The following is a 138531-nucleotide window of genomic DNA, read 5'->3' as shown; positions in this document are numbered from 1 at the left end:
GGGGGGAATCCAGGAAGACATTTTGGACAAGATGGCATTTAGTTAAGCTCAATCTGGCCTGAGAGGTAACATTTGGGGGCGTGGAGATTTGTGGAGTGGGGACACCCTGCCTGGTGTAGGCAAAGACTGAGTCAGGAGAGGGATTGTCTCCAAACAGCTAAACAGAAACAGCGAGATAGATGAACCGTCATGGTGGGAGGGCCACGTACAGACTGCTCCCCACTCTCGTTGCTGTCTCCTACTCTTCGAGGGGAAAGAATTCAGGAGTTCTGAAAATCTGAAAGTTGAAGGGCACATTCAACCTTCCCCTCTGGGTGACTTGAATGGCCTCAGCAGGAGGGACTAAATGGTTGATAGCAGAGAGGGGCTGGGGGAAGAGCAGCCGCTGAGAGGGAGCCTGGAGGAGGAGGGGGCGGTGGGTGGCTGTATAAAGGTCAAACAAGGTCAAGACAATGGCACCAGCTTCTGTCTCCACAAACAAAAATTCAGGGCGGAGCTGATGAAAAGTTTAGGATTCTTGAGAAAGGTACTGAATTTTGTAACCTAGGCATTTAAATACCTAAAACACGTGTTTATATAGTTATAAAAATAAGAGTTATGTGATTTCTACTCTTGCATTTAAGTATTTTGATAAGAACATGATTTTTTTTTAAACAAGAAGTGGGAAACCCACAGATAAGAGAGAAGAGCTAAAGAAGAGAGAGAACCAGTATCTGGAACAGAAGGGGAAAAGCCCCCACACGCTGGGTCACATAGCTATGTAATTTATCTTTACCAGGTGTGGGAGTATCAGAATGTCAAAATGGGTGTTGTTGCCTTGTTTAAGAGTTAATGGAGGGGGAAAAAGGTTAATGGAGCAAGTTATGCAATGGCTCGAATCTCCTGATCCTCACCTGTGAAATGATGAGATGGTGACAAAAGTTATGGCGCCGACATGGGCAGCGTGAAGATTAGATGAGAAAATACCTGTAAAGCACTAATGTAGGACCCAGACTAAAGCAAATGCTTAAGAAATGTTATTGCCCTTCTTTTCTGGTCTGCCTCGATGCATGCGAACAGGAACACAGCTACCTTTGAGTTCTGACTCCCACTGGATTTTTTTCCTTTCATTGTCCCTCTTTCCTTCGGGCTTTCCCATCTGCTAAAACTGTTGTCAATCTATTCCAGCCCTTTCCCCCTTCCCTTCCTTCCTCCATTCTCTCCTTGTCCAGTTCCACCTTGAGACCCCTGAGTTTCTTACAGCTGCTCCCTAGCTCTCCCACTGAGGTGAACGTCCCAGATCATGGTGACCATCTATTACTAGATTCAACCATTACTAGAATCAACCATTCTCATTCTTTGAAACCTGGAAATCCCGGATTGTGACTCTTCTAGTTTTGGAAATGGCCAACCCTGAGTTTCCTGAGCATTTCGTCCTGGGCTGGAAAGGAGTGTTCAGAGGGCTTATAGAACTTGCCTGCAGGGACAAGGCCAGGCAGAGGCTGTTGGCTTTTGGGGCCTGAGCATTAGCTTCCCTGCTGTCCTTCCTCTCTCCACCTGCTTTTCTGACCTGCCATCCCCACCATCAACATGGGAGCCCCACAGATATCCTTTCTTTCCTGGTTAGAGCCTCATTAGCATTCAAGTAGACACATCGATATTCTTGCTCAATTTCATGCTTAGTGAGCTTGTTGAGGGCCCACTGGTTGCCTATTGTAAGGTGGATTGTGGATTTCTCAGTAATAGCCATTCAGTGCTGCCCCTCACCTTTAGGGATGAAGCCGCAGCAAAGGGGGAATTATTATTAACTACCGTTTCTGCCAAGTACTTTATGAAGGTTATTGAACATAATCCTTACAAATTTGCCATAACCCTATAAATTAGGTATCTTGTCCCCATTTTACATACAAGGAAATAGAAGCTCAGAGAAGTAAAAAAGCTAAAGAGGTGGCATGGCTAAGGTATTAAGTCTTTGTGTTCAGAGCTCATGCTTTTTCAAGTCCTACTACTTATTCTTCTGGTAGTATTGAGGGGCGGGCTGGCCCTGTTTGCGTATAATTCCACCGATGTCGAAGCATGCAGTTGGGAACACCACTTCTCCCTACACTGGCGTGTCTGGCCCTAGGCACAGCCAGTACCCTAGACAGTTTCAGAACCAATACTACCTGGCGAGATTGGAGGGGCACCCCAAGGTCTTGCCTGAGGTCAAATATAACTTCTATTGATTTATATATCCTATTGCTTTCCTCCTCCCCATTTTCCTCTCCCAACATGCAAAGCATTTTTGTATCTAAGATCTCACTGGATCCTCAAAATAACCCTGTAAGGTAGGCCGGACTGAGATTATTATTTTGAGTGTATGGATGAGGAATTTAAGGCTCAGTCGACCTAAATGAGCTGCCCCATTTTTCACAGCAGCCTTTTGGGGATAGTGCCTCTTTCTGGTTGTCAAGCCAAGTCATTCATTCTCCAAGGGGGCTGACTTGCTTGGGGCTTTCAGGTGGGGGCCAGATTTCTATAGGAAAGATTCTTTTGTAACTAATTGGCACAGCAGGTCTTGGGGTGGGGGCTCCTGAGGATTTAGGGGGACTTCTAGACCAGTGAACCCTTTGGCCTTCCCTCTCTTGGTCACTCCCTCTATAGATTTCTTTCTGTGTGTGTGTGGGGGGGGGGAGTTTGTGCATATGTGGTTTCATTCTGTCTTGTGCCTCTGAGTGATGGTCTTCTTCTCCATCGCCAGGGTAATGAATAGAGTTAATTCGTAAGAGGAAACTGTAGACAGGAGAACAGAGCAGGATCTCTTGTAGGAATACCAGTGTAAGAGAAGATCAATGTCCTGCCGGGGTTCATTGTGTAGCTCAGCTTGGGCCTGGAACAGAGGCTGCTGTGGGAGCAGATGGAATCATTGTTTTCTCTGTAGTTGGAGGTACAGCCGGGAGTGGCAGGTGGGGAGGTGGTTCTCAGGGACAGCTCCAGATTGGTCTGGTTGGAGGAACAGAGTGGATCTGCGAAAACAGACTTTCAGGAGTCTGCCGGGGAAGATGAGGGGAGGACGGACTTGGGTCCAAAATGGGCTGGACAGAGGCATTCAGAATGAAGATATCTAACACAAAACAAAGCATAGGGAAAGGCTGGGACGATGTTTTGGCATGTGGGAGTAACTCAAGAAAAACTAATTTCCGTTTTCCTTTTTGGTGGAGCAATACCATATAGCTAATTCAAAATCAACTGTGTACTTCTCATCCAGAATAGAGTTTGTGCCATCATTGCATCTTACATCCCAACTAAGGTAGACAGGACCAGACAAAGGCATCCGGTGTCTGAACTTGGAGTCAGACAAATTGGGGTTGGAGCCCTTTGTGAGGCCATGTGACACTGGCCAAAGTCATTTCACTTCTCTGAGCCTGCTTCTTCATTTGAAAAATGGGGGTCATACTTTTCTTGCTGCGTTAGAACTACATTAGCTGTGAAGAAGGTCCTAGATGCTCAGTAACGGAGTGATAAAGTAGTTAAGCTGCATTCAAATGAACTGGCCTAAGTTGCTGTTGAGACTGGAGGAAGACTGGTTTATGAGCAGCCACAACTCTGACCCCAGGGCCCGTGCTGAAGACTGCATCTCGGGCTGGATAGCTTGGGGTGGGACTCCCATGGGGTCCTCGTGTCAGGAATCCTTAGAATCAAGTCTAGCCTCTCATCGTAAGGGGATGACATCTGCCACGAGGAAGATTTCCGAGTCTGTAGTCCTGAATCCCTGGGGATATGATGACCCTCTAAGCTGGGAGGAGGCTGTTTGGACTCGGAGAGTTTTGGCTGCCAAGACATCAGCATCTCCCGCAGCAGCTACGTGGAGGACGCCTCCTCGACGTTACATGTGCGGGCTTCCAGGGCACCTGCCCCGTCAACCCGTAGTCCTTAGGCCCTGTTGCTATGCTCCCGGCTTCTCACACCCTTCCTCCTCCTCAGGACACTCCTTCACCCCAGTCCAGGTGCCTGAGGCCAGCCTGCTGGATTATGCTTCTTTAATCCCCTGTGATTGCGATTAGGGGATTCGAGAAACCGCGTTCTCCCGAGCAAGGCGATTGTGGTGGCCCTCAGGAAAACAGCTCTCCAGTTTGTACTTTTCTGAGACAAAGCAGCGAGGGGATGAGGATTCTGGACATTTGGGGGCTTTTTGATTTGTTTGGTGGTGGCTCTTCTGCTGGTCCTTTTTTCAGATTCTTTCCCAAATCTTTTCCTCCCCAGGAATGATGCAGGCATCCTCCCTGTAATGAGGCTCAGGGATCTCTGCTTGGGTCTTCCCCCTGCTGTCTCGTCTACCGGCAGAAATACCGCGATAGCTTCCTCAGTGGCCCTCCTTCCTCTAGTCCATCGGCAGCAATCCTTGCTCCATATGGCTGCTGGAATTTGTTTATTCTTGTCATCCAGTTATATCTGTCCTCAAATTACCATGGAGTGCACACTGAGTCTTCCAGCTCCGGTCTCCTGGAGCTTCCAGCCTAATTAACGACCCGCCCTCATTTCTGACTCTGCTTTTCTTCTTGCCCTCAAGCTAAATCTCCCCAACCTTTGCTCCTGTGGTCAGAAGCCTAGCGGGGTCCCTCAAGCCTCCAGGAGCAGGACTATAGCAGGAGAAAGCACTGCTCCGCCCGCTGCCACTTCAGAGCTGAGCCTCTCAGCACTTTCCGCCCCTTCTCCCCCCACATCTCATGCTCTTGGACTTGTCTTCATCTTTCCTGATCCCCCAGAACTTTGCCCCTGGGGCTCACTTCCTGGGACTGCCTGGGAATATATGACCCTCTCACCGCCTGTTCCCCCTTTTCCACTCTTTGCTCTTTGGCCCTTTTCTCTTGCATTTTAGAGCTGTTTCTCGAATGCCTTCCCCCCTACTTGCTCACCTTGAAAATGGCTGCCCCTCCTTCCAGGTCCAGCTCAAATGCTACGTCCTCTGGAAGCCTTCCTTGGCTGTCTCAGGCAGAGCTCCAAGCTCCTGCTCCCGGGCTGCCTGTGCGGTAGCTTCTGTTTACTCCCATCGCGGCCCATTGCCTGAGCTCTGGGCTTTCCGCGAGATTCTAAGCTCCCTGAGCACAGGAGCTGGGGCGATCCTTGTTTTCCTACGACTGAACTCAGGGCCTGGAAGCTGGGTATTACTACACCCTCAGAGAAGGAGTTCTTCCTCTCCTCCACCTGGGTCTGGGAAACCAGAGGGAGGGAGCAGGAGATGTGGGAGGTGGGGTTGGGGAGCAGAGCGTAAAATGAAAATAAATAGCTAATTCCTCCTAATAATGCCTGATTTCCTGATCTGATATTCTGCATTAATTATAATTACTTGCTAGGAGATAGGGTATTAATCACGGCGTGTGGTACTTCCCCAGAGTTGCGACACAGCGCCGGGCTGCCTGGCAGCTGGTGGGCTCAGGAAACCCCAGTGAAGGGGGAGCAAGGGTTGGTCAGAAGTCCTAGGCAGTGCCCTTATGCCTGTGCGAGGCTCCATGACAGGACCCGGACTGGGGAGCAACGAGAGCCTCCCTGGGGAGCTGACTTGCACGGATTCTGAATAAGGGCAAGCCTTGTTATAAAGCCTCTGACTGGGAATCCGGGGGACAAGGTCTTGCTCTGACTTCACTGCTAACTGGTGGTATGGCTTTAGCAAGCTTTTCTTTGGGCTTCGGGTTTCCTTTCTTATTAACTCAAGGACAGGGGGATCGAGCTAGACTCCAGAAACATGAAGGGGCAAGCCCTCTGCCTGAAAACTTTTCCTCCTCCCCAATCTGGGCCTGTCAAAATATGACCCATTCTTGAAGGTCAACCTGCGCCTGTCAAAATATTCCCTATTCTTGAAAGTCAATCTCAATGCCTTGGTCTCTGTGAAACTTTTGTTATTCTCTCCAATGGAGAGAGGTGCTCTTACTTCTGAACTCTTTCCATTGGTAGTTGGTGTCTGCTTCCCTTACCTGGACCTGGGACTGCCCCAGTGCCTTTGTACTCACTGCTGCCCCGATGGAATCCTTTTCTTCCAGATGATCACACAACTGGTGGCTTCACTTCTTCAGATAGATGCCTGTAAATGTCTCTGGAATGTGCCAGAGATGCTGAGATGCCTTCCTTGATGATTCTACGTAAAACGACTGTTCTCTCTCTCCATGCTGTGCTTTATTATTAGTATTTTTTTAATAGCACTTATCCCTGCTTGGGGTTTTGTATATTCACCTGTTCGTTGTCTCTCCTCTGCGGTTAGAAGGAGAGAAGCTACCTCTCTCATCGTTGCATGGCATGCTCCCTAGGGGGCGCTCAGGGAAGAGCGTTTGCATAAACGACTGAGTGAATGAACTGTCCTCATAACCCCCGTCAGGAAAATTTTGTTTGCATTCAAGGGAAACCAGACCCACTGCCAGAGAAGATCCAGTTTTTTTTATGCAATTTAAGGAGAACTAACTACTTCGTATTGGACACTTCACTTTCAGGCCAGAAAGTGTTTCAGGGGTTGACTTACATTTTCTCTCTTTTAGCTTTCACAAAACACTTGGAGGTGTCAGTCCGTCCCCTTTAGAGATGGCAAAACTGATGAGGCTCAGAAAATTGAGGTCCTTTGTCCAAGATCACACAGCTAGGAACCAATGGAATGGGGACGGGAGCCCAGGTCTGTCTGGATCTAAAGCTCTTTCTGTTTTCTGCGCTGCTGCCTCCCTGAGGGTCGGGGGAGGGGGAGCCACCCTTGGGAGCCCAGGCGTGGACATGGACATCAGATGTGACATTACAGATGGCAGCCTTGCTCTGAGAACCACCCGGCCCTATTTTCCATCTTGCTCGTCTTCCTTCTCTTCATCCTCCTCCTCCTAATTTGTACCTCGTCTCCAAGCCTGGAGGGACTTCAAACTCCCTCCTGTTTTTCTAGGATAGACATTTCAAATTCCAGGCGATCCCCTGGAGTTCTGTAGGCCTGTTCCTCTCAGTCATTAATCTTGAACTGCTGGGTTGCCAGTGAGGGATGGCAGGGCCTGGGTTTAACTCTAGTGACAGCCTGTCTCAGCAATGCCAGTAATGCCCCCCACCCTCCCGCAGCCACACACAGGCTGGAGAGCCCAGAGAACATGACCGTGTCTTCTTGTCAGGTTCACTGTGCCACTCGAACTAAGGTCCCTTCAGTGGCATTGCTCCTCTAGGGCTGACTGAGGATGAAGCAGGGGAAGGTCAGGAGGAGCTGGACGTCCTCATGGGGGTGGAGGGATAGAAGAAAGATGAGGAGACAGGAAGACGTTCTGAGCCCCTCTCCTCTCTAGGACATCTCTCCTTCCTTGCGAGCCCTCCTCCTATACGGGGATTCTAGGTGGTTTCTGAAGCCGGAAGATGTAAGGGGCAGGCGGCAGTACCCTTGCCTTAAAGTAGACGCAGTGGTACCATTTGTGATTGTTTTGAGCTTGAGGATTTGCTAAGACCCTCAAACATTCGTAGCGCAGCTGTCCTTTAGAGCCAGCCAAGAGAGTTTGCTTAGGGTGTGAGTCAAGCTTTCTTATACCTTTGGGAGGGGTGATGGGCTCCAAAGGCGAGTAATGGGAGAGAGGGTAAGAGCTTCAGGTTGGCCCTGGTGACTCAGGGACGGACACGTGTCCAGAGACGTGTCCAGACTCAAGCTGGCAACTTGAGTCTCGTCCTGGGCTCTAGGACATGTTTAGCCCCCTGTGGCAATCCTTATGACTTACCTGTGCAGAGTGGATGGTCCTGACTGCCCTCCAGTGCTCCCTGCACCTTAGATCTTGTGTGAAGAGAGCGGGTGGGATCCCGTGGGGGCAGGAGGAGGGCTGTGGTTGCTATCTCTACTCCAGGGTCTTGGGGGAACAGGACTGGGGCTGGGGGCAGGCAAAGGGGGCTGGCCTAGATATCTGCTGGGGTCTCTTCTGGTTGTCACATTTTCGGGGTTTCTAGAAAAAGGCTGGAGAGAAGGGCAAAGTCTACACCCTCTGTCTCTTCAGTTCCTCCTTTCCAAAGACAGGCACTGGATGGACACAGTGTGATAAGGAGTCAGGCCCTGGAGACTCTAGAAATTGAAAGGGGACATTGGTGGAGGCCAGCAACCAGGAATGGCCTGCTGGGAACTGGAAGGGGGGAGCTGGGCCCAGGGTAGGAAAAAACAAACAAACAAAAACCAGACCCAAGGACCTGAGGATGGAGATCGGCGGCGTGGAGGAAGAGAGAGGGAGAGCGGAGATTGGGAGCTGTCAGCAAGCTGCTTTTACTGCCCAGCCAATCTCCCCCCTTTTGCCGCCTGTGAGGGAGGACCGAGACATGAGATGGGCTGCAATACGGGCATGTGTGCATGTGTGTGCATGTGTGTGTGCATGTGCGTGTAGAAGAGCCAGGGCTTCTCCTTAGGGATGTGCTTTGCGTAGCTGGGCACTGGATCCTGGTGACGGGTGGCATTCTTGTCCTAGCGCGCGACAAGGAGGATGCTGGGACACAAAGGCAGTGGAAGTGGGGTCCAAATCTCCTCCTGTTGCCCTCTCCCTTCAGCTCCCCTCTAGACTTGGGAATAGGCCCCTGCTTCCATCTCTGGCCTCCACCTGTGATTCAGCATGGCCTTGTCCCTGGCTAGGTCGTCTAGTCCCCCCCCACACACACACAGTTGAGCGGAGCCAAGAAGACGTCCTGGTTCTTCCTCACTTTTGCTGGGCTTCTCGCTGCCCATTCTTCCCTTCTAACAATGACCCGCTCCTCCCGACTTGTCTCCTTTGCTCCCTTTTTATAGGATTCCTATGTTCTAAAAGGAATATATGCTCGCTATAGGAAACTTGGAAAAGCGTTCACAGAAAAGTGCGTAAGAGAATAAACTCCGAACCTCGCTGTGCAGAGATAACGCTTTGATCCGGCTTCTTTTTCCCGGTCCGGTGCTTCAAGCAGTTAAGCCTGTGTCTGCTGTCCATATGGCAGTCTGTCAAGCCTTTTCTCTTTATAGCGTATGTATTTCCCTATGCTGTTAAAGACTCTTCAAATAGATCATCAATAATAACTTATCATAAGGAGTTGCCCCTATGTATTTGGTCGTTCAACTTTTATCGGACGGTTATTACATTTTTTAGTTTTCTTATCATGGTAAATTACACTGCATGAGGCTCGTAGTACATAACTCTCTGTCTGTAGTTTGGATCATTACTTTCTCCCCTCCGTTTCAGCCTGGGAAGTGTTTCTACCGAACTAGGGTAAACTCCACTCCAGGCCCTACCTGCAAGGCTAGCTCTGGACAAAACTGCAAAAAATCTGCACACTCCCTTTTGTAGTCGGAGGTATCAATCCAGTGCTTTCCCGGGACCTGTCCTTCCTTTAGCAAGGAGACAAGGAGACCCGTTCGAAAAAGGTTTTTACAGCACCAACTATTGCTCCCCTCCCACCAAAAAAATTAAAAAACCCCACAAAAAGTCAGAAAAACAAACCCAACCCAATAAACCCAAGAGCTGTCTGACTTTTGGTTGAGGTAGCTTCTCTTGGCCTGGTTCTGTTCAGGGTGGGTGGGTTAATATTCTCTATTACCATCTCCCTCGGGCCCTGATCGGGCATGACGCTCTACTCTGTCTAGCTGGACAGATGGACCACAGAGAGGCAAGGGCCACATTCTTCACTCCCATCCCACGCCCCAGTGGGAGGGTCTTCCCCAGCCCTCCTGAGGAGCTGCTGCCGGAGGAACCCCACACTCGCCTCGAGCAGACCCCAGTTGCAGGTCAACAGGGAGGGGCTCACGGTCTCTTGGGGCAAGAGATAGGCGTTGTGAGCCAGAGGCTTGGGCCCCAGATCGAAAGGGCACAGCCCTGTCCCAGCGGCTGCGAAAGGGTCCAGGAGCCCTTGGTGCCGAGAAACGCCCGGGCCAGGTTCATCGGGGAAAGCAGGCTCTGCTGTTTGCTATTTCTGTGACGTTTGACTAGAGCACGTCGGTGTTCTTTCTCATTCATTCGTCAAACGTATACTGAGTGACTACTACATGCCCAGGCCCCAGGCTAGATGATGAGCAGGTTGAGGAAAAGAGTGTGACCTGGTTTCTCTTGAAGAAGCAGATAACGTGAGGGGGAAGCTTCAGACAGAAGATCCAGGAGGTAATCATGGGAGTGCATAGAAGCAGGTGTCTCTCCCAGCTTTGGGACGGAGCTTCCTCCCACGAGGAAGGATTCTGTTCTGGCCCCGAAGCAGGGGCAGGGGTTTGAGTTGAAGAGGTATGAGGCTAGGCACTCCGGGCGGGGGTCTGGGCCAAGGCGAGGAGGGAGTCGGGCGGGGCGCGGTGGCGGGGAGGGGCCCCCAGGGCTTCCTGGAGTTTGTGTCCTCAGGTGGTAGCTTCTCTGACGAAGCTCCTTCTCATAACACAGGAATCTGCTGGAGTGCTGGCGTCACGAGGGTGAGGGAGGAAGAGGACAGAAGGAAATGTGGGAAATGGATTTAAACCTTAGTGAGTAAATCCCCGGCAGCCGGCCTCACGGAGCACTTTCTCTGGCTACGCCCCCTTTGACGTCTGGCCCCAAGACCCACCTTGAGAAGAGGTTGTTTCATCCATAAATCCTGTGCCTACCCTGGTGCCAGGCTCCGCACCGGGAGCTTTCTGGGTGTCCCCTGGAGTCCTCCTGACAACCCACCCCAGCCCCACTTCACACAGGGGGAAGCCGGGGCTTGAGCGTCTGACATGGGCTCACAGGAGAACACAGGAGGCTTCTCAGGCTCGCACCCTGGTCATTTGGCCAGAGTGCCTCTTGATCCGGATGTGAAAAACCGATGCTCAGAGAAGCCGGGAGAATGAAGGTCACAGGAGGTGACTTTCGCCTCTGAATCCAGTGCTCTTCACACCCAGGGCAGGTGGGGGTGGGTGGGAGTGAGCAGGTGAGAGCAGGGTGCCAGGAAGGAAGGGGAAACGAGGCGAGGGGAGGACGCCAGAGAGCTTTTCCCAGACATGACTGTGTTGCCAAGGGCTAAGGCCCTACGGTATCCGTCCTTGAAATATGCGCCAATCAACATTCAGTCTCATCAAATGGAGGCCACTTGATTCTGGATCTCGAAGACTCAACAGGCTTGATATACCTTCCATGGAAGACGTATTGCTTGCCTCTAGTAGCCTGTGAGGAAGGCAGGGGGTGGGGGGTGGTGGCTGGCACTGTCTGGGGGGGTGTCTCCTCTGAGGTGACAGGGTTGAACAACGGTGCTTGAGGGCATGGGTTCATGCACTCGGCTTGGGTTCGAATCCTGGGTCTGCCAGCCACCAGCTCTGTGACTGTGGGCAAATTCTTTCACCTCCCTGCCCCTGTTTCCTCGTCTGTAAAATGGGGATAATAGTGCCTACCTATTGGATGGGTGGCCAGGATTAAATGAGTTAATGTGTGTAAAGTGCTCAGAACATTGCTGCCCTGCCCTGGAGAAAATGCTGTGTGAGTGTTTGCTATGATTTCTCCACTCTGGTTGAGTACTTGCTTCTCGTGGAAATAACATCAGGTTTTTCCAGCCCTCTGTGAAGCTGAGACCTGATAGCCACCATCAAAGTGACTCCTCTGGGCTTTGAGGAACCTGCCGTTGTGGCCGGAGCTCCTCTCACCCTGCAGCCCTCTGTCCTGAACTCATAGAGAGTGTGAAAGTCCTCTTAATCCTAGACTCTTCGATCCGAAGGGTTCCCTGAGATCACCTGTCCAGATCCTTTGTTCTTCAGAGACTGAGATGGGGAACATGACTTCTCCAGAGATGCCTAGTCAGCTGCTCTTTTGCTGCTCTAAGCCTTTGGGTTCTTCATCCTGTGATGGTGTCCCCACAACCACAGACACCCGGCGTAGGAGGTGCCGGGGGCCCTGTGGCTCGGAAGCCTCGGGATGGAGAGGAGGCCGCCTGGGTAAGCAGTAGAGGTTTAATTAGGTAAAGCTGCCACTGCAAACGCTCCTTCCGTTGGTTTTATCAAGCACATTAGCATGCTGGTGGGCAGGGCGAAGACAAGGAGGAGAGTCCCTTCTTTTCTTTGTCTGGGGGCAGAAGCTGTTGAAGTCCGTGGAAGAAGAGATACAGCACCTTGGGGAGGAAGGGAGAGCTGACTGAGGGCGAGAGCAACTTTCAGCCTCGCTGGGCTGGTGGGCAGGAGAAGGGGCAAAAAGGGGAGAAGTGCCAGGTGGAGGGGGCACCAGGACGGGACCGGGTCGAGGCTCCTCCGACATCGTGATGTGCTTACAGGAAGATGGAGTTGAGTGCTGGGGACTCGCAGGGAAGGAGAGCAGGTACCGTTCACAGTCTCCTCCCCCATCCCCCTCATCTCCACCGCAGGCTGCTTAGGGGAGCATCCGTATTCCTCTTGTTGCCAAAGAGCCCTGCTGCTCCACGCCCAGAACATGGGAGCCCCCTGGAATTAGAACTGCCCAGAGCTTTGAACCCGTAAGTCTGGGATGGAGTCTGGAAACCTGCATCTTTAACAAGCTTGCTGGGTATTTCTGCTGCCAGTGGTCCGTGGACCACATTTGAGAAGCCTGCTTCTGGAATCTAGTGTGGAACAGACTGTCTGGGGGAGGGCAGCAGGCAGCCGCTTGGAAGGAAGGACGGATGTTTATTCGACATCTCATTGACCATCTAACATTTGTTGACCCCGTGTTTCATGCTGTGTGCCAGGCCCTCTAGGAGCTGCGGAGGTGCTCTGCCCCCAAGGAGTTTGCAGATAAGCTAGGAGGACAGACCAGAACCAAATTACTCGAGTGTGACCCAGAATGGGTCAAGTGCTGTAAGAGACAGACTGACAACGCCCGGGCTCCGGGCTGAGTGTCAGGGAGGGCAGGCTGGAAAGTCTCGCGGCACTGGCTCGGGAAGGTCCGCGCTGCTGGGCTGAGGAGTTAAGGCTTTGTTCTGCAGGAGGCGCAGAGAGGTCAGACTAAGCCCCACGGAGGTCAAGTGACTTGCCCAAGGTCACACAGCTAGTTAGCAGCAGCAAGACCAGACTCCAAACCCACTCATGAGAAATCTCTCAAGGAATTTCAGTAGGGATGGAGATGATATGATTACAAGTGCTTTGGGGACCTCTGTCTTGCATGTAAGGTGGGCCAGGTGTGAGGGGTTTTATTTTTGGTTTTATAAAGGATGGTTGTCCTGGGAGTTGATGGCTACTTCAGGGATCAATTGTAAATGCCCGTGTTCTAGGGCCTTCTGCAGCAGCGGAGGGATTCCAGTGGTGTTAGACTTCTTTGAACCTCCCACAGCTCGTGGTATAGGACGAGTGCCACCAGGCCTTTGCCGGATGACTTTTTAGTGGAATCTGGAGAGAGATCTTGGTGTCCCTTGTTTATTGGTGGTGAAGAGAACAGGTGGCCTGGGACAGGTGAGGCCCTCGTGCCGCTTGTGCCTCTGACTCTGAGGTCAAAAGCAGCTTTGAGCTCTGTCTGGGACATCCACCCCTCCCCCACCCGCTCTCTCCCCAGTTCATCCTCCGTGGTTCACTAGGAACTCTAGAAAATTTATGCCTCACGGTTCACCCCTGGGAATCCACAGTCTGTGAGGGGAATATGCATGAGTCGGGGAGAGTGAGAGTGAGAGCCAGCGATGAAGAGCCGGGCTGCTGACTCCCTCCCTCCTCTCCATTGTCCAGGACAGCTCTGTGGGTGTATGTGGGGGAGGGTGGATGAAGTTTTCCTCTTGGCTGTCCGGAGCCTCTTGCTTACCTTCCAGGAGAGCCTTGGTCACTCAGTCAGTACCTTCCTGGGACAGCAAGGGAAGTAGCACACATCGGGCTCCTACCATCCCCAGAGGCAGGTGAACTTGTTAGGGACGGCTGGGCAAGGCAGCCAGGAGCCTGGGCATGGGGCAAATCCTACAGCACCAGAGAGATCAGCTCTTTCTCCAGCCCCGACTTGGGTTAGAGAAAGAGCCCTGAGAGATGATTTGGGTTTGCAGTCTGGTCGTGGCTGCTAACTAGCAGTATAACCTTGGGCAAGTCATTTGACCTCTATGGGGCTCCGCTTCTTCAACTGAAGTATTTGAACAAGACGTAGTAGTACGAAGTGTGGGCTCATTTTCTCCTTCCCGAAGAATGGGCCCCACACATAAGCTTGGAGATGTGCTTTGGGAGCTTGGTTGTGAGGGGCTCTGGCTATCGGCTTGGAGGGTTGGAAAGGTGAGATGGCTTCTCCCAGGAATCTCACCTCCTGATCGAGGACCTAAAGAGGAAAAAGAAAAGGGAAAAAAGAACTTGCAGAGTTTACAAACTCTGACAGGCCAGCCTGGAACTCGGGGCCGTGGGCCACACCCTCCCTGCCCCGGAGGTTTCTGGCTTGGAGCTCTGGTGGGGAGGCTCCCTGAGAAGATATGGGAAGGTGGAAGGTCAAGGTATGGAGTGGGGGTGGGGTCAGGAGTTGAGCGCCCGCAATACCCTCAAAAGCAGAGAAAATGCTTTTTTCTCACCCAGGACATGTGTTGGTGCAACACCTAGCCTCCCGGCTGCTTTCTGAATGTCCCCTTCCAATCCGTCCCGTGTGCCCCTTCCAGATCAATCTCCAACCGCTGCCTTTGTGATGAACCTCCCCCACTCCGCCACCCAAACCAAGACATTTTCAATTCCTTACAAAACCAAAACAAAAATAACCTGTTCTGGTTCATAGTACCTGACACTGAACTTCTAAAACCCTTACTGTCTGTCTCACTGGTTTGGCGCCTTTCCGCTCTGTAACCTATAATTGTCTCCTCAAGGTTTCCGAGGATGTTGGAAACCTATTGATTCATTTTCTTATTCATTGCCTTGACAGACGTACCAAGGCTTTATTGGGTGCCAGGCAGTGTGCTCTAAGAAAAATGCCTCCTTGTGCAGCAAGGGGGCGCCTTCTCTAGAAACAATGACAGACACACGGAATAACCAAGTAGCGTGATTACCAGACGCTCTATGGACCCTCTGCTAAGGGGGTGCACGGGATGGGAATGGACTCAGGGGCCGAGGTGTGTGGTGGTGCCGATGGAGGTATCACAGGGGAGGAGATGTTGGAGCAGGGCTCGCCTTGAAAAATGCATGGGGATTGACCAGGGGGGGCCACGTGGCAAGGCGGGGGTGGGGGTCTTGGTGACCCAATGGACTATTCAAAGGCATGGGGGAGGAGGGGCTGAGAGAAAGAGGGAGGGCATCAAAAGGGAACGGCAAATATCTGGAGCACGGCGTCTAAGTGAGCACAGCAAGCTATGACCCCGAGGTGAGGAGGGGCCGCATCCTTAAGGGTGTGTCTTCTTTCCCCAGAGCTCAGGCTCTGAAGGCAGTGGGAGCTCCTGAAAGGGCCTTCGGTTGGGAGCTGGGGCGGGGGTGGTGGAGGTTCATATGGTACAGGCTTCTTAGGGGACCACTTTCGCCATCTAAGCCAGACCTGATGAGCCTGTGGGCGGGGAGGAGCCGGGAAGGGGTCTGAATGGCAAGAGTCAAAATTGGCAGAAAGGATCTCCAGTGGCTCTTCCTCTCTTGAGCCTCTCATCCCGCCTCTTAATCCAAGTCGTAGTATCATAGAGGCAGAAGAGAACCTGGAGGATCAACTCCTCACGCAATTGGGAAAAATGGAGGCTCAGTCAAAGGACATGCTTTGGCCAAGGTTAAGAAGAGAAATGGAAGCTGGAAATGCATGGGGCCCATGGTGATGCGGTGGTTGGATCTGGAATTTGAATCTCCCTACTGGCGACTTTGTATCTGAGGGCTGTCTCCTCTCCAGTTCCAGAAAAAGAGGGAGGCCCCATCCTATTACATGGATAGGAGTTCAAGTTTGGCCTGGTCACGGGTGGCAGAGAGTCAGATAGTGGTAGAGTATCTCCTTGGGATGCCATGAAGGTGCCATCTTGCTTCTGCTAAGAGTGAGGCCGGAACTCAATTTTCAAAGGCTCCTTTAACAGAAAGTCCCTAGAGCACTTTTGCTCTATCTAATACTAGGAACAGCGATAAAAAGTCCAAATTTTGAACTTTTGAATCTACCATCTAGAAATACAACCTGAGGTCTGTTAGATACTTCCTGAAAAATAATCCAGGAACGAAACCACGATGGTTCTCCCAACTATTCCCAGCTAGAAGAGTCAGGAATTTCTGCCCTAGTCAGAGTGCGCTTTGGAAGATACACTCTGAAAGCTAGGTGGTCCACGGCCATCGAAGGCGGCTGAAATAGAGCTGTGGAGTGAGAAAAATCCAGGCTGGTGTGTAGCTTAGGAGGGTTTTAAATGCCTGTGAGGCGTGAATGAACAGAACTCTCAGAATCCCTGGAGAAGGGCTCCGGCCCACCCAATGATTTAGTTTCTTGATTACCGTAATTACGTATCCATAATGCATGTTCTTGGAAGTGAAAACGGTAGCCGGGTCCTGGACTATAATAGTCTAGGTCGGGGTAAGCCGTGTACAGCCTCTGACATGTTTCTTAATAGCAAAGGCGTTGGGCACCCTGTAGACTGCTTACGTAGGCTGTCACCTATGTTTTGCTTTGTTTTGTTTTTACCCAGCATTTTCCAACCATGCTATCATGCGGCAGAGAGAAGTCGAGCGCCTCCCAGTGTAGTCCCTGCCGGTCTGGGGAAGCCATAGCGCAGCTGATGTAATCGATTGGGACACACACACAAATGACGGATCTGGAGTTAAAGATCCCGGATTGGATATTTCAGTTGTGGTCAGCTGGGTTGCATCGCTAGGCTTCAGTTTCCTCATTTTGTAAAATAAGTCTTTGTAAGACGAACGCTCCTTCTGCTTCAAGGTCATTCGACAGTTCAGTGCAGAGTGCTTTGGTACAGTGTTGGTGTTCGGTGTTTGGCCGGTAGGAACATTAGGTAGGACAGCTCAGCAAATGAATCTAATTAGGTGAAGCGCCTTGTGGCCCTGTGCGTTCAGTGAGTGGTGGCTTTTGTGTCTTTCTGGAAGGGAGAGCTTTTTTGTCTGGTTGATTTTGATTTGTTTCCTGGACACCATGGAAGGTATGATTTCCCGCAAACTGTGTTCCGGCATCTTCTCATCATTCTCCTTCTCCCCCCGGTGCCCCTGCCTGCTTTTGGTACCCTTGTGACTTACTGCTTTGAGAGCACAGAGCCCTGCAGCCTCACTCCTCATCACTCCCTGGGAGAAAGCGGAGCCACTGAGAAGGCACATGGGCTACCACCGTCATTGGCGAGATGAGCTAGCTGATCCAAGGAGACTGGTCAGACCAGTGAGAGAGCAGAGGGCAGTCCTGCTGGGGACTGAGCTTCCTGGGCGCTCAGGCTCACCACACTCTTCCCCATCTATGGCCCAAGCCCTCCCTGAAGGCATCCCAGGCATTGCCCTCTGTCCAGATTCCTTCCAAGCACCGTCGTTGGCTCCCTCTGACTCTGCGGCCAGTCCAGGAACGTCCACACTGACAATGTCTTCCTCTTCCTCCTATCTGGGTTCCTAATTATCTTGCTGATCAAGACATGTTTTCTTGGTGGTCTAGATCATGCTCAAATAGGGGTAGTCCAGTCCCCTACTTCTAAAAAACAAAACAAAACAAAACAGAAAGCAACCTCCTCCTGTCCTAACATGAGCGATCATATTCAGAGATGCTTGTAAGATCCCTTTCTCATGCACGGTGCTTAATGATTCCTCTCGACATTAATAACATTGCCCCTCGAGCAAAGCTGTGTGTCATAGCATGTCTCACCACCTCCAGCCTCTTGTTGAGTCCCTTATGTATGTGTCTGTGCCCTCCCCCTAAGGTCACCAGAAACCCACCTCTGGTTACACAAACTTGGTTTATTGACTCACTGCAACAAAGGAGAAAGGCACCTTATGGAGAATAAAGGCTGTTTCAGTAAGATGTTAGAAAGGACTTAGTATAGGATTTGGGCTCGTTTAAGTAATTTTGGGAGGAGGGTTCAAGGAAGTGGAGCTTTGCTTTGGATTCAACGCTGCCAGAAGACATGTTGATTCTATGATTGGTATCTTAATAGATTTTCTCTAGAAGGCAGGGGGAATGATGCGAGACTCACACCATAATTGGGAAAGAAGGAGCAGTTACTCCTATTAATATTAGCCAGAATCGGATGTCTGGTCATTGCTGTGGCTTGGAAAATATGAAGGGCCAAGTGACAGTGCCAAGTCAGGACCTGTCAGGGGCTACGTTTCCCTTCCTTAGTCCTCTCGTTTGGCCAAGGGCAAAGTAAGTCTGGAAGCCATTCACCTATGATAGTCAGGTCTTCACCGTGGCCAAAGTTCTGCTGTTAGGGGGCTGTGTAGAGAATGTAGTCTGTAGTTGGACCAGAGTTAGTCTCTCCTGCTCTTTTGTGGCAGGGAGAGTTTCTTTCTTAATCTTCGGATGTGACACAGGCTACACAGTAGCTTTCAAGACTCTGAAAAGAATACACCAGGCAGCTCTAACACAGGCAATGACCAGAAATAGAACTTGTTGTTGGTTCTTGTAATTGGCCCTGAGGACAGGCGCCCAGATTATTAAATCCAGGCAATGAAAATGTGTCCCAAACCCAACTGTTTTTTTTTTCTAGAGATCTGGGTGACTTTTTCCGTTTAGCTTACTTCTAGATTGTTCTACTTGAGCCTGTAGCGTTTATATGGTGCAGCCAGAGGGTTTGCTGTAGTGTGGATTCCCTTGGGCTTCCTAAGAAGGAATTAAGGGCTATGTGATCATGCATGACAGCTCTGGCTAATGGATTTCCATTTACAACGCTTGGTTTGGCTTCCAGAGCAGCACTTATATAATTGATGACATCTTACTAGGGTCGGGGGAGGTTCTGGACCATCTTTTCCAGCTGAACTATCCCTTCCGTGGGAATTGCAGTTTGCATAGTATGCGTGAGGAGTGAGTCGGCTGTCCCCTCTGGCAGTCCTCCCAGGTAGTTTGTGTTTGTCTCTTTTTGGAAGTTTCTGGACATTCTTTTCAGGGAAGCATGATCCACTGGAAGGCTGGTAATTTTAAACATCTGAAAATCTCTAAAATTGGTCCGGAAACAGGAAAACTTTGTGTGTGGCAGGTGGTATAAGCCTGATGTCCACATAAAAAGTAATATCCTGGTGGGGCACAGACCATACTGGCAATGTCATTTATCCCAAAAGGAGAGAGTCAGGTATTTTTTTTTTTCTTTTTTGCCCTCAGGGTGGGATGCTTTCCTGAGTGGAGTTAAACAGCTTTTGCAAAGCAGGATGGACTGTCTCTGGAGAGAACATTGCAACAAGAAGATGCCCAACATCAGTCTCCGTCTCTGATGGGCTGAATTTTGCTGATAGGGTTATAATGACCTAAACAGAAGCATATTCCCGATTGGGGCCAAGGTCCAATTTTTTTTAAACATTTAAGTTTGGGATTAATTATATGAGGACCAGAAGGACTTGTGGGAGAAGATCTACCTTGTGTAGTGTTGAAAGGAACAGTTGTTAAATGTCGCCTAGCGTCAGCAGTAGTTATGGGCTGAGGAAAACACAAGAGAATTTTATTTTTTTCTTCAGGGGCAGAAGACCTCAGGGGGTCAAAAATAACAGGATTTAGAGAGGGAGGTCATGTTGAGAAGTCTTTGAGTTAGTTAATAGAGCGTGTGGAAGTATAGTCCTATACAAGATTAGTGGTAGAGGAAAAGAAAAATGGCGAAGAAGAATCCAAATTAATCTTGTTTGGTGTCTCAGGTGGCAGTTATCCACTTCTCTGGTCAGCAGCCCATCTGTTATCTCAGGCTGAAGCTCTCCTTTTCTGTAGGCAGCTTTTTCTTGAGGTTTCATAAGAACCCGTGGTGTGACGTCTTCCAGTGGAATGGATGTCCAGTAGTTTGGTGACGTCTGTCTTTGTCGTTGAGAAACACAAAGCCAGTGACCAGCAGCTTGGCATTTTCCTGCTGTTAACAGTACGTGATAAGGTCTTTCAAGGCTCCGAGAATGTTTTTGTCCTGCTACTTCAGAATACCAACACCCCAGACCTCCTGCTTTTGGGTCACACCGAGGTTGCTTCCATTGGGGCCACACCTAGGGTGAGACCCAGGAGTCCTCGATGTGTGCCCCTATTATGGAGTCCAGGATCCTGGGCCAAGGCAGGGAGAGCTTGAGCTGAATCTCATCGGAACCTCTATTTCTGTTAATACCCCATCACCAACATACAAAGTTGGGTTTATTGACTCCTTGCCGTGAAAGAGAACACATGTCATGGACAATGGTGGTGCTTCTCAATGGACTTTTTTTCTTTCTTGTAAGTCCTCCTCGATTGATCTGGAAGCTTCTGGAAAACAGAACCTATGTGTGGTGTTCCTTATTGTGTTTACTCAATATATGACTCAGCAGATGCCATTTAAATTAGCAGCTGGGTAAGGAAATGAAGGGATTTTAACCTCTTAAAAGAGAGGCCGGTTACCCGGCCGAGCTGAGAAATTACAGTTACTCCTCTTTCTCTGAGGCTGGAGGGGCCGAAAGGAAGACAGACAGACTCATCGATGGGGAAGATGAAGATAGCACTCCAGAGAGAGCAAATCCCAAACTGGGACTCTCTTTCCGGTTGTTTTCCAAGAATGGGAAGTTGAACTTCTACTTCTGGATTGAACTGGGACCATGGTGACACTGCAGGGTGGGGCCCTTACCGGACAAGAGGGGCGGTGCCCCAGAAAGAAGGGAGCTCACAGAGCTGCCTCTCTGGAAGAATTGATGTGACAACAACAGCAAGAATAATTACAATATTTCTCACCTGTTTGTTTTGCTTTCGGTTGCTCCTTCTTCCTTTCCTTCCTCTGCTCTTGAAAATCAACAATGCCATAAAACATTTGTGCCACTTCCATGCTGGGCATTGGACTGGGGTTATAAAGATGAGCAAGGCATGATGCCCAAGGCTCACTCTTCAGTGATTTATGGGATGGGGGACAGTGGCAGAGAAGTGCTAACCAGATGACAGTTTCCTGTTCCAGACCCTCCGAGCTCCAGATGACTTTTGGCTTCTTCTTTGGTTCTATGCAAGTACACAGAGAAAGAGGCATCATTTTGCTCCTTGAAAGCCAAGACGAGAGTCTCCTGATGGTTACTTGTGGCCATCTGGAGGGAGAGGAGGGACTCACATACTCGCGGTGTGGCCTCAGCCACCCATTAATTTCCAAGGGCTCAGCACCAGGGCTCTGGAGGGATCAGATGGAGACAGGGTTGGAACAAGGAGTAGAGTGGCTCAGCAGTGGTTCAAGTTGAGTCAAGGCCAAGGTAATTAGGCTGGGAGTGAAAAATGGGGCAGCGAGAGTGGGCTGGCAGCTAGTGGAAGAGGGCGCTGTCCCAACAACCCTCAGGACCCCTGAGCCTGTTCTGATCCTCCCCCAGCTCCCTGAAATCTGGAGAAGTGGAGCCTGGGTGCGGGGAACACACCCCCTCGGACTGAGAGGACTTTCCCCTGCCCTGCAAGACCCTCGGGAGGCCCCCGGGGGTTCACTTCCTCCCAGGGCAGTTGCGTCCCTCCTCTCCACCTTCTCTCCCTCCAAATCCATCTTCATTAGTAACTATAAACGTCAGAGTCAGAGCCGTTAGAAGGCTGTTCCTAGATAAATAATGCTTTTCATATTTAATTTACGAGTAGTTCTGCAGCCTCTTTGGGGTGTGCTGGGTTAATTAAGAGCTGAATTAGATGGAGCTGCATTTCCCTAAGGAGACTCAATTAAACTCTTTCGGTCCAAAAAAAAAAAAAAAAAAAGAAAGAAGAGAGAGAGAGAGATGAGAGAGATTGAGAGAGAGAGAGAGGAAGGTAGTTGAAGAGAAGGGTCCCTGGGAAGGCACCCCCTTCATCATGGCCTCAACAGAAGGCTGGCTGGAGGGGAGCTCAGGATGCTTGTCGTTCTGCTTTTCTTTTATAATGCAAAGCCTCCTCCAGCCCCCGAGGCAGGTGGCCCAGCGCCTGCGTGGCGAGGGGAACTCAGCGCGGTGAGCCAGGTCAGTGCTTCTGGCTGGCACGGGGTTAAAGCCCTGTAGCCGGGAAGCCAGCCTGGAACTGGGCCATTTGCCTAGGGGACCCTGCCAGGAGCCGGAAGTGGTGCTGGGGAAGCGGATCCCAGGTCTCAGGGCCAGGACCATGGCTCTGAAATTTCAACGCCCCCCTCCCAGCCCTTTCACCCTCAAACTCAGTCTCCTCTTGCTGGGGCTGAGCAGACGAGGGCCGTGTGTGTCCTCAGCATTTCATGGGCAGTCGACGAACTCTCACGGAGCTCTGCCGTCCAGCGGGAGGCTGCTATGGCAGTGGGGGGCGGGGCATGGAGGTCAAGGCGGTTCTCTCATGGCTTGGCAGAGCGCCAGCAGTTTGGCCCAGCCCTCCCGTTTAAGGGGAAGCAATAAGGCCAAACTCTTTAAGAGTGAGTGTGTACAGAGGCGGACGCAGAATACCAGGCTGCTGCCACCAACACCCTCAAATATGCATGTGTGTGTGTGTGTGTGTACATGTGTATGTGCATTCACAAGCACACACACCCCTTTCATGGGCTCACAGATTCATGGAGGGCTCTTACACATCACCAAGCTCAGACACTCGGAGGTCTGCAGGGGGCGGGACGGGATTTACACCCTCGGCTCACAAGCAAACCCTCCCAGTCTCCTGTCGCCCCTTGCTGTACAGGGAAGAGTGTTCCCGCACCCCTGGAGACCCTGTCGTAGACCGTGGGGCCAGATAGAGTCTGCACACTTTCAGAGTCCTAGACACTGCCAGCACCCTCTGTGTCCCCAGACATGTCAGACGATCGCAGCCTGGCTCTTGACCTCATGGCCACATGCTCACGCTCCTGATATAAGACTTGGGCTGCGGCATCAGCCTCTTTACCAAACGTGCTTGTACACGCGTGTGCTTAGGTGTGCAGGCGTGCACGTGCACACACACACACACACACACACACTTCAGCACAGGGCTCAAGTCCAGACTGCTGCTTTGTTATGTAAAACAGATGGAACTCTCTTTATGACTGTCCCTTGGCCTCCTGAGCAGTTTCTGTAGAATTGGCAGCCAGTGGAAAATGAACCTTCTCGTGAAGACTAGGAAAAGCAGAAGGAGCAGGGCTGAAGGGAGCCCTCGGCACAAGCAGGCGTGTGACAGCCCTTGACCCTGCAGACTCCCAGAGCACGCCGGCCGTGTGCTCCCTGGCCCATCACACCGGGTGCTGTGACATCTTGCACTCTTGAGGACCGGTTTCCTTCAAAGGGCGGCTCCAGCAAACCGGCTGAAACTTGGCCCCGCCTGCCCCTTAACCTCCAGGCCATGGGGGGATGGGAAAGCCTGAACCGGCTGGGAATCGCAGGGACGGGTGGAGGCGCTGCTCTGGTGCTGTCTGCATTTACCTGGTTTCTGATTTGTAGCTCCCCCTCCAGTTTCATGGCCAGGTTCATACTGGGGGACAGAGCTGGCTTCTCTGGCTAGTCCTGTGGTGCTTCTGCCTGGGCACAGTTTTGTCCCCACCCCCCACCCCCACCCCGATGCCTTGCTGGTGTTTACCCGGAGAAGGGCTCTCCAAAGCAGCATGGAGGCCGTCAGCTCTGACCTGAGTGCTGGGAGGGCCGCAGAGATCGTCTCTCTCCGCCCCTGTGTACAGAGGGAGAGGAGCGACTTGATCTTGGCCGCAGGGCGGGTTGGAGGCAGACGGGCTCCAGACCCAGGGCTCCTGGCTTCTGTCCGCCTCCTTCCCCGCCCTGGTGGCACGCACCACCGCTCTTTTTCCTCTTTGCCTTTCTTACCTTGTCTCGTCTTTATCTTATATAGGTGTATCTTGCTTTATACAACGGATAAGTTCTTTTAAATGTTGTCTGTGAAGAGGGATTTCCACATCAAATCATACTGGAAAGTGCGTCTTCCTTCCCTAGGGGAGTTTGCTCCTTGGGCCCCTAAGTTTGTAGAGCCGTAGTTTAAAAGGGGCTTTACACGTTGCCTTTGATCCTTGCAAGAGCGCTGGGGATGGCAGGGCGGGCTGAGAAGCCACCCCAGAGAGGGCGGCCCAGCCACTTCTCCTGCCTCTTGTCTGCCTTTCGGTGGGAAGTCTCTGTCTGTCTCGCCTGATCGCTGAATTCCTTGTGAGCTGAAACACTCAGCTTGGAAACCGGATTGCTCCGTTCCATCCTGTGTTTTCCAAAGTACGTTGCACAGAACACTGGTCCTGAGAAATCTCTGTGATGAGAGGGTTCCTCAGTCAAACCAGTCTGAGAAATGCTACAGATGGTCTCTCCCTCTTGGAGACTTGCCGTGCATAGGGGCCCACTGAAGGCTCTGAGAAGTCCTGCTATAAAAACCTGCTTAACTCTGCTTTCCTGAAACTGCTGTGGCCATAGGATCCTCTATCTCTGGTAATACCTGTTGTGTGGAACACCCGGTGGGAAACATTGGTCTCGTTTGTTTTCTGTGTTATTCACCTCTCAAGTTTAAGTGAGGCCCACTGCCTTTCCCCCTTGGCCGGGCTCCTCTCCCTTCCTTCCTCGGGCATCCCTGTGCAACCTCAGAGCAGAGGCCGTAGCTGTTTTCTCTGCTTTAGAAGGGACCAAGAGCGGGAAGGGCTCACGGTGGGGCTGGGCAGTGTGACCTGGAAAAGCTCAGGAGACCTAAGATGGACAGCAGACCGGTGAGGTGAGACCAAGCCATCTTGGGGTGTGCCTGAGTGTCTGCCTGGGGCTCCTGGTCTCCGGCGCTGCGCCACCCCCTACCTGGCCTCCCTGCCACTGGTCTGTCCGCCCAGCGTGCTCCGTCGTCATCCGTCATTCTCTTGGGAGCTGTGAAATGCATCTTTGGTGTCCTCCTCTCCTCCTCTCTTTGTCTTTACCATTCCAGCCATTGTCGGATTTCTTTTCTTTCACCTCCTGCCCAGACCCTCGGCCTGGGGGGGGCTCTTAGAAGTCAGGTTTTCCTGTCACCTCCTTGCCCTTGATCATACTGTCTGACCCCCCCCCCACAATGACCTGTCCACCATGTCTTGTGCTTCGAGTGCCTGACCCAGGCACCTGTTGGGTGACAGGAGCGGTGCTCACTTTGTGACCCTGGGAGTGAATCCAGTGCTGGCGATGCGATCCGCCCCTAGAGAGAAGGAGGGGATGATCTCACATCTTTCCTGATAACGAGTGCATCAAGGCCAAGCGCCCTCTGCTAGAGCCCCTTATCGATCCACCAGCACTTAAAGCCAACCCGGGCACAAGGTCATGTCTGCCGGCCTTCCCCAGGGGGCTCGCTGTTGGCTTTTTGAATGCAAGGGCAGGAGGCCACTCTCCCCCGGAGACTTACAATGCTCAGCCCACTGTCTCCTCCCCGCCCGGCACCTCCACTCATCGCAACGTACAAGAGGGCGACAAAGCGTCCTGGGTGTGACAGCAGACAATTTGGTCTTGGAGAAGCTACTTGATGCCTCACAGAGCCTCAGTTTACACATCCTGAGAACAAGGGAGCTCGGGCCTTCCCTAACAGAAATCTAGTGAGGGTGAATGCGGTGTTCGGGATGAACAGCTCTTTATAAACCTCAATAAAATAAGGGCAGCTTGTCCATTCCCCTCGCTGGGAATGGAGGGTTTCTGTGCAGATGAACTGAGGGTGCTTGGTCATTACAGGTGTTTGGTGAAAGCGAACTTCTTTCTATTGCTCTTACGGAACCTTCCTCCCACTTGACGTCAGTCCCTGGAAAACCCCAGTCTCAGCCTCTGCCCTGAGTCAGCCTGTGTACTCTTTGTCAAAAGCATAGCGAGATTCATGTCGCAGCTTCTGCCCTCCTTGAGTACGGGATGGTCACCTCTAGGACAGTGCCTGTCCCCTTGGACAATGACCCCCCCTGGGGGGGGGGCTGGGACTGTGACCCCTCCCTGGGCGCTTCCTCTGTGTCAAATATGAGAATGATCTGCTCAGAAGAAAACAGCACCCACTTCCAGCCTGAACCCAGGGTCCTTCTCAGTTGTCACTCCTGGGAATCCCAGGGCCACAGCTGAGGCTCTTCTCGGGGAAGCCATCTGTACGGGGCACACTTGGGTGTTCTGTTGGGTTTCACCCCAGCCTCGTTCCCACATCTTGCCCTTGGAAACCCCCATCCTTGTAGGAACCTTGTCCTCTCTCCCTCCCTGACTTTTCCTGCTGGTTTCTGTTTCTGGGCAAAGTGTACCACCCGAGGGCAGTGCAGGGCAGCCAGGCCCCCTCTGCAGGCAGGTCAGAGGTCAGCCCAGCAGGCCCAGCCCTGGGGGGTGCCTGGCAGTGTGGGTGAGAACTGTCTCTTGTGTGGGTGTCGCTGGGGCCTCAGAAGGACAGTAACACAGATGCTGGCCTTTGGGGCTGAGTCTTTTCTATCTCCCTGAAATGAAGGGGAAGCTGGTTGCCGTGGTGAATCATCAGACTGACTTGTTTACAGTCCTGTGTGCAGGGTTCTATCCCTGGGCCAGGAGGGTTTCTCCCCCTCCGAGGGTCAGACTGGGCTTCTCAGTGCACTGAAGGATGGACGGGTGGGGGGGTGCACTGGTTCCGATCAGGGTTTGAGTTCGCGGTGTCCTGTTTTGGGGTTGGTTGGGAGAACGCACTGACCGGGTCATGGGGACCTCTCATTCTGAGGCCACTTTCTGCAAGTCATTTGTCAGCTGCATCCCACGAGCTGGGTCCTGAACTGGGGTTTCCAGAGCTGAGGAGTTAAGCTAGGGCCATGACCTCGAGGCACTTCTCATCTAATGCGCATTTAAAGGGGCAAAATGGTAACAGATGGGGGTGTGAAAAGTATAATGAATTCCACTTTCCCCAGAGGGAGCTGAAGCAAGAGGCTGGCAGGGGAGGTGACCTGAAGCCAGACATCAAAGCTGGCAAGCTGCTCTCCAGACAGATGTGGGAGAGGTAGGGACAGTGGGAAGGTTGTCAGGCCAGGCTGTGGTGCCTGGGGTGACACCAGGCAGGGGTGCCTTGGTGCAGGAGGTAGTGTGGGAGAGCAGTGGGCCAGCCCAGACTCAGCCCTGACTGAAGGGCAGCCCTGGGGGCTATGTCAAGGTTAGCCCAGGGTCAGAGAAAGTGCCCGGGTCACCACTGAAAGCCAGAGGGCTCAAGCCAGTATTTTAAAAAGGCAGGTGGAGCATGACAGCTTACCTGTGGCTTCTTCTGATTCTGGGCTGCTTAGCAGTGAAGTGAGACTTTGGATTTGGCCTTCTGGGGGAACTGTCTGCCGCTCCATAGGCCCCGGGGTTCCTGTGCTGTCCCAGAGCACCAGAATGAGGGCCAGTCAGATAGCAGGCCACCCGCCCTGCCTGAAGGAGTGTGCCCTGAGAGCTCAGGTCCCCTGCCTCCTGCGGGAAGGGGTCTGGAGTGGAAAGGATGGGAGCTGGAACCGGCCGAGAGGCTCCGGGAAGGTCCTTCCAGGTTGCACTTTTGCCAAGAGGCCCTTCATTCCCTGGCCCCACACAGAAGGTGCTCACAGTTCTCTCTGCATGACCTTAACATTTTCCCCCCTTGTCGTGGTTCGTTTCTTTTCCTTTTTCCTCCCTGTGGGACAGACTTGGACCGAGGGCCTCCGTGGGCGGCTCCCTCTCTCCTGGCTTTCCTAGTCTTGCTCTGCCCTCTCTCACAGACACCTGTCTGAGCCCTGCACTGCTCGCTCAGCGCCTGCTGTGCCGGACTCTGGCCCTTATCTGCCGCCTGCAGCTGTCCCTGGGGCCCCAGGCTCCCTCTCCCCCCCCACCCTCCATTCTTCACTTCTGGCTGGAAAGGCCTTGCACATCTCCAAGCAAGGCCTGAAGTCCCCATTCTAGAAGCCCAGATTTTTTGTTTGTTTGTGTTTGTTTCCAAGGCTGAGCAGACCTGTCACTGGTGGGGGAGCCCATCACGGGGGCGGGGAAGTGGGGAAGGAGGTGGCAGAGGGATGCTTTTCAGGCAGTCTTAAAGCCCGATAGTAAAGCTAATAATGATAATAACCAGCATTTATTCAGTATCTGCTGTGTGCTTGCTACTTTGTTAAATGCTTTATTTAATACGTTTATTTCCCTTACTCCTCTCAACAACCCGAGGAAGTATGTCCTACTACTATCCCCCTTTAAAATGGAGGTCCGGACAGGGGGTGAGAAGAGCCCACTGTTTACCTGCTTCCCTGTGGGGAGGGCTTTCCTCAGCAAAGGGAACACTCTCTAAAGGCGAGCTAGGACATCTCTCTGACTCCAGCCAGGATTGCCCTGGAACACCTTGCTGGGGAGGGGTCAGGACCAAGGCTGAGGGCTCTTAGGTCAAAGTGGCTTCTTTGCTACTTCCGGGTCCCAGTCAGAAGGTTGTTCTCGTGGCCTAACAGACACCCGTCCTACCCCCAATATATCCCTGTAGGACAAGGAGTGTCAGCAGGTGCCCCTGGAAGGAGGAACAGCAATTTTTCTGTTAGTAGGGGCTTGACCTAAGTTGCCAGCTGCTCAGTGGGTCGAAGCAGGGGTCTGTACCTCAAAAACCTTCCCCAGGGACCCTATTTTAATGTTCTTTCTGTGGGTCTCCCCTTTGCCTCAACATCCTCCCTCTGCGGTGGGAGCTGGATCCTGGGCCTCTCCACCCTCCCGTGCCAGCCTGTTGGCCAGTAGGGCCCTTTTTCTGATAGTCTTTTCTTGTTCTCTGACCCGAGGAGTGGGGCAGGGAGCTCTGTACCCCAGAGTGTGTCCCTTTCCTGTTTCCACAGCCTGGCTCAGGGCCCTGCAGGCTGCGGTTGGCAGATTTTGCCCATTAAAAAGATGTCTTTCTTTGAGAGGGTGAGGAGCTAATCATTAATGTGAAGAGACCCTTCTAGGACAGATGTATGCTGGGTTTGCTTGGAGAATGGTTGAGCAAGAGCAGTTGATCGACTTCGGAGAGGGACAGAGAGAACTCACCTCCAGGGCAGATTTTTTTTCTTTTTTCTTTTTTTTCTTTCTGGAACTCCCAGGAAACCAGATGGGCTGGTTGCAATAACTCTGGGTGTTTCCTCACCTGCCTCTCGGGCTCTAGGGGGATGGTTAGACCTATGGAGAGCCTCCTGGGGTTAGGCGCTCTGTGTGAGTTTTTCAAATCTTATTTCTGGTGTGGATTTGAGCAGGGGGTGGGTAAGGACGAGAAACAGGGTTGTTTTAGGGTCTCGAGAGACTCTCTCACCGCAGAGAAGGAACTGCCTATAAGCTCTCACCTGCCAAGGAATGACCTCTGGTCGTGGGAAGTTTGTTACCCATACAAAGGCAGGGCCTGACCAGTGAACGGGGGAGGTGGGTGGACGGAGTGGCCACAGGAGCGCTGGGGAGCAGCCCGCCCTGGGAGCGGGGACTCTGGGGGCCCATCTCTGTGACGAGCTGACTGCCCCCTGGGAGCCCTGGCGTGCTTACTCTAGAACAGAGCTGTTCCTAGTTGTCCCACCTTCCTGCCTCCTCCTGTGGCTACTGAGGACGACGTGGGCCATTGATGTGATGCTCAGAGCAGACCTGTGCCGGGAAACTTGGGGACCCCCTTAGCAGAACGAACCTCTTCCTCTATGTTCCAGGGTATTTGCCACCACCCCCCACCCCCCCACCCCCGCTACCTTTTATCATTGTGTGGCCTGGTGCCTCTCTTTCCGGCTTGTCTCTGCCCCACCTCCACCACGCTGGGATGTGAGCTCGTTCAGGACTGGGCAACCGCCTGGCTGTTGCTACTGCTCTGTCTGGCATTAGGCCCGCACAGGGAGGGGGGTCCCTAACGCTGCCAAGTGAAGGCTGCAGAGGGCCATGGCCTCTGCCTCTCACAGGGACGAGACTCGGGAGGGGGTCAGGCAGGGGGCACCTGGGTGGCTCAGTCATTTAGCGTCTGCCTGCAGCTCAGGGTGTGATCCCAGGGTCCTGAGATCGAGCCCCATATCGGGTTCCTCCGCTGGGAGCCTGCTTCTTCCTCTCCCACTCCCCCTGCCTGTGTTCCCTCTCTCACTGGCTGTCTCTCTCTCTCTGTCAGATAAAAAAAAAAATCTTAAAAAAGAAAAAAAAGGAGGGAGGCAGGCGGGACATCTGTGGGATCCTGACAGGTAAGAAAAGTGGGGCTCCGTGATCCAGTGACTTGACCCCAGCCACTCAGCTTTCAGGCTAGATCTGCCCAGGTCAGTCTTAGCCTCTGGGATCCACTGCAGTGGTGGGGTGTGTGTCGGCCCTGAACACGAAACATCTGGTAAGGTAAAGAAAACCAGGTAGGTGACACTGCTGAGACGCTGGCCTGGCCAACACCTGTCCTGCCTGAACTCCCACTATTTTTGTCTTCGTTTTCTTCCCTGTGGTAACTCTTAGAGTCCTGAAGATGGCCCCAGTGCCCCATGAGCCTTCCGGCCTCTTGGCCCTGAGATCTAGAAACCAGGTTTCCAAGCCCTGACTGTCCCTTTCAGCTTTCGGGACAACCCTTGTGTGTGGGGGGGGGAACTCAGGAGGGACTTGGAGTCCCGACATGGAGGGGCAGGTCCTCCCTCTTGGTCACCCCCTCTGGGAAGCACTTTATAAATGTTTCTGCAGCTCTGCTTGGAAGACGCTACTCAGTGGAAGCGAGCGGGTCTCTTTCAGACCCACTTGCCTTGCTCGGGGCTCAGGGCTGAGGCACCTTAGCCTCTCATTACCCCCACGGTCAAACTGCCGGGCGGGCCGCATCACTGTTTTTCATTTTGTAGACAAGGACATGGAGGCCCAAAGAGTCGAAGTGACTGGCCTCAGGTCCCCCAGCCAGGAGATGGCAGAGCTGGGATTTGAACCCGGCACATTTTGAGAAGGACGTGCTCAGGGGCAGTGAGCTCCAGCCTTGCGTCTCTCGGAGAAGGAGGACTGTTGCCTCTCGCCGCCCTCCCCCAGCCCAGCCGGGCGGGCAGGGGTTCTGGCTGCACCTGCTGGCCTCCTCGGCCTGGGCCTTCACTGGGTTTGCCTGGAGACCCCATGGAGGGGAGCCCACGAGGCAGTTGACAGCAGAGCAAGGAGAAGAGGCTGCGTGGGGACCTGGACAGTTGCCCTCGGCTGGGGGGCAAGCCTGCAGCACCCAACTTTCTTCAGGGGCCGATGAGGGGCTGGGCTCTGGGACGTCAGCTGCTCGTTCCTCCCTGTAGCCCCAGCTCGGCCGGCCTCCGGACTCTCAAGCCACAGAAGGTTCTGGAGGGTCCCCGGTGGAGCCCAGCCATGAGCTTTTCCTAGCCAGGCAGCCTCAGCCACAGATGCAGTCTGGCAGGGTTTGAGGAGGGGAGGCAGGCTGGAGACGAGTGAGAAAAGGGGGGGGGGGGCTGTTTGGCTTTGGAATTAAGCGCACTGAAGCAGGGGGCATGGTGGCTCGGGAATTAACATCTCGGGCACTCTTGTATCATTTGTTTTAATTTCGCTTGGTGTTTGAACTTGAAGAAGTGATACGATCCCATGGGTTAAGGAAAGGGTTTATCATGGGAGGTCTTCCTCCAGCCTGTGGGTCCAGCAGTGTGACTCCTCTTCCCCGAGGCAGTTATGGTTTCTGTGTGTCTCTCCAGAGATGATTTAAACACACACAAGCAGATATGTATAGAGAGTATTTTAAAACGTGTTTGTACACTATCTGGAAAATCATGTTTTGCACGTCGTTCTTTTTCCCTTAACAGTGTATCTTGGCAATCTATATTAGTATACAAAGAACTCCCTTAGTCTTTCATTATGGCTGGGTAATGCTCCCTTCTGTGGATGTACTGTCATTTAAAAAAATGAAATCTAATTTACATACGGCAAACTGCTCACACCTTCAGTGGACAGTGCAATGCATGTTTGCATACGTATACACCCAGGGGACCGCCCCCAAACAGAGTACTTTCCATTACCCCACAAGTTCCCTTGTGCCGCTTCCCAGTCAATACCCCTGCCTAGAAGTTCTCGTTATTCTGACTTCTAACTTCTCAACCTCACTTCAGTTTCCTTATCTTTAAAATGGGCGCAATGTTAGAACTGACTCACTTGCCCGGCACAGGAATTGTCCAACAAACGATGGATGTCAGGTTTATTTAAGTCCCTGGTCTGTATTCTCTCTTCTACCTCTGTCTGGGCTCTCCAGTTACTTCAGATTCTCCTTTTTCTTTCTTTCCTTCTTTCTTTTCTTTCCTTCCCTTCCCTTCCCTTTCTTTCTCCCTCTTTCTCTCTCTCTCTTTCTCTCTCTCACACACACACACACTCACACTCACTCATACACCCTCCTCCTCACTCACACACCGTCTAGCCATGGAGATAGACCAAGGGGGTCATTGTGCAAAGCCCAGGCTGTGTGAATGGCTCCATTGTTCCAGGGCTGAGTTCCCAGAGCCAGCCGGTACGGCGCTGACCAGGGATGGGCTGTCCAGTGGGAGGTGCCCGTGGGCCCCTGACCAAGGGCTGACCACACCTGGCAGGACACCCACTTCCCCTCCTCCCTCTGGCCGAGGAGGGAAAGCGCCTCCGTCTGACCCAGGCCTGGCTGGGGGGAGCCCAGTGGATGCCTCCCATTCTCTGTTTGGCTTCCTGACGCTGGAATGCCAGGGCCTGGGGCACCTGCAGACGTACACAGTGGCCTTGGCTTCGAGAGGCCGGGGGCAGATGAGGAATGGGGACAAGGAGAGAAAAAGGAAGTGGACGCTGAATGCTTACCTTATCCCTTTTCCCCTCCTGGTGTGCATGAACGGAGCCTGAGGGTCTGGGGGATGAACTGGCCCATAGGGAGCCACCTAGAAGCAGGCCTCCACTGCCAGGTGGCTCCTACCCCAGGAACTGATCCAGGACGCAGGGCTGTGGTTGCCTTTGGGCCGGACTCCCCAGGGCGGGACTCGTGTGTGCTGGTACACAAGATGAGTCTGTCCACCTACCTGCGGAGTGTCTCCCAGATTCCTCACAAGTGACAGTCTTGGCACCTACCTTGACCTTATGCCCTTTAACGCTGCCTGTGAGATCCGGAGCAGGGCCCACTCTCAACCTGCTCCTCGCCACCTGCCAGCAGGGAATGTGCTGGAAGGGCTTCCTACTTTCTCAGCACCAGCCAGGGCTGGGGAAGGGGTTGCCTTGGGGGCCAATATGAAGTGAGCCCCCATGAGCAAGAGGTAATGAGGGGTGCAGGATTAGGGCAGAGGAGGGGTAAGGAGACAGGAGGCAGAACAGGGAGGGGCTGACCTGGAAGCGAGTGAGGGGATGGGGGAGAATCTGGACGGTGGGGGCAAGAGTTTACCAGACAAGGATCCAGGCTTCCTGGGGGCTTGATTTCCTCCTGCCTCAGGTAAGCGACCAGACTGCAGTTCCTGGCTGCCCTAGGCAGCCCACGTCCCTAGAGTCTGGGCCAGATTCCTGGTAGCCTCCCAAAGTCCCAGCACACACCATTAGTTGCTCCCTGGGCCGACACCGTCCCTCCTTCCTATCCCTGCCAGCTTGGGCACCTGCCTCACAGAGCTCAGACCTCTCCCTGTGCCTTGCCAGTTCTCAGCTGGACCGTGTACCTGGTCTGAACTGTCTGATCCGGGGGCTGAGGCTTCTGTGGGCAGGAGCGGGGGAGGGAGCCCAGCCCTCCCAGGATCCTGTCTTCTCTGGGCCAGCTTCCCTTGCCATGGAAACACCCCAACAGAGGCCTGGGAATTACCCACGATGTGCGTTTTATTTGCAGCCCATGCTCCTGTTCTGTCCGCCCCCAACTCCCACCACCTTCCCAGTCCCAGGGCCTGTGAGATATTCTCTGCACCCTATTTTTAGATCAGACACAGGGTCCGCAGCCCTCCTTAGGCCTTGTTTGCCTTTGGTCGGTCTGTCCATCTTCTCATAGCTCTGTGGCTGGGTGTCTCAGATGGGGTGCCCTGTTGGGGGTGGGGGAGGGGAGCCTGAGGCGGAAGTTTCCAGAGGAACGCAGACCCTGTGGCCACATCTCTGCTTCCCCAGCTGGTAGGCTCTGGGAAGCACTGGGGCAAGGGCTGGATCCTGATAGCACCACCTGATTCTCCTCAGCCTGGGCCTCCAGGGGTGAGTGTGGCAATGGCCGGCACTGTGGCTCAGTGAAGGTCAACATCGAAGCTGGACCTCTTGCTCAGAGGGCAGCTGCAGCAGGCTCCTCCCTCAGCAGGAAGTGGACAGCTGGCCTTCTCTGACTTCTCCTTCCTCCTGGAAACTTTGGGGGACTTGGATGAGACTGGTCTTGGCAAGACCTGGGCTGGACCATGTGAGGCCCGAGGAAGGACGGTGGAACCTGGGGAATTGGCTGAGGACCAACATGGACTCACTCCTGCTTCCCAACCACCAGACCCAGAAGGGCCAGGGCTCTGGGCTGGCCGGGGTGGTCGGGGCAGCAGGTGTGTTGTGGCGTAGCTACTTACCAGAAGTAAATCAGTTTCCCTGTTTCCTCCCCTCCACCAAGATTTGTTGACATCCTCTAATTCACTCGGGGCATTTTGTTCTGTAACTGGAGAGGGAGAGGGACTGTCTGTTGGGAGTGGCTCTAAGAAGAGAAGGAGTAAGGAGGCAACGGTGCCCTCCTCTCTGGCCCCTTGGCCCGCATTCGAGGCCAGTGGTTAGACGGTGCAGTCACCAGCAGGACAGTCTCTTTGTCAAGAGTCCTGGGGCCTAAGTAGTTGTGCTTCCTGGCCCTGGGGACCTCGGACCCGGGTGTTGGGGAAGAGGCTGCTCCCCTTACCTCTGGGGCTGTCCAAGGTTTGGGGCTATGGGGGCATCAGGAGTCACTCCTTCACCTGGACATTAGCTTCCCCACCAGGGTTATAATCAGGGAGGTAGGGCAGGGGGTGGGGGCACTCCTTCAAGTAGCCTCACGGCCTCTGGCAAGTTCTAGAGCAAGAGGAGACAAACATGACAGGTGGCCCGTGGTGGCTGTAGCACTTAGGCTGGTCTGGGAGCAACGCAACATCCCTCCGAGGGATTCACAGAAACCCCGGAAGGTGGGCCAGTGGGGTGACTTTTCGAGGAGCTTCAGCTGAGGACTTGATTGGGCAAGAAAGGGCAAGAAAAGGAATTTTGCATTTTTGCCAAAATGATGTGGTTTTCTGAATGCAGGAGCTGGCAAGGCCTGGAGACCTCTGTACCCAGGGATGCACGGGGATCGTACGAGGAAAAACTGGGATCACCTGTACCTGCGGGACCAGTCCAGGGCCTGGCCCTAGGTAAGGCCCTCGGATATTTGTTTTATTTCAACCCCCAAAAAGTTTCAGTCCCTTGATTTATCCAGAAGAGGAATTCATCTAGAACGGGGTAGAAGTGGGGGGATAAGAGGTATGTAAGAGACGTTTTCTTTGAAAAGTAGGAGACCCAACTGAAGGCTCAACTCACTTCCTGTTTGGCCATAGGTTCTCCGGGTCTCAGTCTGCTCATCTATGAAATGAGGGAGTTGGGTGAGCCTGCCTCTGACGGTTCCTCCATCCTCTCCCGAATGGTCCCCTCAGTAGCAGGCCTTCCATTTCATCTGTGGGGAAACTGAGGCCCCAGAGGACAGGTCCACTGGGCCTGCCTGCCACAGAGATAGAGACAGCCAGCGAGAGAGGGAACACAAGCAGGGGGAGTGGGAGAGGAAGAAGCAGGCTCATAGCAGAAGAGCTGGATGTGGGGCTCGATCCCATAACGCCGGGATCATGCCCTGAGCCGAAGGCAGACGCCTAACCGCTGTGCCACCCAGGCGCCCCTCTACCCAGATTTTCTGGTCAGAACTTTCTCTACAGGTGCCGCGGGCTTTCAGGCCTGCAGTCTGGGAAGAGCCAGGAGCCATCCAACCGGGGTTTGCTGCCTTCTCAGCGTCACCAGTGAGACAGGGGAGATGGAGGACTGGAGCGGCACATCTTAAATCAAAGCCTGGGCCATCAATCTCCCAGAACAGACTGAGATCGCGAGGTGGGTAGCACAGACTGCCACCGGATGGACAGGCAAGAGCTATGAAAAACCTGAAATCTTGAGCCCCCAGATCCCTTAACCAATTTCCAAACACCCCAGGGGCCTGCGTGCTGAGGAGAGGAAAGGGCATGTGTCATATGAGAATCCTCCAGGAGGGCCGGGGGTCTCTATTTCAGGAAAACCCCTCTGGGGTCCCGGGGGCTTCTGAAGGCCCTCTCTTCCTGCTGTTCCCTGCAGGCACCCCCACTAGCTGGGCTGACCGACTGGCCTGGCAGAGCGGTGAGTGTGCGCGGCCAGGCAGCTCGCTCCAGTGTTGGCCCCGTGGCTCACCAGCTCTGCGAACCTGGGCAAGCTGCTTAAACTCTTTGGCCCTCAGTTTCCTCATCTGTAAAGTGGGAACGGGAACACCTCCTTCCCAGGGTTGTTTTGAAGGTTAAACAAAATAATCCACACAAAGAAAACGGCATAGCGCCTGGCCCGAGGTAAGACCTCAAACATTAGCCATTAATATTAACTTTTCTGTCTTCACACAAATAAGCCCAAACTGGCTACTGCCGCTTCTCACAGGCTCTCCTGCTCTTTCGCCTTTTTATACCCTATCCATCCCTCAAGCCTCAGTTTAACTGCTGCCTCCTCCAGGAAGCCCTCCCTGAACAACTCTCCAAGGCTCCATTTTCCTCTGACTTCGCAGGCTACCTGTGGTGCACTTGATCGCATTTGCAGCCACGGCTCTTTCCCACTTCACTGTCTGGGATCCAGATTCCCCAAGCAAAGCCCTCTGCCTTTGTTGTCTGCTCTTTTTCCTCCCCTATGTCACTTGGCACAGTACAGTGCACACAGTAGGTGCTCATGAAACACTCAGGCTTGTTATCAGGTGGGAGATTTCAGGAAACTGGAAACAGAATCCCGGTGGTCCTGAGACCAGGACCTATGTCTATTTTTAGAGTTTAAATATTCTTTTAAAAAAAATCCAAATTCCACTCTGTCTTTACGTTACAACCACACCAATCTTTTCATGTCAGCCAGATGTACGTTTCCCTCCTTTCCACCCGAAATACACCAGAATTTGAAAAATGAGGCGCTGGATCTGAGAGTGTGAGATAGAGAAGGTGTTCTCTAAACCCTGACTATTCTTGTCAGGCCAAAGTCTCAAGGAGGGATTAGCTCTGGGTGAAAGGGAAGGTTCTGATGGCTCAGCTCTGCACTGTTAGAGGTTGGTCTTCTACGGAGGGACAAATGGAATTAACACAAAGTCCTTGCTTCTGGAAGGTCAGCACTCTGTGAGCCATCCCAGAGCACTGCCACTCTGTGGGGGGTAGGCTGAGAAACGGATCTAGTCACCTTGAAATCGGGTTGGAGGACCGGCACTGCCATCCTCCTGGCTGCGGTGGGTGGAGGGCAGGTGGGGCAGAGGCAGGGGCGGGAAACACACCAGAGGTGATCTGAGATCACATTGGGTCACGCCCCGGCTTGATGGAGATCCACTGCAGGACTGGAGGTGGGTGGGTGGGTGGGGGAATTTACAATTAAGAATTTGCGATTGTGACCAAGACCAATGACCCTTGGTCTGGTGGGATCCTGGGGCGTGGGGTCCTTCCTACCACCCAATTCTAGGTGGGGAGAGTGTCTTGACGTCTGAGTCCTGAGTGCCCCAGAGAAGTACAGGGCCCACATGATCCCCCGGGTGAGGGAGTGAGTGCCGGCTACCCTGAACACCCACCAGCCGATAACAGTAACAACAACACCGTTCCACAATTCAGCACTCGCCATGTGCCGGACATTGTGCTGAGGGCTTACATGCGTCTTACCTACCATTTGGCATTTCACAGCAGCCCCACGAGGTGGGGACCAGGATCTCCATCTTCTGGACCAGGAAACAGGCAGGGTTTCCCAGGCTTTCCCAGGCTGCCTGGAGTTTTCAAATTCTCCATGGCTCTGGGGCGAGTCCGGGAGTGATGCGGAGGCTACAGCTGGAAATCGGAGATTCCGCAATGGGTGCCGATGGAAGCTGACTGCCTTTCCTGGCCGGAGAAGATCATCGTTTGGTCAGAGCTGAGGAGCAGCAGGGGTTCCGGCCGCACAACCAGCTACCCCTCTGCAGAGGAGCGGACAGGCCTCCGTGGTGGCAGAGCTGGGACTCTCTGCCGTGCTCTCCAGCCCAGGGGCCGCTGAACACTCTGCCTGCTTCCCCTGCCTCTCCATTCCATTCCGAGAGGCCAGGGGTCCGTTTGTCATGTCACCAGTGAATCCCTGGTGCCCATGGAGGCCTGGCCTTCGGGAGATGCTCAGTCAATATTTGTGCAAAGAACGAAGGACTGAGGTGCTCAGCCTGCTGCCTCTGGCTGTGACCGCAGATCTCCCCTCCGGAAGGGCAGCAGGGGCTGCACATTTCCCTCTAGGAGTGCCTGTGGCAGTCTGGTGAGAAGCGGGTGGGACTGGCCTGGAGACTGCCCCCAGCAAATCCACCTAGGGTTGCCCCCCACCCCAAGCCACCCTTAGGCTCTCCCCAAGAGGCACAACTGGAGCAGGGCAGATGATTCATTGCCACATCTGCGAGGTAAAGTTTGGGGGGTAACGGGCTAGGGGTGTGTTTTGGGGTATTGGCACCGAAAGGTGGATGGCTCCCACTCTGGGTTCTGGAGTCCTTCCGTTGTGCTGGCTGGGGACGGGGTAGAGGCCATCTGGGCTCGGGGCCAGGTTGGAGCTCCAGCCGGACTTCTTGGGGGGCACGCAGGCTGAAGGCCCTCGGTGAGCGCCCTCGGTGGGAGGGCTGAGAGGGTATGGGAAGAGGTGCCAGTGAGCAGCCCCCGCCCTTGCCAGACGACCCCCTGAACCCCGGGGTGTGGGTCCCTCCGAGCGGGGGTGGGGTGGGGGAGTGGGGTTGGCACGGGAGCCGGCCTGCGGAGGGGGTGTCCGGAGCGCGGGAGGCTGGGGCAGCGCGGGGAGGCGCGGGGAGCCGGAGGGGTGGGGAAGAGAAGGGGGCGGGCGGCAGCCGAGAGGCGGGCGGCTTAGGGGGGGTGGAGCCCGGACCGCAGCGCCCGCCGCTCGCTCGGCGCTATAGCCGCCGCCGCCGCCGCTCCGGGCTCGGGTCGCCAGGCGGGCGGGCGGGCGCTCGGCGAGGCTCCGGCGCCTGCGGCTGCTGCTCTCCTCCAGCGCCCGGGGCTGCGGCGCGCTGGGTCCCAGCCCCTGGCCCGGCGCCCCTCGGGCCCTCGCGCCCCCGTGCCCAGTCCCGCGCCCTGCCCCGGAGAACGCTCTGCGCTGGCCGGGCCGCCCCGGGCTCGCGCCCCCGGGCCATGAAGAGGGGCCTGTGAGGGGCGCGCGGAGGCGGTGGAAGAGGAGGGAGGAGGGAGGCCGAGGAGGAGGGCGCGGAAGGCGGAGGATGCCGCCGCCGATGCCGCCGCCGCCGCCCGCCGGCCCCCGGCGAGCCTGACTCCAGAGCCGAGGATGGAGCCGGCGCTGGGCGCTGCAGCGGCTCCCGGTGCGCCCCCCACCAGGTATGGGCCGGGCCCCCGGCGGGCCCCCGGCGGGCGGGAGCGGACCCTCGCCGCAGCAGCGGGAGGGGCGCGGGCGCGGTGGGAGACGCCCCTCCGCTCGAGGACAGTCGCTGCCGGCGGTGCGGGCGGGGGGGTGGGGACAGCAGCGCGTTGGGCGCAGGAAGGGCTCCCCGGGAGGGTGGCGGGTGAGCGCCGCGACCACCCCAGCCCTCCCCGCCCCCATTCGGCGAGGGCAGCAAACTTGAGACGCGCGCGGCGGCCCCGAGGCGCCCGGCTCCCCGCGGCTGCGGAGCGCACTCGGGGGCTGCCCGGGGCTCACCGTCCCACAGCCTGCCAGGCTCGGGGTTGCTGAGCTGCCTCGAGACCCTGAGGTCCCACGTCTGCACCAACTTTCCAAACCAGGGCTGCGCCGGGAGGCAGGGGGCTGCCCCCGGCTTCCTGTGCCCCCCCCGGCTCCGAACCCGCATCAGTCACTCTGCGATGAGCCGGATGGATGGTGCAGAGACCCCGCTCACGGGAAGGCAGAACCACTCTGCTGCTCTTCTCTGGGTAGGACCCCGGGAGCAGCCCCTCCCGGGCTCCAGGAACCCAATGTTTGCTTTCACATAACAGCTCAGAGTGGCCCTGGCTGGGATGCTAGGGGTTAAAGAGGATCGTCCTAGGGTGGCACCTTGGCCCGATTTGCCGGGCCACAGGGTGCCCCCTCCCCCCAGCCCCGGCCTGCGGGTTCCCAGGATTAGGTTCCTCACCTCTGGTGCAGGTTTCCTTCCGATGGACTTAGACACTGATCCTAAGCAGGAAGCTCCTAAGAGGACAGCCTTGAGCCCAGCATCTTGTGGAGGGCTGGTAGGGCAGGGAACAGAGGGGACCTAGGACTGGGGCAGCAGGCAGGCACCCTGGCTGGGAAAGTAGCTGCTTTGGCAAGCCAGAGGAACTGTAGGTAGTAAGAGGCAAGCAGGTGGGCTGAGGTGCCAGGTACCCACCTCCAGGGCTTTCTGGATCCCTTACTGTGGGGCCGACTGTCTTAGGGCAGAGACCCTACCTGGGCAGGCGGTTCTAAGGCTCCATCCTCAGGAACTGGGGACGCTCACAGGCATCACCATGACCCTGTTTCTTTTTCCAAGTGTTCTCACCGACATGACTCACACATTGGATTCACCAGGGAGGTATCAAGCCTTCAACCTGTTCTCTTCTCCTCCTTCCTGGGTCTTCAGGGAGCAGCTGGGGAAAGGAGGGGGCGGATTTGCCCTTGGGCCTTAGCCCCTTGTGGGAGGCCAGGAGCCTGGCCCTGCAAACTTTCTTTTCCCTGCTATGTCTGTATTGGGGCAGGTGAGCTGCCCTAGGCCAGGCCAGGGTAGGGGCAACGGGGAGGAAGTCTCTGCTAATGATGCCCCCAGCCCTGCTGGGGCTTTGAAATCCTGGTCACACCCCCGTCCTGGCACATATACTTAACTCGGCCTCCTCATCTCAAAGCAGAAACACATTTCCCCCCTAAAATCCAAATTTCCCTCTTTGCTAAATATTGCAATGCTTTTGGCCAGAGGTTTCCTCCTCGGCATTGGAAGTCAGTCTCCTCTTAGAGACAGCTTTCCTCCTCCCTGCCCTCTCAGCCACCTCTGCCACGTTCAGGCCGCAAGTAGGAAGGATGCAGATCCCCCTTACCTCCCTGCCCTCCCCCCAGGGTTTTAGTTCCCGAGGAAGGGTGGTGCTCATGGTGCTGAAATAGGGGTCGTGTGTGCCTGCTGCAGACACACGGAGGTGTATGTCTGTGCTCCTCTGAGTCTGCAGAGGGGCTCAGAAGCCAGGTTCTCATGGAGGGGGGGCAGGGTACCCCTCTGGGTTCCCCTTGCCCACACCCCTGTCTCCTTCCCTTCGCCAGCTGTGGCTCTCTTTTTACTTTTCTAACTCACTCTGCATTGGTGCGGGGAGGGAGCATTTGATATTCATAATCTGATTCAGAGAAGGTCCCGAAGCCCTGAGTCACTGTATGGTTTCCATGGAAACAGACTTGTTCTGAGGACTCGGCGTAGCACGGCAGTGGTGGGGGAGAAGGGAAACATATAGTAAAATCGGGCTCCACAAGTGTGGCAGGAGTTGAGCCAACTCCCTTTGATGGGCGCAGGGAGAGTCTGGGCAAGGCTCTGAGGTCCCTGCATGAGGGGCTGTCTCTCCCCACCCACTGGGGTCCCCCCATCGGGAGCTGCTGAGCTTTCCTTGCGGCTCGTGGCAGACAGCTACTTCTCCCATGGGCCTCCTGGCTAGGTGTCCAGGCTCATCGCTGCCACCCTGTGCCTCACTTTCCTCCTCTGTGCAATGGGACGAAAGAGCTCCTACCTCTTGGGCGGCCGTGAAGGTCAAATACGTTGATCTGAGGCACGCACTCATAATGGAGCGATAGCAAATGTTCAGTAAGTGTCCTTAGTGTTAACTCAGGGGGTTGGAAGGAGCATGGGCTGTGCAGTCGCCTGGGTCTATCCCTTGTGCTGGTGGTCTTGACGTGGGGCAGGGCTGGCCTCCTGCTTTGGGAGACCCTCCCCCAGCCACCCCAGCCGGGAACCAGCCATCCATTTCTTCCTCCCACAAAGCATTTATTTAGGTTGCGGAGGGCTCGTCACCGTGCTGGGGAGCGCTGGCTCCTGTTCAAACCCCACCTGTCTAGGAGCCTTGTGGGAACAAATTCTCCAAGTCCAGATGGATGGGCAGCTTTCTGCCTCAGCCTCCTTGGGATTGGGCCAGGGGGAGAGGGACAGGACAGGTCTAAGCTCTGAGGAGAGAGGGAAGGGATTGGGGTGGGGCGGGTCTTCCTGATCCCAGAGAGGCCTCTCCCTCCGGATGAAAGAAGGATCAGGAACTCTCCAGAAAGAAAACAGACCCTGCCCTCCTCGCCCCCCCCCCACCCGTTACTGCCCAGCCCGCTGGGAGAGGGGCCTGCCCCCTTACCCCGCAGCACCTGCCTCGGCTGTGTCAGAGCGGTGGCTCGGGGACATCGCCGGCTCAACCAGAGACTCCGTCACCAGCCCTTCTTTGCCATGCCACCCTCCTCTCCCTGGCCTGCGGACAACCCCTCTCCCCTACTGTAATGTGGGCTTCAACTCAGAGCTCCCCCCTCACCCCCCATCACTGCCAGCTCTCCAAGCGGCAGAAATTCCTCCCTATCTACCAGTCCTTCCTTCTATTTCCAGATGGGAAAAACCGAGATTCTGGTTTGCTCCTGTGACCCACACCCAAGCTAGCAGCGTTTGCTCCCAGCTCCACCCCAGCCCTGGGGCAGCCCTTCCCTCTTCCCGGCTCTCCAGGTGGCCCCAGGTGCTGCCCGGCCCACACATTCCCCCCCCCCCCCAAATAGCAGTTTCCTGCCAAGGTTTTTCCCCTACCCAGGTCTCTCTGGACTGCTTTGCTGTCCTCATTGGTGTTCACAACACCTTCCATTTAATATCCTCTGCAAATTTCATTAACGGACTGTTTACTCCCTCTCTCAGGATCATTAATGAAGATGTCAGATAAGATCTGACCCAGTGCGGGGTCTGGGTAGCCCTGCCCCCACTCGCAGACTCTGTCCCCCAGCCCCTTCCCCCTGCCCGGCTGGCCTCCTCCACTCAGGACTCTTGGGACCTGCCCCCTCTTGCTTTCGGCCCCATGACAAGTGCTTAGGGCCAAGTCTGTTTGAATTAATTTTGTAAGATTACTTGAGGCGCTGTATCAAATGCTTTGCTAAAAATCAAGATATATTACCCTGCCTGCATTTCCTTCATCTACCGGTCTTGTAATTCTATCAAGAAAGCTATCAAGTTTGTCAGGCATGATTTGTTCTTTATAAATCCCCACGGTGCCACGTGGGGGCACAGAGTTCCCGCGTTTTCTAAATGTTTAGAGATTCCCTCTTTGTGTTTGCTCCTTGATTAGAGCTGGAAGGCTTTGAGCTGGGAATTGTGGGGAGAGCTAGTCTCCTCCTCTGGGCTGGAGAGCGGGGCACAGCTCTTCCCTTCTCCGGGTCTCTGCTGGGGGCAGCGAGTTGTTGAGAGCCCCTCGAGTGTGCTGCAGGCCCCAGGCTGGGTACTGAGGGTGGGGAGGATGGAGGGCCTGGGGCTCTCCCTCAGGGATTCTGCAGACGTGAGGAAGACAGACATTCCGAAGATATCATTAATTGAGTGATTGTCTTGAACAAGGCACTAAACTCAGATCTCATTTAAACCCCTCCCCTGCCCTGGGAGGTGGGTGTGGGCTCCCCTCCCCGGGTACCTGGGGCTCAGGGAGGGTAAGGCCGTCCAAGATCCAAGGTCTGGGTTTGGCCTGCTGCTATGCTGCTCTTAACCCACTCAAAGCATAAGTATAGGGTCAGGAGAGCTAATTGGGGTGGTTCAGCCAGAGGGTTTTAGGAGGTCAGAGGGGGAAGGAGGGGAAGTCTTCAGGGAGAACGTGGGAGAGGTGAGGACCTCACACGCAATGCCCCGTAGCCTGAGTCCAGTTCCCCACCTGGCCACTTCTGAGCTGTAGGAGCAAGTCACTTAACTTCTGGGAGCCTCTGTCTGTCACCTGTGTCACGGATCCGGCTGTAGTCCTTACTCCCAAGCTTGGAGACAGGATCCAATGAAGTGGTGCATGAAAGGTTCGTCACATGGTGCTGGGCCCTCAGCCAGCAGCCATTATATCCTCTCGAGGTCCCTGTGAATGTGGGGGCAGAGACACTCGTCTGATTTCATGTTCCCAGTGGGTGGCTCTCCCTACCACTTCTCGTTCAGGAGCCAGAGGGGTGACAGGGTAAGCCACACCAGCATCCTGGCACAGGGGCCGCCGTGCAACCAGCGGTGGGCTGGTGGTAAGTTCTAGGCTTAGGGAGCAGGGAGACCTTATCCTGGTCTTGAGCCCAAACCCTAAACCCCATTCTAGACCATTTCAGGCCAGGTGGGAATAAAGACGTTCTTTGGCATTCTCTTGGTTACATAGGATTTGGATGTTTCTGGGCTTTCTGGCTAAGAAAATACACCTTTCTCTCTCTGCCAAGCCAGAGTGCTTCCGCTGCTGGCTGTCTGGGGTGATACGGCACCAGCCGTGTCCACACCCGCTCCCTCTCGCAGTCTTCGTGATAATCTTCCTTTTTGTCATTCGTCTGGGGAGGCAGAGCCCCCTGGGAAGTGGTGAGGTAGCACAGACCTGTTTGGGGTGCCAGGGATTCAGGCAGGCAGGGCCATAGGCAGCCCCTGTCCCTCCAGCTGACACCCCGGGGACATCCTTAGAGATGGTCAACTGGTGTTGGGTGAGCCCAGGTCTGGGTCAGGGTGGATGCCCGGGACCCTGACAGCCACCTTGGCCCTGGCACAACCTGTCCCTGACCTAGTCTCCAGGTGCAGGGTGATGCTCTTACTCTCGGGCATGGCCTGGGGACTTATGTACTGTGGTTAGGGCCAGAGCTTGGGGGTCCTCGGAGCTGAGCTCGAGACTGGACCCCATCACAGACCAGCTGCACACACCTAGATCAACCCCCTCATTTGTCCGTGCCTCAGTGCTCCTCATCTGTGGGGGATGGCAGTGGTCCCTGCGGGTAGCACCCACTGAATGTGAGCTGGGACCGGGGTCATCTCTGGGCATCGGCTCCCGCAGCCCCCTCAGGTGAGCCTCTCCCATGCCCAGCCCTCCTCCCAGGGCCCAGCTGGGGTGGAGGCTGGAGACTCCAGCATCTGGGGACAGATGCCCCCCCCCCGCCCCGCCCCAGCCCCTCCAGCAGCAGCTGCTTGTGCTTTTGCTTCTGTTGGAGGTTTCCCATCCTTGAAGCTGGGAGGATGGGCCGAAGCCCCGTATCCAGGGGGTGGAGCCTCGGTACTATTCCGACTCTGGCTGTGGCTGCTGAGGAGGGTAGGGAGGGAGGGACAGGAAACCGGGGCCTTTCCGCCCAGTGTCGGGGCAGAAGGGTCCGCCTACCACAGGCCAGGCTGTGGTAGGACCGGCCTGAGGGAACGGGGCCCTTCTGACTCATCCCTCCTCCGTGAGGCGCCGGGCACACTGGGGCCTTGTGCCAGGAGGTCAGTCACTCTCCCCAGTGCTGGGGAAAACTTTCCTCGGGCCGGGCCAGGACCCCGCCAACCCGCGGGGCCCACAGCAGGACCGCGAGGCCGTCGCTGCCACCCCGACAGCAAGTGTCTCCAACCACACAGGCTGTGAGCGCTTCGGTGGAAGAGGCTGTGGTATCTGTTCTAACTTCCTTAAACATTTTCAGGCCATCACAGTTGGTCTGTAGGTTTGAGTTGCCCTTGAAAGTCACACTCCTGCTTCTGACCTAATGAGCACTTGCTCTGTGCCCAGCGCTGTGCTAGGCTCTTGATGTTCCTTGGCTTTCTGTCTCACAACCAAATATTTGGAAGATTCTGTGACTGTCTTTCCCATTTCACAGGTAAGGACAACTGAGGTCTACAGAGGTTAAGTGCCTCACTCAGGGTCTTGTAGCTATCAGGCAATAGCAGTGGGGCTCAAACCCAGGCCTGTCCGGCCCCACAGCTGGGGTGCCCAACCACCCCCCCAGTTACACCTGTGGGTAACTTTTCAAGGACGCTCGAGGCACCCACGGGGGTCTCCAGTGTCATTATGTGTGGATATCAGAGGGATCTGCTCTGGGCATACCAGAGCTCCTGAGAGTCAGCTGAGGTTTCTGCTAAGGGTGACAAGTTGGTGGACAGTCACTTTCTGGAACCACGACTATAAGACTTGCCCCACTCAGGGTGCCTGAAGGAACTACTGGTTCTGCCTCTGGGGTCCGTAGGTAGATGTGGGGCCCGGGGACTCTAAAGACTGTATACAAACACCCTGTTTGTGTTGGTGCAGATTCTGGGGAAAAGGTCTGCAGGCCTCACAGCGTTTCAACTTGCAGGGGCATCTGATCAGACCACAGAGGCTGATTCTGGACCCCACGGGACCTCCTTCCCTGGAAGGTTGCAACTGGCTGAGTTTGGCATACTGCTTACCTTGAAGGTGGTTCTGGAACACAGCCCCATGAAACTTGTCCTCGGGCTTACTAGGTACAAGGCCTTGAGGATGGCAGGCTGTACTCGGGGCTCTCTCTAGGAGACCCCTCGGGAGAAATCTTGTGCTGGGTTCGGTACCAGGAATAGTTAGTTGGGCATTTCTTGAGTAGATGTTATAATTCTCATCTCATGGATCCTATGAAACATGAAATATTTCTCTTTTCCCTTTGGCCGCCGGGTAGCTCTGATCCATCTGGGTAGCCCAGAAGCGTCTTGGCTCTTGTATGCTAATCTGGCTTCTAGTGCTTTCGGCTTTTTTCATACCCTTGTTTTTCACTTGCCTCATTTCACGACCTCACTTTTTTTTAAGGAAGGAAAAAAAAACCTGTTTTATATGTTTTAGCCTTAACTAAACAAACATCTCTGGTGGGTCAGCGTTGGCTACTGCTACCGCAGACCCAGGGATTAAGCACTTCCTTTCTGCAGTCTCTCCCAGTGGCCTGTTTGCCAACTTCTTCCTCCCCGTCCTGTTCCCCATGCCCCTTGCTCCAGTGCCTGGGGCTCTGGGGCCTCGGACCCCTCCGTACTGGCTCCTGGGGCTGGTCGGAAATCTCATGTTCAGGATCTTTAATCTTTGCCCTCCCTATCTCCTCAGAGCTTCACAAGCTGTTTTTAGGAAGAAAAAGTGGGGAGGGGAGTCATTTCCCCAACTCAGGCTTCCGCTCCTCCCAGCAGCCCCACGTCCCCTTGGAGGTCTCCCTCTTTTTCAGCTCCTGCCCAGTCTCTGTGGGCAGCACCCACTGACTGCTCTCCTTCGCGGCCGGCCTAAGCAGACAGAGCCCCATTCTGGCAGAAAGGTAGTGATTTTGACCCTGGTGCCTTGGAAGTGGGGGAGGGGAGAGCCGGCTGGCAGTGCCCTGGGGAGAGAACAGGAGGCACAGTGAGCTGCCAGTGCTGATTTCGGTGCCCCTCCAGATCTTGCGTGGGGTGGCTTTGCTGTCCCCCAGAAAGTTAATGAACTCAAATGGAACTGAGAGGCTCGGTGTGAGCTGCCTTCCTCCCACCTCGGTCTCCTTGCCCCCCCCCCGCCGCGGGGGCCGCAGGGGTTACCAGTTCAGTGCTTGTATATGCATGTATATAAATATTCCCCCGCACACGCATCTCCTTTTTAAAAACAAGAAGTAGGAACCTCCTATTGCACATGTGTTTTCTGGCTGTGGCTTTTTCTTATCTTGGGCGATGGGTCCATGTTCAGTGTATACAAATCTGTGGAGGTTTCTCTGATATAGTCGTTTGAAAAGAAGATCCCAGGGCAGGGGAGAATACTGCTGGTGAACGGGTTGAAGCCTCTGAGGTGCCCATGGGCGGGCTTAAGGGGGTCCAGGAGCCCTCTGACTGTGTGTGGAAAGTTGTGGATACAAATGAATCTTCCTGGAAAGAAGGACGTGTCTCTCCAAGAGGCCTGTGGCCCAGAAAAGGCCAAAGCCACAGCTCTGGGTTGGATGGGGTTTTATAGAGTGGAAGCTGGAGGGCTAACTCAGCAGAGGGCAGAGCCCCTTGGGGGGCTGCCGTGGACCCGGCTGAGGGGATGAGGCCCAGCTGCCAGCCCTGATATCTTCTTGGAAGATGACTGGGGCTTTCCCGCTCCCAAAGGAGCATCCCCCTGCCAGCAGGGGGGCCCTGACTGTGAAAATGGAGCATGGGGCCTTCCTGGAATCAGAGAACCCCAGTGGTCAGAGTTCGGAGGCCCTTAGAGTCGCTGGATCTGTGGAAATATGGAGGCACAGAGAGGCCAGGGGATGAGTCCAAGGTCACCCAGCCGGGGAAGGCAGGGCTGTTCCTGCCTGTGATACCAAGTTCCTTCCCCTGCCAGAGAGGAGTGAGCCTGGGAGGAGAGGCCCTCTGGGTGAGGTGAGGCTGCCTGTTGCCGCTTGCCTCTTGGTGTGTGGGTGAAGAAGCAAGGGTACACAGAGCAGAGGCCACAGCTCGGGTGGGGGTGTCATCATCACCTCTCACGGCATCCTGCAACATCACTGCCCTTGGCTGAACCCTCATGTGAGGCCGCAGCCGGCAGGCCCGGAATTCTGAACCCAGCGGAGAACGCAGGGCTAAGAGGCTGTACTACAGGATCTGGCCACTAGAGGGCAGCAGGCAAGCCGGTGCGGTGGCTCAGCCGCGGAAAGTTCTCAGGCTGGGCGAGGAGCAGAAGGAAGAAGGGGCAGTGAGCAGAGGCCTGCCTGGCAGGGGTCTGGGCACCACAGCCAGGGAGAGTGTCTGTCTCACCGTCAGAGTCAGTGAGATCTGTTCTCAGGTGCTTACTCGAGACACAAAGCAGACAAGACATTTAATGATGATAATAGTAACGTCCATTTATCGAGTGCTCGCTTTATGCCAGCCACTGTGTTAATTAGTCCTCACAACAGCCTTGTTAAAATGATCCCCATTTTTCAGGTGAGAAAACAGAGGCCCAGAGAGATTCAGAAACCTGGCCTTCAGTGGGGCTTGTGCCACAGCCCGTGTCCCAAGCACAAGGCTGTGCCATATTCTGTGCCTGGCATTGACTAAATGCTTTAATTATTTCAATTCTTGCAACCGCTATTATGGTTATACTCACTTTATGGGTAGGAAAACTGAGGCTCAGAGACAGCCAGTGAATCCAGGTCCACACACGTGCTAAGTGATACCCAGGTGGGTGTGCTTCCATGGCTTGAGCCCTGAGCTCTGAATTCTGGTTCTCCAATGTGGAGGTGTTCTTCACTCCCACCCTGTGCGCTAACTGGAAAGTGGCTGACTCTGGAATCTGAGCTTTCTGCTGGGATTCACCAGCTCCCCGGCCTTCCAACAGAAGTTACAGATTCTGGGCTCTTGTGTCTAAGGCTTGTCTGGATTTTGACTAACCAGAGGTGGAGGAAGGTCATACCAAAGGCTGCTCAAAGCCCGGGGAGGGGCCGTGGGGCTTGCAGTCTGGCTTGGAGGACAAGGGCATTGAAGAGTTCCTTGCAGTGGCCAGAGCTCCCCTGGGAACAGTGGGACCTGGCCCTAGGGCCTCTGGTTTCCAGGGCAGATGCCTCCAGCATACCAAGGAAGCTTGGCCAGTTCCGAGCCCCACTCTGCCAGGCTGGCAGGAGAGCAGGGGCATTACTAGGAGGGTCTGACTTTCTTCATCTTCCTGTTCCCATGCCCTAGCTTTGCCCTCCTGGGAGGCAGGGGGGTGGCTTGTGGCTGGGCCTTCGAACACAGTCCCGTCGTTGGTGCTCAGGCTGCACCTTGTGAACCCGAGTCCCACTTTCTTGGGGATTTGTAACGTCGAGATCCTTCAGTTACTTCTGATATATTAGCCAAGTTTCCAATCCTGGCCTTACGTTTCTCTGGGTTGGGGTGGGGACAAGTGGTAGGGAGAGAAACTTAAATGTTCCCTTCTATGGGTGAATTCTCCTTTTGGTACCAGAATCTTCGAGTTAAGTGAAATCTCTTCCAGCCTTCTCTTTCCCGTCTTGGTGGGGACCAAAGGGGATTAAGTGTAGTGGGTCAAGGAGGAGGATTCGAGCATGGGCTCCACAGCACACTGCCTGGGCTGGAATCCTGGCTCTACCCCTTAGTAGGAGTGTGAGCTGGGGAAATTCGTCTAACCTCGTAGAGCCTCAGCTTCCTCATCCGTAAAAGGGATATGACAACATCAACCACACAGGGTTAGTGTGAGGGCGAGAGGTGTTTTTCACTCCCACCCTGTGCCCTCATCTGTGATCCTTCCTGGGATAAACATCACGAGTGCCTAGTAAGTGCTTGCTTCCTTCTTGTCTCCCCACCCCCATAATTCTAGAACAGTGCCTGGATCATGCTGGATGTCTGACAGATCTTTATGAATTAGTACAAAGGGAGTCCATTCCAATGATGTGCATGAGGCCATTGCAACTGTAGACCCTTACTTAAATAACTTAAAAATACTACCTACACTATTATTAATGCTATTCCCTACCTGTTCCTTAGAGGCACTTGTCTTAGGGCGCTTAGGCAGGGTGGGCCTGCATTTTGCAGGAGAATCTAATTTAACGCAGAGTGGCAGTTTGCTCTGGGCATTTCATCCAACCCAGTTGATGGAGTCTGTGTTCTCTGCAGCCCTGGGGTGAGGTACGGGTGGGATGGGGTGTGGTCAGGGTTGTGGTTTTCTCTGATTGCACTGGAGGTGCCCAAGAATCTAGACTGTGTCATTTCCATATTTACTGCCACCTGGTGACATGGTACTCTTCCCTATAGGTACTGAGTGGCGTTTCAAACCTAAAATGGGACTTGTAGGCCCCAGAGCCTCAGCAGGCCCACTGTCAGCTCAGCTCAGCCTCTGCACCCCTCCCGGAGGCAACCAGACTGCTTTAGCTCTGTTTTCTTTCTGATAAGCTGATGGTAAAGGGGAGCACTGGCCTAAGAGTCTGACACAGAGGGATTCGAGTCTCTGCTATTCCTTATTTGCTTCTGCACATTTGCTTAGTCTTTGAGCCTCCATTTCTCCAGGTAAACAATGGGAATGAGGACCCTGACCTCCCAGAGGAGGCTGTAAGGAATAGCATGGTGTTCGGAGTTGGCCGAGCCAGGCAGCACGGCGGGTTTGGGAAGTGAGGATCCACGAACCCCTCCCCCAAAGGAGCCACGCCAAATAGCGGGATGTGGGAAGAATATTCACAGAGTACAAGTTCACCCCCTCAGCCATGGGCCTTGATCAACAAGCCCTTGATCACCAAGACCAGACAGCAAAGGGAAGGACCTGTAAGTGTTACATTACAGATCATCTCTACCCTTGTAATGCCCGGTCTTTCTCTTGCCGATTTACAAATGGGCTGGGGACATGAATGGGATGCGTGTATGAAGGCCAAGTGCATGTAAGCTGGAGGAACAAGGTCAAATCTCAGAGGGAAAGAGCGCGGGCTCTGGGGAACCTGTGAGATGTGCATTAAACCAGGCACATGAGCTCAGGCAGGTCACCCCACTCTCTGTGCCTCAGCTTCCTCGGCTGTGAAATGGAGCTAATCCTGGCCTCCCTGTGAAGCTCCTGGGAGGAATAACTGAGCGAATGCAGGTACAGGGCTTAGGAAGTACTCGACAGATGCTAACCAAAATAATGCTACAGCCTGGGTGTCGTAACTTAGAATCCGCGGACGGCGTCAAGGTCGGAACGCTCCCTGGTCCACTTTTGCTTTGAGTTTTAGGTAACCGTTCTCCTCTCCGGTGTGGCTGGAAGAAGAGCCTTCCTCCCCAGCTGTCCCTTCTGTGCAAGCCTCAGCGTCTGGGCTGTCTAGACGGAGCTGCCATTTCCACCTGGAGGTCTGGGGTGAGCCCCCCTGCCTTGCTGACTTCCACCCAACCCCTCTCGGGGAGTCACTGAAAAAGTCCAATTTTGAAGGGTCAGGCTGTTTTGTTGATTTAAAATGCAGAACCTGTGCTCTGGCCTAATTTTCTGGAATAATTTTTGACTCTGATACTGTTCCACGGTTGGGTGCTGAGCACTGTCAGGTTGGGTTAGTCTGGTCACCAGAGCTCAACAGAGCTAGCGAGGCCTCAAGGTATTTGTGGCCAGTGGATTTCTTCGCAACTCCCTTGGATGGTGGGTGTGTGGGGGGGTCCTCCCTGGGGTGGATGCCCGTGTGGGGCCCCAACTCTTGGTCAGCCGGGGGTGCAGGCTTGCCAGGAAGGGATGGGTAGGGGGTGCGGAAGGTGGGTGGAGGGCTCAGGAGGCAGGGGGCCAGATCCTAGGGGGTGAAAGGTAGCCCTGGAATATCTGGAACCCTGAACCACTGATAGGTCTGGGAGAGCAGCCAGGGCCCTTGTCACCCGGCCCTGGAGGGTGGTCTGTGGGGGAGAAGGGGTGGGAAGGGAGATGTTGAGAGACCAACCCCCCTCCTCAGAACACTTCCCCTCCCTCTCTCTCTGCAGTCTGTGGTCCACAGGGCTGCTGCACAGGCTGGGACTGCCGGCTAGGCCAGGAGACCTGGCAGCTGTGGACTCCCTAGCTCGGAGCAGCCCCTCTTTGGTGAGTGGTGGAGCCCTTCCTGCATTCGCTCTTGGAGCAGCCTGAGCCCTCCCCCCAGGACCCGGTAGCTGAGCCAGCCTCCTCTCCATCACTGCTTGGTTCTCTGGGGCCATTGCTGGGTCACAGTGGGGTCTCCGAGCGCCTCCTGTGGGCAGAGGGCTGAGAGCCTAATGGTGGAGGCCCTTGAGGACTGGCTCGGGTGCCCCCCCACCCCAGGAGCCAGTTCACTCTGCTGTCAGTCGGGGTCATCTGCCCCTTGCCCCAGTGGAAAGATGACCATGTGAGGAACCAGGTGCCTGCTCGTGGGGGTAGAAGATGCAGGTGGGCCCTGGAGGTGCTGGCAGGGGTGGCAGGCAGTGACAGGGGAGTGGCTTGAGGCAGGAACTGGTGGGCCCTAGTGTGTGAGCTGAGGAAGTTAGCTTCTTGCACAGTGGGGCCCCACTAAGGAACTCCAGATTCATGATGGGAGTCCCCTGCAGCATTCGTTAAACTCTGTGTGTGGGGAGTCAGTTTGTTTGGTCCCCAGAAGCTCCCAGGAGTCCCCAGAGAATGTAAAGTCTAGCCTAGAAGCTGCTCAGTCCTTAGGTGCATGCGTGAACATTGGGTAAGGAGTCCCTTAAGTCTGGGGACTCCCGGGAGACCAGCCGATCCAGGGGAGTAGGCCGGGCGCCGGCCGGGTGGTGCACCCAGCGTAGACTGCTTCCTGACCCCCGCCCACATTTGCCCGCAGACCTCGCAGGGTGGAGAAGCAGCCCCATGAAGGTGCCCAGCCATGCAATGTTCCTGGAAGGCCGTCCTCCTCCTTGCCCTGGCCTCCATCGCCATTCAGTACACGGCCATCCGCACCTTCACCGCCAAGTCCTTCCACACCTGCCCGGGGCTGGCGGAGGCGGGGCTGGCCGAGCGGCTGTGCGAGGAGGGCCCCACCTTCGCCTACAACCTCTCCCGCAAGACCCACATCCTCATCCTGGCCACCACGCGCAGCGGCTCCTCCTTCGTGGGCCAGCTCTTCAACCAGCACCTGGACGTCTTCTACCTGTTCGAGCCCCTCTACCACGTCCAGAACACGCTCATCCCCCGCTTTACGCAGGGCAAGAGCCCTGCGGACCGGCGGGTCATGCTGGGGGCCAGCCGGGACCTCCTGAGGAGCCTCTATGACTGTGACCTCTATTTCCTGGAGAACTACATCAAGCCTCCGCCCGTCAACCACACCACCGACAGGATCTTCCGCCGCGGGGCCAGCAGGGTGCTGTGCTCCCGCCCCGTGTGCGACCCGCCGGGCTCCCCCGACCTGGTGCTGGAGGAGGGGGACTGCGTGCGCAAGTGCGGCCTGTTGAATTTGACGGTGGCCGCCGAGGCCTGTCGCGAGCGCAGCCACGTGGCCATCAAGACGGTGCGGGTGCCCGAGGTTAATGACCTTCGGGCCCTGGTGGAAGACCCCCGGTTAAACCTCAAGGTCATCCAGCTGGTCCGAGACCCGCGTGGCATCCTGGCCTCCCGCAGCGAGACGTTCCGCGACACGTACCGACTCTGGCGGCTCTGGTACGGCACGGGGAGGAAGCCCTACAACCTGGACGTGACGCAGCTGACCACGGTGTGCGAGGACTTCTCCAACTCCGTGTCCACCGGCCTCATGCGGCCCCCGTGGCTCAAGGGCAAGTACATGTTGGTGCGCTACGAGGACCTGGCCAGGAACCCCATGAAGAAGACCGAGGAGATCTACGGCTTCCTGGGGATCCCCCTGGACAGCCACGTGGCCCGCTGGATCCAGAACAACACGCGGGGTGACCCTACCTTGGGCAAGCACAAGTACGGCACGGTGCGAAACTCGGCGGCCACGGCCGAGAAGTGGCGCTTCCGCCTCTCCTACGACATCGTGGCCTTCGCCCAGAACGCGTGCCAGCGGGTGCTGACGCAGCTGGGCTATAAGATGGCCACGTCGGAGGAGGAGCTCAAGAACCCCTCCATCAGTCTGGTGGAGGAGCGGGACTTCCGCCCTTTCTCGTGACGAGGGCTCCGTGGGCGGGGGTGAGGGGCACATGGTGTCGGTTTTGATAAAATGGACCGTTTTTAACTGTTGCCTTATTTCCCCCTCCCCCTCCGTCTTTGTGTCCTTCCTGCCTCCCCCCACCGGCCCCGCCCACCCTCCACTTCCTTCTGCCTCTTTTTGTCTCTGAAATTTGCACTATGTCTTGGACAGGAATCACTGGGGCAGAGGGGGCGTGAAGCGGGGTAGAGCCCCCAGCCCACCCCATTTAGACACACGGCTGTTGGGTCTCTGCGTGGATGGTGACAATGTTTACAAGCACCACACTCACACATTCGCATACGCACACATGTACACACACAGGCGCCCACGAGGAGAGATACCTGCAAACCACGGAACTTCGGCAGCATTTCCAGTGGCCCAGTGGTCAGGGTATGGTAGTTTTGCACTGTCTTACTTCCACAAGGTAAGAGGTTAAAAACAAAAAGGCCACCTCTCTCTAATTTATGAATGGTGTCTAATCCCTCCCCATCCTGCTTCCTGCCCCCAGTGCCCACTGCCCCCCCCCCCTTGGGGGTGAGCAGGTTTTTACTGTGAGGTGAATGTGGACCTTGTTTATTTTTTCCAGTCTGTGGCGATGCTGTCTGTCTGTCTGTCTGTTTGAGTCTTGTGGCTGCCCCTGGACCAGTGATGGCTGATAAATCTTATGGGTTTCTGATTGATCTTGGGGTCCATCTGTGATATTTCTTTGTGCCAAAAAAAAAAAAAAAAAAGAGTGGATCAGTTTGCTAAATGAACATTGAAATGCTTTATCTGTGTTTTCTGTAAATAAAAGAGTGCAATAATATCTGGGCGTGATTGTGGGACATTCTGAAAGGGCAAGGGCAGACCTCGGTGGGGCCAAGTGATTCTGGTTTGGGGGACGAGAGAGAAGGAGGTCGAGGTGGGGATTCAGTGGCCGGTCTCTGGCTTTCAGAACTCATGTCATGCTATTGCTGTCCACGCTGAGTTCAGTGGTTCATTTCCATTCATTGGTGGAGACCAGGCACCTTATAGCCAGGGGTGATGTTGAAAATATTTAACAAGCGGTGTGGCTTATGGATGCAATGTCCAGAGATGAAGTCCTGGTGACCCCTTCCTGTGCCCAGTGTTGCTCCTTTAATTGCTGGGTCTGGGGCCTGGATGGCTGGGGAGGAGGGACCATTCCTGGGGTGGGGTAGCTCAGGGCAGCGGCTGCTGGTCAGCGGGCCTGGAAGTATTTCAACATTGTAACCAGGAGTGCAGGTGTGCGGGTATCTACCCTGGTGGGATATCAGCTGTGCTTATTTCCCTTCCCCTCCTTGGCAGTCTCGCAGCTTCCTCCAAGTGAGCAACTTCCCCGGCTATTTCAAGAAAACAGCTGGTCCCTGGGGTGGAGGTCACAGCTCTGTTGTCCAGGGACAATGAGAGCCCCTGGGATCAAGCAGTCCCAGTGGTCCTGGGCTTCCTGAGGAAGCTCACTCCTGGGCTATATTCTGTGAGTCCGGAGGATATGGATTCAGCGGCCATATCAGATAGCTCGAATAAAAGTAGCTTCACAAAGTCTATGTTTTCTCCTCACTTCACAGTGTGTGCTGGCTTCAGCTGGTTGGGGCTGATACGGTGGCCCCAGGGTTGTGTGTCCAGTTACGAGGGGCCCAGGCTCTTTCCATCTTGTTGCTGCTCCATTATTCTGAGACGTTGCCCTTGCCTCTGTTGTCCAAGATGGACCACCAGGGAATGGGAAGGAGAAGAACAAGAAAGGAGGGCACAGCTCTGCCATTTGGGAGCAAACCCCTAAAGTTATATAGACATCACTTCCACTCCCTTCTCATTGGCTAGAACCTGGTCAGCAGGGCCGCATGTAACCCCAAGGGAGGCTGGGAAATGTAGTCTGCTGTCCAGGTGGCCAGGACTTCTGAAGGGGCTGGTGAGTCAATTCTTATCTCCCTGGACGTCAGATTTCCTCTCTTCAAAAGGGAGTCAGTGTGATTTACACCCTCATGCTTCAAGCACAGGAGGCTGGTTTGGAAAAGTCAGGACTGGTGGGCGGGGCCTGGTGCCCTCTTCTCAGCCCCTGGTTCACGGGCTCTGCTTCTCCAGCCTGTGGTGAGTGAGCCAACCTACAAATTGGCTTCCTGATGACCAGTGGCTCCCTCAGTGCCCCTGGCCAGCTGTCCTAGCGCCCGGGGAAGGCCTACTCCATCGGAGGCCACGGCGGGTCGGTTTTTCCGTTACAGTGAATGGTGCTGTGGTGGTACGTGTCTCCCAGGGAGGTCCCTTCTCTTCACTTGCCTGCTGCCCCGCCTCGGACTGTCCTAGAGCGGGGAGGCTTCTCTCCTCTGGGTGGGTGGCTTCGTGGTGGCACTGGGAGACACTGGAGCTGCTGGTCCCTCCACTGCCATGACAGATGGTGCTAATCACATTGACTGGGGCTTTGGAGGCAAGTTCCGCGTAAGGATAGGATCACTCATTCAGGTGCTTCTGACTCTCCTGTGTACAGGCCCTGGGGTTATAGATACTCCTTCAAGAAACACCATCTCATGGGAGGCAGACAGAAAAAGATGGTTACAGCACTGGTGAAGCACGATGCCCCCAGGTGTGTGTCACACGGGCAGGGCTGAGTTCCATACAGACTTGGTCCTAGAAACCACAAGGCCACCGCAGTAAGTCACAGGCTTTCCCCCAAGGCCTCATGGTGTCATTTGATGTGTCTTTGGTCTCGGGGGCTTAGAGAAGTCAGGGAGGGCTTCTTTGAGGTGGTGCTACCTGAAGCGAGTCTTGGAGAGGCAGGCCCTGGCCTAACATGGGGCATGGGAAGATTGTTTCCCACGGTGGGGGCGGGGAGCAGGTATCAAGGCACAGAGATGAGAAGGTATGAGGCATTTATGGCAGTGGGGGCGGCGGGCAGGAACGGGGGGGTGGGGTGGGCAGACCGTGTTCCACATCCTGTCCTCAGCTTCTCGAGCTTGGAAAGTCCAGTTTACTAGTTCACCCAGGGCAGTTCCGTCTTCAAGGGATTTATTTATGCTGATCAGCTACACATGACAGAGAATCAGAAGCCAGAGGGCTTGCCCGCTTTCAGGGTAAAGACCAAACTCCTAGACTCCAAGACTCTTGTCATCTTGGAGGCCGTGCACGTCCTGGTTCCCCCACCCCCGGTTTCACCCACACCACGCTCTTCTTCACTCTCTCGTCTTTTTCTTTCAATTCCTTGAACACACAGATAGATTGTGGTGGCTCTAGCCCCTAATTTGTTAACGCCCGACTCTGGGCTTAGCCCTGTGCCTTGCTTTGGCCAACGAGACAACCGCAAGTGTGGTGCGTCCAGAGACATGAAACGTTGCTTCGGTGGTTGTCCTCTTTGGCTGCCTGGCGGAAGCCTTTTGCTGCACGTGAAGGAAGCCCAGCATGGCTTGCTGGGGACTGCAGCCCATCAAGTGAGGAGCCCAAGCTCCCCAGGCAAGGTCCGTCAGTTCTTCCCTGACTTGGCAACGGACTCAGAGGCGTGAGTGAGGCCTGGCCAAAATCAGCCACAACATGACCTGAATTGTTGGAACTGCCTGGCTGAGCTCAGCCCCAGTTTCTGACCCACGAAATGGTGGGTTAAAAAAAAAAAAGTGGTTGTTGTTTTAAGCCACTACGTTTTGGAGTGGCTTATGATACAACAAAAGCTAATGCCACTTGCTGTCCCACGGGGGCGTTAGCACAGACGCCTGGGCCACTCGCACTCCCCTCTCTACCTCATTCACATCCGCTCACCCTTTGGATCTCAGCTTAATTAACAACACTTCTTGGTTTCACCAGATGAGTTCTGTCGTCCTGACTATCGGCCGCATGTCTCGCCTTTGTTTATCTTGCTTATAGCCCTGATGGCCCTGTGTACATCTCCTTTATAGCATTTACCACAGTTGCGATCACACCTTTTATTACAGGACCTGGCACATAATAGGTGTCGAATAAACACCGGTTGAATGGATGAAAGAGTGAACGAAACAGGTACTCCCCACCTGCTCACTTGCCTGGGACCTTCATGAAGAGGTGAGCAAGCCCTCTTAGAGATCTGGGTGGGACCTGAGGCCCCGGATGCCTTCCCAGGCTGTTCTGAAAAGTTACGGAGAGTTGAGGGGCACCTGGGTGACTCGGTGGGTTAGGCGTCCGACTCCTGATTTCCCTTCGGGGGTGTGTGCGATTGAGCCCCGTGTCGGGCTCCACGCTGGGCACGGAGCCTGCTGAAGATTCTCTCTCTCTCCCTCTCCCTCTGCCTCTCTGCACCCTCCCCTGCAAAAAAAAAAAAAAACAAAAAAAAACACAAAAACTTTTGTGGGGTTGAGCTGAATTTTGCTCCAGGAGTCAACGTCTACCTAGTTTCTCCTCCACCCCCGCCCCAACCATAGTCAATTCTCTCTAACTCCACACTGACTTCCCTGTTTCTTTGCTGTGGTGCGTCACCTGTCTGGCCACTTGCTACAATTTCCAAGGTAAACGCTCTGGAGGAGAATAACAGTGAACAAACACGTGTACAGAATTTTACAGTTTACAAAGCATGCTTCCCTCCTGTTAGTCACACCTCTACAGCGGCTGTTTCCTGCTGACACAGAGGCACCTTTTCCTAGCCAGGAAATGCTGTCACAGCACCACGTAGGCAAGACTGGCCCTGCCCCACTTCTGCGTGTGGGGCTTTGATGGCTTTGATCCTAAGGAGTTACTTCCTGGTCTCGTCCCCACGCGCGGAGCCGTCCTGCGGATTCTTTTCATCGCAGGTTTCCTGTGTGTGTGTTCCCACCTGCTCACTCGAGTCTCTTCTCACCGACAGCACTCAAGCCTCCCGGTCCCACTTCCCTGGTGCTCTTGGGGGCTCCCTGGGTCCCACTTCTTATCATCCCAGAGAGTACTGTCCAGGACAAACCTCAATCCCTCCCTGGGGAAGAATTTCTCCCTGCTGAATGCCTCTCCTTGTTGGGAAGGAAAAGGTCTGGGAGAAGCACCTTTGCAGACATACTGAGAACACACATGCTTTCCTGTTTCCTGAGGGCTGCAAAACAGGTTGGAATCAGATCTTTACAGGCAGGTGGCCAAGGCTGGGACCCATCAGGGAGTCTGGCTGAAGCCGTGGGCTGAGTGGTCAGTGGGGTGGGCTTCGTGTGTGTGTGTGTGTGTGTGTGTGTGTGTGTGTGTGGGGAACTAATGCCCACGATGAGGACCTGGCTGGCCTGGGGACTCTGCCTGCTCAGGCACACAGAGACAACTAGCCAGCCTTTGCAAAGCCCCAAAGGGCTCCATTGAAACCTCGGATCTGCCCACCTGCATGTCTCCCCGTCTACCTGTGCTGTTTGCTTCCAGGAGTTGAAACCCGCAGGTGGCTTGTATTTGCAGTTGGGTCGTACTCACTTGGGGACCATTGGGATAAAAAGTGACGTCCTAGGTTCTAGTCCCATCTTTGCCCCTACTTGCTGTGTGACCTTGTGCACATAACTTAAACTTTCTGAGCCCCGGCGTCCTTATCTATGCAGAGATAATCATTATAATACCTGCCTTAGAGGGTACTCGGGAGACGGCGTCAGTGCAGAGCATGGCGCTCGACACGCAGACAGTGCTCAAGAAACGCTGGCTGTGACATAATAGAGTCAGCCGCAGCAGCAGCGTTGTCATCATTAGCATTTTGCCCACAGTTCCCAGCAATGTGCCTGGAATAGGATAGCTGCTCGACGAACATTGGTTGAACAAATGCTTTTTCGGGTAAGCTCTTCTATTTATTTTTTAAAATTATTTATTCATTTAAAAATATTTTATTTATTTGAGAGGGGGAAAGCGTGCACGTGCGAGTGCACGTGAGCGCGTGCACGCGTGCGCAAGCATCGGGGAGGGGCAGAGGGAGAAGCAGACTCCCTGCTCAGCAGGAAGCCTGACGTGGGCCTGGATCCTAGGATCCTGGGATCATGAGCAGAGCCAAAGGCAGATGCTTCACCCACTGAGCCACCCAGGCGCCCCTTGGTAAGCTCTTCTAATTTGAACTGTTCCCAATGCGCGAAATTACACCAGAATGACACAACATGGCAGCCGATGCTGTCCTCTTGTCATCCATGGCCTAGAACTGAGGGCTAATTAGAGGGAGAGAAATGGGAGGACAACCAGAAATGCCCGTGGAATGACTGCTAAGCATAGGGACAACTGGCTAACCTGCAGGATGGTCCCTGAAGACTCCAGGTGCCCTTGGAGGACTAACTCTAAGGAGTGAAGTTGGGTGGGTTGACCTGCCATCTTGGGCCATATTCCCAAGATCGTCTCACTTCCTGGGGAAAGGGCTTCCTGGGGTGGCCCCAAGCCAGCTGCTCAGCCACCACCTCTAGGTTACATGGACTTGGCCTTTCTGCCCCCTTTAGGGTACCTGCATTCATGCTTTTTTTCCATTCATAAAAGATCATTTTTAGCAGGGAGGCCTAGAACATTTTCTTCCTCTGAAAGGCCCCGGGGAAGCCCACTGTCTGCAGGCATAAAGATTACAGAGTTTTCTTAAGCCTGAGTTTCGGTGCTTCCTGGAGCGGGTCTAGAAACAGCCAGCCAACCACACCCAACTGTTGGAGGCTTCCTCCTCCGCGGGCAAACTTCAGCATCACAGCCTCAGGCAACAATGCCTTCTTCCTGCGTTGCTTCCTGCTTTCTTCCTTCTTTGGTAACACCTCAGCCTTCAGCAATGTCACCCTGGCCTTGAGTTGGCTTTGGGAAGCCGGATATGGCTTTGGGACAAGGCCCTTGCACCGAGGGAAGCAGCAGGCATTTTGAACCATCCAGGAAAAGTAGAAAATTAGGGATTTAGGTGACAGGAGACTCAACTGGAGACCTTGTTCCGCTGCATCTCGCTGGAGAAATCTGAAATTTACCCTGAGCCTCAGTGTCCTTCCCAGCTATGACCTGGGGGCAGTGATCAAAAAGAAAGGATCTTCTGCAGTAATTGACAATGGGGGTTACATACATTCATCCAGTCAAGTTAGAACAGATTGGCAAAATACCTTTATTGATTTTAAAAAAAGTTTCTGTTTATTCTAGTGATTACTGAGAAAGGTTTGTTAATGATTTCACCCTATGATTGTGGATTTGTCTATTTCCACATAAGTTCTGTCGTTTTTTTATGATTTTGAGACTTTATCTTTAAATCCATGTAATTCTAAGATTTTATTTATTTATTTAGAGCAAGCATGTCCACAAGCAGGGGTAGAGGCAGAGGGAGAGTGAGAGTCTCAAGCAGGCTCCACGTGCAGCACAGAGCCCCACACGGGGCTCGATCTTGTGACCCTGAGATCATGCCTGAGCTGAAATCAAGAGTTGGACGCTTAACTGTCTGAGCCATTCAGGCGCCCCTAAATGCATACAATTCTAAAATTGTTAGGTATTTCTGGTGACCTTTTATCATCACGAAGTGTTCATGTTTACCAGGCAATGCTTTTGCCTTGAAGTCCATTTTGTCTGATGTCAATATAGCAACACCCACTTTCTTTGGTTAGAATTTGTTTAATTTATGGTTCCAGCTTTTAGCCCATATACATGTCTTGCAATTGCTGATGTATTTGAATTTATAGCTACCATCTTATTTCATGCTTCCTGTTTTTCTCACCCATTATTATATGCTTTTTTACCCCTTCTTTTGATTAGTATATTTATTTTTCATCTATTACATCTTCTCCCCTGCACTGATTAGAAATTGCATATCCATTTCTATTCCTTTAGTAGTAACCTTAGAAATAACAAATTCTTTTCTCCGTTTATCCAAATCTAAAGTTAATCAATATCTTTACCCTTCTCTTGGAAAACACACTTAATCCCTTAAATACACTTTAATTCCATTGGCCTTCTTTTAAACTTCTCAGTGATCGCTGTGATGCATTTTTAAAGCTAAAGTATTATATATGGTCTTCTGTTGTTTTCTTTTTAAATAATCAACTTTGTTAGGTTATCATTTGCATACAGTAAACCTCACTCATTTTTTTAAAAAGATTTTATTTATTTATTTGAGAGAGAGAGAGAGAGCAAGCACAAGCAGGGGGAGCCACAGAGGGAGAGGGTGAGGGAGAGGGAGAAGCAGGTTCCCCACCCAGCAGGGAGCCCGATGTGGGACTGGATCCCAGGACCCTGGGATCATGACCTGAGCTGAAGGCTGATGCTTAACCAACTGAGCCACCCAGGTGCCCCTAAACTTCACTCATTTTTAAGTATACCATTTGATAAAGTTTTTTTTTTAATTAGGAAAGATTTTATTTCATGCAGCTAGTGTGTATGACAGTTCAGACATTCATTCCGGTGGAAAAACCATTTGATAACTTTTGACAAATGTGTAGTTAGGTAACCACCATCACACTGTCGAGTTAAACCTCTCTATCAACCCTCCCTTGTGCCCTCTTGTAGCCAGTCTACTTTCTCTGTTCCTAGCCCCTGGCAGCCATTGAACTACTGCTGTCATTATAGTTTTCCCTTTTATTGAATTTTGTGTAAATGGAATCATACAATATGTAGCCTTTTGTGTCTAGTTTCTTTCACTTAGATGACGGTTGAGATTCATTCATGTTGAATGTACCAGTGGTCTGTTCCTCTTTATTGTTGAGCATTCTTCATTTCCCTGTACAAATCCAAATTTCCACCTGGTATCATTTTCCTTCAGCCTGAAGAACTATTTATTTATTTATTTATTTATTTATTTTTTAAAGATTTTATTTATTTGAGAGAGAGAGAGAGAGCAAAAGAGAGAGTGAGAGAGCACAAGCAGGCAGAGGGGCAGAGGGAGAAGGAGAAGCAGACTCCCTGCTGAGCAAGGAGCCCGATATGGGACTCAATCCTGGGACCCTGGGATCACAACCTGAGCTGAAAGCAGACGCTTAACCGACTGAACCACTCAGGCGCCCCAGTGGAGAGCTTTTTATTTATTACTTTTTTTTTTTTTTTTTGCCGTGGAGGCTGACTGATGGTAAATTCTCCCAAGATTTTGTCTGCAAGTCTTTATTTTTGCCTTCATTTTTGAAAGAGACTTTCATTGGCTTTGGAATTCTAAACAGGTCGTTTTCAAAGATTTTGATTCATTGTCTTCTGCTTTGTATTGGTTCTGTGAGAAGTCTTCCATAATTCTTAATTTTTTCCCCCTTCAATATCTCAATATACAATATCCCCCTTCAATATCTCAATATACAATATCTCTTTTCTCTGGCCACTTTTAAGATTTTCTCTTTATCACTGCTTTTTAGAAGCTTTGATAATGATGTGTCTTGGTGTGGTTTTTCTATCTTTATTCTGCTTGGGGTTCATGGAGCTTCTTGATTTGTGGGTGTATGATTTTCACCAAACCTGGAAAAGTTTCAGCCATTTTTTTTTCTTCAAATATTTTTTTCCTGTTTTCCCCTTTCCAAGACTCTGATGTTACATATATAAGGGACCCTGACATTGTCCCATGGATGACTGATATTTGTTCATTCCACCCCCGCCCCCAGCCTTTTTCCTCTCTGTGCCTAATCTGGATGGCTTCTAATGCTACATTCGCAATCTGTCTAATCTTATTTCCTGCAGTATCTAATCTACTGTTAATCCCACTCAGCGTATTTTTTTTCCATTTCAGATTTGTATTTTTCATCTCCATGTGACTCTTGGGTCCTTTTATTTTATAAATTCCATTTTATATCCTCCGTGTATTCATATTCTCCTTTAAATCTTTGAACATTTGTACACAATTTCTAATGTTTCAAAGTCCTTGATGACAAATTCTTTCCTCTCAACCATTTCTGGGTCTTTTTAAAAAATTAATTTATTTTTCTCCTGGTTATGATCATATTTACTCAATGCGAGCTTTTCTCTATGCTTAGTAATTTTTGATTGGATGCTGGAGATAGCCGTCAAGGGCCAGGTAAAGACAGAAATCTCATCAGTAATTGGAACAGGGACAATTTAATACAAATAATTATTAACTAGTCCAAGGTGGTTAATTTATTCTAAAAGGGGTAGAGGAGGACTCTAAGGAATATAGGAATAACGAATGCAGGAAGCCCTTCCTCTAGGGCTGAGGGAGTGTTGACAGGAGGAAATGAAGAACTTGAAAGAGACATCTGCAGCCCTGCCCCCTTTGAGTCAGACCTTGTTGGAGAGGGTGTCTCTGCCATATGAACACACAGCCTGCCTGTGGAGAAGAAACTTGCCAGAGGGTTATGCCAGAGATTTCCATTTCAGCAACCTACTCGATGGCTGAAACACTCATCAGAGGAGACAGATGGGTCCTAGCTGATCTGCAGGACCTACCTGTCAGGTCACCAGGAGGCCAGGGTCCCAGGGGGCCAGTGCCTGTTCAGGAAGTGGTCTATTAGCTGTTTGGAGAGCTTGTTGGAGAACGAATGCCAGCTGTGGGGATAAACTACACCGGAACCAGGAAGAGAAACTTCTTCCTCAGCAATGATCTTGCAGTGACACCTCCCCACCTGTCTCAGCAGCCTTTACAGACAAAATCAAGCATAGCACCAAGTATTCAGGGTCCAGCTCCAGTATCACAAAGCAGGGCAAAGAAGGGTGCATTTAGGGCTAAGAAGCAATACACTGGCATATGGACATTATGCGTTTTCTGTTGTTGAGTGCTGGATTTTGGTGGATCCTTTATAGAGTATTGGACTTTGTTCTGGCACACAGTTAAGTTACTGGGGATCCTTCTGATCCTTTCAAGGGATGATTTTAAGTTTTGTTATGGTGGCCCCAAAGCAGAGCTGCTTTAGGGCCAACTACTAACTTTTGACCCTTTAAGGACCCTATCCAGTGTCTTGTGCATTGTGAAGTGTCCCCACTCTGCATTGTGGGAACACGAACTATTCCCCTCTCTGTGTGGGCTTCTGGACTTGTTTAGTTTGCTACTTTCCAGTGGTTTTTTTCTTGACCTTACAGAGTTTCCCCCTACGCATGTACAGATCAGTACTCATTCAAAGATTCAAAGAGACCCCCCCCCCGCCCCCACCCCTCAGCTCTCTGGATCTCTCTCTTTCTTTCTCTCTCTGTGCATGTCCCTTTTCTCTGGCAGGCTGCTTCACAAATTTTAGCCACATTGATCTCCTTAAACCCTGATATCCATCTATTCAACTCAGTGAGATCACTGTCCTTTGTTTTGCATTACCTGTCCCTGAACTGCCATCTGGAAACTGTCTCCAGGAAGTTTGCTGGGACAATCATAGTGCACATCTCATTTGTTTCTTTTCTTTCAGGGCACAGTCCTGTGCTGTTTGTTTTCCAATGTCTGAAAACATTTGTTTCTCTCTCTCCCTACCCCCACCTTTTGGTATATTTTCCTTATTTCTTATGGTGATAGGGAAAATCCTGAAGCTGTTTAATCCCTCATGAGCAGAAGCAGAAGTCCCTTGTCATGTATTTTAATTCTATATTTTAAAAATTCTCCTGATACATTACTTTTTATATAATTTAAGCTTGTTAATATTTGATTAGACTTACCCATATCATTTCTTCTTTCCTCTTAGAACTTCTTTCTGGAATTCCTTTTTATTTCCATTATACAACTTTCATTGAGGATCTGCTAGTGGCAAACTCTCAATTTTTGTATATTTGAAAATGTCTTTATCTAACACTTGATCTTTCAAGATACCTTTTTGGGGTATGGAATTTCAGGTCGACATTTATTTATTTTCTCAGCATGTTAAGAAATAACATTCCATTTTCTTCTGGTTTCCATTGCTGCAGCTGAGAACCACCCATCATCTAGTGATGCTCCTTTTAAGAACAATCAATATTTTCTTTCTAACTTAAAAAAAATCCTTCTCATTAACTTCAGAGTTTGAAGTCTTACTATGATGAATCTAAGTGTAGGCGTCTTTTGATTTAATCTGCTCAGATTCGCTGGGCTTTTGAACCTGATGACTTTCATTAGTTCTGAAAAGTTCTCAGCTATTAGTTTTAAAAATATCGCCTCTGCTTTGTTCTATTTTGTTTCTCCTTCTGGAATTCTGATTAGCCATATATTACACATACTTACTCTATTCTTCATTCTTATTTTTCCCTTTAATTTTTTATCTTTTTGCATCTTGTGCTTCATCGTGGGTAATTTTTTTTGGTAATTGTTTTCCAGTTCACCAATTCTCTCTTCAGCTGTGTCTAATTTGTAGTTAAGCGTGCACACACAGTATTTGATTGCAGTTGTAATACTTCTCATTTCTAGATGTTAACTTTGTTTCTTCTTCCAATTCGTTTAGTTATTTCTTACTGTTTCTTGTTTCCTGCACGTATTTTCAATATTATTTTTTATTTCTTTAAAAAATAACACACATTATTATTTTACAAGTTGTATGATAAGTCCAGTACCCGAAACCCTTGCAAGTTTGTTCTGTTGTCAGTTGTTTCTGTGGGTTCTCGGTCAGAATGCCTTGTTTCCTTGTGTATTTGGTTAGTTTTGTATGTGTATTTGGTTAGTTTTGTATGTGGTTTGTGCATTTTTCCTTGGATTTCTATTTATGGAAATTTGTGAGACCTGGGATTGCAGAGAATTCTTCCAAAGAATATTTGTTTTCATTTTTTGCATCTGCCAGGCCACTGGGGCCACTTACTGGCAACAACCATGGTAAATAAAATTCTTGGTTTGTGGAGTTTGGGGACCACCCAGGTTGTGTGAATTCAGGTTACAAACAGTGTAAGGGCTGCCTGAGGCTTCCAAATTCTCAGTAGTACTTTTTCCATTTGCTACTTAGTGCTCAGCTTTAAGACAAACCATTCTTCTCCTAGTCCCCATGAAGGAGGAGATTGTTGGTATTTCTCATGTGTCCTTAGCCTGAGAGGGTAGCCCTTGGAAGTCTCAGCTATTTGAGGGGAGGAACTCCTATCAGACTCTCCACTTTGGGCAGACCCTGGGCTTTGTCAGCTTAACCCTGGGACACCAGAGAAACCAAAGCTATGTTTCTCAGGTTTCAGTGAATGCTCTCTGGGCAAACGCAGCTGCCACTCTCCTTACCTTTTTGGTTCTTGCCTTCATTCCCTGCATTTTTTGTCTCGTGTATTATTTACTTTCTTGCCAGCTTATTTTACATTGAAGAAGATTTTTCTTATTTTATAACAGATATTTTAGTCATTTTCAAATGGGAGGGTCATCCCATGTATCTAGCATTTTGTGTTCCCCCAAACTGCCGTACTGGGGTCACACTTAGCATCCTTCTTCAGTACCTAGAACATAGGTTCTCGGGCATTATTTGGTAAATAAACGAGTGAACACGGGAATGAATGGAGACGTGCACACAGCTTTGGTTGCACGAACTGTTCGTTAGCTAGCTTGGAAACACCACGAGGTCGGGGACTTTGCCTGATGAATTCACCATTGCCTGAAACTCTCTGTAATGACCCTTGTGAGCAGGTGTCAACTGATTTTGACTCAGAGAGGCCTAGGGGTAATGGGAAATCTGTCCTCATAAATGACACTTGTCATAATGCAGAGAGCAATTTTCCAAATATGTGGGTCTTTGGGAACGGTTGGTTTTCAAATGTGGGGGAAGGGTTTCGGTGGCCCATCTCTGCTCTCTTGCTGGTTCTTCTGGGGCCGCCAGCTACAGATATCCTCACACAGTGATGGAGTTTTGTCTCTGGTTTTAGTGTTGTGATCTAAGCCCTTGCAGCTCAAAGTACAGTCCGTGTACCAGCTGTATCTACGTCACCTGGGCACTTGTTTGAAATGCTGGGTGCCTGGCTGGCGCAGTTGGTGGAGCGTGCAACTCTTGATCTTGGGGTTGTAAGTTTGGGCCCCACACTGGGTGCAGAGATTACTTAAAAATTAAATCTTAAAAAAAAAAGAAAGAAATGTAGATCTTGGGCCCCCCCAGACCACTGATTCAGGATCTTCATTTTTAATAAGATTCCCAGGTTATTCACATGCACATGAAGGGCTGAGAAATACTGCTCTAACCCAGAGCCCTCCAATGTGCATGTGTGTGTGCGTGCGCACACGTGTGCAGAGAATGGTTATAGGCTTGCAGTGAGAAACTGATTGTTATAGCCTTCAGGTGGCCCTGCAGGATGACCAACTCATTTCGGTTTGCTTGGGGCTTTCCCAATTTTTGTGCTGAAAAAAAAAAACAAAACCCATATCCCTGGAAACGTCTCAGTCCCAGGCAAACGGGGAGGGTTGGTTCCCTTACCAGACAGGGCCCAGGCATACTGGTCTCGCAGAGGGAAGCAGAGCAGGCACTGTGGTTCCAGTAGGCTTCATGCTGAGGAGCAAGATCTGGCACCACGTGGGGCCGGGCATGACCCAGGAGGTGTGTCGTCACCCGGGCACCTGTGTCAGCAGCCAGGTGCAGAGCGCTGTACTCCCCACTGTGGACAAGCGGTCCTTGGACTTGGAAGAGAAGATCATATTCCTGGGCTCCGAGGAGGCCAGTGCCCAGTCCAATGCAGGCCAAGTTATGAAGGGGGCGATAAGGAAGCTGGGTAGGATCTCCAGGGTAGAGATGCTACCTTCTGGGAGAAGGCTCCAAACCCCTGTCTCTATATAAGATAGCGGCTTAAGTCCATTTGTAGGTAATCTGCCCTTTTAATGGCATCCATGTTCGCTGCAAGGAGAAAGTTCCAACGATACACGCACACTCTGCAAATTAGAACTTCATCATGATTTTAAAGTACTTGGTACAAAACGTTTGGGTTCACAATCCATTCACATTATCACAAGAAATTTCAACATTACATTTGTCACAGAAAGAAAAGGAAGAGCTGTTAGATTCTTTTAATATAATTTCAAGTATTATACTTGAAAACCAATTTTTGAATGGTTATAAAATGCTTTTACATTTTTTATCATGTACTGTGTGAACAAAAGTTTCCTGTCAATAGCGACTTCCAAGAATTTCAAGGGATCCTCATTAAAAAGCCCCATCAGGAATTACGTATGGCCATTTCACGTGTAAAGCCTGATATTAAAAGAAAAAAATATGTTCATGGACGAAAGCTCAAGGTTCTCATTAAATTTTTTGAAAAGATTTTATTGGAAAGTTCTATACATATTCAATATTTAATGTTCTCCCCATTCCATCATACTTTTATCAAAATTATATAATATAAAGAAAATGGAATGGTTTTTCCACCCAGTTCCCTGTAGATGCTTCCAAGTTAGTTCCAAGTTACCCCAGTGCGCTGTGCAAATTCGACCACTTTCTCTGTGTGCCCGAGTGTGAGGTAGCTGGGAAGTCTTGCGGTAACCCTCTGTGCTCCCAATTCTCTGAACCGACTCGGGCCCCTTTCCCCCTCCCTGGGGAGGCATGGGGGACAGAATGAGGCGAATCACAACACCCTCCAAGACTTTCCTTCCTCCCCGTCCCTCCTCCCACCTTTCTCCCTCTTCTTCTTTAGTGAAAATCCAGCTGCCTCCAACGGTTGCTATGGCAACCCTAGTGCTGGCAGGAGCAGGGCTGTCCTGACTTGGGGATGGGCTTCCATGACAGAGCTGCCCCTCCTCTTCGGGGCAAAATTATGATGGTGGGTCGATGGGGTCAGGGCACTCGGGGGCTGACCCAGCCTTCTGGATCATGGGACCTCTGCACTCAGAGCTGCTGAGGACAGGCCCTTAACCTGGGGTCCCTCAGACACCTGGCTCCCACACTTCACATAAAGCCTCAGGGTCTCTCCAAAGGTGACTTCATCAGAAGGCCACACTCGCTGATCACAGTCGGTTTCAACTGGCCTTTCTTCTTATCTCACCCCTTCCAAGATTGGCAGCTAGAACCTGAGTTTGGCCTCCAGAGTTTTGTGGAACCGGATAGCTGGGGGTGGTATGGGTTTTGTGGAGTCAGAAGGATGGTGGGTTCGAGTCTTGGCGCTGCCACTTTCTAGCTCTGGGAGCTTGGGCGAGTCATTCAACTATGCTGAGCCTCCGTCTTACACGCATACGGTGGATTATTAAAGACCCATCTCATAGGACTGCCATTTGTGGCTTCCAGGACACCAGGAACGTGAACTTCTTTTGTAAGTCCAAGGACCCCTTGTCCACAGTGGGGAGCACAGCCCTCTGCAGCCGGCTGCTGACACAGGGGTCCACCTCCTTAGCCATGCCCCGTCCAACATGGTGCCAGATGTTGTTCCTCAACATCTGGATATTACAGTAGCACCCCCCCCCCTTTCCCAATCTTCTTCTTCCATATAATGGTATTACATGGAGGTATTTCTGAGCTCATACTTTGTCAAGCTCTCCGCTCGACTCCCGGCATGCAGTAAGTGCTCCATTAGTGAGGATTGATGTTACGATGCCCCCCTCACCTCCCTGACTTGCTTCCCTTCTTTTCTTTTCTCTTTTATTTATTTATTTTTTATAACAAATCCTGCCAGGCCCTGGGGGTTCCGGGGGCTGGGACCTCTTCAGCTTTTCGTGTAACCCTGACTCTCCTAGAAAACAATATCCCGAAGCAGGAAAAAAAAAAAATCAAACTGTGCACATAAATCAATAATTCTGCACCAAGTGAGAGTAATTAAGAAATGAAACCACTAGGAAATACCCCAGAGAGCTTATTATAGAAAATAACATGAAAACTATTATCTGGCGGTTCAGAAACGCCTACTCCGGGTGGTCCTCGGCTCGCGGTTTGCAGCTGCGCGCCGTGGGGCAGGGCCGTGTGACGATGGACTCTCTGGCTCTTCTCTCGGGGTGTGGAGGCCCCAGGGGGATGTCGTCTGCTGGGTCTGATGTTTGTGAGTTTTTGGCAGTGGACTAACAACCACTGACCGATAACAAATAACACTGATATGCTCATTTCTGGTACTTTCTAGGCAGATTTTGCTCTATTGAATAGTGTTTCAGGTCAGCTTCTCCGGGAAGCAGGCTCTGAGACAAGTTCAGTGTGCGGGGTGTTTAACTGGGAGGGTCTGTGCGATGAGAACCGTTCGGAAGGGAGGGGAGGAAGCAGGATGGGGCAGAGGGAGAAGTCAGGGTGGGCCAGCCCAGGCTCACCCCAAGGGGGCTCTGTAGCTGATGGTGGTCCCCAGAGCTCTCTGAAGGGGCCAGGATGGCAGAGCCTTTCCTCCACCAGCCTCCTTGGTCAGTCACTGGAGGTGGGCTACCCTGGGAAGGGCGTGTCCTCTGATGGTGGCTCTTTGCAGCTTCCGTGGATGCTGAAGGGGCATTGTGGGCAGCAGGGGCACCACCCCCTTCCTCGAAGGGGGACCTAGACCACACATCTCTGTGGTCCCATCACAAAAAGTAAACTGAGGCTGGGATGGGGGTCTGGAGCCTTGCGGGGTCACACTGGATGTTACGGTGGCTCCTTAGGTACATCCGTGGAACCCCACAATTTAGCAACCTTCCCCGCCCACCAGTTTAGAACTTGGTCTTCTTCCATTGTAGCAAAGGAGCTCAGATTGGGAAGGGACCTGCCAAAAGTCCCCCGGGGCAAGTCACAGACAGAATTGCGCAGTGAGCCTGTGCCCTTGTTCGGGTCTGCTGGGCTGTCCCCTCCCTCGGCAAGCCTCGTTGACTCTCGGGGCTGCGTTGGATGTTCTTTTTTTTTTTTTTTTAAAGATTTTATTTATTTATTCGACAGAGAGAGAGACAGCCAGCGAGAGAGGGAACACAAGCAGCGGGAGTGGGAGAGGAAGAAGCAGGCTCATAGCGGAGGAGCCTGACGTGGGGCTCGATCCCAGAACGCCGGGATCACGCCCTGAGCCGAAGGCAGACGCTTAACCGCTGTGCCACTCAGGCGCCCCTGCGTTGGATGTTCTTGTATGTGCCTGGTCACTTTCCAGACTCTCCATCAGGCCACGAGCTTGCCAAAAGCAGGGCTGATGAACGAGACAGCTGTGAGGTGAAGCCTATCCTTAGGAAGGAAGGAATGAACAGACTTAGGTAAGGTCCTTGACAGCATGGCACAGGGGGTCTGGGGCCGTCGTTGGTCACTCCTGTGGAGAAATAGTAGGGCCCTTCCTCTTTTAGTCTTTAGTCCCTCTCCCCTGGCCCCTAAGTGACGACTCTCCAGGCTTTTGGAGTTCAATCTCAGGAAACTCGGGTGTTCAATCTCAGGAAACTCGCAACACTACTCGGTTCCTGACATGCATCTTCGGCCCGCGCGAGGGGAGCTGAGGGGATTTCTCTGTGACTTCCCTGTTCACTGCTGCCTCCTTCCTCTGCACCGGACACGCTCAATGCACTTACTTTTATTTTTATGATTTTATGAAACCCATATTATTTTATGTGAGTGGATTTTAATTTATGTAGATAATATTGAGCTAAAAATCTAATTCTGTTTTTTTCCCTTCTCAGCATTTTATGTTTTTAGAGATCTATCCAGGCTGCTGTATACACCTCGAGATTGTTGCTTCTAATTGCTGGGTCCACCACATTTCTTCATCCCTCAGCAATGGAAGCCTAGTTTGCTTCCAAGCCTCCCCTCTCCCTGCCCCCTGCCTCGAACAGCCCCGCAGCAGAGATACTCATCTTCTCCTTCCGGCTCTGCCTGGCAATTTCTCTTGAATCTCTGTCCAGGAGGGAGTTTCTGGTAAAGGCGTATATACCTGCTTGAATTGCCTAAGTAGACTCACGCTTCCCACTCTTACAGGACCAAGTACTCATCAAGCCCTGGGGCTCGCTAGACCTTGAAATCTCTTAATTAGAGGATGCTAGAAAATAATTTAAAAATAATTTAAAAATAATTTTTTTTGAGGGAGGGGAGAAGCCCTTTGCCAGAAAAACAAAGCATAGAAGATGGGTTTAGCCTGTGGCCTCCAGTTTACAAGCCTGAAGGAGCTTTAACCTTGGCCTTTGCGTGCAGAGGGCACACATCCCTGACAGCTCCTTTGTGTCTCTCCACGGCCCAGTCCATGTTCACACTAACAAGCCTTGAGCAGAGCTTTGCCCCCTCCTCAAATAGTCCCTGTGTCAGGGCCCCCGACTCAGGCTCCGCACGCCACGAGGAAGAACGTTCGCAGCCTCCTCACTGGCCTTCCCTCTCTCCCCGACCCCCGTCTTCGGGGACCACCAGCCGTCAGAACAGATGAGATTTATCTAGCGGGAGCTGCTCCCTACCTGGGTTGCCCTTCCTGCCCGGCAGGCAACCCCTCCCCGGAAGATGAAGATCGTGGGGAGAGGGCCTGAGGACGGGGGGCTGTTTTAGTCTGAGTTGCTGTAACAAAATGCCATAAATGCTTATAAGTAACAGTAATGTATTCCTCACCGTGCGCGAGGCTGGCAGTCAGGGTGCCAGCATGCTCGGGTTCTGGTGAGACTGCCCCCTTCTGGTTGTATCCTCATGTGGTGTGAGAAAGCGGGTGAGCCAGCTCTCTGGTCTGTTCCTACAAGGGCACTCATCCCCTTCCCGAAGGCTTCACTCTCATGACTTAATCACCCCCAAAGACCCCCACCTCCAAATACTGTCACACGGGGGATCCGATTTCAATATCTGCACTTTGGGGGGGATGCGGTCAGCCCATCACGGGGACCATCGGTGCTTGGTCCGGCTCCCCCAGCGAAAACAAAGATTGCTGTTGCTCTGAGCCTCTCGAGTTTGAGAGAGCCCTCGAGAGTAGGGAATGTCCAGGCCATTGTGTAGCCTCAGACAAGAGCCGCAGGTGGTCAGAAATTCTTTATAACATTTGCTTTTTAAGAGAGAAAAGAATATTAGCTTTAAGTCTTCCTGTTTTGAACCAAAGCATCTGGGGCTCCAGCCTGTGCAGCTGTTAATCCCCACAACCCCAGTCGGGCTTATGGGAGCTGGCTGGCTTGCCCTGCTGGCACCCAGACTTCCTAAGGCCAGATGCCACCCCCACCCCCGCCACCCTTGGCACCGTGTAGAGTGGGTAGGACGTGCGGGTTCTGGAGTCAGACAGTCCTGGGTACCAGCCTGACCCTGCTGCTTCAGACTGTGACCTTGGACAAGCCACTTCATGTCACCAAGCCTCAGTCTGCTCATCGCAAGATGCTGAAGACCTTGCCCACCTTACAAGGCGCTCTGAAGAGTCGATGTGCTAATGGTTGTAAAGCCCTCTCGCAGAGCCGGGCACATGAAAAGAACTTAATGGATGGGAACTTCAAAAGGCAGCTCAAGGGATCCTGGGATGCAGGCAAGCAGGAGCAGGAGCAACATAGCGATCAGTAGCTGACTTCCTTGGGTGTCATGTGCCAGGCGCAGTGCCAGGGGCCACGACGCCATGGGCTGTGTCCTGCTTGCTGCGATGAAGGCTGCCCAGCGACCCCGACCTCTAGGGAGAAGGCAGGGAGAGGAGCAGGTGCCAGCGCACCAAGCAGAGGAGTCTCCTTTCCAGCCTCCAGGGTGATGGGTGGTTTTTATTTTATTTTTTATTCTTAAAGATGTTTTGATTTATTTATTTGAGAGAGAGAGAGAGAGCAGAGCAAATGGTCGAGAACATGAGTGGGGGGAGGGGAGAGGGAGGGGGAGAAGCAGACTCCCCTGCCACCCCGCCCCGTCTCTTCTACCACGGGAAGTTGGCCCTGTAACTAAGGCCACCCGGAGGGCTGGCCCACAACACAGAGGTCTGCGCCTGTGGCTGCCCAGGCTTCAGTTCTGAGCTGGGGGCTCTCAGGGCAGAGCCCAGGCCCTGCACCTGCGTCCTTGCCGCAAGGGAGCCTGGGAACCGAGTTCTGAAATAGACTCGGGGAGGCAGAAGCGACAGGGAATTTCTCCGAACGAGAAGCTTTTCCAAGGACGGATGCTGCGCAGTCACAAAGAAGGCAGATGTCCCCACGTCCCGACTCAAAGCCCCATGTAGGGATGTGGGGGCATGTGACGGGAGAGGGGTTAGACCTGGCTCTTAGAGATGCTCCCTGTCTAGCGGGGCAGACCCACATCGACATGGGTAACGCTGCAGGTGACTGGAGGGGCTTACAGGGCACGGACCAGCCACCCCTCCACTGCATGTCTGTGCCTGGCTGCAGGGGCCTAGCTGGTATGAGAGTCCATTTGTGACCCCTCCAGTGACATGTACAACAGCGGAAAGGGGAGGGTTGGCCAACCTGGAACCAAGTCCTGACTTTCCTATTGACCACCCTTATGATTTTGAATCTCTTAATTTCTCTGAGCCTCAGTTTCTTCACATGTAAAATGAGGACAGTCCTGCCCACCCTAGAAGGGCTGGTGTTCACATTACCGACAATGTATGTAAAGTGCCTGGTGTAATAGATGTCCCATAGAAGGTAGTCGTTTTGGGGTTATTGGCATGAGCGCGATGAGAGAGGCTTCTTTTGCTGGGGGACTGGATGCAGTGTTTCAGGAGGTGGAGGAGAGCTTGGGACAGACAGGAGGGTCCAGGGCCTTGGGCATTCTGGGATGTGTTACTGTTGGCTGACAAAGGCATCCTTGGGACTAATGGAACAGAAGTTCATGGTCAAGCTTCAACTTTGATTGTCATTAAATAAAACAAGCAGCCCTGTCGCTCTAACAAGTGAACACCCCCCTCCCTGCAAAGGGTGTCCTCGGTGCTTGTCTAAGAGTCCCTATTTGAACAGAACAGCGAAGAGCCAGACTTCAGGGTCTGGGCCGCTGGCTGGAAGGTGATCTCTGTCCTGCATCTGGGGATGTCCAGCCAAAAGCTTTAGCTCTGTGTGTGGGAACAGAAGTGAGGGAGTGATAGCCACCCAGCGTGGGCGGTTTCTCGCATGGTCAGGTCCCAGGTGTGGAGACATATAGGGGTGGGGGTAAAGCAGGCAGCAGCCACATTTGACCCCCTCTCTCCATTCTCCTCCACATTCCTGTAAGGTACCAGCCATAGGCTCTGGGTCCCTCAGCTTGTCTGAAACGGACAGCTGTCTGGAGGATGCCACAGAGGCAGGGCTGGGACAACTCAGCACATTCCCAGAGGTGTATGTCTGGGGCATCTGGGACCTCTGGGTCCCCAGTTGCTTGCTTCTTCCCTGGGGAAACTGAGTCAACCCCTCCCACCCTTTCCTCAAACTCCCACCTGCCCACCTGGGCTGCTTCTCATAACTTGACCCTGAGAGGTGCCCGAGTGTCTTCCTGAGGAAATAGCCCAGAGGGGGTAGTTTGGGGTAGTAGAAAGAATGGAAAGGCTTTGGAGTCAGGCAGACTTGCTTTTGACCTCTGGCTCCCTCTCTTACTTTGGGAGTGATGTTGGGCAAGTGACTTGCTGTCTTCACCTGTAAGATGAACATTTAAATACTGCTCTGATGGGGTTACTGTAAGATCAAGTGTGATGACACATGTAGCCGGCAGAATTTCCTGCCTCAGAGAAACCTGGCTGACTAATTGTATTCTGATCTCTTCTCTGTCTGTCTGTCTGTCTGTCTCTCAGAGAAACAGAGCAGCTACAGAAGAGTCCACCAGAGTCGACCCACAGGTGAAAAGCACTGACTTAGAAAGAGATTTTAAACGTTCTAAAAAAGATGAGAATCATTGACGAATTTGGTGAGTGATACGAATGATTTATGGCATAAGCCTCTCTGGGGAAGACCGGTCAAAAAAGGGTTAGGACGTTCTAAAAACGAAACAAAACACAGTTTAGACCGTTCAATTCTGCATAATGCAGTGAATGTTAAAATAACTATGCCTAAAGACATCAGGCTTAAAAGGTCAGGTTCAAAGAAGGAAGACAAGACACAACTAAACAGAAAACCCTCTTCAAGCTGGATTAAACTAAAAGGGACTTTTTGGAAGAGTGTAGGGGTATCTAGTTTCAGGGATGGCTCGATTCAGGAGCTCAAATTATGTCATGGGGCACAGGATAGAAGTCTGTGCTGGCTCCATGCTCGCAGAAGAGCTCCTCCTATGAGAGCGGCAGCAACAATTCCAGACTCACATGCTCCCAGGCTCAAGCTCAGCAGGAGATGGAGGCCAGCAGTTCTAGCAAATATCTCATTGGCTGGATTGGTTTATGTGGTCATCCCTGAACAAATCACTGTGGTCAGGGATTTTATTGCAATGCTTTTATTGATCAGTTTGGCATCACATGGGGGTGGGGACAGGGTGAAGTCAACACCAGCTTTCTCCATGAGCTGAGTGGGGAAACGCGGCTCCCCAGACGGAAATTAAGCATCATTACTAAAAGAAGACAAAGTGGATACAGAGTGGTCTAAAAAGCAAATGCCCACTCTGGTAGGTGTGAGCGGACAGTTGGAGGAACTAGAAGGCCAAATGAGCCAAGTCTTTCTAAAACATCAAGGATAACAGAAAGGAATTTTTGTGAAATTTACAGCAAAAAAGAAAACCAGGAATAAAAGAGCCACTACTTGAATAAAATTAAAAGCATTTCCAAATGGTGACTTTTAAAATCTGTTTTGTAAACTTTTATTATTTGTTTCTAGTTTTATACATGAAGGTAATTTGTACGCTTCCAGCTATTTGGAATTTACTAGAGTTTGATCTGTGACTTGGTATATGATCAATTTTCTAAATGTTGCACAGACACTTGACAAAAAGGTGCAGTCTCTGTTTGTAGGGCAGGAAGTTCAATGTCTTAAATAGACATTAGCTATTAATTAGACATTCAGCTATTAATGATACGGTTTGCATCTCTTATCGCTTTATTAAGTTTGCCTTCTTGATCTTACAGGAACGGAGACAAGTATGCTGAAGTCTTCCACTGCAATTGCATTTCTGTCAATTTCTATTCACACTTCTAAGAGTTTATGCTTAATATATTTCAATACTATGTTCTCCGGTCCATTAAAGTTCATGGACCGGACTATGATTTCATTATTGATCATAACTTTTATCAATATCAAATGACTCTCTTTGCACTATTTAATGCACTTTGCCTTGAATGTTACACTGTCCATGTTCCATTTTGTCTTTTTCTTTCTTTGATTCCCATTTTCCTGATATATTTGTGTTCTAGGTTCAGTGGAGCTTGTGGAAGATGGTATAATGTCTTTCAGGGATGGGTGGAACAGAGTTCTTTGTCTTCTGTTTGCTCCTGTCCCTTCTCTTTGGCAATATAAACATGGATTTGGAGGTGTGAGACAGGTGAAGAAGTTACTCAAACTCACCTGTCTGCTCTGGTTCCCTGCTCTGGGCCGAACAGAGAACTCACAGTCCTAGACCACTTGTGGAGGAGATCCCCAAGCCACCGTCTCTTGTCCTTGAGAAATCATAAAGTAGCAAGGGTTCCTGAAGATAGGTGAGGGGTATACACCATTCCACTTTTCAAAGGGGGAGAGAAACGACAGACCAGCACCCTTTTCTCCATGCAAGATAGGAAGATGGATTGTTACATATGTGATTTGTATCTAGGAAATAAGTGAGCATCACTGGGACCCAACATGGGTTCACAAAGAACAAATCTGGTCAAATAATATAATTTCTCCCTCTGGCAGCTCTATAGAACTTGAGCAACTTTTTTCAAACTTTACTTTTAACAATCAGAAAATATAAAAGAAAGAATAGCATAAGGAACCTAACATGCCCATCCCCCAGCTTCAACAATTTTCGACACGTGGCCCGTCTTCTTTCACTCCCCACCATACTCTCTCCCTCTCCCTCCCGTTATTTTGAAGCAAATCCTAGACACTATGTAAGTATTTCACTGTGCCCCCAGAAAACCATAACCATAGCACTATCATCACACCTGTATTAGTTGTCTGTTGCTGCATAACAAATTACCACAAAATTCAGTGTCTTTTTTTTTAAAGATTTTATTTTATTTTATTTGACAGAGATAGAGACAGCCATCGAGAGAGGGAACACAAGCAGGGGGAGTGGGAGAGGAAGAAGCAGGCTCATAGCGGAGGAGCCTGATGTGGGGCTCGATCCCATAACGCCGGGATCACGCCCTGAGCCGAAGGCAGACGCTTAACCACTGTGCCACCCAGGCGCCCCACAAAATTTAGTGTCTTAAACGATGGTTAGATATAGAGATTTGATCAGATTCAGGTCCATCCCCCCTTTTTTTAGATTGATGTTTGGCAAAGTCCTATACCATTTAGGGGTCCTTAGGGAAAACAGAAACCACCTTGGGCATTTAAGCAGAGGCAAAAGTTATAGGATTCAGTCACCATCCCTAGGGATGGGGAGAAAGGGGAAGAGGTCGGGATGACAGAATCTAGAACAGCAGAGCTGGGGCTCAGATTTCCAGGTGGCTACCACCCAGCTGCTGCTGCTGGGTCCTCCGAGGGGGGACAATGAAGGGTCAGTGCTGGAGCAATGGTGTTAGAATCCAGCAAGCCAGCAAGAAATACGAAGTCCCTTCTCCCTTCTCCTGCATTCCGGTCTCTTTGAGTGTCTGCATGGGCAGAGCTGAACATAAAGTCAACCTGTAAAGGAAAAAGGTGATTCCCAGGGATCCAGTGCCAGCATCTCAGAGCCCGAAGGGAAGGGGCTTGGAGCTGAGAGATAGTAGTTGAGTAACTGGCATCCCTCTGCATAGGCAGTATTAAACATTCATCAGGAGGTACACAAGGCTTGCATGATTCTCTTTTTATATGTGATCAGTCATTGATCATGATTACCTTAATCCATTAATTCATTTGGGATTACAACGTCAGCAAAGTATTTGACAAGATATGTCATGATATCCCTCCCTGCAGACCAGATGGAGAGAGAGGGAATATAGATGGAAAGCTCTCTGGGTGGGGTAGTCCTCAGATGAACATTTGCAATGTTGATGAATGGTTCGATGTCCACCCGCTGGGAAATTTCTGGTGGTTGGGTTTTTGTCCTTGACCTGGCACTCTTTAGCATTTTTTACCAATGACTTGAATGAAGACAGAGTATGTAGGGAAGTCGTTCAAAGATATATGTGGAGGGCAGCATTGAAGACCCTTTTTTTCCCATATGATGGCAGTGATGGAAATTGTTAATATTTGTACAGTCTACTGGGGAAACCCTGAGAGATTGCTCACAGCCAAAGGTCACTGGCCTGGAATCTGGCTGTCCCGGGCTCTGCTTGGCTGATCCAAGGACTGAGGGGATCAATACCTCAAGGCTCGAGGGGATCAGTATCAGAGACACACCCAAAACTTACTGCTCACCAGCTTGGAAGCTTTGGTCTAAAGAGGGGCTTATGGCCAGAAATCTGCCTCCCATCACACCCAGCCTCCCCAACATGAGGGTCTCAAGGGAGGAAAACAAATGGGTAGTCAGATTACCACTTTATTATTTGCTGTGTTGATGTCTGAACTTCCAGTGAATGGTTCTCTGACAACCTGGGCTGGGGCTCAGGTTATCATGGAGTAAGCTCCAGACTTAAGTGGGGTGGGAAAGCAGCTTTCCCTCTTTTTAAACCCTAAACTAGGCAGTCACCTGAAACCAGATCCAAAATGTCCCTGAGTTTTAAGACGTATCTAGGGACTAAGCCTCCTGTCAGGAAAAAGAGGGTTATAATCTCTTGTTTATAGTACAAGTGGGAGGGGGAGGAGAACCCCAAAGACAGAGCTAGAGGGTCTGGCCTCCTCCCATAGTGGGGTTAGGGTGAGGACAGGGAGGAGGGGAAGACCCTAGGCTAATGAGCAGATGACATGGATTGGAAAGGAAGAGAAAAGAGTTAATCCCATGTGAGTAATCTTTTAAAATGCATCGTGCCCATCGTTTGGGGACCTGAAATGTCATTATCAGCTCCTCCTCCCCGTGCGCATGTGTATTTGCTATCCATTGCACCATAACAAATTATCCCAAATGGAGTGGCTTAAAACAACAAACTTTTATTATTTCACAGTTGATGAAGTTCAGGAATCTAGGAGTGGCTTGACTGGGTAGTTCTGGTTCTCTCACAAAGGTACAGTCAAGATGTCAGCTGGGGCTGCCATCCCTTGAGGCTTGACTGGGGCTGGAGGGTCTATTTTCTTCCATACTCACCCACTTGGCTGTAGATAAAAGCTTTGGTTCCTTGCAAGGTGGGGCCTTTCCATGGGGCTGACATGGCTTTCTTCTGATAGATAGAGATAGGGATAGAGAGAGAGAGAGAGCCCCAGATAGAATCTTGGAAGTGAAACATTGTCACTTCTGCTGTATCCTATTGGTCACACAGACCAATCCTGGTACAGTGTAGGAAGGGACTATCCAAGGGTGTGGATACTAAGAGGTGGGGATCACTGGGTGCTGTTTTGGAGATTGGCTACAACAGGTGGTTAGTAGGCAAATGGGGAGATAATAGATTTCCTCTGGAGCCCTTAAAGGATATGGCAGGGCCATCAAATTGGCAGAAGACGGAGTGCTGGGAGGCGTGATCAATTCTTCTCATGACAGAACCAGGATCTGAAAAGACCTTCGTGGGATTAGACCTGACAAGATAAACTTGAACAGGAACAATGAGGGGTCCTATAATTGCATCCTGAAAGAAGCACCCACAGCAATTCTCAATAGGAACATAGAAAGATCATCAGTAGCAACTATAAAAAGGACCTAGGGTTTTATCTATCAGCAGGGTCCTAATGAATCAAGAGTTTGATGTGGCTGCCCAAACTGCCACCGCGGTCTAAGCCAGGAGAGGGGGAGAGAGTTCTGCTTGCCTCCAGTCTGGTCTGAGGCTCTGGGAGTACCGAGTTCTACTGGGTTCTAGGAAGGAGATAAACTGGAACGTATTCAAAGGAGGGGCCTAGGATGGCCAGGAGACAGGGAACTTTGTCTTAGGGAATGAGAGAGGGCGTGTGAGGTATGTGGCTCAGAGAAGGGGTCATGGGGGATACTAGAGCTGCTTCCATTTTTAAGAGGAAGCCGGCTTATTCTTTCTGCTCACAAAGTTCCAGAGATGAGAGAGAGGAAGTGGGGGTAAAAGGAAGAATTGTTAAGCAGTTACAGTGGCTCTAGGATGGAAAGCTTGCCCAGGTAAGCTCTGGGCGTCTAGTTACGGGGACTGCATGGGATCTGAGGCTGGCAGGCGGTGCAGGGGGCTCACACACATACGGGGACTTTAGTAAGATGACTTCTATGCTTCCTGCTGCCTCCTCTTGAGACCAGAGAAGATCCAGACTCATAGCCCTGCAAGGGAGGACCACTAGCTTTGGAAAAGTATTCTACAGGGGGAGAAAAAAATCTTAAGCTAGAGGAAGCATGGCCAAGGGAGAGGGGAAAAGACAACCATCCTTGGGGCTCCCCACATCCAGACATGGGCACCTCCCCTACTCCAAATACCCATGGGCTGTGTCCTACTCTGTGTGAAAGCTGTCCCCTTCGCCTTCTTGCTCCCCACCTCCCCCAAAATGGAGCAACCAGCTTTCTGGTCAACGCCTTGTCACCACTTTTTGATGGATGCTCTTGATCTTTGGTCCCAAGGTGCTGTTCTGAGGCCTAAGCCTACCCTGAGAGTCTCCCGCTCTGGCCGGGTCACAGACAGAGGCAGTGGGTGGGGGTTAGTTGTAAGAGCCCATGCTATAAAGAAGGGCTTTATGCTGCAATTGGCTGAAGCTAGTCCTGTCCCTTCAGGTCAAAGTGTGAAAGTGTGACAGAGCCTGAGGGGGTATTTGGGCTTGGCTTTCAGCGAAGGAGGAAGCCCTACCCACCTCCCTCCTCCACACCCTCCTTGAATTAGTCAGACTTATCTTTCCTCGTGGCAGTGCGGGGACTCTTGCCATCCACAGCGGACTCATGGTGTCTGTGTCGCTGCTGATTGCTTGCTTGCTGATCTCACCACCTTCATGCTTGTCATGGGCCAGTGGTCGCGTCTGTATTAATGAGTTATAGGCATTGTCTGTAGAGCCAGGCAGCAGTCCCCAAGAGCCCCCCCCCCCCGCCATGTTGTGTGGTGATGCTGGAGAGTTCTCCGTCACCCTCTAGATCACGTCATTTGCTAAGATTGCTATTTGGGCTCTGTCCTTAAATCTGCCCAAGGGAAAAGGAAGAAGCAGGTGAATAACTGGGAGCGTCCAGTTACTCAAAGGATGTGAAATGTTGAGAAAACATCATCTATTCATGCATCCATTGCCAATCATCCACCCAAGCATTTATCATCCACAAGTTCATGTATTTATGAATTCGTCCATTCATCATCCATGCATCTGTGTATCCACCCATCCACTTATCCATCTATCCGTCATCCAGATACCCATTCACCCACCCATCCATCCATCCATCCGTGCATCATCTGGGTGTTTGTTCAACCAGTCATCCATTCACGTGTCATCTATGAATCCGTCCTTTATCCATCCAATCGTAGATCCAGCCAACTATGCATTTATCCACCATTCATCACGTCCATTTGTGGTGGACACTGTGATGTGCTGCCCAGATCCCCTTGCAGTGAAGGACTTGTTGCCTCAACTGCTAGCAGTGCTGGGGTCAAGAAGCCTTTAGAGGTCAGTTCCCTCAAGGATTATCTCAGTTGCAGACAGCTGCCTTGCCCAAGGTCATGCCCCCTCTCAGGGCAGCTCACGTCCGAAGACTGATGTATGCGTGGGTATAAAAGCCTCACCATCCTGGCCCATCAGAACAACTCTGAAGGTCTGTTCTTGCTTCAGAGCTCCCCGTGTGTCAGCCAAAGCTATTTGGGGGGTTGCATTGCAGCTTGACTTCCTTTCTGCCTGTTCCTGCTTCCCTCACCTCCTTTCCACAGGTGTCGTTCCCTAAGGCATGCTGTAATAAACATCCTGCACACTCAGCTCTGCTTCAGGGTTTATTTCCTGGGGAGCTCAACCTATGACTGCTACCACCCTTTCATTCATACATGCACTCCTCCACCCACGTGGCCTTCCATCCAGTTAATAAGCATTTACCTTAAACTTGCTGTATGCACAGAGTTGGGCGTTATAAAGGATATGGACATGAATCAAACATGGGTCCTAATTTTAAAGAGCTCACAGTCTAATGGGAATGATTAGATCCATCCACCAATAGCTCCAACAAGGAAGTCAGCATGAGGAGTGGTCTATCCAGGCTGAAGGGACCAGGGAAAGCTTCATGGAGGAGGTAGCCCCTGGGATGGGCCATGAAGGATGGGGGGCAGGAAATTGAATTTGGTTATGTGGAACTGAAATGAAAGTGGCTTTTTATATAATAAGAATAGTCCGTGTGAGGCGTGTAGAGTGCAAAATGAGAATTAGCTCCCTGGAGGGAAGAGGCAGGTATGACAGCTGGGTACAGCTGGAACTTGGGTGACCTCATGACGTCCACTTCCTCTGCTCTCCACCATGCTTCTCCCCCACAGAGCCCTTCCTTTGCTCCCAGCTCTTCCTCCCACCTGCCTCCCCTCTGTACCCACAGGAAGCATGGGTTGGTCGCCAGCCAAAGCTTTGTGGTCTGGCCATGGGGGAAGGGTTTAGAGGCCACAGCCGAGAGGAGGGCAGGACACTTTCCTGGCTGCAGGGAAGAGGAGGTGATGACATGCTGGGCAGGCTGTTTTATCCAAAGCTGCTCGCTCCCCAGAAGTCTGCTTGCTCCATCTCACTTTTGGATTAGTAAGAAACCAGATGGGCTCAGCTGGTTGGTGAGAGTCGCGTGCTAATGAGGCCAAGGTTGCAGCATGACCCCTGGAAGGGACTGAAAGCTTTACACACAGAAAGCCTGTTCACAGATCTCTGACCCGGGCACAGATGGTAACCTTGACCTTGGCCAGGTACACAGCCCCTGGCCCCTGCCCTCAACTGAGACTTGACCGTGAGCACAGATTAAGCCCTGTATCTGGCTGCAGAATGAGCCCCAAATACCAATCAATCAATTAATCAGCCATCTTGACAGCTCTGTGTGGAAGAACTTCTAGAGCTGCTGAGAGCTGCTCCAGGACGATGGGGGATGAAAGCATTGCCTTGGAGCTGCGGCCCGGCAGGCCCAGTGCCAGGCTCCATGGAGTCCCAGGTGGCACACCTGGGGCTGGGGGAAGCATGCTCAGGGATGCTGACTTCTGCTCACTGTCAGGAAAGACTTTCTGTCTTCTGGTTCCCCCACAATGCAATGAGCTGCTTTTTTAGATAGTGAGCTCCTGTCAGAGAAAAAGTCTAGTAGTAGCTGTTGGGCAAAGATTCATCAGTGACTCTTGAAGAGGCTGCTTACACTGAGTGGGGCCCTCCTTGGACACACAATCTGCTGATTATGTGACCTGGGGCAGCGATTTGCCTTCTCAAAGCCTTGACCTCCCCATCTGTATAATAGGAATAAAGAAGTAGGTACTTCCTGGCCCTGTAGTAGGTGCTGAGTGAGACTGTGCATATGAGGCACCAAGCACAGTGCTCGGTGATGCTCAATACATTATAGGCATCTTTATTATTCTAAGATTATCGACAGAAGGAGGGCTGTCAAGTATGGGTCTCAGGCTTTTGAGAAGGGTCACAATGAATCCTGCCCCTTTTGGCAGACAGCTATGGTTAGGGGTTACCCTGTGGCCCAGAGAAGGGGCAGGGCCATGGACCCAACAGAACCCATTCTCCACAACCGCAGCCCCTAGCCCATCACACTTGCAACAACCCCGTGGTCCCTTGGCTTTATGTCCTGAGAAGTGAGTGGGCCAGGGACTCTCCATCCATGTGGGGGATGCCAGCATACACTCCCACCCTCCCACTCATGCTCAAGCAGGATTAATACCATTCTGCAGGCTCAGCGAGAATCTCAGGCGCCTCTAATGGTTACCATGGCAACACTGCAGAGGGAGGAGCAGGGCGGGCCTGACTTGGAGATGGGAAGCCTGAGTTTCCAAGGCAGCACTGCTGTCTGGTTTGCTGCACGGTGAACCAACTGTGGGGTGGGGGTGAGGCGAGGGGAAAGGGTGCTCAAGCATGACCCAGCCTTCCTGAGACCTGAGATCTCTGTCCTCAGAGCTGCTGGGGACATACCCTGGTTTGGAGTCCTCCAGCTGCCAGGTGTCTCACCAGGAGCCTGGCTGTGACCTTCCTTCATCCTGGATCTCTGCTCTGTTTTAGACCCCACAGTGATTTTCCTATGTCCTCCACAGCAACTCTGACTCAGGATGCACCTGGAGCTCTTCTGAACTGCCCTTGTGCCCCACATGCTGTCAGGGAAAGAATGTGAGAGGACAGAATGAGTTTACTAAAATTCAAATTCAATCAAGTTTCTCCTCTATTAAAAACCTTCAATGGCTCCCTAGTGCCCTCAGGATAATAGCCAACCCTTTATCACTGCTTACAGAGTCTTGGCACCAGTTCCCTTCTACCCCCTCATCTCCTTTCCTGCTATTACCCACCTCATCTCCTGGACTCCGGGAGTCCACACCAGGAGTCTTAGTGCCTCTGGAGGGGTGCACACTCTCTCACTCCTGGGCCTTGGCCTGTGCTAGTTCTCTCTTCCTGGACATCTCTGTCTACTTACCTGGCTGCCTTCCACTAGCTCCTCTTTTCTTACCCTAGATGGTGTGACCCCCTGGGAAGACCATGGAAGGATTAGGAGCCTTTCTCTGCTCCCCAAACACTGTCTTCTCATCAGAGCTTGAATCATCCTAGCTTAGAATCCCCCCTTTACTTGTCTTCTTCCTCCAGGCTCTGCACCTGCAATGTGTGGCTCGGGTCTATGCCCAGGAGGTGCTTGGTGACAGTTGTGAAATCAATGAACGAAGGAGGCCCCCACCTGTCCTGGGCCAGCTCTCCTAGGGGAGGTGGAGAACTGGGCAGAGGCTGGCACCCCAGAGGGGTGTAGGGGAGGCTGGGAAGTGGCTGCTGTAAGAATATTAGCTCATCAAGCTTCAGAGAAAAACTCAAACAAGACCCTAGACATCTGGGTGCCCCTACACCAGTGAGAACTGGAAACCATTTAAATATTGGGCCTTTGGGAATTGGGTCAGCCAGCTGGGTCTGTCTTCTCCATGGAGAATTATGAAATGATTGTGCAAAAGGGCCATTGGAAAAGGAAAAAGAAACCCAGAAGATCATAGCAACGACTACGCAGACACTTGGTAAAATGTTGGAGTAATGTGTTATACGTGAAAAAGCAGCATGCAAAATCCTGTGTGCCTCGGGATTACCTGTGTGCCTGCACAGGTGACACCTGGGAGAGGAAATCAATAGCCCGTGAACATTCTACCCACATTAGAGGTTAGCAGAGACAGGGGCCTGCCCAGGGTAGGAGGTAAAGCGAGAGATGTAAAGGCAGCCTCCCACCTCCTGGAAGAAAGGGATTCACCCCTAAGAAGCCGAGAGAGAGAGAGAGAGAGAGAGAGAGAGAGAGAGAGAGAGAGGCAGAATGCCTTGTTTCCCATCTCTCCTGCCTCTTCGCTTTGATTGCCTTAGGGCACTGCTGGGAAGGACAACCTCCATTTCCCCCTCCCTGGGCCCACCTGAGATCTTTCCCCTTTTCCCCTGGACCCTTGTGAGTCTGAAGCAGGAGTTTGCCCTCATCATAGATCCCAGTGAGCTGTCCTCAGACTGGAATGGGAAGCATTTGCGTTATAAGAGAGGCACAAATGGACTCTGTGGTGGTGGGATAATCACTGAGGAAAAGTGCAGTCTTGGTGGCTGGTTGGTAGGGAGGTTTTCAGGGGCATAGGGTCAGTTCTGTGCTCCCAGCATCATCCCACAGAGGGGGTTTTGGGGTAACCTTCACTTTCTCCTTTATATTGGTCTGTACTTTCTCAATCATCTACAATAAACATGTTAACCTTTAGAATCAGAAAAAAAGCTAATAAAAGTTGTTTCCTCCCCCACCTTGGGCTGCCTCTATTTTGCCCCCCTTATAATCACCCTTAAGCCAGGGAAGGGCCCAGCACAGATGGCAGGTTGGAAAGCGAAGCCTTTACCCAGCCCTCCTTCCAAGAGCCAGGGAATAGGGACTATGGGTTTGGAGTCAGATAGTTCTGGATTTGAGTTCAGACTCCAGTATGTACCTGCCGTGTGACCTTAGGGGAGTTATTTCACCTGAGCCCGGTTTCTTCATCTATGTTATGTAGTTAATAACACTTATCAGGGTTCTTCTGGGAATTAAATGTGTTACCAGTTTTCTGTGCCTAGCACATTGTCTGGCCCAAGGTTAGCATACCATAAATGGTGTCTTCCTTTTACAAGGGGAGAAAGAAAAGTTGTTTTGTAAAAGCAACTTCATAAAGCCCTACATGAAAACCTCTATTCAGACCTGTGTTCTGAGCCTCAAAGTTTGACTTGAAGGATGAATTCCAGGTCAGTCTTCCTACGCTGGTATCTGGGGATGGATGAAGCTCTCACTGAGCTGCGAATGTGGGTGTTGCTGGCATGTAGTCATGTGGTTGGTCTCTGCTGATGCCTACCATTTCACCGGCCAACAGGACCCACACCACTATGGGTAGGAAGTCTTGATGGGATTGGCTGAGGTGGGGTGGCTGAGAATGTCCACATGTCGTTTGAATTCCAGAAAACGAGGAACAGAAAAAAGTATTGGAGGAAACAATGGCCAAAAAACCTTCCAAATGCGATGAAAAGTACATATGCACACATCCAAGCAGTACGATGAATCCCAAACAGGATACACACACACACACACACACACACACACACACACACACACTTACTGGTATATCACAATCCAATTTGTAGAAACCAGGGCTAAAGAGAAAATCTTAAAAGCAGCCAGAGAATGAAAAACAGAGGAATACGATAAAATGATCACAGACTTCTTTCCAGAAACTATGTAAGTCAGAAGATAATGGGACTTGCATTAACTAAGAATTGTACATCCATTGAAAATACTTTTAAAAAATGGCAGCACAATAAGTTCTTTTCCAGATGTACAAGAGCTGAGGGAATTTGTCTCTGGAAAACCTTCACAATAAGAAATGTTATAGGAAGTTCTCCAGGTGGAACCAAGATGACAATAAGAGTGTCAGAACTGGTAAACATATGGGTAAATATAAGTTTTTTCTCATTTTAAGATTTCTTTAAGGTATAATTTGTATTGTGATGTTTAGGATACAGATAGAAATAAAATGTTTTCAGCAATAGTATAAAGGACAGGGGGGAAATGAAGGTGTATTGTTTTACACTTTTGTAAACAAGTTAAAGCTACATGTTTTAAACCTTAGAACAATCACTAAAAATAAAACAAAGAGGTATAGGTAATAAGACAATGGAGATAAAATGGAATAATAAAAAAAAATTCTCACCTCATCTGAAAGGAGGCAAGAAAAGAGGAAGAAGGAACAAAGAACAGATGAGCATTTCACTTAGCGTTTCAGAGATTGCCAGACTGGATAAAAAAGCAAGACCAAACAATATGCTGTTTACAAAAAGCTGACTTTAAATATAAAGACACAGATAGGATAAAAGTAAAAGGATGGAAGAAGATATGCCATGCAAAAAGCTAATTATAAGAATGTTGGAATGGCTATATTAATATCAGACAAAGTAGATATTCATTCAAAGTCAGAATGAAGAATATTACCAGGGATAAAAGAAGGACATTTTATAATGATAATGATTTGATTCTCAACTCTGCTACTCTCTACCCAGATGATGTGGACCCTGCCTCTTAGCCTCTCAGACTCAGTTTTCACTTCTGTAAAATGGGTTGCCTACCTTGCAGGGTCAACATTGGTGTAAAGCTCCAAGCATGGTGTGATCTCCAGGGTTCTTACTGTTAGGAGTTATTCCCCGGAGGCCGCATACCCTTTCCCCAGGGCGCAGTAGTCCCTGTCTTTTTACCAGGCCTCCCACCCAGGGCTGCTTGACAGTTATGTTCACCAGCAATCACCCTCTGGCACATAATGGAGGGCTGCTGACTTTATCATTGACTTTTATAAGGAAGCTCTTTGACAGCTACTGGGAGCCCAGGCTGGTGAGTTATGATCCAGCCAATTCCTGGCAGTGTGGGCTAGGCTCGTAAGTAGCTGGTCGCAGGAAAATTTTGGGGATACTCTTGCTTTCTCTGAGGTCCTTGCAAGGGACGTGGAGTCTCTTAGGTCTTCAAGACCGATGGTTATCTCTGGACTTGGGATTTTTTTTTTTTATTGGAGTTAGAATTTCTCATCTGCAATAGCCCAGATATGCTGTAAGAAACAAAACCCCAAATAACTAAATTTCAAAGATAACTTCCAGGGACTTTTCTATTGAGAAAGTATTTGTCAATAATAATTTAAAAAAATAGCGAAAAAGGATATTTCTGGTGCAATGGCAAGATTCTGGGCTTCAGAGTTCTGTAGACCTGGATTTAAATCCCAGGTTTGCGACTGCGTTCATTTGTTCTACAAGTGTTTCCTGAAGATGTCAGGTCCCACAGGAATTGGAGATACAGCAGGAAACAACAGATACATTCCTGTCTTCATGGAGCTTCTATTCTAGTGGAGGAGACAGTAAACAAATAAACAATAAACTAAATAAATAATTGTACATAGGGACAAGTGTTATGAAGGAAATAAAGTAAAATAATGGAATGAAAAGTGTGTGGGTGGTCAGGAGAATGGAACCTCTTGGGAGTTATGTGTGATACCTGAATGAAGGAGAATCCCGCCAGGCCAAAATGAGAGAGAGAGCAGAAGGAACAGCAAATGCAAAGGCCCTGGGGTGTGATTTGAGGACAAAAAGAGGCCAGTGAGGTTGGAGGGGAGTGAGTGGGTGTCTGGGTCATGTAGACCCCCTCCCCCAACGTGGTAATAGGGTAGGGAGTGGAAATCCTTGGAGGATTCGAAGTCACTTACCAGCTGGGTGTCCCCATGTCATATTTAATCTGTCTGAGCCTTAGTTTCTTCATCTGTAAAGTGGGGTGACACCCAGCCCATTTCATGGTACTACTGGAAAATTGGGCAACACGACACACATAAAGAACTAAAGAATGATACATGAGACCTTGCAGGTACTTGACAAATGCTAGTCTTTTTCCCTCTCCGGGCCTCAGTTTCCTGGAAATTGAAAGGCTAAGACTTGGTGGTTTCTGTGGCTCCACCCAACTGGAACGTTTTCAGTGCTTATAAAAGGAAGGGGAGTTCTAAAGCTAAAACGTTAGGAACATTACTTCAAAATGAAGATAAAGTATCTCAGAAATTGTGTTGTAAATCATTGCTGAAATAGGATTCCATTTATAAAAATTCAATTGGAGTGCAATTTTCTCAGGAACACACACTTACCGTACAGAGTAAGGTCAACCTGTGAGTAACGCTTTCCCTTCCAGACTCTCCCCTGCATCTTGGCGCAGGGCCTGGGGCAGCTCTGGGGATCGTCTGCAGGTGACTGTCTGAGTCCTCTCCATTCAAGAGCTCACTATCCTTCTGCTCTGATCGGATGACCCTTCAGCTCTGGGTCAGGCAGAGGGGGAGAAACATCTGTAGGGAAGAGAGAGGTCCTCTGGGCAGTCCCGAAGTCCAGGGAGTTCACATGAATCCCCAGACACAGTGCTGCTGACTCCTAGAGTACAAGGAACATTACATGCTACCAGACTGGACTCCTCGATCCGGGGAAAGGTGTGCCCATATCACCTTCCCACAGAGCTCAGATGTAGCGCCAGTATCTTTTCTGGCAATCTCTCCAGCAGTCTCTACAAATCATCCGCGGTTGACAGGTGAGTAAACCTCTTTGCCATCCCTGATCTAGTCTTACTTCCTCGGATTGGGCAAAGTGAAGCCCGGACAGGTGAAGTGATTTGCCCAAAGGCACATAGTTAAGTGGCAGAACCTAGCGTCCTGGCTTTCCTCTGCCCCCTGCTAACCCCAGGGTGCGAGAGGCCATGGGAGAGGATCTGCTTCCGGGGACAGAGATGTGTCATCTCCACCTTGCAGATATGGCCATGGAGATGCCGGGACATTGGTCCAATACAGCTAACAGGAGCTTCCAGGACCGTAGTCCTGGCTCGGTCGCCTCTCCCTCTGGCTTCCAGGGTGGGCCCTGATGGACTTCAGACAATCAGCGGATCCCCTCCCACGGCCACAAAAATTTGTTCGTGATGGACAGTCAGGTCAGTCAAAGCCAAGGAGAGGCCATTCTGGGGCAGGTTCTGGCCATAATCTGGTTTGGCCACCAACTGACCATGTGATCTTGAGCCCATTGTTTCAGTCTGAGCCTCCCGAGTCCAAATTTGAAAAACGTCTGCTTGGGGGATGGGGTGGGAGCAAGATTACAATTTTCATACTGGAGGTCAAGGAATACCTGGGACGGGCTCAGGGCGTGGTGGCAGTCCTACTTCTGCTCCCCTCCTCAAATTTACTGAGGCCTAATCTCCTCTTCTCTGGGCTTCTGTGGAAGGTTTGGTTTGAAGAAACCGAACGTTTTGCATCTGAAAAAGTGTGGTAGCTCTAGGGACAGGTGCCCTCACAGACTCTTCCCTGCCTGCTTGCCCACTTTTGACCTTCCAAAACCCAGGGCCCTACACAGGAGCTGAGAGTCTGGGCACACTGCGACCCCCATTTTAAAAAAACACCAGCAAACATTTATTATTTACTGAAATGCCATTGAGTAGCATTGCTCTGTGGCATGGGACATTCTTCACCTCTCTCCACCTGCTTCTTGACCTCCTATGCTTCAGCTTCTGGAACAACATCAGTGGCACCTGGAGTCCTGGGGTGGGTCCTAGCAGACCGTTACTCATTCTTCCAGCCCACCACAACTGCAGTCCTGGATTTTTTCCAGGTGGTTTGGGGGAGAGTTCCCTTCATGGCAGGGTGGGGCTAAGTTCAGTTCTGAAGGAGGGGCTGGGAGAGCCAGAGAGGGCAGGAGACTTGAAGCAGGCCAGAAATTTCCAATATGTTTACCCAATGCTTAGGCTGAGTCTCAATTTATTTACATTGAACATTTCGGTAACCATCTGCTCTTAAACTAAACGGAAAATTATCCTTCTCCTACTGTGATGGCAGCTCCCTTGGATGTTTTTAATAAAAAAAAATCTATCATTTTAATGCAGACAGCTCAGCTAATAAAAATGATCTGTGTCATTAGTAATTATCCCACAAATACAATGCAAACTAGCAGAGAAGACTGCAGGGGCCCCCACTGCCTGGAGCCCTTCCTCCCCTTGGCCTGGGGCAGGGACCTGTGGGAGAACAGGTGCGTAGGAGGAGGGAGGACCCCTGTAATTCATAAAGACCAGTGCCGGGCAGGCCCACAGAGGATCTGGGCAAAGCTCAGGTATGGTTCTGCAGTGTTGTTAGAGCGAGAAGGGGCTACCGAGGTAACATTTCCCACTGGGGGCTTAAGGATATGAATGATAATTGCTGGCTTTCCCCCCAGTTTCTGCCATGTAACCCTGCAAACTAGAAACCGCCAACCGTATCACCCAGTCCCTCTGTAGGAAAGGCAGCTGGAGGGTCTCAACCAGGGTTTGTAGACTCAAATGCCTTTGGGGGTCCCACAGGTAATATAAATGTGTGGAGCTTCAGAGGTGTAGAAAAAACAAAATCGTGGCCCTTTGGTAAGCCGGAAGATGCATTTCTCACCTAAAAACATTTGAATAAAAGAAACATTAAACCCAGACTGGAGAAATTAAGTATATTGCAGATTGGATCTGGCTGTGGGCCATCAGTTTGGGACCTCCCTCTCCAGAGCTTGGGAGTGCCTGCACCTCTGCTACGTGCTGAGAAGCAGATGGTGCTGACACCAAGCTGGAACTTGGGACAGACGTTCAGTGCATCTTGGAAACAGAGCCTGAGGTTTCCCAAATCCTGAGCCTTTCCAGGGAATTGGATCCTGGAGTTGGGTAGGTGGTAGAAGTAAGGAAGGAGGGAAAGGGTTCGTTAAGTTCCAAGTTCAAGTGGGGGAGGGGCCCCAATCCCATGTAGCTGGATGGGTTAGTTTAAAGTCATTCAGTTGCAAGGGACACAAACCCAAGTGGCTTGAAGAAAAAAGGAATATTTCGGCTTATGTAACAATAACAAAATCTGGGAAGTAGTTCTAGGTTCAGGCACAGCTGTATTGAGGGGCTCAAATGATGCCTTCAGAAATCTTTTACCCATTTCCCAGCCGAGCTTTCTCCTTGAAGGGTGTCTTCTCCAGAGGGTGTCTTGTCCAGAGGGACAAGATGGCTGCCAGCAGCATTCGCACGATACCCGCCCCTCTCAGCGACCTAATCAGTAGGAGCAAGACCCTCCCGAAAATACCCACCCAAAATACCAACCGAAGTCCCAAAGTTGAATTCCTTTGGCTCTGATTGGCCCAGTCGGAACACGCCCAGCCCTGAACCAATCACTGTGGCTGCTGGATACCATACTCTGATTGGCCAAGGCCTTGCTCACAGTCCCACCCCCAGGGGGTGGGGTCAACTCCTGCGGAAGCGGAGGGTCTGAAAGCTGGGGCGGAGCCAATCAGAGGGAGGGATGAATGGATGCTGGGCAGACCACACCCCACAAAGGAAAATCAAGAAAGGAAAAAAGTAGAGATGCATTGGGTGCCTCCTGTATGCCGGAGTGGTTTGCACACTGTGCGTACATGATCATTCCATAATCCCAGGAGGTAGGTGTTCTGTCGCCAGGTGACAGAAGAGGAAACGGTGGAGCTCTGAGGACCTCGTCACTCACCTGAGATTGCCTAGCTGGTGGAGAAAAGGCTGTGCTTTGTAGCAGACGTTGAACAAAAGGGCCTCTGGCTTCAGTGAGCATTGCCAGCCCGTGCACTGTGCTGTATCCCTCCATGCTCGCTCAGATACTGCAGGCCGTCTGCTCTGGCCCTTATCCCTTTTCCTACTGGGGTTTGTGCCTTTTCTTTACTGACTAGTGGGATAAAAAAATACACGGCTATAGTCATCTGGAGGGGATCAGTAAGGAGAAGTGCATGGGACTGAACGTCTGCCTTCCCCACCTGAGAGTTCCTAGCAGGGCAAGGGATTTGTCTTATTTACCATTAGGTCCCTAGGTTCTATCGAAGCTTTGGATTGGGCTCGGGTGGGGTCAGGAGATCTGAATTCCAGGCTTGAATCTGCCCAGCCTTTTTGGCCTCTCTCCTGTCCCAAGGGGGCACCTAAAGGGCCTCTCCTGACCCCTAGTGTTCCCCAGTGCGTAGTTTTGGAACTGCAGGTGGGGGTAGGGGTGCTCACTGAAGGCTTTTTGGATTTGAATATTCTCTAGGCCATGCTAAGTCAACTCCTGGTTGACTGTTCATGCTGGTCTGCCTGCGAATTCCAGAGCCCAGTGTCTTCCATGTTGGAAGCTGCCCTAGACAAATGTTGGTTCAAGAGAGAGTCCAAGAGGGATGCTTGTCTCACCTGAGAAGTCCAGGAGTAGAAGAAGGGGTGCCCAAGTTCCTTCTCACACGCCCCGCCATGTCCCCTTCCAAACTGACTTTGGACTGGCATGCATGGATCTAGGGAAGGGAGTCCGAGCCCTGAAATCGGGCTCAGTTCTTTCTCCCTTCTCGGTCATCACACTGATCACTTCCGATCTAGCTGTGACAGCCATGCAGACCTCTCACTTCCAGGCAGCTCTGGAGGGACAGGCAGGGGCAGGAGGGAAGGGAGGCCGCTCCAGCCTCACGGCCCCCTCCCAGCTTCCCAATCACATCAAAAATTTCTCTGGGCATTGTTTCCAGCCCCATTAATATTCATAAGTGACTTTTCTATTGTGTTTGCAATTTTCCAGCAGACAGACAGGCCTGCATTCCCCCGTGTTAATAGGATGCAAAGCTCACCAACTCAGATCTTATTAGCAAATCTCCATTAGATACCACGGCCCTTCTGGGCCGCATGATAGGCGAGCTTTCCACCACGGGTGACAGCTGGAGCAGGTCTTAATCCAATATGACTTTGCAATCCCCACTGCAGAGACAAACCCGAGCAGGAGGCTGAGCCAAGAGTGGATAAGGCTGAGCTGGGCATCCTATTACGGGGGGGGGGGGGGGGAGGGGGGGGAAAGGGGGGGCAGACAGGAGAGCCTGGTATGGGTGGGCTGTCTCTCCTCCCAGAAAGAGGCACTTTAAGAATCCCTTCTTTCAATCACTTAGACTTTAATTTATTCAACAGTATGATCACGGAGCACTTCCCTTGTGCCTGGCCCTGGGTTGGGTGGTGGCATGTGGGTGTGACTGTGACCTGCTCTCTCCCACCAGAGGCTCTCTGGGTAGTTGGGAGGTAGCTGTGTTCATGCACAATTGCCCCATAGCAGGTGCTAAGAAGAGGGAGGCTCAAGGTGCTTTGGCCTCTGTAGTGGCGGCAGGGCTTAGCAACACCTGGGAGCAGGTGAGCAGCATCTAGGAAATGTGGGTGGGAAACGTGGAGGCTGAGGGTCGTTCGCAGCTCCGCCCTGCACTTGAAGGCGCTTGCTGGCTCCATGACCTTGACCAAGTTTCTTTACTTCTCTGTGCCGCAGCCCACCTGGAAACTAGGAGTAACAGTAGCACCTTCCTCCTTGCTTGACACATAGGAAGCAATATGTAAGTACAACTATTACTAATATTATTTATTTGGGGAGCTCCAGGGTCGCTCCCAGTTTTAGCTTACTTTACCTGAGCCTCAGTTTCTGTATTGTGGGGAATGCACCTGATGCGTAGGAGGCCCCCGTTAGCTCTGTGGCTGCTTGTTGTGAAGTTGGGGCATTCAGCAGGCACTCAGGGAGGGGTGCTGTGGGGCTCCAGTCCTAACCTCATCAGCCACAGGAGCAACCTGGGTGTGGAGGAGGAAAACCCAGGTCCTGGATGAAAGGTGCTTGGAATCTGTGAAATCACAGAGTTTGAAGTAGATGGCGTGGAGGGAGTCCTACGTGCTCTGAAACAGATTCGGGCCCCAGTGGACCATTTGGCCCTTGAAGGCTCTAGAAATTACCCTAAGAGTCTGGACCCTGGAGGAGCTTTGCTCTCCTGGGGCCTAAGGCTCTTGGGCTGGCCAAAGAAATGGTAGAGTGGCCCCTCTTTCCTTCCCCCCACCCCACCAATAAGGGATCTGTGACTCTTAATTCCCAGACCCACTTTGGCAGAATACCTGGACTCCCCTCCTTATAGAAGGTGAATTTCTGGCTGATGGATGGCCCAGCTCACGGGCCTGCCTCTGCGGTCCAAACTGATCTGGAGCCAGTCTCTGCTCATCCTGGAGCCCCACATCTGCCCCTGTCCCCACCCCCGCAGCTGCAGCAGCTGGAGGGATGTTGCCAGTCTTCTCCGAGTGCCTGGAAGTAAGGGATGGGGGCTAATAACGCACCTGTGGGAAGTGAGAAGTTCCCTAACCTCCCTTAGTTGGTTTCAAGGCTGAGGATTTTTCTGACCCACAAATCCGGCTGTGTTCTCAAAGGCAGCTAGCTGAAGCCCGGATGCTTTGTAGTCAATGGGCCAAGGAAGGGCAGTTTCCCCTGGAGCTGAGGCTTACCAGGGAGAGGGCACAGCTGGGAAGATGGGAGTAGCAGACGCTGGGTGGGCAGGGTGACTTGGTTGTTGGGGACATGGGCTTTTTGAGTCACAGACACCTGGGTTGGAGCTCGGAGCCAGCTGCTGGATAGCTGTGTGACCTTGAGCATGCCCCTTCACCTCTCTGAGCCACCCATGGGGTGGTTATGGGGACTAAGCGAGCCGGTGTCTGGAAAATGCTCGGTAATGAGCCTGTCCTGTAATAGGCCCCTCAATAAAGGAGCACTGTAATTATCGTTTCTGTTATTTTGGGACTAGCCTCGTGGGGTCCCCAGCTGGTGGACAGCTGAGACGTTCCATCTTTGGGAGAGTAAGTGGAGCACGGCTCTGCCCTTTGACCTCTGGCTGGACAGCCCCAGAGGATGTTAGGGAGGCAGGACTGAGCCGGCCGAGAAGGAGAAACACAGAGCTGCATCGGATTGGCGGCTCCCAGCAGGCTTTGGCGCAGGGACACGGGGACGGTCACGGGCTTGCAGGTCATGCTGTCCGGCCACACAGAACTGAAGCCTCCACAAGGTCACAGCTGGCAGGAGGCTGGGGTGGTGTGTGAGCCAACCTCAGCAAATTTTTTTTTTAACCATTTTATGAGTCTTTTATTGCCGGGGTAACAAATTATTGCAAGCTCGGTGTTTTGTACCAGTGCAGATTTATTCTCTCTTGAGTTTGGAGGCCAGAGGTCCCAGATCAGAATCACTGGCAGACATCAAGGTGTCAGCGGGGCTGGGCTCCTTCTGGACGCTCCAGGGAAGAATCCGGTCCTTGCCTCTTCCAGCTTCCACAAGGGCTGCCGGCAGCCCTTGGCTTGTGGCTGCACCTCTCCAGTCTCTGCCTCCGTGGCACCTGGCCTCCTCCTCTTCCGTCTGTCACATCTCCCTCGGCCTCCATCTTATAAGGATACATGGGACTGCGTTGACAGCCCACCTGGGTAATCTAGGGTCAGCTCCCCATGTCACAATACTTAATCATATTTACAAAGTCCTTTTTCAATTTTTTTTCCATATAGGGTAATAATATTCACATTCCAGGGACTAGGGCATAGATATCTTGGCGCGGGGGGGTGGGGGGACCATTATTTAGCCTACCATATAATTAAAAAAAATTTTTTGGAGATACTTTTAGTCTTCCAGAACAATTGTAAAAGTAGTACAAAGAGTTCCCATATGCCCTTCACCCAGTTCCCCTGATCCGTATCTCACACAACCGTAGAACTCTTATCACAATGAAGAGGCTTATCTCTTACGATAGTATTCGCTAAATTTCTGAACTTATTTGGATTTGATGGGTTTTTCCACTAATACACTTTTCCCGGGTCACACTGCATTACTGCATTTAGTTGCCATGCGTCCCTAGTCTCCGATCTGTGACATTTCCTGTCTTTCATTGTCCCTTAGGACCTTGACACTGGTCAGCTGTTTTGTGAATATTCTTCAGTGTGTGTTTGTCTCCTGTTTTCTCGTGGTTATACGGAGGCTGTGCCTTGCTGGGAGGGACATCACAGAAGAATATGCTTCCCCAGTGACCACATCGGGCATGGGGGGGGGGCGGACATGATGTTGGTGTGTGGGGGTGATTTCTAACCAGGGAGGCAGTGGTAACCAGGTACGTTCAACGCTTGGTTAAGGTGTCTGCTATGATTCTCCATGCTAAACTTATTATTTTTCTCTTTATAATTACTCATTATATGAGATTATGCCCATACCCTCTTTCTGCTTAAACTTTTGCCTGCTAATTTTAGTATCCGTGGATGGGTCTTGTCTTTGGCCATTATTACTGCACTGTTCCATTTCCCTCATTCCTTCTACATGGATTACTCGGAATTCTTCTGTGAGGCAAAATTGTATCTTTCCCTCTATTTATTTTTATCTGTATGGACTCATGGGTAGGTACTTTATTCTTTGGGTTAAAATCCGATACTATTGTGGTTTATCATTTTGCTCAATTTGTTCCAGCTTGGGTCATTGGGATCCCTTTTAAGTAGACTCCCATGCCTTTTAGATAAGCCCCCATCCTGTTTTCTTCCTTTCTTTCCTTCCTTCTGAGGGTAGGTCCCCCCCTGACTCTGAGCATATAACATGTGGCCTCATATGGGCTTAGAAATTAATCTCAATCTTTCTGAAGACGGCCTGAGGGTTTCTGGTAGAAAGGGCTACATTTTTACTTTAGAATTTCCAGCACACGAGACACACTCAAACTTGTAAATCTTCTTCGTTCCCTTTCCCCTTCAGTGCCTTCCCCCAGTCCTGGGCACCAAAGTTCTGGCCTTCTCTCCCAGAGCTACATCCTGGGAGGCAGGGGAATGTCTCGTTCGGAATGCAGGCTCTGGAATCACATCTGGGTTCAACTCCTGCTTCCACTGCTTCTTCGCTCTGTGACGCTGGGCAGCTGACCTATCCCCTCTGTGCCCCTATAGAATGGGGATGATGAACTTGACCTCAGAGGGCTCATGTGAGGATTTCAGAGATAATAGGTGCTAGAGAGCCACGGGTGGCACTCTGTACTTCCACGATTGGTTGGAGAAGAAAAACCAGACAAAGTCGGGGGCGGGGCGGGGGGGGGCAGGTGGGATCTAATCTGGCTAGCCCTTTTCCAGGGATGCCCCAACTTGATGTGTTCATTTTAAATAGAGGAAATTTTTCTAAATCCATAACAATAGGTGATTTAAAATTAATTTGTGAGCCTTTGCCTATAAACATTTTTACAGATAAGAATAAAAAAGATCCTTCATGAGGCCCTATGTCTTCTTTTTTCTGTTTGCAAGTCAGGTTCCCATGTTTTTCATGTCATACCCAGTATGCTCTGGTTGCTGGGATTCAGAGACCCCCACTGGCCTTGCTGAGCACCCCTCCCCCTTCCCTCTCTGCCTTCTGGGCCCAGGGAAGGCACGGAGAGAGGGACAGACCAGAATAGCTTCCTTCCCGATTGGAAGAAAAAGCCTGATGTATTAACGACCTCACTTAACATGCCTCAATTTTAATCCCCGCTTTAAATCTGGCACAATTGTTTTTACAATAAAGCCTGATTTTTTCCACAATAGGGTGCTGAGGGTATGTGCTTTCCATTCAAACACAAAGAAAGGCCACTTTACTTTCTAAAAAAAAGAAAGAAAGAAAGAAAGAAAGAAAGAAAGAAAGAAAGAAAGAAAAGAAAAGAAATAAGAATCAGCTTTTGTTGTACTAGAAACTCACAGATTCAAACCAGATGCCGGGCTGTCCAATAACCACCTCCTCTCCCTGCCCCTACATCCCCCTCAGCCTCATCCTACTCCCCAGGCATTCCTGACCATCCACTGTATCCTAGGCAGGAGATCAGGGATGAGCCAGGCACGTGGCTGTCCTCCAGGAGGGGAAAGGGACCTTCTCAGTGAGCTGCAGGCTGACAGTGAGTAAGCTAGAACCAGACCCTGTAAACCAGATCCTTGGAATCAGCGTTTCCCAAAGTGTGGGTTCCCTGGAAGCCTTCACGCACTCATAGATCTGGCATCGAGTCTCCCTGAATCGTGAATGAGAAGATGACTCTCTTTTGACATCATTTTCAAGGCTGATCCTGGCAGGAGAAAGTCTGGTGGGGGCTGATGTGTCATTCATGACACCCTAGCCCTTATCCATCTCCCGTTTTAATAAAGAGAGTGGGGCTCGCGGACTTCCCAGGCCATGGCGGCCTTAAGGCCATTGCCTTGCTGTCACTGTATTTGTAGCTCTATTGTTCTATTTGTGGACGACGATTCTGGATTTCCCATGCAGGAGAGAGAAAAGGCTCTTTTTAGATCTGCATTTAAAAAAGCGAGTCAATGTAAAGAGACGTAATAAGTAAATAATGACGTGCGTGGTATGCAGACACAACCCAGTTTGGAGGGTGGTGGTGCTCCCACGCCTGAGGAGTAGGAGGAATGATGCAGATGGACTTGCTCTTTGTGTCTGTTTCCCAGATGCCATTCCTGACCTCAAGTCCGGAAGTCCCAGGGGGCGTAGAAGGGGCATTTGTCCATCATTGGTCCAAAGTGCTATGAGACATGAGCGTCCTTCGAGGTCAGCATGGCAATGGCAACAGGGACCAGCGTCCTCAAAGGGAAGGTGCTCACCTCCATCACCTCCATGGGGAGAATTTCTTCCAGCCTGTCCTTGGAAGCCCTGGGTTTGTCTTTCTTAAGGAAAATGGTCTTCCCCGTCTGTCTGTGGCCCTAAATTCGTGTGTGTGGTTTAGGGCTCAAGGGATTCCCATGCTAGTTGGAGAGAAAGTGGAGAAACTCCTTAATCTCACCAAGGGTGGTATAAAATAGAGGCTAGATCAAAGCACATGTGATGCATCCAGAAGGAAATGTGATGAATTCTGACAGGTAAGGAGGGAAGGCTACCTGGATGAGGTGGCATTTCAATAGCACCTTGAAAGGTGAGATGGGCACAGTGTGTGGCTTAGAGCATTCTTTCAGGCTATCCAGAGATCTCTCCTGGGGAAAAACCTAGAATTTGGATTTGATTCCTGACTCTCCCTTAGGCTAGCTACATGACCTTGGATAAGTCACTCCCCCTTTGTTTCCTTGTCTGTAAAATGGGCAGTGAGGTGGGAAGCGGTCTGTCTTGCTGCCTTTTGCACACTTGAGGGGCAGAATCTCCCCATGGTCTAATTGGTGAGAGTCCTTCCACTTTTCCTGTAGCAAGTGAGAAGCTTTTCAGGAGATCAGTTCCAAGTTGCAATGTAAGGAGCCACGGAGCTTAAGGCCCTGTCTTGGGCGGCTTCCCTAGCACTAGAGCCTGAGATGGAGATTCTTATGCATGTGTTTTACTGAAGGAGGGCTCCGAGGAGAAACCTGTAAGGAAGGGAGAGAAGCAGGATAGGCCAGAAGAGGCCAGGCAGAGATGTGGTTTAGGGAGAAGTTGAAGTCTGATCCTACTGGGAGCTCTGGAGTGGGAATTGTGTCACTGAGTCTGTCCTAGTGGCAAGAGGGCTTCCCTGTTATAACCCCATATCAGTTGGTCATTGGCTGTGGGCTGCCCCGGGGTGGAGGGAGGCAGCTCCCATTGTCCCATAGCCTAGGACAATCCTTCAGAGAAGGGTACAGGTATGAACATCCAACACCTGGGGTGGGGGGCGGGGTATGGATAGCATATACTGCAGATCCCTCTGCTTTTGGGAAATAGCAATTTTCTCCCACTGTTGTGGCTTCCAATCAGGGTTGGTCTGTTGAAGGAAGAGACCCGAGGGAGGGCTTGGGGCCTTTCCCCCTGGGGGGACAAATGGGGTGACATCCTGCCACACGGTGGGCTGTGAGCAGAGAGTGGAAGGTGGGCATTGGCACAACCAGGCAAGTGTGTGGCTGGCAGGAGCTGATGGGCCCAAGTTTTCAGTAGCCCATAAACCAGACAAATGAATATTTGATAGAAGTATAATTCCAGAGAACGAGGGCCCCTGTTGGCCCAATGGTGAAATACCGTGGCTGTCTGACCTCTTGCAGGAATAAATCTGCCCAGTGGTGCTTTGCAGCCTTGAGTCAAGGAAGCCCCTCTGATGCGGCTTTTTCTGGAAGAGCTTAAACACTTAGCATGAAAATATTTACTGCCTGGTGGAACAATGGGATTTCAAGGTCATCCTGGCCACGACTCCTCACCCTGCCCTGGGCGTGCCTCGGTGCTGTCCTGATACCCTGGGGCTGCTGCCCCTGCGGGGCTGGAGTGAACAGAAGCCAGTCCTGAAAAGGAAGGGGGAGGAGGCACCCGCCCCGCCTCCCAGGCTTTGTTGAAAGAAAGGGGCCTCCAGCATGGGAGGGATTGGTCAGACCTGGGTGAGAATCATGCCATCATCTAGCTGTGTGACCTTGGCTAGGTTGCTCACCTTCTTTGGACTCAGCTTCTTCCACTGCAGAATGGGGCTCATAATAGTGCTCATGGGGCTGTGGGATGATTAAGTGGGCCGGTGCACCGGAAGGGCTTTGCAGGGTCTCTGGCACAGAGCTAGTGCTCAGTGAGGCCAGCTCTCTTAACAGCGTAAGGATCATCTGCCTCTAGGCCTGCCACTAGCTAGCTGTGTGTCTTCAAGCAAACCGTGTGAGCTTTCTGAGCCTCAGTTTCCTCATCTGTAAACTAGGTCTAAGCATACCCACCTCATAGATGTCAGGATTGTAGAGGTTGAACACAAAGCTCTTGGGCTATGTAAGGGCTCAATAAATAATAATGGTGGTGATGATGATGAAGAAAAGACAGATCTTCACAAAATGGGGTTAAGCCCCAACCTGTGTAAGGCCTGGGTTAACCTCCCTCCTGCTTCCTGGACCACCTGGGTGCCTAGCAGCCATGGACAACGGGAGAAGGGGCTGCAGCAAGCTATCCTACCTCATGTCTACCCGCCCTCCAAGTGAAGATTTCTGCTGAGACATGAGACTGGGCCCTAGGTTCTGGTTTACAAGTGCTGGGATGGCAGAGGGTTAGGGATGGGGTGAGGCGTCTTCCTTCATACCTACCACCTGCCCTGCCATTGGCTCCTGCTACAGTCTTTGCCTGGAATACTCTCTCTCCAGTCTTCTTCTGTTTCACTCCTCATTATCTCTGATATCATACTCTCATCCCCATGGTCCCCTCCTGTGTACTCCCTTAGGAACCAGGGTATTCTCTAGGATCACCTATCACACTGTATTAATCAGCACTTATGTGCCCAGCACCAGGCTAAGTGTGACTCATGCTAAGTACCCCTTCCAGTCCATGAGGGTGGGGCCATGTCTGCCTCTGATTCCCTACTTAGCACATGGACGATTCTCAGTAGTTATCTACTGAATGAAGGAATGAACAGACCTGGCATTGAGGTGTGTGGTCAGCAGTGGAAAGTGATATCACCCTGGCTCCTCAACTCCTTCAGGCTAGGAAACCGTGGGTGAAGAAGGGAAAGTGACTGTGTTCTTTGTTCCCCAGGGTCACTGAGACCTGAGTCCCATCTGAAGGGTATAGCTGTTTGGTACTCTTCTGTCCTAAACCATCCCCAGTGCCACGTAGTTCTCCCTACTTTACCGAGTGCTTCCCCATCTCACCTGAGCCTCCCATGACACCAGGAGATGGGAAGGACAGTGGTATCATTCTAGCTTTATAGACGAGGCTCAGAGATGTTAAGGATCTGGCGTAGGGTGACACAGCTTCTGGTGGCAGAGCTGGAAGCCAGAACTACTGACTCCTTGCTGAGGGTTCCTTCTCCTCCATTCCACTTTGTCACCTCCTGGGCCACATAATCATGAAATCCAGAGTGTCAGGGTTGGTTGGAGTCTTAGAGGCTGTGTCACACAGATGGGAAAATTGAGGCCCAGAAAGGGGGGTAGCTACCCAATTCTCCATGACTAGCAAGTAGTGAGCATGGGCTGGGACCCAGTTACCTTGGCTTGAAGCCAGGGCCTGGAAGGGGTGGGTTCCTAGTTAGCAATTAGCCCTCTGGTGTGGCCAATTTGGGACCCAGCACAAGAAGGTTCATTGTTTTAGCCTGGAGGTTATTTTCACAGACAACTGTTATGATATGTTCTTGGCCTAAACACTTTCCAAAATATCTTGGCCAGCTGAGCAGACGGGCATCTGTCATGGCTATAATGAGGAGGCTGTGGGACTCACTCATCAGGCATCCCACTTAGAAATGGCTTAGAACACCCAGGCAGAAAAAAACAAATGTGCTGCCTGGGGGCGGGGGGGCAGAGCTCTCAAGCAAAGGAACAGGGATCCCAAAACATGGGCTGAAACAGACACCATTTCAGCACTCGGGACAGTTCCAGAGAGGGCAGTTACTCGCGCCCCGGAGCCCGGGATCTGCAGAATTTTAGGATCACAAGCCCGGTCACCAGTGGGGTGGGCAGTGGTTTTTTAATGGAGAGTCACTGATTTTCTGAGGAGGAAAAAAAAAAAAAGAATCCAAGCAGCCACAGAAGCATGATGTGACTTAATTTTGTAGAATTTTGTGACCATTTGTTTTTAGAAACCAAAAAACTTCTAAGATTAAGAAGCATAATAACACTTGAAGAGATGAAGTGGTTTTTGAAATATGCTTGAACAATGATCATTCACACCCCCTCCTCTCCGCATGATAGCCAGTAAGGGGAAAGGAAAGGGGAAGATGGAAGGAAGCAGGATGAGAATCAAAGAGGAAAACTAACAGATCCACAGAGAAGGAGAGGAAGAAGCACATGGCAAGGAAGTGGGATGAGAGCCCAGGGAGGGATGGAGGGAGGTTCTGTAGGTCCTAGAGTATCGCTACATTTCTCATCCTCTTCCTGACATTGGATGGACCCCAGGCTGCTTGGTAGGACTCCTTCTTAAATGTATTTCTTAAATGTTCCTAGATTAACCACTTTTCGAAGTTCTCCAACTTCTCATTATGCTCAAAGCTTCAGCAACTCTACTCTGATTAGAAGCCTTGTAACAGTCTGTGACAATGATGGTTTCCCCAGTGCCACCGTCAGCAAAGATCTCAGTGAGTGCCACAAAGACTCAGGACGTGAGGTGGATTTAGCCAGAGTCTGTGACCCTTCATTTCTGATGATGAGAAGCTGACCCTCAGGGGACTTGATGTCTGAGGGCCACTGTTGAAGAGGCGGGAGAACCCTCCCTGTGGGCCATTCAGCCATTCAGCAGAGGGACAAACAGGCCAAACGTCTCCATGGCCCTAGCTCTATGCTGTTGTTCCTCCCAGCCATCCCCGTGCGTCAATCTTATGCGTTAAATGGCATTTGATAGTCTCCGTTTAAGAAGGTGGGAAGGTATGAACCAACCTCTAGAAACAGTGCCATTGAAATAATTCAAATAAAAAGGATTAAAGGTATACATTTCTGTTGTGTGGAGAATCCACTCACATGAAATACCTCAGTGCCCACTTACGTCGGACAATAAGGGATATACTCTTAGCCAGAAGGACTCATCCTATTATAATGAATTATAATGAATTAATCTGAGCAGTAAAATATAATAATAATGCAACATGGTATGAAAGGGAATTAATATTCTGAGTTTCTCTCACATGCCAGGCCCAGCGCCAGGGGCTTTACATGCTGTGATAGATTGGATTACCATTCATCAAATATTCACTGCCCTCTCCTTTGAGGCAGTGCCGTTCCCTCATTCCCTTCTGTTGGCCTTGGTCTTGTGATTTGGTTTGGCCAGTAGTTGCTGGGCGGTCGTGACTGTGGTTCTCTTCCAAGCCAAGGCTATAAGAGGTGTCGTGTGTTCTACTTGTCCCCTGGCACAGCAGTGGGCCCATCAGGAGGACAGCAGGCCCTGTCAGCTTGGGCCTCAGCATGAACACACATAGAGCAGACCCGGGTCCAAGCCACATTCTGAAGCAGGGCCACCCAGCGGAACCCCGCCTGGGTCACTGAACCCTGGTCACTGTGCAGACCCATGAGTCGAGGCATAAATGCTTGTGGGCAACTACTGAATTTGGGGATCAGCTGGCATTGAGCGTCGTTCTGTCTGCACTAATACAGTGTTCGTTGTCTTATTTAGTCTTTGCACCAACCCTATGATGTAGGGACCACAATTTTTCCCACTGTATAGGAAACCAAGGCCCAAAGACAGGAAACACCTCACTTAAGGCCTGAGAGAGAGTTACCCAGTGATGGGCCCACATTTAACTCATCCTTATTTGATAAGGTAAGGAGAGAGCTGCTTGCCCTTCCCTGCTCGCCCCTGTGTGCCTTTCCCACTCACCCTTCCTCCAGCAGGCTCAGAGCGGCAGGGTGGGTGTGGGGTGCTGGGCAAGCTGGGGTGGAGAACTTCTGAAGCTCCTTTCAATGAGCCAGCGGGGGTCCCCCCGCCCCATGGCTACTGGAAAAGGTCACATTTGGCGATTCAGCCCACAGAACAATGACATTTCAAGGATCAAAGAAAAGGTTAAAATATTCCTATAAATCTATTCTTGGGACTTTTAAGTATTTCCAATGTAAAGGGAAAATGTCATCTCTTTTTCCCCCAAGAGTGGCGGAGGGCGGATTGCTGGTAATGGGTCTGCTCTCATTTTTCTGGCCATGATGAGCAGGGAGGAAGGGAGGATTCCCTCCACATCCCTCCACATGCAAATGAGGGTGCTGTTCACCCCAAACCTCATTTGTTTATGGAACTTGAATCCCAAATGGCCCCCAGAGGAGCTTCTCCAAGGGGAAAGATGGACAGCGCCAGATTCCAGCACTGTCCCACTCCGTCTCTACAGAGAGGAGACCTCCAGGTTCTCAGGGCTGGAACATGGATGAGGCTGAGGCCAGGGCCCAGTGAGGAGGTGGGAAGGAGGGTAGATGACCTGGCAGATCCCCTCCCAGGGCTTCCAGTCCTTCTGTCCAGCTGCTTGTGCATCCGTGTAGGTGTGCCTTGGCTCCTCAAACCCAGTGGAGCCCAGACTGACTCACGACTTTCTCCCCCTTGGATCTTGGCGGGCGGCCCCACCTTCCTTCACTCATTCATTCAGTGAATGTGTGTGGAGCGCCCTCTGAGTGCCAAGCACTGTACCGGGCACTAGGATAACAAGGGAGGGGACGCTTGCCCTTGGGCAGTTTGTAGATTATTTGGGGAGACAAAGCAAGAAAGGGACAAGGTTTCTGCCCCCTCCCCCCACCACCCGGGGGAAGGACTAACACATCTGTGAATTGGATACTGATGAAACCCACAGAAGGGAGTGATTAATTCTGTGGGGTAGTCAAGGAAGGCTTCCCGGAGGAGTCGGTACTAAACTGAGGCCAGTCCAAAGGAGCACTCCAGGCAGAGGGAGTACACACAAAGGTCTGGAGTCCAAGAAGCCACACTTGTTGGAGACGTGGGAAATGCTGTGTCCAGCAGGGCAGCTGGGGTCTTCCCCACGCCTTCTAAAGCCACCTTCCGTCAGGGGCCCGTGTTGCTGGCACAGTGGGCTGCACCCTGTACAGTCTTTGAGAAGACTCTGTTATTCATAGTCCTCAAGCCATTGCTTGCCTCCCACATCCCATCAGTCACCAAGCCTCGTTCTCATCTGCCTTTCACACACCTCTCCTCGAGGCCCCTCTTCCTCCCTGCCCCCAGCCACCCCCATTCCCAGGCCTCAGCATCTCTGTGGGATTGTGCCACAGCCTCTGAGTGTTGATGCCCTCTGTGGGGAAGGCCCCCTCCCACCCCTAGACTGCCGTACTGCAGCCAAAACAGACCTTTGGACACGTCAGCCTCGGCATTGGACTTTCTTGTTGAGGCCCCTTTGATGGCTCCCTGATGATGCTCGGGGGATGAGGTTCTAGATTCTGAGCCTTGCATGCAAAGCCCTTCGAGGCCAGAACGCCCCCCTCTCCAGCCTCACTGGGGGCCCCGTGTACTTCATGCCCATTGCAGCCTCTCTGAACCACCAGCTACAGGAATTCCTCAGTCCCTTCCTGTCTTTGTGCCTGCTGTTCCCTCTACCTGAAATTCTGTTCCCTGGTGCTTATCTGCCAAACAACTCCCACTTGACTTTTGAGACTCGGATGAACAAATAATATAATAGTAATGAAAACAATATGGACTATCATTTACTGACCACATCCTCCGGTCTGTCTCTATCTCATTACATTGCTTTAGTTTTATGGTCTCTGCAATAGTATATTTTATGTATGGCTTTACTGTCTCTTGTCCCTCCCTCCCATCTGAGTGAGGTCTCCACGAGGGCAGGACTCAATTCTCCTGTGTCCTCAATATCTGGAGTCCTGGCTGGCACGTGAGAGGGCAAAATGGTTTGTGGAATAAATTAAGAAATGACCCATTAGTAACAACCCTATGGGATGTTGACCATTCTTGTCCCCATTTTAAAGATGGGGAAACTGAGTCTTAGGCAACAAGGGCTTTGGCAGCTACCTCAGTGATCTGTTTCCAGGTCTCTTCCTGGGAGCCCCTCCCAAGGGCAGGGGTCACATCTAATTCTCATCCAGTCCCCTTGGATCCCTAGAAAAGTTCTGGAAGTGTGTGTGGATGGCTCCTGTCAGTGGTGGGAGGCTCAGTGATTAAAAAAAAAGGGGGGGTGTCCAGGGTAGCTCTGGGGGAGGCAACTCAGTTGCTTGAAACTTGGTTTCCCAGAGCCTGTTTCCAGGCTGGGAATTAAGTACAGTGATGGTTCCCACTCATTCCTAATCGGCACGGAATTCCGCAGAGCAGGCTGGCTGTGCTGCTGGCTAGGCTTAGCGGGGCCCCAGGCGGCAGCTGGCATCAATAAAAGAGCTCACATTGGAGTGGTGGGAGGTCAGCCTCATGGACGCAGCATGGGTTGTAGAGGGAGCACTGGGCTCAGAGTCCTTAGTCCTTAATCTGGGGCAGTGACAGGAACCCAGATTTGGGGTTAGGAACAGCCCAGCTGTGCAGCCATTCATCTTTCTGAGCCTCAGTTGCCTCATCTCTGAAGTGGGGACGGTGCCCACCCCTACCTCCTGGGGTTGTTGGAGGGCCAAGACTGTTGCTAGTTTGTGGGCCCCATGCCTGTACCCTGTGCTGCAATGTGGGGGAGGGGACGCGGCTGGTGGGGGTTAGGGGGAGCCCTGCAGACCTGGAGGGGAAGGTGGACAGGGTCACCTGCCTTCCTGGGTTTTATCTCGCCCGCCCTGGGAACCTCCAAGCTCGAGAACACCTTTTTTTGCCCAGACCTTGGAGCCCCGGTGCCTCTACCTAGAGGGAGGGTCTGAGGGGAGAGTGAATGGATCCCTCTTCCCAATTAAGCCCCTTCGCCAGTCTGCAGAGGAAGCAGGGCACTCGGTGGAGGAGTGCTGCTGTCAGAGCCGCGGACCCGAGTGCGATCCCTCCACCCCATTGTGCTGTCACCCACCGCTCTGAGACTCAGCTTCCCCATATGTAAAATGAAGGGCCTGGACGGGATGATCGCCTTGGGACCAACCAACTCTGATTGAAGTTAATTCTTTATTTCTGTCCATATTAAACTTCCATTTCCTGTAAGTGGGCCTCTGGGAGGGGCAGAGATTGAACAAAGGAAAGCCCGAGGTGTATTGGACTGATAGCAGCTTTCAGGGACATCTGTTCCGTTTTATGGAAGAACGGGGCATTCTTAACCTAGGGGTTAATAGTGAGACTTTACGCGGTGGGCAAAGTGAAGAATTTCAGGGGGTAGAGGGAAACAGAGGGATGTGGAGGGAGGGGAAGCGGGGCTATGCAGGCTGGGCCAGCGAGAGCCACAGGTGGAGAACAAGGACAGTGACAGAAGGTGATGGAGTTGAGCATGGTCCCTGCAGAAGGTGCTGGAAAGTGCGCAAAGTACCACTGTGCAGGCAAAATGCTGGGATCATAGCCCAGGAGAGTGGGGTTGGCTGGAAGGGGTGGTCTCTGATCAGTCTTGGGGGCTGCTTTGCTATTAAAGAGGCAGGGCCTGGGATTTAGAGTCTCACTGCTCCCAGCTCTGTCACTGACTGCCGTGTGACTTTGGAGAAGATACTTAACCTCTCTGAGCCTCTGTGTCCTTGGGGAATAATGGGGATAACCAACCCCTCTCACAGGGTCGCCATGAGATATCAATGAAGTAACCCATGTGAAACGCTCGGTACTGGCCCTAACCATTGTGAGCCCCCATTGAGTGGTGGCGGTGGTTGTCCTTGTAATTCTCAGGGAGGCACTATCTTATCATGGAGGCTGTTTCTGGGCTCTGCAGAGACAGTGGCTATAGCCCTTGTGTGTTAAAGGCCCTTCCGGGCCTGGCGCCCTAGAGCAGGGAGAAGCCTCGGGAGCTAGAGACTGTCCAGGAGCCCCACGGGCTCCAGGGTGGGGAGAGCTGTCCTGCCTGCCTGGTCGGATGTTATCGTGCAGCAGAGCGGGAAAAGTAGAGGCTCTGCAGCCACCTGGCTTCCCAGTCCTGCCACCTACCTGCTGTGTGACCTTAGGACAATCACCTCCCCTCTCTGAGTCCTCGGTGTGTCATGTTTAAAAGGGGCCGGTGATAATAAGGACAGCCACCTCACAGTGTTAACAAAGAGGAAGCGACTGAACATACATGAAGCATCGAGACCTGCGTGAATAGGGCAACCACTTGGTACGTGTGGCCCCTGAGCACTTGAAACGTGGCTGATCCGAATGGAGAGGTGCTATAAGAGGAAAATAACCCCTGGATGTAGAAGGCTTAGTACCAGAAATATAGGGAAGTATCTAACAATGTTTATATTGATTATGTGTTGAAATGCTAATATTGTGGCTATATTGGGTTTTGCTGAATATATTAAAAAATAATTTCAGGGGCGCCTGGGTGGCTCAGTTGGTTAAGCATCTGACTCGTGATTTTGGCTCAGGTCATGATCTCATGGGTCATGGGAGTAAGCCCTCAGTGGGGTGTCTGCTCTGGATTCTGTCTCTCCCTCTGTCCCTGCCCCCACTTGCTTTCTCTCTCTTTCTCTTTAAAATAAATTAAAAAATAATTTTGCTCTTTCTTTTCACTGTCTTGAATGTGGCTTCTAGAAAACCGAAGCTTACATATATGCCTGTGTATATTTCTATCGGTCGGTGTTGATCCAGAACGATGCTAGACACTTGGTAGGCGTGATGGCAGTGTCTGCTATTTTTAGTATTAGCTGTTGGGTTTGAGTACTGGATTTACAACTTCCTACAGGGTTATTTAACTTCTCCAAACCTCAGTTTTCCTCTCCGTAAAATGGGACTAAGGGATTTAAATGAAATCACGCCTGTAAAGTGCTTAGCAGTGTTCCTGGCACAGAGGAAGCACTCAGTCAGTGTTAGCCATTATATGGTTGGCCTGTGGGACCAGAAGTGAAGGTTTTCACTCTCCTAGACGGGAGAAGGGCTCATCTGTTACCCCTCAGGCAGTGTGGATGGGGCCGAGCCAACGGAGCCTGCTTTCCCCGCAAATGGGACCCGAGTTCTGAGTAAACTCTGCCTTAAGCCAGAAGTTGAGCTGTTCGGCCGATTATATTATGGGAAGGGTCAATAACACATTAATGGGATCAGTGGCCCCATTAATCTTCCTCTAATGAACAGCCCTTCAAGCCAACCTGTCTTCCCCAGATCCTGGAAGACATTTTGTATTGGCAGGAAACTCGCCGGGTAGAAAGAACCTCAAATCCTATAAAAGTGATTTAGTGGCTTTGCTGGGGAAAGGCGTGCTGTGGACGCAGGACGGGGGAGAGCGGAAACAGCAAAGTCATAGCAGACCTCTCCCTGTTGGGCTCCAGATCGAAATCCTAGAGCCAGCTGTGGTGGGAGGGAGGGTGGTGGGGGGACTTTGGTGAGGATCTGGGGGGAGGGGAGGGCTTAGCTCACCATGTCTGCCTTGGACACCCTCCCCTCTGAATCAACCCATTGTTGGGATGGCCTGGAGGATCCAGAGGGATGTGATGGACAGTGGGGGAGCCAAGATGGGCACCAGAAGTCCGGGGTTCTGGTCCTCTCACTGGCAGGTTGAGCTGTATGACCGTGGACAGGTCACTTCACTTCATCATCCATTGGGGCGGGGGTCTCACTAATGACGTCAGAGCAGAGCAGCCTTGCTGGCAGGTGAAGTGGCAGTGGGACCCAAGAAGGTGCTGAGCTGGGGTGGGGAGACAGGAGGAGGAGATGGGCAGAGGAGGACTGTATGCAGCTGGTTTGACTTTGGAAACTCTTTCTCCTCTGCCCTGATATCTCACCCTCTGCTTGAGGATACTGCAGTTTTGCCATTAGCACTCCATTCCTTGGGGGCAAAATAGTCTTCCTCTGGGCTCCAGGGGTCTGTTGGAAGACACACATGGCCCTGGCAGGCTGCCCGATTCTCCCTGTCCATCAGTCCGTCTACCTGTCCATCCTCCACCCACTGAAGGGAAATAGAAATGAATGTAACATGAAGCCCACCTGTCCTCAAGAAACAGCATCTAGAAGGGGAGATCAGATGTGAGCCCATGTGACCACGAGTCGGGGCAGTAAGTGATCTGTGCCATAAGGAGGTTTGCACAGTGCACTGTGGGGTTTCAGAGGACAGGTGACCACTTCCATCTGGGTGGCTTCCTGGAGGAGGTGGCATTTACATCAGGCCTTGGAAAAAACTTTCGAGATCAGCAAGTCTAGCTCTCTCTTGTTACAGATGAGGAGACAGAGACCCAGAGGGAGCATGTAGCTCAGTGTGGCTGCACTAACCAGGGTGTACAAGATTTGGAAAATCAGGGACTGGGAAAGGCATTCCCGGTGATGGAACAGCTTCTGCGAAGTCCTGGGGGAAGGAAACCAGTGCATGTGGAAAAGGCACCAGGCAGTTTCTGGTGACTAGAGGTTGGGGGGGGCAGCATACCAAGGCAGATGCAGTCCCCAAGGCCTTGGCCGCCAGGTGGGGTGGGAGTGGGGGTTCCAGGCTTATGGAGAGCTGTGCCCACTGTACTGTGGGCTGTTCCTCCTTTCACTAATCCCATAGACCCTGGCAGACTCCCTGGAGGTGGCTCACCCACCTGAGATGCCCAGGTCAGGATGGAGGGAACCTAGTTTGCCTCAGGTCCCTGGGGGCTCCCTGTGGTGGTTTGTGGCCCTGCAAATAGCAGGTGACTATCTGAGTGGGCTTTCTTGCAGCTAAGCCACCCTATCTCCCCGAGCCTCAGTTCCGTTCCCGTGAAACAGGATCCCAGCCTGCCTCCCAGGGTTCTCTCGGGCTCCGGGAGCATCTGGCACAGAGTTATAGCCACGAGGGGGGCAGACTGGATGCTCATGGTGTTAATTGTAGCTCACATTACTGCAGCACGTACTGGAGCACTGGGCACGGTCCCCAGCACTTCCCGTGCGTCTCCTCCTCTCACCTTCAGATGCCTCGATGAGGTGGCCATCATTGGTATCTCTGTTTTGCAAGTGGTGGAAGCTGGAGCACAGAGAAGCGAAGCGACCTGCCTCGAGTCGCACAGCAGGGCCGGGCACCAGCAGCAGAGGCTCGTGCCAGCACCCTTGCACGCGCATGCGCAGGCTGCCTGCGCGCACACCGCCGGCTTCCACGCTGCGCGCGGTGCTGAGCAGGTGCTGGGAGGGTCCTGCAGAGAGGATCTTGGGCAGCTGCGGGGCCAGCGTGGCACGCGCTCTCAGAGGTCGAAGTGACCTCTTCATTGTGCTGCTTGGGAGACTATGAGCTCCTGGCTTAATGAACAGGTCCTAGCATCTGTTTGGAATGAGTCAAAATCAAGCCTCACCCTCGTTCCCCTCTTTTGAACCCATCAAGGTCATCGATCTTGTGCCTGGAACGCCTCCCACGAAGGGGATTATTTCTTAGGTAGCCCTTTCTTGGACTAGCGTGGACTCTCACGAAACTCTTCTGTGGACTTGGAATCATTCTGTGGTCCCTCCCGCCTCGGAGTTGGTGTTGTCTCCTGAGTCCGCACAATCAGAGGGTCCTGTCAGACCTGCAGCTGGCTGCAGACGGTTACCACAGCCCTCGCCCCCGTCCTCTGTTGGCCTCTGACAGAGAACAGCCTCAGGCCCATTATGTGTCTACTTGCTATGACTTGTGCCCGTGGCTCCCCTGTCCCGCTCATCTGAAGAGCTCCAGGCTGGGGTGGAGGGGGTCTTCTTGACCTCCCTCTCCTTCCTGGGCCGGTACATCCTGAAGCTAGAAAAACCAGAAGGAGGCAAATGCTCTTTCAGCAGGGTGATAGCCAGGAAAGAGTAGCAGGAGGCTGAAGCCAGGCCACATGGAGGAAATCCACCCCCCCCCGCCTCCCCCACTGCCCTCCAGGACTTTGAAAGTTCCTCCTCCCAACCTCCAAACCCCAGCCAACAGTGGAACCAGATGCCTTGAGAGACAAACTGCAGGAGAGTCTCCAAAAGAGTGGAAGTGAGAAGTGGGCGGTGGGTAGGGGTTAAGTTAGAGAACAGACAATTCGAACATTCCTCAGGATCTGTACCAATGTGTGTGCACATCTTCGTGTACCTGTATTTGACTGACCGAGGAGTTATGGACAGACCAGTCTTCCTTTCGTGATAGAGAAAGGGGCAGGGGTCAGACCTGGACACACTGCCAGGTTTATTCCAAATAGAACAGGAGGAGATAAACTCCTCCCCTCTTTCAAAATTCATACTTCTGTTAATGTAACCTAAGAACACATTGGCCTTTTAATAGCTGCACAATCCTGTTGACTCAATTTATACCTAATGTTGGATAAAAACCCTAGGGTGTTTTATGTTCCTTGTTCCTGAGCCATATTTTCTGCCCATTCCATCTCCCCTTCCCTCATACCCTATTGTATTTCTCTATCAGGCTATCCAAACCTGCTATGGAAGACGTAGCCCTGTAGCTCACCTCCTGGGATTTCTCTTGAGTTCAGCTGACAGTCATCCTGCTAGAGGCTCTTGCCACCACATCTCTCTTCCTCCCGCCCAGCGCAGCCCAGCCCAGTCCAGCCCAGCCCTATCTATTCTTCCTCAGTGGGCCACCTGGAAGAGAGGACCCAACCTCCTCCTCTTCCCACCACCCTCCATCTGGGCCTGAGCACAAGCTCCACAGAGCAGAGGCAGGAGGTGAGACTGGCAACACAGCTATTTTCACTCTGACATTTTCTGTTCCTGAAAAATCTCACTTGAAGCTCATTCTGACGTTTGCCATCTTTTGAAGGGGAAGGGCCGAGCTGCTTTCCACCCTAGGCTGGATTCCTTATGAAATACCCCCACTTTATCTCCCACTTTCTAAACTCTAGAAGAGGAGAAGTTATGGAAAAAAATATATAATAAAAACCAGAATTAGCCTTAGATTAGACCCATCTGGAAGAGCGGGGCCAGGAGATGGGGAGGCGGAAAGGGGCCCCGGAATGATAGGCAGGCTCCACATGGAGATGAGCCTGGACCCGGTCTGGGTGGGTCCTCTGGGATCTTCTCTTCTCCAGAGTCCTCAGGGTCTGGAGCTTAAAGTGGCAACTTCTCACACCTCCCAGTCCCAAGCAAGAAAAGAGGCTGCTCTGAGGAAGGGGGCTGGGCTCAGAGACTGCAGCTTTAGCGACTTTAATTAGGGCGTTGGCATTTTATGGGAAGGTTAGAATGATTTCTGCTCCTGGAGACATTAGGAGGCCTGACAAATTCTCTCACTGTTTTATAGTTTGGAAATACGATACAGATTTCAGTGCATCTTCCTTTAAGCAACCGCACGGCCCGAGAAGGCAGAAGCTCGTAAAGCAGCGTTGTAGGGAAGCAGCTAGGTCTTCATATATCAACATGGGGCTCTAGGAAGGCGTGGCCTTTCCTGCGAGGAAAAGCCAGATGCCTGGTTCACCTGTTGGGCCACACAGGGAATTGGGAGTGTGTTTCTGAAAAAAATCTTCCAGATTTGGGACCTCAGGGTACATCGAGGAGGGTCCCCTTCCCTTTGAGGCTTTGACTTAGTTCAACAGCCGTTTACTGAGCACCTGCCTCGTGCCAGGCCTGCGGGAGGATTGCGATGAATAGGGCCCCGTCCCTGTCCCCACACAGCTCCCCGCTCACCGTCTGGAGTGGGGATAAGCGAGGAAACGACGAGTGAGGATGTCGGACACCAGCAAAATGCAAAGAAGGTCCCGGGGGCGGGGGGCAGGGTAGAGGAAAGAGGAGGGAATTCTGGCCAGGGAGCATCCGGGACGGTGTCCCAGAGAACGTGACATCTGAGCGAGGTCACCAAGGATAGAGAGGTGTCAACGGATCTCCCCTCTGAGGCTGCAAACTTGCTTCACCTTCCACCTTTCTCATCTTAACTCAGTAGTTCTGCCCCTTGAGGTGTTTAAGCTGGAAACCTGAGGGACTCATCACCAAGTCGTGTTGATCCTACCATCAAAATGTATGCCAAATCGGTCCCCTTCTCCCCACTTCTACTGCCACTGCCCTGGCCCATGGCACCGTCCACATTTGCCTGAACACTGCAGTATTTCCTCTAGTAGATATTGGTCATGTGGGGCCGCCTGGCTCCCTCTCACCACATTTTCCACAGAAGACCCTGGTTTTCATCTGGGGGAGGTACCTCTTCCCCTCCAGGGCACATAGTTCCAAAGAAGCTGGCCCCTTCTCTGGATCCATGGGTACGGCATGTGACAAGTGCAGGCCAATTGCTCTTTCCCATTCCTCTGGCTGTGTTGATCAGATCAGGGTTGGGCACGACTCTTGGTTAAGAGTAAATGTGGGACTGGAGCTAGGCCTGCCAATGTGCCCCCATGTAGTCTGATCCTAGGGAAAACAGCACCAGCAAGAGGAAGGAGAGGCAAGAAATGGGAGGAAAGAAACTGGGTCATGGCTGCATTGTCTGAACCTTGATCAAGCCTTGCCTGAACCCCTTCCCCATCCCTGGGCTTTCAACTACACTTGTTCACAAATTCTGTTTTTACTCGAACCACTTTGGGTTGGGTTTTCTGACATTTGCAATCAAAAGAATGATGGAGCTTCTTAGAATCTCCCGACACTCTCTCCTGTACCCCCCAAATGTTTTTTAGGCTATAGACTGTAAAAGCGTTTAGTGACTGCCCACTGCTCTAAGGATAAATCACCAAAGCCTTAACAAGGCCCATGAGGCCCAGCATGATCTGGACCTAGCCCTTCTCAGTCTTGTTCACTATAATCCAGTCATGCTGATTCTACTCACCTTTTCAAATATGCCAGCTCTTTTCCAGTTCAGAGCCTTCCCATACACCGTAACCTCTGCCTGGAACTTGCTCTAACCTAGTTCTCCACCTGATGGCTTCCTACTCCTCCTCCCTATCTCAGCTCAGAGAATACTGCTCTCCGTACAATAAGTCCGCGTTCTGCTCTTTCACAGTGCCCGGCTTTCATTCTTCCTAGCACCTAAGCTGATTTGCAGTTAGTACGTGCGCGTGAGTGTGTGTATGTGAACGTTTGTACACTCCGTGAGGCTGGGAGCCATGCCTGTCTTGTTCACCATGCTCTCGCTTATGCCTGGAAGAGTTCCTGGTGCATTCCAGAGGCTCAATAAATATTGTTTGGCTGATGGAGTGAAGAATAGGTAAGGATTAGGTCAGGTTGGGCTGCGCTGCCTGAAATTATAAGAGGGACAGAAGTTCCAGACCTGAACAGGCGGTGTGTCGTGAAGGAAGTATAAGAACTCCAGAACAGAGGCTGCATTAGGAAAGGTGGCCCAGGGCCAGACCACGAGGGCCTTGAGTGTCTAGCTGAGACATTTGGTATTCAGTCTCCAAAGTGTTTTCCGGGGGAACACCAGCCCTAATAGATGCTCTGCTAAAAGAAAAGACCAAGTGGATCAGAGGTTAAATAGAAAATAGAGAGATTCTATTTTATTCTAATAGATGGATGAAAAATAGATAGATTCTCTAAGAACCCCTTAGAGATTCGGGTGGTGATCGGGTCAGGGTTGGGCATAGTACACGTGGTCATTCCAAGGCTCTGACAAGTCCTGCAGTGGCAGAATCTTAGGTTAACTAAGTGTTGACCATAAAACCACTTCCCACCAAAATAGTTACCACTGTAGGATGAATATTTCCATTATTTATGAGATGAGGAGTGTCTTACAATCGATAATGCACATGTAATATAGGGTTTCTTTAAAGTTCCTGAAAGCTGTTTGTTTGTTTGTTTTAGTTAATAGGGCTTCTCACAATTGACAGTGTCTTCAAATTGAGGTCATATGGCATACATTGCAGAAGTAATGATCTACGGAAGCCACTTGTGAAGAAGAGAGGGACAGATTGTAACTTGCATTTTGGGGTGGCTGTTCCTGCAACAATGTGGGTGGATTGGTGGGTTCCGAGCAAGGGTTACTTAGAAGTCTGTGATCTGGACCTCCCACTCCTACCAGGGCTCCCACTGACAGGTCTTGGTGAGTGAGGTGCTCACTTTGGCGCCTGTGGATAGGAGGATTTAATTAGGACGCCGGGGTACTGTTAAAAGGTTGGATCAATTTCCCCCCGAGGAGACCTCCTATCTTCCAACGTGAAAAGACATTCTAGAAGGTACCTACTGCTTTCGTGTGGGGTGCCTCTCGAGGGGGACCGGGGGCCGACGCTGTGCATGGAGCCTGGGGGCAGGACCATGCTTTCCTCCCACAGCCTGTCCTGATCTGTCGGGAGATCCTGTCATCTCTGCCTTCAGAGCAAACCCAGGGCTGAGGCACCACGGTTCTTCCCCTGGGCATTGTGAGGGCCTCCTAATTGGTCTCCCGGCTCTGCCCTTGCCCTGTGCAATCTATTCTCAACCCCACAGCCCAAGAGATTTTTTAGAAATTAAGTTAAATCATGTCACCCCGCTGCTTAGAATCCTGAGACGACCCTGGGGCCATGTCACTGAGCAGAGAGCCCGTGTCCTCACCGTGGCCTCTCAGGCCCTGGATCACCTGACCTCATCGCCTATGACTCTCGCTGGTTCCTCACCCTGGTGCCCACTCCCCAGAGAGCCCTACGGCCAATTCCCTCATCTCTTGTGTCTCTGCTGGGATGCCGCTTCTCAGTGCTGCTTTCCCCGACCACCTACCAAAGATGACCCCCCCACCCATCCCTGCCACCATTCTGGGTCCCTCTCTCCTGCTCAATGTCTTCGTATCACCTGGCACCTTCCAACATACCACGGTGGGTAGAGCTGGAAAGAGCCGCAGACTCCAGCCCCCTGGCCAACACTCCCCTTCTCCCGGTTCTTCAATCAAACCTGGATCTGGATGCTGCTGGAGAGGGATTTTGCAGATGGAATTAAGGTCCCAAATCGTGAGTCGACTTTATTAAAAGGGAGATTATCCTCCAGAGGCCTAACCTGATTAGATGAGCCCTTCAAAGGGCCTGAGCTTCCCCTGGTGAGGGAGAGTCAGAGCCAGAGGGGGCCTCTATGTGTGAGAAGTTGCTGGCTTTGAAGAGGGAGGAGGCCACACGGCCAGGATCTGGGAGTGATCTCTAAGAGCGAAGAGTACCCCCCACCTGCAGCCAGCGGAGGACTCAGTTCCTCCAGCACCCACATGAACTTGAAAGGGGACCCTGAACTCCAGAGGGGAACATAGCCCGGCCACCACCTTGAATTCAGCCACAAGACACTGAGCAGGGGACTCAGTTCACTTGTGCCTGGACCTCTCAGCCATGGACACCGTGAGATAATTAGTGTGTGTTGTTCGAAGCCACAGCAATAGAACACGAATACAACAAGCTACATATTTCTTTTATCATCTGTGTCTCCCTGTAAGAACGCAAGGAAAGGCATTTTGATCTGTTTTGCTTGCTGCCCTAGCCTCAGTGCCTAGCACAGTGCCTGCCATACAATAGGTGCTCAATAAATATTGGTTGAATGAATGAATGGGAGTGGCCTCAGCCTCCGCACAGCCTTGCCCTCCAGGAGCTCCCTGTCCATCAGAGGAGCCCTGTCCATACACAACAAGGTGGAAAATGCTAATGGAGCAGGAGAGGCGGAGAGCTGCTTGTCTGCTATAAATCCCGTCTGGTGCCCAGCGACGATCTGTATTTTCACAGCCCTTGTCCTCCGAGGGGAGCATCTTGGGATATTAGTGCCACCCCAGGTAATTAAAGCCAGCCTGGCCCCACCTCCCCCTGTGCTCGCTGAGAGTTGCTTGGAAAAGCCTGGTCACCCCACGATTGCCCTGTGCTGAGAAGGATGGCTCTCGGACACTTACCTGTCTGAGTAATTAACCTATTACAATGAAAGTGATAAATGTTGGTGCCAAGGCGAGGCGTGGGGGCGGGGTCTCTGTTGTGTGTCTTTCACTTAGATTTCAAAGCCCGTGTCACGGTTGCTTCACAGCCCCAACGGCAATGAGTCTGTTCACTCCCTGGCTGCTGGGAATCAGCCACTGCATCGAGGTCTGTCATGGGGGGCTGCTCCCCAAACCCAGAAGCCCTGGTTTGGAACTAGCCCATGTTGCCCTTCGGATGAGGTGGGTCAGGGTCACCGGGGGCTGGGGCAGGAGATTTTGGACCCGTCCTCTGAGATTTCCAGGTTTCTTCCCAGACTCCCACCCTCTCTCCAGCTAGGCAGCAGTTGGACCCCGAAGCCCAGGATCTAAAGATTTTAGGGCAGGAAGGGACCATAGAGATCCTTCCTGTTACAGCTAGAACCCTGAGACCCAGAGAGGGTGAGAGATTTGCCTGAGGTCACACAGGAAGTCAAAGGCAGAGGCACGACTGGAACCCAGGGCTCCCCCCGCATGTCTGTCTGCCTCCTTGAGGGTCTCTGGGTTCACCTCACTCCCCAGAGGAGAACAAGATCTCCACTTCCAGCCCTGCGAGGCTGTGTTTACAGTCTCTGAGAACAGGCCTACACATAGAAGCCGACGTGAGAAACTGAATCCGAGGAGGGGCTTAGATATCTGAGCGCCTCAGCATCTGGTTTACAGATGAGGAACCAGGCCCGCTGAGGAGCCGTGTTGGCCCCAGGCCTCCTGGCAGCTCGTGGTGAGAAGCCGGGGTTTCCAGCTCCTGGTGGGTTCTACCTCTTCTGACTCCATCCAAATTGTCTCTTCTAACCGGAAGAAAGTGGCCTTTGAATCAGGAAACTTTGAGAAGCTGACGAGGAGGGAACTCCGGATGGAGGGGACAGTGTGAATTAACACTTTGGGAAAAGCCTCCTCAGTTCGCTGAGCCTCAGTGTCCCCATCTGTAATGTGGGGATGGTTGAACTTTCCTTAGGTGAGCTCGTTAAATACCATCTTTATGCCAGTGACACCCACATTCGCATCACCAGTTCTGACCCTTCTGTCCCCCACCAGGTCAACTATATAATTGTGGATCCTAGGGCAGAATGAGAAATGAGGAAGAATTTCAAATGGCCATAGCAGAACATTGAACCAAGAACGGGGCTCGCTGAGCATGGGTCCCTGCGCTACTGTGCGGGCTGCCCGCCTGCGCTCCTGGCTCTCTGGAGCTCCAGGCCCCTCCACCTGCTGATGGACACCGTGACCTGGAAGCCTCACAGGACCCTGCAAACTAACGGGGACCCGATCGAGGCTCTGGAGGCCTGCCACGCCCACACCTCTCCTCTCCAGGCTCTCCGGGTATCTGTTCACTCAGCTACCTAAGTCCTGGCCTGGCAGCCACTGGATTCCTCCATCTCTTAACCCCCAGGTTTAGTTTATTGCCAAGTAATTCCCCACCTCGCAGGGCGCCTGGGTGGCTCAGTTGTTAAACGTCTGCCTTCGGCTCAGGGCCTGATCCCAGGGTCCTAGGATCGAGCTCCTGCATCGGGCTTCCTACTGGGAGCCTGCTTCTTCCTCTCCCACTCCCCCTGCTTGTGTTCCCCCTCTCGCTGGCTGTCTCTCTCTCTCTCAGTCAAATAAATAAATAAAATCTTTTTTTTTTTAAAGATTTTATTTATTTGACAGAGATAGGAACAGCCAGCGAGAGAGGGAACACAAGCAGGGGGAGTGGGAGAGGAAGAAGCAGGCCCATAACGCCGGGATCACGCCCTGAGCCGAAGGCAGACGCTTAACCGCTGTGCCACCCAGGCGCCCCAATAAATAAAATCTTTAAAAAAAAAAAAGTAATTGCCCATCTCAGCTCGTCTTGAATCTGTCGGGTCCTTTGAATTTCCATCGATGGCCCCAGCCCACTTCCCCTTTTCTCTCCCCCTGATGTAATTCCCACTCTCAGCCCCAGTTATCATTTAAAAACAAATCAGGGCACGGTACTTTTCTGCTTAACACCTGTGATGGTTCTTTTTTACATTTAGAATGAAGTCTACTCTCTGAAGAGGCCCTGTCTGAGCTGGCTTGTGCCTTCCCTGCTCACTGCCCTCCAGCCGTGCTGGCCTCTTCCCAGTTCTTCAAACCCTCCAGCTCGGTCCTGCCTCAGGGCCTTTGCATGTGTTGTTCCCTCTGCCTGGAGCACTCTAAAATCTGACTTTTAATATTCTCGCCCAGACCCTCTTCCTCCTTCCTGACTTGACTGTACAAAGCGCTGTGGGATTATAGAGAAGAGAGTAGCAGTGAAAGTGCGAATAGTGTTAGTGACTGTCACCATTTATTGAACGCTCATTGTGTGCCGGGTGCTGTTATAAGCACTTGATGCGTAATTAGCATAGTTGATCCAGGTGAGGAAACAGGAAGAGAGCTGATGTCCACCAGCTTCGGTCACAGGGCCGGTGACGTCAAGTGAGGGGTGGCTGAGAAAGCTTCTCAGAGCAGGGAACATCCGGTCATGTCCTGTCTTAGCCTCAGGCAAGCACTTGAGTGAGCTTGTTTTTTGGGAGGTGATCCCAGGAAGCAAGAGGTAGGAGAGCGGGCATGGGGTAGGGGAGGAGGGACATACAGTCTGAGGGAGTGATGGAGCTGGTTGGTCCTGCTTTGGGCGACTGGGGCTTGGTCCTTTGAAGAACAGTGTGGAACACACCTCAGAGTTTCCCTCCAGAGGGTAGGTGCTGGGCATTTATCTAGTCACTGCTGTCTCGCTTTGCTTGAAGGTTGCACTGAGGATATACTTCCCGCTGCATCTGGGCTTGGGTTGAGTGGCTTTGGAGCGAGGACACTGAGGCAGGGACGCAGAGAGCCACCATGGAGCCTTGAGACAGGACCCCGGCATCCGGCATGGAGTGTCTCCCACAGCTACACTGAAATAAGGAGGGCTGGGGGAGGGGGGACATGGGGCACCTCAACTCTCCTGCGGGTCTTGAAGGGTGAGTAGAGACTTGCCGAGTGACAAGCGATAAAGGGCATTCTAGACAGAGGGACAGTGTGAGCAAAGGCATGGGGGGGATCCTCCCAGGCCCCCTGCGGCCCCCACTTGAATGTTCTATATGGGTCCAGCCTTCGGGCGTGTTTCTCCCTTAGCTTAATCGAGGGCAGCCTGGGAGCAAGCCCACCGTCTCCACACTGGAGCTGGAAACCTCAGCTCCGACCGTAAAACCCTGTCCGGAAGGCCAGCAGCCGACCCCTTTAAGGCACCCGCATTCCTACCCTGCCTTCCCCACGGCGACAGTGGTCATAATTGAAAGTCCATCGATTGAGAAAATATCCTGTGACTAAAGCTTCTAGGAATGCAGCCACGTTTGAAAAGAAGTTTGTGTTTCTTGTCCTAACTGCATCCAGGGCACTCGGCGAGGAAAAGCGCAGCTCACTAGGGTGCTGGGCAGTAGTCTCCAGACATGGGCGGGGGGTGTGTTGGGGGGGGAGGCTCCTACAGTCACCCCTTCCTCCATGGCACCTCCCCACCGACCCGCCCCGGGGGTTTTACAGAGCCTTTGCCTTCTCCTTCTCTCCTGGGAACGCTCACAGTGACCAGTGCCACAGGCAGGTGAGATGTTAGTATTCCCATTTCGAAGATGAGAAAATGGAGGTCAACTGCTCGGAATGCTCTGACCTCCTCTGGGGACCCAGACAGTGGTGAGTAATAGGTGAGTAATCCCAGACTCCCCGGTCTTTCTCCCGGTTGCCCCCAGACACCAGCTCCCCAGCTTGCAGAATGTTCCTAACCTCCCTGACCTCAGTTTCCCTATCCTTATCATGAGGATACCAATATCCTTGTAGGGTTATGTGAGGACAAAATGAGCGAGCATATGTAAGTGTTCAAGAAATGCCAGCTCCTGCCAATGTCATTGTCATGACCGAAAGGGCCCCACCGCGGAGCCCTGCCTCCCGAGGCCAGGGCAGCCCAGCTGTGTGCTGCGGGAGGCCCCCTCCCCAACTCGCTGGGCCCAATTGAATCTGAAAACAATGAACCAGCCTCCATAAGTGTTTCCAATCGTGACAATCAGAGGAGGGTTTAAAAAAAAAGGAGAAAGAAGGAAAAGAGAGTGAGACCAAATTGTTTTCTTCGGGAAGAAAGAAATCTCATTTGGAGGCGCGCTCTGTGGCAGGGAGGCTGCGGTGCTCGGTGTAATACAGGATCCGTCCATCTCCTCGCGGCTCCTGAATTGCTGCTGGCATTTCTAGCAAGAAGCCGCCACGGGCCCCACTTCCTATAATATACTAATTAAAGGGCTGTTATTCATATGGGAGGCACCGTGGCCAAGTGACAGGCTGGTGACTGACAATGTCCTGGGCTGGGAGCAGAGGTTGGAGGCCAGGAGGGGCTGGCTGCCAGCTCCCCGCTGCCCGCTGCCCCTGCCTACCTCAGGCCCAGAGCAACCAGCCCGCTGCCCCCTGCCCCTGCCCACCCCAGGCCCACAGCTCCCCGCTGCCCGCTGCCTGCTGCCCCTGCCCATCCGAGGCCCACAGCTCCCAGCCCACTGCCCCCTGCCTACCCCAGGCGTGAGCCGTGGAACGGAAGAGCAGAGGAGGAAAAAGGAGAAGGGGAAGGAAAGGGGCAGACGCTGAGCGCCCGCCAGGTGCCAGACCAGGCTCTTTGCGTGCAATGTCTTGCTGGCCTGCACATCCATCTTTTGGAACAGGTTCTGTGGTGAATCCTCTCCCAGAGCCTCAGTTTCCCCACATGCAAAGTGAGAGGTGGGTGGGAGTGGCTTCTGGGGGGACAGATGAGGTGAGAGAGTGAGGGAAAGAGAGAGGGAGGGGAGGGGTGGACAGAGGGGAGAGGTGAGGGGCCAGGGGGGCTGCCGGGAGGGGTGGGGACACTGCTGCAGCTGGACCGCTGGCCTTGAGGGAGAAGGGGCTTTGGAAGGAGAGATTTCAGGGACGCCAGGGAATTCTGCATACTCTTTCCCACAGCCAGGAAGTGGGGGAGGGAGGCTGTTGTGTCCCCCAGCGGCAATTTTGGCAGAATGTTCCAGATGTTCGGGGGGGGGGGGAGCAGAGTCCTTGGGATGTAGAAGCAGCTGTTGGTGCAAGTTGGGCTTTAGGCTGGGGCGGGGGTGGGGATGCTCCCTGGAGGAGCAGTGTGCGTGCGTGCGTGTGTGCGTGCGTGCATGTGTGCTGCGTGCGTGTATGCGTGCGTGCGTATTTACAAACCTGGTAGCAGGTGAATGGCGCAGGCCTTCTCTTACCCTGGCGAACGTTTTAGCCGACATCAATTTGGCGCCTTGCTGAGCCCCTCCCGTGCGCCAGAGCCCGAAGGTGTGCTCAGCGTTTTGCATGGCTCTTCTACCTCATTTCATCTTCTCCATCCTCTACGGAGCAAGTGGCGGGCACATCGTGACATGGCAGGGAAACTGAGGCGCAGAGAGGTTAAGCCCCCTGTGAGGCTCACCCCACGGGTGACAAGGAGCCCAGCTGGGATGCTCCCTGGGTCATCTGCTTCAAAGGCAGCCTCCTCGTCATGCGCCAAGCTGCCGGCTCCGAGCCCAGCGCTGGTGCTGCAGGGGAAGGGCCGCCCTCCCTGCCCTTCAGACATCCTCAGACTGATGGGGGAGGCAGACTCAGAACCAGGCACCCTGCTATAGACAGGGGTAGAGCCATGCCCTGGGACCCTGGGCGCAGCGACGAGGCACAGTGTAGCTAGTGCGGGTGGAAGAGGTTTGATTTTGTTGTGTTTGGTTTTTTTAAGGGCAGAGGGAGGGGGGGAGAGAGAGAATCTTAAGCAGACTCCACGCTCAGTGCAGAGCCTCCACGCCTTCGGGAGGCGGAGTTCAAACTCACGACCTTGAGATGGTGACCTGAGTAGGAATCAAGAGTCAGACTCTTAACTGACTGAGCCACCCAGGCGCCCCCAGAAGAAGTTTTGACTCATCCCTCCAACTTACAAGGCAACTGGCAAAGCATTTGCCTCTGCAGTAGCCTGGTGTTTGTCACAGCAATCCCGGAGCTAGGTGTTTATTGCTCCCATTTTACAGATGTGGAAATTGAGGCCCCGAGGGATTACAAAACAGTGGGTTCGTTTCTGAGCCTCAAGTCCCTAAGGATTCAAGGGAGAGAATCAGAACCTTCTAGGCCACTGGACAAAAGAGGGCTCTGTAGCCCCTCTCTGGCTCAGGGGAGTGATTTTCTGAGACTCCAAGCCCATCTGGCACTCATTCTGGGAATCTGAGATCTTGGAGGGGTGGTGGACTTCCCACCTGCTTGTAGCCCCTCAGACGTGGAAGAGAGAGCCCTGGTCTGGTCCAGCCCCGTCCCTGACCTGCATGCCCCCAAGCCGGGGAGAGCGGGTCAGGCGGAGATGCTGAGTCCTTAACCAGCAGCAGAACCAACTACTCCGATCACGAACGATAAAGAAAATATGTTAGGAGCTAGGATGTTCTTATTTCTGCGACTCCGCAATCCCACCCAAGGCCCTGGATCTTTCCCTGTTCTCACTGCCATCCTCAGATTGGGCCACTCCCTCATGGTCATGAGGTGGCTGCGTCTGCTCTGAGCGTCACAGCCTCACACGGCTTAGCCAGAGGCGCCAATGACCTGCTTCCTGTGGCTCGTTTCTTCTTAAGAGCAAGGAAACCTTTCCCAGAAGTCCCTGCCACGTTCCTCTCCCGCTTTGCTGGCCGCCACTGCACCACGTGCCCTCTGTTCCCCCAGCAAAGCACAGTCACCGGGGTCACTGGGACTGGCTTAGACCCAATGTGATTCACTCCCTGGGGCTAGGAGGGGCTCAGGCTTGCCTGGCCTCTGAACAACACTGGGCTCTGTGAGCAGGGAAGCTCCGCGCTGCCCCGCCTGCTCTCTCCACCCCTCCCCTCCCCACGCTGGACCCTAGCCATCAGGAACGCTGTCCCGGCACCGCACCCGGGCGCCTCCCCTTTGGTCAGCCCAGGACAGGCGAGGCTCAGAGCTCTCCCGGGACAGAGGACCCAGTGTGGGCTAGAGTCCTGTGCTGACGTGGGAGCTTGTCACTGTCCCGCCCCCAAATCCCTGGGCTGCTGAACTCAGAGCTGCTCTGGCCCCAACCTGTCACAGAACCCACTCCTGCAGAGGCTTGGAGCAATTCATCAGGCTCTGTCCTAAAACCTTTACCTAGGTTAATTATTCCTTACAACAACTGGAGAAGTAGTACAATTATCACCCTCATTCATCAGAGCAGGGAATGGAGACAGAGAGACCACACAGCTGCCAACCGGTGGACCTGGGATATGGACCAAGACAGTCTGGCTCCAGAATCTTCCCTCCTAACTGCAGCCCTATGGCCCCCTAGTCCTGGCTGTGTCCTCTCAGTGCAGGTCCCTGGATTCCAGACCTTTTTTGGGGGGTAGGGGGTTGGGGTCTTCGAGGCCTCATGAGGCAGTGGGGCGGGGTGGGGCAGGCCAGGAGCTCCAGATGGATGAGTCTGGGCTGCTTATCTTCCAGTGGCCTTGGGAAAGTCCTGTGGCCTCTCTGAGCCTCTGTTTCTCAGGTTTGAACGGGAAATCCTGGATACCTACATCAAGGAGATGTTGTGAGAATCAGAGATAAAATTTACTTGTGCATTATAGTGGATATACAAGGAGTCGATGCTCGGTAAATAATAGCCATCATTCTGTGAAGCCAGATAGAACGGAGCTTAAATTCCAGCTCCAGGAGTTATAAGCTGTGTGACCTTGGGCAAGTCGCTTTGCCTCTCTGATCCTTTAGTGTCTTCATCTGAAACTTGGGGGTACTCTTGTTGCCCTTACAGGGCTGGGTTGAGGATTAAATGAGGCAATGGCAATGCAGACACTTTGTACACTGTAAAGCGCTCCTCCAGCGGGCACTGTTGTGATGGTCTCTTGCCTCCTGTTCACCTGTTTTCGGCTTGCGCCCCTTCAGCTTGCATTCTCTCAAGGCAGCGAACTGCTTTCTTCCTCTTTGCTTGCTGCCTCCTGCAGGTGCTCACTGAGGGTCCCAGTGGATGCCGGCTACTGTCATCCATCCAGGCGTCCGTCCATGACGCTTGCAACAGACACGTATTAAGCTGTCACTGTGCCCGGTGATGGAGGTTCAATAGAGCGAACACGGGGTCTCGAAGCTGGCAGTGTCTGGGAGAGACGGGTGCTGACCCCATCCCCGCACAGATGAATATATTTTATAGACTATCAAGAAGGGCACCAAGCTAGGGGATGCAGTTCAGACCAGACGATCATGGCGGGCCTCCCCGAGGAGGTGACACTCGCGCTGAGACACCATTCTTGCTGAGAACCGGGATGTAGGTTGGATCTGGGACCCCCCATCTTGTCCCTGTGGATCAAGGGCTGTATTCCAGCCAACCCTGGGTGCTGCCGGCTTCCCCCAGGCTCCCAGCAGCGTCTGCACCCCCACCTCTCTGCCCCAGCACCATGGACCCTCCCACAATGGCCAGGCCAAGGAAGACTCCAAGCCTCTCTGGTCCCTGCAACCCCAAGTCTGGGATGGGTCTTAAGCTCCCCCAGATCTCCGCCTGGAAAGCTGGACTCTGAACTCATGGGTCCTCTTGCTCTGGGAGGAAGTTCCTACCTTCACGTGAACGTACAGGTGGGCTGGGCCTTAGCTTCCTCCTCTGTCTTATGGGGTAATTATTTCGGCTCCCCACACCTCCCAGCGCTGTGTGAGAACAAGGGAACCTCGGGCAGGAGGCTTTGCACCGTCTAAGAAGTGCGGGCTCCCATCAGAGCCTTCTTTGCCTCATTCCCTTTCAGCCCACACTGACTTTCTTCCCTTCGCTTCCCAAACCCCTCGCTTCACAGAACAGAGAAGGTGGGTACAGGGGATTAAGCCCCAGGGCCCCGCAGCTGGTGGGGAAGTCGGGGTTGTCTGACCCCAGAATTTAGGTCCTGTGGCTCTAGGGCAACTTCTCAAGGGAATGGGAAGGTGGAAGAAGAGTGAGGGACACGTAGATGAGGGAGGGACAGGGGAGCTACCCCTCTGCCTGGAACCCTCCTCCCCCAGCAGGCCCATGACTCCCCATTTTCTCTGCTCAGATGGCCCGTCGGCAGGCTTTTCCCGAACACCATAGGAGACGGAATGCCCACCCTGGCACAGTCTCTCCCTCTTACCTACTCCCTAAATGAAGAAATCCTGACTTATGAATGTGGTTATTGTCTGTTTTGCAATGTACATTCCAGAAGATGGGGACTTTTTATCTGTTTTGTTCACTATTGGGTCTCTGCTGCCTGAACAGCATCTCGCACACAGTAGGTGTTCAATAAATAAGGGTTGGAGAAATGAGTGGATGAATGAATGGACGATTGGATAAAGAGGAGGATAGAAGGACTCCTTCTGGCATTTGGACTCTGGTCTTGCTGAGGGAGGGAGGAAACACAGCCCAGGGAGCCCTGCCCATCCCACGGCTGCTGTGCCTGGCGGGTCCGTGGGCTGGCCTGGGTGGGAAAGGAGCTCTGACTCGAACTCCTCTCCTACCAGTCTCCTGCCCTGGATCCCTGCCCTTCCTAGGGACAGGGGCTCGTTCCAGAGCCTGCTTATACCTTCCCTCAGAGATGGTTCATCCAGTTTTTAAACTTCAGGGGCCCTGGGTCAGGACCTGGCCAGACCCAGTGTCAGATCCCACCTCTGTGGCTTCCTCACCGAGTGACACGGAGGCAGCCGAGAATGGATATGAGATTATAGAGAAGTGGAAGGCACTCCGGCCTGGGCGGGGGGGCGGCGCTGGTGCTGGGTCCCTAACTTCCTGGGTGACCTGGGCTACTCACGTGGCCAGGTGCTGAGGAAACCCAGGGGAGGACAGGCTTTCAGCGAGGGGGTCTGGGGAGCAGGGCCATGAGTCAAGAGAAGAAGTTCTGCTTTGTTCTGTTTTTAGAAACTTTTTTTGGAGGGGGGAGGGGTGGGGAGCTTCTGGTTATGAAATCAACACATGCTCATTCTAGAAAACATAGAACTGACTTAAAAGTATACCAAAAAGAAGAAAAAAGATCTGAAATTTCCCTACCCTGAATGCCCACGGCTGCACGTTCAGTGCGTTTAATTTATTTGCTCAACAAATGTTTATTGCACGCCTCCCATCAGCCAAATGCTTGTTCTGGGCTCTGGGAACAGTGTGAGAAGAACAAGAAGGACACGGTCCCTGCTCTGTGGCATCTGACATTTAGCAGCAGAACTGACTCGGGGCAGGCTTATGGGGGTGGTGCTGAGAGGCGAGGGACAGGGTCTGCAGGTGCGTCTGGGGCTAGATGAGGACACACAAAATCAGGACTTTAATGGAGATAAGATTTTGTATCCTGCATTCTCCACTATGAAGAATCAGTGTTTTCAATCGGGTGATTTAAAAATTCGGCTATGGGTGGAGCCCGTACCCGTACACCAGGCAGAGCGACTGGCATGAGCAGAGGCACAGCCAGCCCTTGCACTTCACGCCAGGCCCTGAGACGAAGGCCTGATTCTCCTACAGGAGCCCTCTGACCTAGTTTCTTGTTCTGAGTGTTTCCATCCATCAGAGCCTGGACTCCGCCTCACCCGCCCCCGTGGCCCAAATCCTGGGGTGGCCTGAGTCATCCAGGGGGAAGTCCTGAAGGGCAGCCTTCAAAGTCATCCGGTCCTCCTGCCTCACCTAGCTCAGAGGGGGCAGAGGCTCTACTGAGGTTGCACAGCAAAGCCAGGCGTGGCCATGGTCTGGGTTAGAAGTCAGGCCTCTACTCTCCCATGTTCTCTTTTTGCGGCCACCCAGGTCCAGCCTAAGCCAGCAGGGTCTGGAGATGGGTGAGGTCTGTCTGGCTGGGGGCACTCTGCTCCATCCCCGTCCCTCCCTTTTTCTTCCCTTACTGGTCAAGCTAGAGGAGTGGCATCTTGGCTGACATTCCCTCATGATGCCATCTGGGTGTCACGGTGGTCTTGGAATCCATCAAAACAAGAGGGTGATGGCTCTGCCTTGGCCTCCATTTGCTTTGAGAGCCCAGGAGGGCGCCATGAGGCCTACGTGTCTCTTGGGACTGCCCCTCCGTTGGAAGTCCTCCGTGTCCCTTGGCCTGGAGGAGTCACCTTGGCTGACTCACAGGTGGCGCTCACAGATGGGACAAAGTCCAGGCCAGGGTGGGGACGATGAGGTCACCTGGTACCTAGTGCCCCCTCCCTGTACAGGTGAGCTAGGGTCTGGCATGGAGTGGGGCAAGGAGCCAGAGTTCTCTTTCTTCCTGACGAGGTCGGGGAGGGCGCTGGCTCCCTCTGGGGTCAGCGGATCCATGCACTGCTGTGTGTGCATGTGTTCAAGCCCGGGCTACGCGTGTGCACGCCCACCCATGGGCACGGGCACCCACGGACCTGCCGCGGACCACGCAGATCGTTTTGTTTGCTGCTGTGTTCCCAGGGCTAGAGCGGTGCGTGGTGCAAAGCAGGTGCTGACTACGCGTCTGTCCGATGGTCATTAAGTGGACCATTAAATGAATGGATTTACTCGTGTGACCAGTGGACAAGGGCGTGGGGACAAACCAGTGTCCATTTCCAAGCGTAGGGTAGACTCATACCCGTGGACAGCGGCACGCAAACGTGCACAAAGAGAGGGGCACACAGGCATGTGCGGTCCCTCGGGTTGGTGTGCACAGCCGTGTGTGCGTGTATGCTTGAACCCGTGAGTAAAGGACGCATACCAGCACACACGGGAGACTCATGTGTGCCAGCGAGCCACACCCCTGGTGCGTGTGTGGCATGCACACACACACACACACATTTGTAACATTTCAGAATATTTAACACCATCGAGCGTGTCCCTCTACTGATTCCAGTGCAGAGTGCTGGGCGGGACTCAGGGTGGAGAGTGTGTGGAAGGGCTGGACGGGGCTCTGTCCTCAAGGCGCTCATCATCCATGAGGATGACAGACATGTGTTCAAACAGACTGCACAAGGGAGCAAAGGACACAGTGTACGTGCACGGCTGTGTTCGGATGTGCGTGTGCACCAGCGCAAGGGACCCTCGAGCCATCAGAATGCACTGCTGGATTCGCGGCTGTGTCTCCAGGGCGCGGACTGACTGGAGTGGAGGCCCGGGAGCAGAGATGACATGGACAGGCTGCTTTAAAAGTCACTCGTGGCGCATACAGTTGACCCTTGAACAACCGTGGGGATAGGGACGCAGCAGATCCACATATAACTTCTGAATCCTCGAACACTGAGTTACTAGTAGCTACTGTTGACTGGAAATGGACCGTGCAGTGCAAACCCGTGTTGTTCAAGGGGCGACTGCACTCTTCTGCCTGTGCACGGGCGCATGGACACACGTACCCGTGTGCACGCAGATGCACGTGCCCGTGGGCGCATGGAACACCCCCGCAGGTGTTCACACAGCCAGTCATGCACGCGTACCCCACAGGTTCTGACAAGGCCTGCAGACATCTCTGACTCCTTCTTAGAGTTGAGGAGAGGGTGCATTTAGAGACCCCCCCCCCGACAGTCTGGAGCCTAGGAGCTCCTCTAAGGAGTCCATGACACACATGGCCCAGCGAATCCAGTAAAGATGCAGGTGATCGATGTGGGCTGCATCCTGGGGGCAGGACGAGGTCTGCAATGTGGCTGAGTCTTAAAAATGGCCCCAAAGGAGAGAGCTTGCCCCAGGCAATAAGTCCTTGCTCCTGTCTCTTTAACCATACCAACCTCCCCATCTGGCCTGGAGAAGCCTGGGACAGGGAATCCCTGAGGTCAGGACGGGAGGTTGACGACGTGATACGGGGGTCACCCATGAATACCAAGGCTGACTGAGCAAGTTGAAGATCTGTTACTCGAGGGGAAACTGAGGCTCAGAGAAGGGAAGGGAATTTTCCAGGTTATAGAGAGAGGCACCAGCCAGTTTGAGACTAGAACCCAGGTCTCTGGGGGTGCTTGGTATATATAACCCTGGGATGCCTCACCCAAGGGCTCTGGGAGAGACTACTGGGGTGGAATCTCAGGGGTTTCCCAGTGATGGACGAAGCATCGGGAGGCCCCACAGGTGGTTGGGAGGTGGGATGTCAGGGCTGAAAGTAGCCAGCGGACACCTCAATCTCCTTCATCTTTCTGGGTTTGGGGAGCTGGGCTCATCCCAGGAGACTGGGGAAGCTAGGTCCTGGCTGGGGCAGATCTTCCCCTGGGCTTAGGGTTGCCAGATTCAGCAAATAAAAATACAGAATACCCAGTTCTATTTGAATTTGAGAAAAAGAACAAATACTTTTGAAGTATAAGTATATCCCAAATATTGAGGGAGACATACTTATGCTAAAAAATACTGCTTATCTGAGATTAAAATGTAACTGGGCATCCTGCACTTGACCTGGCAGCCCTCTCTAGGCCCCACTGGCACCAGCTGTGTGACCTTGGGCAGCTTGCCTCCCCTCGTAGACCCGTGTTCCCTGCTGTACAGTGGGGATAAACTGCGACCCTCACATTCTACCATGGTTGTGGTCGGGATTGACGAGATTGTGCAGACAGGCAATGGATGGCAGCGGTTCAGACAGTGAGCTCTAGAGCCAGACTGTTGGAGTTCAAATCCTGAGTTGGCCCCGTCCTAGCTCTGTAACCCCAGGCTTGCACCTCAGTGTCCTCTTCTGTAAAAAAAAAAAAAAAGATAATAGCACTTTTCTCAGGAGTTATGCATAGGATCCAACAATAAAACACACACGTAAAGTGCTTATTACAGTGCCTGGCACATAGTAAGTGATATATAAGCATTAGATACTATATTATTATTAGCATTAGTATTTATTAGTCTTACTCTCATCATTATCGATTGTTCCCTGTTACTCAGTGGCCTCCAAGGCGCTCTCCCTTCCCACGGGTCATTTTCACATTAGTATGAATTATGTGATAGAACACTTTCCATTAGATTAGTCATGAGTGCAGGCTTGGGGAGGGGGGATCGAGAGACAGAACGAGGACATGGTGTCCAGAAGGAAAGGGTACGCAGACCATCAACCCCCACCTCACGCCTGGCCTTTTGGAGAAGCCAGGTGGGGAAGAAGCGAGAGCACTAGACTAGAAGTCAGAGAATCTGGCTGCTCTGTGATCCCTGGCTCGGCTGACGCCAGCATCCTGAAGGCCGGGGGAAATGAGCAGAGATGGAAGGGGCTGGCCTGTCTCCCGAGCTCAGAGGTGAGGATGCTGGGGACCTCGAACAGGCATCTCGAACCTGATGTGTCTGCCACCCCAAACCTGTTGCTCCCATAGCTGCCCCCGTCTCAGGTGAAGGCACGTCTACCTCTCCAGGGGCTTAGGTCCCAAACCTCTGCGCTCCCCCTGACTCTGCTCTTTCTTCCATACTCCACATCCAAATCCATCAGGAAATCTTGGCTCTACTTCCTCCTGGAAGTCTTCCCGGACCATCAAGCGCTGGGCTGGGCTGGGCTGAGGCCATACTCAGACAATGCATGTGGACTGAAGGATGCCTTTGCAGGGGAGATGGGGGTGGGGTCCGGGTGGTCAGGCTCAGGTTGGACCTGGGCTCTGCGAAACAGTGAATGGAGACAAGCCACGTGTCTCTCTAAGTAGCTTCTCCGTGAAGACACCGGTTTTTCGAAGCACATTTTTAAAAGCTGGTGCCCAGGTCTCTGTCAGCTGTATTTAATACCTCTGCAGGGCAGGAGCCTTCTCAGAGAGAAGTCCATGGGCCCCTGTGCAGCTGCGGGGGGTCTGCCTCTTTGGGGAGCCTGAGCAGCGGAATCATCCCGTCCCTTCTTCCCCACTCCAGGGGCCGTTGTATCCACACGTAGGCTAGAAGCTGGGTGGATGAGAAGGGCTGGGGCTGATTTTAATATAAATGGATCTCTCCAGCAGCCTGAACTGCTCTAAAAGGATAATTAATTGGAATGAAAACGCCAGCTCTGACTCCTTGGAGCAGCTCCTCTCAGGGAATTCACAATTCTCCTCCTCCAGTCCGCTCCCCTTCCTGCCCCCACCCCTGCCCCTCAGGCTCCCCATGAACTACTTCGGCATCTCTGCTGCAGAGGGGTGTCCCTGGCTATGTCCCCCTGCGGGGAAGGCCATGGCACTGAGGGCTTCTTATTGGGTGGCTACAGGCAGGTCAAGATCAGGAGAAGATGCCCGTGGTGATGGCGGGGTGGGGATAGAGGTGTGGGGGGAGGGGAGGGCATTTGACCCCATCCATGTCACAGGCACTTAGTGGCCCTTTCCGACTGAGGCAGAGGCATTGCTCCCAGCCCAGCCTATTTGTCTACTTCTTCTGTTCTTCAGAGTTAGGCTGGTAGTAAAGTTGGGACATGGGTACTAACAACCATCATCACAACTAACTCTCATCACGTGCTTGAGTCCCAGGCGTTTTCCAAGCACCCTGTGTGAGTATCGATTCTTCACAACAGCCCAGTGAGCTGGGTACTATTGTAATTCCATTTTACAGAGGCCGGGACTGGAGCACAGAGAGGTTATGCCGCTCGCTCAAAATCACACAGCTAGTGTGTGATAGATTCAGGATTTAAACCAGAGCACATGATTCCGGAGCCCTTCCCTGCATCCTGGCGTGAGGCTAGAAGGTAAGAGGAAAGACAGAGCTCACATACCCAGTTCTGACCCCTCAGCCAGTCCCTCTCTCCCAGTGATTACCACCGCCCCCCACCCCGACCTGGGGTCCTCTTCCCACCGCTGTTTCCTGCACAATCACATCTCCTCTCCGTGCTCCGTTCCTCTCTAGTGCCTGCTTTCTCTCCCCACAAATGGCCCCAATCATGGCTGGCTGATCAGCTCCGTAGTGAGGATACAAAGGAGACCCTGCGTTCTGATGTGAAATTAGACGTAATGAAGAACAAGAGTGCTCAGCCTCAAAAGCTCTTGAGAGATCCCAGAAGCCCCCTTCAGAATCACCACCACAGGCTCCATGTACCTCCTGGGCCTCCATCTGCTCTCCTCCAGGCACTGCCATCCCACAGCAAAATACCTCCCCCCTCACTTCTTGGCGGGCAGCATTGCCTTTCTTTAGGGCTTAAAGCTTATTTTGGAGGCCGTCTTGCACCTTATATTCTCCAGGACAGAAAGACAGAACCGGTATCAGAGCTCCAGGATTGCCCGAACAGGCTTTTGAGGGCTAGCCTGGGAACCAGTCTGCCTTTACAGATATTGTTTCTGTGGAATGTACTTGCTGGGTCCCAGAAACCTGGCTTATGCCTGGGGTGGACATAGCTTATCTGTTGAGCTCCTTGTAATTGCAAAATGCCTTTGGCAGCAGAGACGTGAGCTGCTTGGGGGAGAAGAAAGGCCTTTTCTGCCCTCAGCCTTCCCCACCCTAGCCCTAAAAGTATTAAAATGCCTATCCCAACCTCTTCCTCCCACAATGCACTTTTACACGCAGGTACATAACGCAGGGGGTGGGGGTGGGAAAGGAGGGAGGACACAGCCAGAGATGTGCAGACAAGAAAGCAAGAGTGCAGCTCTATCAGCCTGCTGGGGCTGCCTTAACAAATGCTACAGACTGGGGGGTGGGGGTGGGGTGGGGGCTTCAACGACAGAAATTTACGTTACAGAGGCTAAAAGTCCAAGATCAAGGTGTGACGAGGGTTAGTTCCTTCCGAGGCCCCCCTCCTTGGCGTGCAGGTGGCCTCACATGGCCTTCCCTCCGTGTGTATCTATGTCTGTGTGTCCTCTTCTTATAAGGACACCAGTCATCCTGGGTTAGGGCCCACCCTAATCACTTCATTTTAACTTAATTACCTCTTTAAAGACCCTATCTCTAAATATAGTCACATTCGGAGGTGCTGGAGGTTACAACACATGAATTTGGAAAAGAAGTGGACAGTTCGGCCCATGATGGTAGTCACTTGCCAATGTGAAATTTCAAGCACCCTGTGTGGCCTGATGGGGGATGTTTCAGCTAGGCACGAGGTGGTCCCCACACAGCCTCAACCATAATGGAAGGTGGGATGGCCACCTGCTGGTCTCCCACCTTTTGAAATGGACTATTTGGGACCGCAGAGCCATGAAGTATAGCTGGAGACTGATTGAGTTCATGGCATTGATAGGCATTTGATTGACACCAGGATGCTGCTGGCATCTTGGGAGCAGGCCAAGAGTGTTTCAAATCTAGGGCGGAGAAATTTCTCAAGAATCGATTTAGGCCACTGTCAGTCAAAAAGCCTCTTCCACTGCAATGTTTCTCAGCCCCGGTCACCACAATGGCCAGGACAGGTGGCAAGTGCTTTATAAGCAGAAGCAGGATGAGCTAGCCCTCCAGTGCCCCCTCCACCCCCAACTCGAAGAGGTTTGCCTTTTGCATCTCACCTAATAATCTCATCTCCCTCTGGCTACTGGCCCGTGTGTCCTGAAACATTTCTGGGTATATCTGGGATTGACTTGACACCATGAAAGTAAGGATATTGTTTGGGTCCTTTTATATCAGTAGATCATAAGAAACCCAAAATGGCAAAAAGTGTACCTGTCACCTATGGGAAAGGTGAGACCTCTAAGCCAACAGAGAGCCGGTTACACCCAGGAGGCCTCTTTTATTTAATGAAAATACAGGGCAACTGAGTCCCTGATCCTGGGGAATAAGTCAGGAGGAGTGGAGAACAAAGTATATTTGACTCCAGGCCTTTGCTGCTTAAGAGGGGGGCCTACTATAGCCCCCTTCAATGGGAAGAGCCCAAGATTTGGGGTCTAGAAGAAAGGGGTGCACATCCTGGTTTGTGACCGTGGATAAGTCTCTTACTCTCTCTGAATCCTCAGTTTTCACATCTGTAAGATGGGGATGACCAAATGACTTAATCTATAAAAGTGATGAGCCCAGTGGCTGGCACATAATAGTACTTAGTACGTAACAGCTCCTTTTTTTTCCGTTCTCTTTCCTCCCAGTCTGTGTCTTTGGGTCTGCCCACACTCACCTTGTCCAGGCAAGGTGACTGTCACATCTCTTGCCATTTCTCTG

At 52.2% G+C, this 138531-nt stretch overlaps 2 protein-coding genes and 1 long non-coding RNA gene across 4 annotated transcripts; 2 read left to right on the top strand and 1 right to left on the bottom strand.

Moving 5' to 3' along the window:
• Positions 1–38179: 38179 nt before the first annotated feature.
• LOC121104829 (basic proline-rich protein-like) lies at positions 38180–39358 on the bottom strand. The gene has a single exon (XM_040639805.1). The coding sequence runs from the start codon at positions 39356–39358 to the stop codon at positions 38180–38182; it is 1179 nt and encodes a 392-aa protein (XP_040495739.1).
• CHST1 (carbohydrate sulfotransferase 1) lies at positions 39013–54181 on the top strand. Of its 2 annotated transcripts, none has more exons than XM_040638992.1 (4): positions 39013–39135; positions 51287–51408; positions 52011–52107; positions 52838–54181. In XM_040638992.1, the coding sequence occupies exon 4, from the start codon at positions 52880–52882 to the stop codon at positions 54113–54115; it is 1236 nt and encodes a 411-aa protein (XP_040494926.1). In that variant the 5' UTR covers positions 39013–39135; positions 51287–51408; positions 52011–52107; positions 52838–52879; the 3' UTR covers positions 54116–54181. The 2 variants fall into 2 exon arrangements, with proteins under 2 accessions (XP_040494926.1, XP_040494925.1); XM_040638991.1 differs by lacking the exon at positions 39013–39135 and adding an exon at positions 50237–50846.
• Positions 54182–56500: 2319 nt separating this feature from the next.
• LOC103672336 lies at positions 56501–77718 on the top strand. The gene is made up of 3 exons (XR_571150.2): positions 56501–58153; positions 76358–76470; positions 77615–77718. It is a non-coding gene; the product is annotated as an uncharacterized LOC103672336 (long non-coding RNA).
• The last annotated feature ends 60813 nt before the right edge of the window (positions 77719–138531 follow it).

This window comes from Ursus maritimus, unplaced genomic scaffold (assembly GCF_017311325.1).
Source record: "Ursus maritimus isolate PB19 unplaced genomic scaffold, ASM1731132v1 scaffold_23, whole genome shotgun sequence".
NCBI classification, from domain to species: Eukaryota; Metazoa; Chordata; class Mammalia; order Carnivora; family Ursidae; genus Ursus; species Ursus maritimus.
The sequence above is the reverse complement of the archived record's forward strand: the minus strand, read 5'-3'. Positions and strand labels throughout refer to the sequence as shown.

Coding starts and splice junctions, on each gene's coding strand:
- LOC121104829 (XM_040639805.1), bottom strand. CDS start 39,358: ATGGGGGCGGGGAGGGCTGGGGTGGTCGCGGCGCTCACCCGCCACCCT.
- CHST1 (XM_040638992.1), top strand. CDS start 52,880: ATGCAATGTTCCTGGAAGGCCGTCCTCCTCCTTGCCCTGGCCTCCATC.